The sequence below is a fragment of the Rhamphochromis longiceps genome, linkage group LG13, assembly GCF_057381845.1.
Source record: "Rhamphochromis longiceps isolate RC_006_pf linkage group LG13, R_longiceps_female_GT1.1, whole genome shotgun sequence".
Classification (NCBI taxonomy): domain Eukaryota; kingdom Metazoa; phylum Chordata; class Actinopteri; order Cichliformes; family Cichlidae; genus Rhamphochromis; species Rhamphochromis longiceps.
In genome coordinates this window covers 26,657,789-26,801,967 of record NC_140569.1, presented here as the reverse complement: position 1 = coordinate 26,801,967, position 144,179 = coordinate 26,657,789, and the positions used below count along the sequence as shown (strand labels likewise).

Here is a 144,179-nt window from a genome sequence, read left to right as displayed (position 1 = left end):
GCCGGTGCTACCTGGCCGCCTGTGCGGATTTCAGCAAAGGCTCACCAAACTTAGATTTTACTAGTGGTGGGTTTTAAGTTCATTAATTTTATTTCCAATTAATATTAATATGTGGCATGTCTTATTTTAAATTAAATGCCAAATTATACGTGAGAAATGTTCATGCTATCCTGGGTTTTTTAATCTGCTTGGACATTTAAACCTAGCTTATCTGCTAGAAACAAGCTGCAAAAAGAAACATGTAATGAAAACATGCACATATTTTAAAGCTGATAAAACTATTTGTGATCCAGCAGACACACAGAAACCCTGACAGTAATGATTCCTGAAAGCAGATACATGTTTAGCTTATGAATGGACAGGTTTTTGGCTAAAATCAGCTAAATGTTTGTAAATATGCAGCATTTTTGATAGTCTTACTGACAACTCACAGTGCTTTTAGAGTTTAGAGCACATCCACATACAGCCCTTCTTTTCTAGAACAGTCCATAAACTTATATCCAGCCATTACACAGTGATTTTGCAGTAATCCATTTGGTCCACAGTGGTTCAGCTATTTCAAACTGGGTGTTAATTCAGAATTATGCCTGTCATCAAAAACTGTTTAATTTTAGCTTTACATGTAATGTTATTATCTTTTAAAGACTTTTCCAAACGATTAAAATGACCCAAGACTGCTGTGGGACAGTGCTGTGGGAGATCTGCTGCACTTGCCGATATGCCGTATAGGTGTCAGCAAATGCGCTTGCTTTTATGACAGGGTGGCCTTGACTAATGGCAGATGGCCTTCACAGTGCGTATCTAATTGCACTGCAAATGCTCAATGTATTTTCCAACCGTCCTGTGCCTCAGGAGAATTGTGACTCTCTGCTGTGACCAAATCAGCCGCCCACAATGCAGGAGAGAGAGGGTATTTTAATGCTGACGCAGGTGAAATACTCATAGAGTTTGTCACACTGCAAAGTATCATTGAAAACAAACAGCTGCAATATGCAGTTTTGTGCCTGTGGAGTAAAATTAAGGCATTATTATTGATTATTAGGCTGAGTTGGAGACACTTGGTTAGAAATATTTCTTGTATCAAACTAAAAATGAACTGAATTTCACATGGTTAAACTGGGAAAAGAGCACATGTATAAATCTAATTCAATTTAATTCAGTTTTACAGAATAAGTATATGTGTTTTATACTGTAAATACCCAACAATCAGACAACCCTGATATGAGCAAGCACTTGGTGACAGTGGAAAGGAAAAACACTCTTTTAACAGGAAAAAACCTCAGGCTCAGGGAGAGGCAGCCATCTTTGTGACTGGTTGGGGGTGAGGGGAGGAAGACAAGACAAAAAGCACTTCATCCATTACAACAAGCTTTAATAAACAGAAATGTTAAATCTTAATCTTAGACCTAAAAGGTAGAGAGGGTGCAACCAGGTGTTATCAGTCCAGTCAATGGACTTTATCAGCAGTAATCAGCCCCATAGAGGTAGCCAGTAGGGGCCTCTATACAAGGTCAGAAGGTCTGTCATCATCACATAAAGAATCACTAACAAAAGTATGGGAAAGCTCCAGAATGAAGGTGCCTGTCTCCCAAATCCAAACTGTGAGCTGGTTTCACAGAAGAGAGGCCTTAAATCTGAAGGCTCTGCCTCCCACTTGATTTTTAAGTATCCTATGTCAGCCTGTGAGATATGCAGACTCAGTGATGCATGGAGTGACGACCTACATTCAGATGCTTAGAGGTAGAAGACTTAACAAAAGATGAGTCGTTTAATGAGGCTGATAACTGGATGCAAAAAATGGTGAACATTGAACACTAAAAACTGAAAACGAAACTGGAACACACAGACACTAGGAAACTCCAAGGACAGCACAGACAATCCAACAAAGGCAGACTGACACTTACACAAGAGAGTGATTAGGAAAGGAAACACATGGGAACACGGCAGGAACAAATTAGACATAATGAAACCGGGGAAGCAAAACTAAACATACATGTCTGTTTCGATTCTGAGTCATCCAGGTCATATTGATCTAAGGAGCTTGAAGACTTGATTTCTTTAGGTGTCTTGAAAATTCCAATCGATTTTCTTTTCAAGCTCCACACAATGCACATGAGACAGGAAGTAGTACGAAGACTGAGACTCAGACCAAGACACAAGACGGGGACAGGCACAAAAACTAGAGAGACAGGGAATAAAACACAGAGAAGAAGGTGGAAACAAGTAAAGGAGACAACACACAGAGGCATGACTGAGACGAGGAAGAGAGATGCAGAGACACAGAGGAGGTGAGAACAACACAGCGAGAGAGGGAGAGACGTGGTGAGGTAAATAAGCATGGAGAAACGACACTGAGGATGAGACAGAAAGGGAAACGAGAAAGGAAAGTAAAGCTGAATCACCAGAGATAAACAACATAATCAGAAACTCATCAGCACAAGAAAACTGAACTAGGAAACATAAATCACTTTTCAGGAATACACAATGATAACTAAACACAATTCAGAAAGTCCACAAACACAAAACACTCGGCTAAAGATCTGGATCCATGACACCTTAAACTGAGCTACCATGAATGGTCTTGGGAGTTCTGAAATCTGAAAGGCAATATAGTATAAATGTGATATTTAGATTTAACTGTTAAAGTTATTTCAGATTATATTGATCTTTTTCTAACATTTACAATGTTACAATGCTATTCAGAATGTCTTAGAGGTCTTAAAATGTCCTCTTAAGCTGCCAATTAGTCCCATAAAATGTGCAAACCTTTGACCTGTGCTGCTGAACCTTAAATTACGTGTCTTCATTTAACTCCTCTGCAGAGAGAAAATAGTCTCCCTCTAAATGATCGTATCTCCTCCTTGGCAGACCTTCTGTGACAGACCATTAAATGTAATATTTTATCCTTTGAAAGTTGACTGGAAAACTGTTTGAGCCACTTTTACCCTTTTTTCATCACCTATTTTTCTCCCCTTCATCACAATTAACAAGTCTCAGAGAAACCAAATAAGATGTGATGTGGTTCTAAGCTTACAGGGATTTAAAGCCGCATATGCCTGCAAAAGACACGTATCTTTGTGATGAAATCCTGCTAAGTTAAAAGAGAAAACACTGCGTTTTTATCTCTGAGCGCTTTAAAATTACAATCCTGTCTAACATTATTTTTTTTCCCTTTGATGTATGAAAAGCTTTGATTTGCAGAAAGACATTCTCGGCAAGAATAACAATGAATGTTAACATAGCTGGAAAGTAAGCTATTTAACGTAACCTTGATATTCAAACTCTTTGTTTTCAGTGAGACATTTTCCTGCTAAACGCTGAATAAAAATTGCTTTAAAGTAATCCATCAAATGTGTTATTCGTGCCTCTTAAAGGTTCTTTTGTTTTAACCAAACGCCCTTTCTAATGGAAGCCTCGATGGATATTGTTTTTCTCTTGAGCACTCACGTCTGTTCACTGTGTATAATCTTACATGGCATGCACCTTTCTGAGGACCCACTTTGATAGCACATGTTGGACGTTTTATGTATTTCTCCATAAAAAAGAATAAAAAATGTACATACAAAGCTACCAGGCCTATTGAGAAGCAAGTGTTTCAGGTGATCCTTCAAACCCCACTGACTTACCTGCTGTTCAGTTGAGGGTTGCTCATAGATCATTGTCAGCCACCTTAACAATTCCAAAATGAGCTGAGTTAAAAGGATAATTCAACATTTTGAAAATTACACTTACTTATTTACTTATCAGGAGTTAGATAAGATAATGAAGGCAACCTGTCTCCAACCAGCTAAAGTCTGACTTGGACTGACTGCAACCACTCTCAGACGGGCAAAGGTTTGGAGATAATTGTGTGATTTATAAACGAGGACAGAACTGCAAACATTTCAGCAACAATGAGCGCGACTCATCTGCAATGCGTCTCGTTACAATAGGAGAATTGATTCAGGTATTCCTATACAAAACCAAGGTTGCTGAATACCTATGTCGTTCTGCAGTTAAATTGTCATTTTACATACGTGGAGCACTTTGCTCTCAGACTGCAGTTTTAAATGTGGCTCCCAGGATATTTAATGTAGAATGAAAGGCAGAGCCTTCAGCTTTCAGGTCCCTATCCACAGTTTCTTTGTACATGTACAACAAAGGTCTATTCTATTCTATTCTATTCTATTCTATTCTATTCTGTGGACCAGCTCTCAGTTTGGATTCAGGACACAGAATCCCTCTCTACTTTTAATATTGCATGCAACTTTTTTTTTTTTATACAGCATATACCGTAAATGTCGGGATACTTTTTGCACAAGCTTTGAACCCTGCGGCTTTTAGTCAGGTGCGGCTTTTCTATGGATTGTCCGTGATTTTTGTCATATCGTAAGACGATTTGTTTTGTGTGTTGTACGGCACTACGTTGCCTGGCGGAAGGATCGGGGTTCAAGAGTGGTATGTTAGTCACATGTCCGTCCGCCAGGCAACGTAGTGCCGTACGAAGTAGCGCGAAAAACAAACTTCAAAGTAGCGCTACGCGTTCAGCGGGAGTCGTGGATGATGAGCGGCGATAAACTTGCAAGTTATGCCCAAAAAGCAAGTTATGCCCAACTCCACCGGTGGATTCTGACAGCGTGGAAAAGTGTGAAAACATCCACGATCACCAACGGATTTTGAAGGGCTGGACTGCTGCATGATGGAGAGGAGGACACCGCCACGGCCCTTCTGAGGGTGTTCGACTCCGACACTGACAACGAGGATTTCTTTGGTTTTGAAAGTGACAACGAAGGAGAGAAGAAGAGTGGATGACGAAGCCATCCTGAGCCTGTTTGTATCCGACACTGGAGAAGAGGACTTTGGTGGTTTTAGTGCGCAGGAAGAAGAGAAAGATGGTGAATGACTGACTTTTCTTCTTGTTAAAGCTGTGTCACTGCACCTGAGCCTAAAAGGTAGTCCGAATCTATTTTTCTGGTGTGCTGTAGGCTACTGTTATGTACTACATGTGCAAATATGTACCCATAACTTGTTTTTCAAAATATTAATAAAAGTGATGTCTCCAAACAGCCATCTCTTTCCTGACAATTCCCTTTGTGCATATTCTCTTACATATGATAAGTCAACATTGAAACACCTGCGGCTTTTGGTCAGGTGCGGCTAATGTATGTACAAAACAGGATTTTCCCCTGATTTTAGCTTGTGCGGCTAATATTTAGGTGCGCTTTGTAGTCCGGGAAATACGGTAGTTAGGGCTGGATCAGACCCTGATTAGTTGTGCTGCATTAGGCCTAGACTGCTGGTGGCCTCCCATGATGCACTGTGTTTCTTCTTCACTAAACAATTTCACTCTCTGTGTGCTTATACAGCTCTCTGCACTGAATCATTAGTTATTATTAATCTGTGGCTCACGGCCTGTTTTGTCTACTCACCCCCAACTGGTTGGGACAGACGGCTGCCCCTCCCTGAGCCTGGTTCTGCTGGAGGTTTCTTCCTGTTAAGAGTGAGTTTTTCTTCACCAAGTTTTTGCTCACAGGCGGCCGTCTGATTTTGAGTGTTCTCTGTATTACTGAGGGTCTTTGCATTACAATATAAAGTGCCTCGAGGCAACTGCTGTTATGATTTGGTGCTATATAAATAACATGGAACTGAACTGAACTGAATTGAATTGTGAGTGGTGACAGACCTGGTGCCTGTCTTCAAAGCCTGGCTTCATCTATTGTGCTATAGCTCATACAATCAACTAAAAGAAAAAGAAATGTGCAATATGCAAGGCTATTTTGCAAGACAATAACAAAAAAGTGAAAAAAGGAGAAATCTCAGTCTCAGGATGTCACATCAGGAAAAAAAATGGAAAAACAACCGATATTAACTGAAGAACAAAAAAGCAGACATCAGACTCACAGAAAGGACATGGGAGCCACCAACATAGGAGCAAAGCAAAAACTGAGGATAGAACTATTAACCAACACAAAGACTATGCGCCATTTGTATGCGTTACACAAAGACATCATAAGTAGTTCAGAATATTATATATAGAATAAACTTTACAATATTTATAACAATTTATTCACTTCTGTAGAAGAAGCTCAAGAATCCATCTGCAGTATAACAGTATAGTAGAGTGTAGTATCTCTGTATCCTCAGCAGTGTTGTTTTGGTTTGGAAGGCAGAAACTGTACAGACATAATCAAAGAGTTCCTGAACTTCTGTAAATAATTCCAACTGTAGGGAGGCCATGTTCCTTTATAATACAAAACCTGATTTTAGTCTTCTTTTATGAAAAATTGTATTACTGCAGTTTCCTTCATTCTTTCTTTTTTTGTAGCTAACTTAAAAACATTCCAAATTATTATGCAAATTGTGTTTAAGTGTCATAAAGATTAAATAAGTTGTTTTTCAATTAAACCCATGGATGGAATTGTGTCTCAGGACTCTTTGTATCACTGAAAACAATCTCGGACACCTATGATCATTAGTTTGCCAGGTGAGCCCAATTAAAGGAAAAACTACTAAAGAAGGATGTTCCACATTATTAAGCAGACCACCATTTTCAAGCAATATAGGAAGGAAAAATGATCTCTCTGCTGCTGAAAAGCGTGAAATAGCTGAATGCCTTGGGCACGTAATGAAAACCTTAAGTAATAAAAATTTAAGTGTGATCACTTAATGTTAAGAGATTTGTGGCTGAGTCAGAGCACACATGGGTTTGTGCAGATAAAGGCACAATGATGAAGGTTTCTGCCAGACAAATACATCAGATTAAAAGAGCAGCTGCTAAAAGGCCATTACAAAGCAGCAAACAGATATTTGAAGCTGCTGGTGCCTCTGGAGCCCTGCGAACATCAAGGTGTAGGATCCTCTAGAGACTTGCAGTTGTGCACAAACCTTATATTTGGCCACCCATAACCAATGCTCACAAGCAGAAACGGCTGCAGTGGGCCCAGAATTAAATGAAGACTAATTTTCAAACAGTCTTGTTCGCGGATGAGTGCAGTGCAACCCTGGATGGTCCAGATGGATGCAGTGGTGGACGGCCACCATGTCCCAACAAGGCTGCGTCGTCAGCAAGGAGCAACCATCTTCATGCAAGATAATGCAAAAAGAGAGGAATTCATGGTGTGGCCCCCGTTCTTCCCTGACTTCAATCCTATTAAGAACCTTTGGAACATCCTCAAGCAAAAAAAATATGAGGGTGGGAGGCAGTTCACATCCAAACAGCAGCTCTGGGAGGCTATTCTGACATCCTGCAAACCAATCAAGTAGAAACTTTCCAAAACTTACAAGTTCCATGGACGCAAATATGTAACTTGGCCTGTTAAGATGTTTTTGATTGAAATAGCTTTTGATTTCAGTGAAATTAATCTACTAATGCTGCAAATTCAACAAATGACCATTTTGAATTCTCTACAACCTACAAAATCTTTTGAAACTCTGTGTGTGTGTGTAATAATTTGGAACAGTGCATTTTAATTTTTTTATTTTTGAAAAACATACTTTTCCTTGGGAGTTTTGTTCTGTAACATTTGAATTATACTCTGTTAGTCGATGACTCGAAAGTTATGCCGACTGTCATTTGAATTGACTATTTAGGAAAAACAGAATTAGCTAATTTCCATGCGAGAGTTTGGGATTTAAAAAAAATATATAAAAAACAAACAAACAAAAAAAGGAACTGATTGCCTTCTCTCAGCTTTTTAACTAAGCGGCGGTGTGATCAAAGGCAGAGACAGATAAAGCCACCTGACCCTGGATTCATTTGAGTTATAACAGGGGTTTTTCTTTCTCTCTGGCTTGAAAATTGGACATGAAAACTGCATGTTCTGCTGTTGCTGGTGTTGCATCTAAATGATGCTTGTGACATTTGCAGCTCTGTCAGGACTGGGGGGAGGATTTGTAATGACAGTGTGAGCCAGTGCTCAACACTAACCTTTAATGAGGCCATGATAAAATGTCACTGTTGCTGGAGACATCGCTTCACAACTGCTACACAGAGGTGAAGAGCTGTGCAAAAGCTGGTTGTTTGTCACTTTTCACCTGTTATAAACTTTCTTGTTATGTCTTCATAATAAGTTTGCACTTTCTCCCTGTGTCTGCATGGGTACAACAGATTCCTCCCATAGTCCAAAGACAATAATGTTTGGTGTTTGGTTAACTATTGCTTCAATATTTGCTGTACATGTGGTGTATGAACTGGTTAAGAATGAATGGATGAATGAATGAATTTGACAAAGTGACTGGAAGACATATTGTGAAGTGGCCAAACGCAGTTGTTGATTTGACGCAGATGTGCAAATCCCACTTTAAGGATGAAGTATAGTGACAGTGGGAGCTGCAGCTCATCAACATCTGCTGATCAGCAGCACGACTTTGTGTTGCTGTTGGTGCCTTCTGGAGCATTTTAATACAATCACCCTACTGTGTAGGATTGGCTAACCAAGAACTTAAAGCTTCATGTTTGGAAAATTATTCTAGTACGTTTTTAGTCTGTTACCAAAGCCAAGAAGCTTCTGTTCTTTAAATGATCTGATGACTCTAAATCAGACCTTAAGTGCCTGAGCTGTTCTTTTTGGCCAAAATGGTCGACTCTTAAATGCATCACGTTGACTTTGTGCAAACTCTCCCAGAGGGTTGCGTCTGTCATCGCCCATTTTCTTTCCTGCTACTACAAGAGCTCAGCAGAAGTACTAGAAGTGAACCTCAGGTGTATAGATGAGGAGCTGCTGCGTGCTTTGAAAAGCAGTTCAGATAATTGATTGTCCGTGTTTCTGTCAGTGCGACCCTCAGGTGCAGACTCCTTCTCAAATCCCTGACAGCTCTCCCCAGATATGAGAACACTTTGAAAATGCTTGTTCTTATTACATGCTGCTCTGCTTCCAAAAGAGCACACCAGGAGCAATACCACAATACAAGACGAGAGGTCGGGGGCAAGAGAAACACACAAATTACTCTTTTGTGCTGTCCTCTTGTAATGGAAGGGGCTGAGTGTTAGTCACTAATAACAGCCTTGAGTCGAAACGTAGAAGGAAAGCAGGTAAAACATACATACTAGACGGGGGCTGGTATTCACAGGGTTTGCTTAGCTTTGCATGAAATTACAGTTAGTCATATCTGACTCCTTTTCCAAACAGCTATTTCACAGGCAACTAAACATCTATTAAGATTCAGTGGTATTTTCTCAAAAGGAGGTTGGCTTGGATTAGAATTCAGCAGAAGTGCTTAACAGACGTCATGATGGTCACATGTTAAAGCTGCTGCATGTCTGTTTACATGTCTGGGGATTAAGGGGGTTAGAGACTGAATTAATCAACTACTTGTCTTGTTTTTCTTTATTTTACCTTATTCTTGTTAGGAATGTCATGTGAGTGTTTAATACCATAACGTGTCAGAATAGTGTTTCTTAACTAATTGTAAAAGAATAATTGAATATGGTAAAAAAAAAAGTGTTTGAGACACTTGGGCAACTTTCCCCTCATTTGCCCCTCTCTGACTCATCTCTGCTGTAGAGAATCTCAGCTGCTGACCACAGAGGCAGAACCGCAGCACTGCGGGACTCCCTTTGGGGTAGGCAGCTGGTCGCCATGTGATTGCATGCATAGAGGTGCTGGTGCATATGAATATCAGCAATTCCACCCACATTCCCACTTCCACCTGTCAGTGATAGAAATCACAGCAAGTGGGGGAAGCTAGATGAGAAATATGTTTAGCCTGAAATGCTGTGTTTACTTTGCTGTGTGCAGAATGCATCATTTTGTTTTGTGCCATATTGGCAGGGAACCCAAATGCAAATATGCAAGCATCTGATTTTATAAGGAAAGTCTTTTCGGTTGAATCTAAAAACACTGAAACTAAACAGAAACACTGCAAATATTAAAAAGAAGAAAAATAATTTTGCCTTTTAGCAAGATTATGATTCAGTCACACTGGAGTGAAAAAAAGGACACAACCTCTTTGTGACTGGAAAAAATTTCCGGTCGTCTGGTGTTTGCATTTAATTTTTCACATTTGGTGGTCGATTGCAATTAGTTGTGACCATCTGGATTCCCAGCAATATGCTAAACCTCTGGGTGACCACTTTTGATCAAGAGCTGGCTGCATAGGTTGCGTAGTGGGAGGCAACCTGTCTCCAAACAATCACAGTTCAACTTAGACTGTCTGCAATCAGTCTCAAACAGATAAATGTAGCTGCAATAATTCTGGTCAGTAAAATGAGACTGTCTGGCAGTTGCACGGCGCCCAGAACTCTTGAACTCAGGGAAAGCCACTGAATAAAATATGATGGGGATGTTTAATTTTCTGTTATATTATGAACATGGTTACTGTACAGTGGCTAATTAGGTGTCCAATTACTTCTATGGCATCGTATTCTGTTGGAAAAACGAACATACTGAAGTGGATAATGTTAAATCAAGTTGTAAAATGGTCTGACACACTGTCAGTATAGACACCACTGTGAGAATCAGAGCCTTGAAATAGAATGTCTTTTTTAATCGGCATAATCCTCGGTTATAAATTCATTGGTCAAGGACCTCAAGAAAAGTAATGATGCCATGGATCATTTCTGATGACCGGTGATTTATGAAAGCTGAGTCACAGGGCAACAGAGAAGATGGTAGCTGGGGGTCATAGTCATACATCTTCTCAGACTCATTTGAGCTACAGATATGTTGATGGATGACCTTGCAGTGACGAGGTTTCGGCATGCTTTTTACCTTCTCCTATCAGCCTTGTAAAATAACATTTAATTAAATTTAGCCACATGATGGTGCATCCCATTATCTCCTTTTCCCATAAGAAAGTAGCTATAGGTCTACTGACCTTTTTAGAGTAATGCAGAATGAATTCACAATGACCTCCTTCAGATAAACCGTACATGTGTAAGGGTGTAGTCAGTGTAACAGTTCATTTTCACTGCATGCATCACAATTACTCATAACTCGCAGAACCCAGCTGGGGTTCCACAGCTGATTTCGGGTTTTTGATGTTCATTTCATAAATGTGCAATGCTCAAGTCAAGCAACAAAGCAACAGCCCATTGAGAATTTTTTATTTGTTTACTTATATGTTATTTCTTTTACTTTATTTTTACATTTATGTTTTTACGTTTCAGTTTGGCAAGTCTTTCAAATCAACTGTTCTTCTTTTGAACCAACACACGAGTCTTATCTGGCCTATTCTTCAAGGTCAACTGATTGATCTGAAGGTCAAAGTAATAATAATGCTATACAGAGCTATTTATTAAAGCTATGGGATATAGAGAATGATAAATGGGGATTCTAAATGTCACATTAGTTTGCATCCAAATATTGTGCCACATTTGACCTCTGCTCTCACTTTTACATTTTATATCTGCTTTTTCTTCGAGTTGACCCCAAAATGCGTTATATCTTTAAAGAATGCATTGTCCAGAAAAAGATAATGGGCTGCCAAGTTAGTTAGAAATACACCTTAGTAGAATAAAATATAATAAGCTCAAGTTATTATTATGTGCAGTTCAATATCCATGACCTACTCCTACTACGTACTCTTTGTGTAATCAGAGTATCACACTAAACGTATTTGAGTTTTGCTGCACTATAAAATTCTTAAAGTTATTTTTGTTGCTTAAAAACAACAAAGAAAAAAAAGAATATATACAAAATATAATACCATTCCTTTAAAAGTAAGTGAGCTGTTTTGTGGTGGTTTGTGCTGTCGGAGTGCCCCTTGTTTTATATGCAAAGCTGCACGTCTCTTACCTTTCCTGCCCATGCAACCTTTTCTGTGTCATTATTGATCAATGCCAATTAGAATGCAAGTCACCAGACGATAGTCTGACACAAAACACCTGATCCAATCTCAATCAGCAGAGTAAATCATGTCATAGGAAGAGACAAAGGACTGAGGCTTAGCGTACAGAGCAACCACCCCTTGATAAGTCCAGTACCTCTAGTTACACAAGTTTACTGAGCTCAGGTTTTACTGTGGAGTCAGATATGAATTATAGGTTGACTAAAACATTCTGACCCATTCTGTGGCAGTGGGACGTTTAATAAAGAATGTGCAGGGAGAATGGAAGCTGTTGTCCATAATAAAAATTACATTAAGTACATAACTCTGGGCCCTTAATTGAAATGTCAGTCACAGTTAGTTGCTTTTTCATCATTTTTCCTGCTGAATGAAAGGTTTGTGTTTCTCACCCTGAAATAACTGCCAGATGTCATATTTACTGCCTGTGAGCTGCTCTGTAACATAGACTAGTTGCACCACGTTGATCTGGACACTAGATGGCATATGAGGTTAGCTAATAAGACGATCTCAAAGTGTAAAATGATTTAAAAAAAATTCTTATTATCACTAACTCCTTTTGATTTTCAGGCTCTTTTTTAGCCTCAGAAAAATCTGTAGGCACCTACAACTTCAAACACCAAGGCTGTCTGACACTTTGGGCTGCTTTGAAGAGTTTTCCTTGATCTCATCATTGTGGAAGAGGCAGCTCAGCTTGTGGATTTACAAAGTGTCTGTTTTTTTTTTCTTTTGAAGAAAAGCTATCTGATGGAAAGCAAGTTATGGGTTCATCACATTTATGGGTGGACATTTAAATTCTGTGTTACATAAGCAACCTCCTCTATGATCCATCACCTCAAGACACCGTTCAGCTCAGTAAATATACACGTGTTAATATTTATTTAGAGTTAGCACCTGCATAAACCTGGCATAAACCCACCAAAAGAAATGTGGCACCCTGAGTATTTTGAGCATTAAGAACAAGTCTCAGATGTGTTCTTTATGTGTTCGTGCCCCCCCATCATCTTTTTTGCTACTTGTTGTGACAATAGTTTGCATCATAACCAGTGTTGGTCAAGTTACTTGAAAAAAGTAATCAGTAACTAATTACTGATTACTTCCTCCAAAAAGTAATCCCGTTACTTTACTGATTACTTATTTTCAAAAGTAATTAATTACTTAGTTACTTCGTTACGATTTACAACCTGAATAGGTGATAAAGCGATAGATCTTTCAGCCCAATTCTACTTTTTCTACATAATCCATCATACAAAATGTAATCAAATGGAAAAGTCTCTTTTTTTTTAACTTGTTTTATCCGTTTTAATCTTTTAACTTTATGCATCAAGCAAACATTAAATTATATGCACCATTCTCTGACTTGAAGAAATTAGTTTAACATTTAAACCTATTTTCTGCACATTCCAGCACATAAAATATTTTAGTTTTTGTGTTTACACTCACTCTTTCAAATAGATGCAAGTAAAACACAGCAGAAAATAAATGAAGTCAAAGACTAATGGTCCTTTTGCTCTATTTTCACCTGTAAAGCAGGAGTAGGGTAGGCGGAGATGTGCCCTGGTGCAGTTGTGCTGCGGCGGTCAGTGGAAGAATCCGCGAATTTCTCTGTGAATTTCCCATTACGTCGTAGTGCACTTGGTGCTTGTTTAGGGGTTTTTTTTCGCTGTAAAAAGAAGTTTTCTTCCCACGCACAACGGACACTAATGTTTTTGTCACTTTTTATGGAATCAAACTCAAAGTAAGGTCAGTACTTCCACGCTTTAAACGCTGCATGCTCATACTCTCTCCCGTACTCGATATATTATCCATTGTTGATCTGCACACAGCTGTTGTCTCAAACGTCGCACTCGCTTACGTCATTGTCATGAGACATTCTCGCAAAAAAATCACGGTTTTAGTAACGCAGTAACGCAGCGTTCCTACAGGAAAGTAACGGTAATCTAATTACCGTTTTTGCAATAGTAATCCCTTACTTCACTCGTTACTTTAAAAAAGTAATCGGATTACAGTAACGCGTTACTGCCCATCTCTGATCATAACACAGAGCGAAAAGCTCATTTGGTCCCACCTGATGTGATGTTAGGGTGATATTTAGTTTCGCCAGTAGGTGGCAGTGGCGGCTCAGCCAAATGGGTAACAGGCAAAATAATCCTTCACAAAAGTAACGCAGGCCAGTTATTACAATGGAAGCCGCCAGTAACACTGAATTGTTTTGCTGTGTTTCAGGTGAGAGCAATATACGAGCACTACATACATTTATGCAAAGTTGATGCTTATTTAACATGTTTGGAGTGTAATTCTTGTTTATATGGTGTTTAATGTGAGCGAATAAGGGAGTTGTTTCACGTTATCTGTGGGTAATGCTAGTAACATATTTGTGTGCTAGGGGTGGGCGATATAAATGATATATGATAGAAACGATATAAATTTGGCCAACGATTTTGACTATACCGCTCTATCGCGATAGTGCATGTTGATGATGTCATCAAGCTGCGCCTGTTTTGGTTGAAAGCATCGCAGTGGCTACAACCATTATCATCTGCAAATTATGCCGGGCGACAGTCATAGCAAAGAGACTGTTTTGCTGTGTTTCAGCTCAATAAACCTTCATGTGCACCTGAAAGAACCCTGTCGTCCTTCAGTGTGTAACATAATTTGGCGAACCAGCCAGGAGTATATTTCTTGCTCCAGGCAACAACCTAGAACACGTTAAATCAACATCTGGTGAAGATGGAACAACTACAGGATGAGATCAGCACAGCATTGTGGAAACCGGAACTCACCAAGGTGAGCCAGCATCTTAAATGCAGCGAACCAGCAGGGGTGGGTTTTAAAGGACAGTCCCAGAGTGCTCTGATTCAGCTGGCAGAAAGTACTCTGGACAAAATTGAAAAAGCAGAGGAATCTGAAGTGTTTCAGCAGTTCATCCATGATCTCCAGTCATTCGTACAGTCATTACAAGAACATCCTGCGACTGAAGTGGAGATACAACGTGCAGAGCTCAGTGAGATAGAGAGACTGAAACAAGAGTACAGTCAGCTCCAACAAGCTCAAGCAGAAGCACGACGTGTTCTGGAAGACAAAATTGAAGCGTTGGGGACAGAGTTTAGAGGTGCTGCTAGGATAAGTGAAAAACAAGTAAGTCAGCCTGCACCCTTTACTACACCAGAAGTGACTCTGAGAAAAGACTTTCAGATCTGGGGTCAGATTGGGGAAGCAGGACAAAAAGACAAATTATCTTTCACTAGCTCGACCAACCAAATTGATTCCGGGCTTAAGAAAGGCTACTCAGAGACTGAAATCATTGAAGCTGTGATCAAGGCAGTAAGCCCTGGCCTTCACCTTCGAGACTTGCTGGAAGTGAAGCGGGACTTCACACTTCCCACACTAAGAACTATACTAAGGGGACATTACAAAGTAGACTCGTCAGCTGACCTGCTTCATCAACTCATGAGCAAATCCCAAGACCCCAAAGAATCTGCTCAGTGCTTTCTCTTCAGGGCAATAGAACTCAGAGAGAAATTGCTCTGGAAGTCTGGTGATGATGATGAAGGGGAGCAGTTCAGCCCAGACTTAATTCAGCGCAAGTTCCTGCGCTCATTAGAGACTGGCCTCCTCAGTGAAGCCGTGAAATTTCAGTTAAAGCCTTATCTTAGCAACTACCAAGTAACAGATGAGGTTCTGATTGAGAAGATAAATGAAGCAGCCAGTCTTGAATTAGAGCGACAAAATAAACTGAGGAGAAATACTACTGTAAAAACACCAAGGATAAATGAGGTACACACAGAGTCACAGCACAACCACACTCAGCCACCTTTGAACAGTGAACCAGACAGAAAGGATGAAACTCAGACAAAGGGGGGTGAAAGAGGTGCCACAAAGAAAAAGCAAGGACAGAATACGGGCCTGGATTCAGAGACAGCTAAACTGATTGAAGGCCGGAAAGCTGATGTGCTTGAAGTAAAGAAAATGTTTAATGAGACTTTAGAAGCAACAAAGGTAAGGTCAAGTATGGACAGTCGGTTCTCTCCTACAACAAGACGTGCTAGAGGTTGTCAAATGTGCAGAGAGGCTCAGCTTGGTGACCTGTGTAGACACTGCTACCGCTGTGGTCAGGAAGGTCTCCTTTCTCGAGGGTGCAGGCAGGCTAGGATCACCCAGGGAAACGGGAGGGGGCTACCCACAGTAGCCCACTCATCACCCAGGTCCCAGGTAAATCCTGTCTATGTGCAAAACACCTCGCATCAACAAGCACCACAAAATGACTCCACACGCACTGAAACTGGCCCCAAAGAGCCAAACAGCAACAAATTGGCAAGTGACACATCTAATGGTTATAGATGGCAAACCAAGCTCATCAGTCTCATTGGGAAAAGATGCACAGTTCGGTGCCACCTAGATAGGGTACCAGTAGAGCCCCTGTGGGACACCGGAGCTCAGGCAAGTCTTATTAACAATGGATGGCGAGAACAACACCTACCGCACAGCACTGTCAGGCTACTTGCTGAGCTGTTGGGAACAGAATTTCTAGTAGCTTTAGCAGCTAATGGTAGTGAAATCCCATATGATGAGTGGGTAGAGACAGAATTCCTTTTGGACTGTAACCCTGAAAATTGTCTTCTAGTCCCAATGCTTGTATCCGTGACCCCAATGTTGCACAGCTGCCCATTATTGGATTTAATGTAATAGAGGAAGTTGTGAGTAAATGGAGCAAGCAACAACCAAGATCACGCAACGTTCGAAAAATCAGCACTGCTAAATCAGTACTAAAACTATTGCAGTCACCAGACCAAAACCAAAGTGTGGGCACAGTACTGGCAGGAAAGAGGGGACTATGTCTGGCTGCTGAACAGATTACCACGACATATGTCCGTGTACACATTGGAGCCCAGTTTTCAGGACAGAGTCTGTTGTTTGTCCCGAATGAACCATCACAGTTGCCTGAGGGTCTTGTCATTCAAGAGGGACTGGTCACAATAATGGAGGGCAGGTCAGTGTACATCCCAGTCGTGATAGCTAATACCAACAAGCGGGATGTCAACTTAATTCCTCACACTGTTCTGGGACATCTGGAAGAAATAAAAGCTGTGTACCCCATCACCCCTGAAAAGACACAAGACTCAGTGGAGCAGATTTCGTCACAGCCTCCTATACATGTGAATGAGGTTATTAACACACCCTCCTCCAGCCATAAGCCACCTCAGTGGGACCCTCCAGTTAAGTTGGACCATCTCAGTGAAAATGAACAACAAAGGGTGAGACAGCTGTTAAGAGAGGAATGTCATGCTTTTGCTTATGATGATAAAGATGTTGGGTGCATCCCCAGTTTAAACATGCACATTACATTGCATGACACAACACCTGTTCGAAAGACCTACATATCTGTGCCAAAGCCTCTGCACCAAGAGGTGAAAGACTATCTTCAAGACCTGCTGAGCCGTGGGTGGATTTCAGAGTCCAGGTCACCCTACTCGTCTCCAATCGTCTGCGTTCGGAAGAAGTCAGGTGAATTGAGATTGTGCTGTGATTACAGGGAACTCAACCGGAAGTCAGCACCAGACAGACACCCAATTCCCAGAATTCAGGACATGCTAGATTCCCTTCATGGCAGCTCCTGGTTCTCTGTTCTTGATCAGGGGAAAGCATACCATCAGGGGTTCCTGGACCCTGAAAGTCGTCCCCTGACAGCCTTCATCACACCTTGGGCTTGTACCAGTGGAACCGCGTACTCTTTGGCCTCAGCTCAGCCCCAGCAGAGTTTCAGCGGAGCATGGAGGACTGTTTAAGGGGTCTCGAACTCCAGGGTTCGAGGGACGCTGTCCTGCAGGTTTTAGATGTGTCCTTGATCCAACACAGCAGATTTAAATGGCTAAATTACCTTCTCAACATGTCTTGAAGTTCTCCAGAGGCCTGTTAATGACCTAATCATTTGATTCAGGTGTGTTGACCCAGGGTGAGATCTAAAACCTGCAGGACACCGGCCCTCGAGGCCTGGAGTTCGAGACCCCTGGTTTAAGGGGACTGCGGGATGTAATCTGTCAGCCATATTTGGACGACAACTTAGTCCACTCTCCTTCATTTGATACTCATCTTGAACACATCAGAGCCGTCCTTCAGAGATACCAAAAACATGGTGTCAAACTCAGCCCACAGAAATGTGACATCTTCAAGAGAAAGGTACGTTTCCTTGGTTGGCTGGTGTCCGAAGAGAGATATACCATGGACCCAGCGGAAATAGTCCCTGTACAAGCTCTCAGAGACAAACCACCATCCACAGTGGGGGAACTGTGTCAGATCCTAGGATTCCTGTCCTACTATAGATCCTATATCCCAAACTTTTCAAAAGTGGCAAATCCCCTGTACCAGTTGCTGACACTGCCTCCAGATAAAGCAGCTGGAATTCTTGGCCTTAAAATGGGCAGTCTGTGAACGCTTTCGGGACTACCTATATTACGCCCCACATTTTGTTGTCTACACAGACAATAACCCTTTGACATATGTTCTCACGACAGCAAAGCTGAATGCCACAGGCCACCGCTGGGTGAGTGAACTGGCTGACTTCAACTTTACTATCAAATACTGGCCAGGGAAGAAAAATGCTGATGCAGATGGCCTATCCTGCTTACCACTAAACATTGAGCAGTATATGGCACAGTGCACATCAGAAGTAAAACAGGGTGTCACTAGAGCTCCTGTTGAAAGTGCAGTATTGCAGAGGGAGAATCTGCTGCATGAAACTGTTGTTGTCAGCCTGAGTGCCGTCATTTTAATGCAAGACGCGGTCACACTGTCTGCTGGAAAGTCTCTGTCACCAGAGGAAATCCGAGTGAGTCAGGAGAAAGATCCCATCATCGGTCGCTTTTTACAACACAAAATCAACAACTACTTACCAAAAGGTCGTGCCCTAACAGCAGAACCCCCTGATGTCAGAATTTTGCTGTGGAGCAGAGTGCACATAAATGATGATGGAGTCCTCTATAGGAGAGTGAAAGGCCGAGATCAGCTCCTTCTCCCTAAAGAGCATCGTGATACTGTGTTCAGGGAACTGCACAAAGACATGGGACATTTGGGGGCAGAAAGAACTCTGTGTTTAATAAGGGACAGGTTCTACTGACCTCGAATGCAAAGCGATGTGGAGCATTTTGTAATCCATGCCTGCAAATGCCTCAAGAGGAAGCGGCCAAGTAAGATTACCAGGGCCCCACTGACCACCATTACAACGACATTCCCATTTGAGCTTGTGTCCATACTTTTGCACCTTGAGACTTTATTGTCCATGTTGAGGACACTAACTGAGAACACTAACTGACATGGAAAAAGCAGACTGGAAGGAATCACTGACAAAGGTGGTGCACGCCTACAACTGCACTCGGAATGAGGCTACTGGGTTTTCCCCGTACTATTTGTTGTTTGGTCGTACTCCAAGTGTCACGGTCTGGCTGGCAGACCGTGGGGATATGGGGGAATGAGGACCCAAAACGCATGGTTCTGCGATGCAAACAGTGCACTTTATTTACAGTGAAGGTAACAGATGCACAATAAATCCCCTTTGCTCCCTAGACTCCCATGTGTGTGTTCCCCTCCGACGTCTGTGCTCGTGCTCCCGGCAGTTGTGTTTCTCCACACCCTGTGTGTGCTGTCCTTGTGGTCCCTCGTTCCACCTGCAGGACAATAACAGAAGCAACCGTTAAACACTGAACCCGCGCGCACACACGATCCGCACTTCCTACTACTACACACACTGACTTGAAGTCTTAGCTTAATGATCCCGCGCCAGTGGGAGCTCCAACACTCTCCTAAGTAGCTCCCCCGACGAGCCCTGGGCCCTATTTCAGGAAGCCGGTTTAGTGCAAACTCTGAGTAAGTACACCCTGAGTTAACGAAAACTCTGGGTTTTCGGTTTCACAAAGCGAGTTTAGATTAATTCTGAGTGAGTTACTATGACGACACACTCCGTGAAGCTAACCTGCCCCCTAGCAGGTTTACTTCAACTAACCCTGATGTTCTCCGCCTCTTTGTCAGAAACCTGACTGCAGGAAGTGTCAGACATGGCATGCCCCTTCCTTGAAGAGCCAGTAGATGTTGAAGCCCAAATTCTCCGCAGAGCTCTCCGCCGGGAGAGAGTGATTAGAGCGCGTTCGGACATTTTATCATTTCCTGATGATTTTCTGTGTGAACGTTACCGTTTTTCAGCACAATCTATAATTTATTTGAATAACATCTTCAGGCCTAATATTGCTCATGTGACACATCGCGGACATTCTCTCAGTTCTGTACATATTATTTGTATTGCACTTCGGTTTTTTGCAAACGGGAGCTTTCTGTATAATATTGGTGACGCTGAGCACGTTTCCAAGGCTACCGTCTGTCGGGCAGTCAGGAATGTTACAGTTGCACTGAAACGTCTCCTGTACTCGTTTGTGGTGTTCCCCGGTCATAGACCCACAAGATTTATCAAAGAGGGATGCCACAAAATTGCAGGTATCAGGATGAACAAAACTTAATTCATGATGTGGTGATACTTGTACTACTTAAATTTTACATTTATTCTCATGGTTCCCAGGCGTGATTGGCTGTATAGATGGCACTCACATTCCAATCATTGCTCCTTCAGTAAATGAAGGAGACTATGTGAACAGGAAGTCTTTCCACAGCATTAATGTACAGGTACATAGCTCCCTGTAGCATTTCAAACTAACAAATTATTTCATTATAGTAATGGATGCTAATTTGTGTTCTCTGCACTGTGAAGATCATATGTGATGCTGCCAACATTATCACAAATGTGGAAGCCAACTGCTCAGCCTCTGTGAGTGGTGGTGGTGGAGGACCCCCACCTGTTTTTCGGGCCTCCGCTTTTTTTCCTGTTGGCTATAACGGGTCACATTTGAGCATATAGAGTAAGCAAATATGTACTTGTAATGTGCTCAGATAATTTCAATTAGTGCTTACGGAAAGAAAATTAATGTAGCCTCTAACTGCAATTGATTTACATCGGACAAACAGACCAAGCACTATGGCTCATAATACAATTACACCTTACCTGTTTGGACTATATTTTTATATTTCATTTTTACTTGCTGCCAGGAACGTTTGGGGCCTGTTGGGTTGCACCTGCGCTCAAATCACATCACAAAATAAAATGTATGAAATAAAAAATAAAATAAAATATAATAAAATAACGTGTTAAATGGGTGGAAATCCCTAGATCAATGTTTAAATTAACACTCACGCATTGACTCTGTCGGCTATGTTTTGCCATGCATGCTCCCTTTCTTTTGTAGCTGAGGCTGTGTTACTTTTTTTCCGCAAAATTTGCATGTTATCGGCATATGCTGCCATCAGAATTTCGGCCTCAAGCGCTGTAAAATACATTGACCGCGCCTTCTTTCCCTCCGTCTCCATGGTGACTCGCTTAATCTGTGCTCCACTAATCAGGGCTTTATGTATCCTCGTGCGCGCGTTTAACTTGGGGTTAAAGCAACTCCACGTTGACTGAACTAATTGTTATCAGCCTTTCTGAAACCGAATATTCCGAGTTGGACAGTTCGGGGTTACTCAACCCTGAGTATCGTTTTTCACTCTGAGTTTTCTAAACCGGCTTCCTGAAATAGGGCCCTGATCACCAACAGGTGTGTGGCAGGAACTTCAGGTGTGACCAGTCCTCCTGCAGGGCCACACCCATCAAGCCTGCATGTGGCTGTCCTCCAGCCACACATGTACACACCCTGCCTCTACATATGAGTGGAACACCGAACACAGCATAGCGCAGAAAAACACACATCCCCAAATAACAACAACAATAATAATAATAACATTAATAATGATAATAATAATAATAATAATAATAATAATAATGGTCCATCCTGCTCACGGACCCCTGAGTCCTCCAGAGCCAGGTCCGTGACACCAAGACTTCCTATAGACATCTTGTTCAACCTGCCTTCACAGGAACAGCAATTAAGCTACGAGGAGTATGTGACAAAATGGTGTCCTTCAGTGTGTAACAGAAATCAGGCTAGAAAACTGAACTCTGACCACTTAAGACCAAACAAAAACTTTCCACATGGCTTGCTAAGTCAGTGCAAATTCAACAAAGAGATTACAGCAGAGATTTCGAAAACAACATCATTTTTACTGCATTCACAAGTGAGATTTCAGTCATATGGCGAGCGTATTGTGACCGCTCCACTTTCTGAGTTGTTAAAGTCTTCTAATAAGGTTTATGTAATTTAGAAAAGCTGACTTGGATTGGATCATTTTAGGGTTTTAATGGATAAGTTAGCATGCAAGGATTAAGCTGCTGAAATATTCCCTCGTAATGTTCAGTGTCAGCTGGAGGCTTTTCATAATACAAACACAGGGCAGCTCATTATGAAAAGGCGTTAAAATGGCACTATGTTGTTCACAACTCTGCTCACGCTCGGCTTTAGGTTCTATCCCTGTTTTCAGTCTCAGAGGAAAGATGGAGGCAGACATGATGGAGATGTTTCCTTTGGAGCAAACTAAAGAAGTCACAGTTTAAAAAACAAACAAAAAACAATGTAACAAATTACCTTTTGTGTCCCTGTTTATTTATTTATCACAATGGTCATTCATACTGTAAGGTAAAAACCCTGCAATAAGAGAAAACCCCAACAATCTGATTATTCCCCTATAAACAAGCACTTGGTGACAGAAGAAAAAATTCCCTTTTTAACAGGAATCAGAATCAACATACTTTATTAATCCTTAAGGAAATTATGTGGGTTACAGTTGCTCCAGTACAATAACAGAAACAGAAAAAGACTACACTATTTAACAATACAATATGTTAAAGATTTACAGTTCTAAGAAATAGCACAATATATACAAATCACTCAATAATAAATATCAAGGATTGGCAGAGGTGATTATAAATAAATATCTAGAATATTGACAGCAACATTACTGAGTAGAAAAGAGCATGTGTGGATCAGTTTATTAAGTCTGTTGGTGTCTGCGACCCTCAACCTGCTCCCCCAGCATGCAACAGAATAAAGCACAGGTTTTAGATGTGTCCTTGATTAAACACAGCCGATTTAAATGGCTAAATTACCTCCTCATCATGTCTTGAAGTTCTCCAGAAGCCTATTAATGAACTAATCATTTGATTCAGGTGTGTTGACCCAGCGTGAGATCTAAAACCTCGAGTCCAGTTTATTGTCTATGTATGCTCAAAGGTATTTATAGGCCTCCACAATGTCCATGTTGAAGAAGAAACCTCTACTGCGACCAGTTGAGGGTGAAAGTAGGAAAACAGAAGAAAAGACACAGTGTGAAGAGGGAATAATATAACTATATATAACCAATTATGCATATAATATATGATAATCATATATAATAATATATGATTAAATGCAGAGTGGTGTATAACACAGAGTGTTAAGAGGCAAGTGAAGAAGAAATACTCATTGCATCGTGGGAATTCCCCAGCAACCTAGGAATAATTGCAGTGTAACTAAGGGAGGATTCAGGGTCACGCCATCCAACATTAAATATAAGCTTTATCAAAGAGGAAACTTTAAAGCCTAGTAGAGAGGGTGTCTATCTCCTGGTGTCTGGTTCCAGAGTAGAGGGGCCTGAAAGCTGAAGACTCTACCTCCTATTCTAAAGTGCTCTGTTGGGGTGCTACAGTTCATATCTACACTTGGGAGCTGAACTATGATGAAGGGCCATAAGTGCTTCATTTTTTTACAGCATCTTTCACAAGATGCTATCTTGTTATTTGTATTGTTCACGTTCCCAAACAGATGGGTGAGTATTGCACTCCTGAAAATTATACTCCTGCAGCATATTCACAGCATTCTTCTGATTGAGAGTCGGGGCCTGTTCCAGAAACCAGGGTTACAAACTCTGTCAACTTAACCTGTTCGCTGGTAGGTTTTTTTCAATAAACCCTGACGCCTCCTCTCCTGTTGCACCCAAAGCAGCTGACTGACCCTCTGACTGAGACATTACTCTGCAATAATTTACAAAACACTGAAATCCTAGTTAAACATAGTTTATATGCTAGATTACCAGAGCGTAGGAGGAAAGCCAAGCACTCTTGAAGAACACACAGGATTGCTTTGCATAAATGATGGGAAGATGGATGATGCTGAATAAAATTGCTCTTTTCCAGTATTTTCCAGTATTCCTGTGAAAACTTAGACAATAGTTGGGATTATGTACTATTTGGAAGTCATAGCTCCCATGAATGGCAGAGAAATGATGGTCTTTCATGTAAGTATTCAAAGATAGCAGGCTGCCACCCAGTGGTTCCACAGATAGCGTTAAAGCCCAGTCAGTGCAACATCCATTTACTCTCATACTTGTCTTTCATCTGTTTGGTTAGCTACTTCAGATTGACACTGTGCACCAGTTTTGGCTCATCAATAGGAAGAAAAACCATAACGAACCTTTAATTACAAAAATAAGACACATAAGTACAGTTTGCTCATACAACATGTGTGTTTCTCATCCGGTCCTTTTAACAGAACTCTCCTCTGATTGGGTGCCCCTCTCTCTGTGACATAATTCCAAACCAAGAACAGGAAAGAACTGTACTGACACTGACCTCATTAAAGTTTAATATAACTTTAATATAACCCATTGTAACAGTGACATCACATCAAGAAAAGGGCACTTTGTGTAAAAATGGCTGTTACCCAACAGCTGTTACTGAATAAAAGTATTATGTATTTATCATAATAATTAGTTCAGCAGCAACTAGATATAGTTGCTGCTGAACCATGACAAGCCTATTCTTTTTCTTTTTAATCTTCCTGTAAGCATTCTTACATTGTGGCTCTCTTGCTGAGATTTCCAGTAACAGAATATTTGACATCGGCTTTGCATTGCGTCAGAGACGCAGAGCAGATTTGCACACGCCGTAGCGATCATCAGATCATGACTGCCCGCCGCCTTCTCTTCTTGTTCTGTGTGCAGAAATGTGCAAAATGTGTTCCAGTTGTCTGTATGTGCCGAGATTACAGCCACATGTACAGACCACACAAAATAAATATACAGCACCAGTGTACACTCATATGACTGCGTGCAACTCAGAGCGTGCTTTGAATACCTTATTGATCTGTCAGCTCCACACCAGCTGATAGAGTCACAGCACAGATCACAGTATTCTGAGTTTAGATTGCTTGGGTTACCTTTCACTGCAGTGTAGGACTTCAGGCATTTACTGTGATCCCACTTTATGTTACCTGAAAGACACCATGTTGGTAATTTATGTTTCTTCACTTAGTTTTTTTCACTTTATAAACAGTGAGTAAAATAATTTTACACTTGTATCCACACTCTGATAAGGTCACACACAGTGGCACAATATTGGTATTTGGTATTATGAGGTTTAAAAAGCCTTCCTGTCATTTATGATCCTCACTTGATCGCTGATGGACAGGAAATATTCCTCACCCCATTTTTACAAGGGTCAGTGGTTGACATATCAATAAAAATGACTTTTAATCAGTTTAATGGGGAGTCCACCTGTTTCCTTGACTAGCATTACCACATATGAGTGGTCATTTTTTCCTAGAGCGCTAATTTGTTTAACATAGGAATAAATAAACTGAAGGAAACGGCCCAGAAACATTAGTTCTTGGTGTTTCTATTAGCCTCGTGTTTCGTCTTGTTATTTCAGATTAAAGATTCATTAAAAACATTTTCTTTGCCTGTGTGTGTGTGTGTGTGTGTGTGTGGGGGGGGGGGGGGGTCATGGCCACCACTCCTTCACACACAGCACCCCCCCAAGCAGTTGGCCTTGGGTGACTCGGTGGGTGGGGAGAAGGTGAAGCTGTTGTGCCCATGTGACATGTTTGGTGACCGATTTTGATGGGGCGCTAATGATCGTGTGGCACGCAAACGGGTCATTAGCCAGGCGGTCGAATTAGCAGGTTGCATGCAAAGGACTTGGGATCAGGCCAGACCACAAAGTAGTTGAGTCGTTTTCATTCTTCCTCTCCCTGCCCTCGGAGGGAAATGCAAATGCAGATAATCTCATTAGTAAAACATAACTTTTTCAAAAGGAGCTTTAGAGTAACCCTTGACTGGCAGCTCAGAGGTGTGCTACATATCACGCTTCGCATATATCAACTTATATCATCTTCCTGTTATGTTCTTTACGCTCTATTTGTTGCTTATCTTCCTGCTCTCAACGGCCAATTTAGCATCCAGCAGGCTCACAGCTCAATTATGGAGGTATTATCTGTATCATCATCTATGTTTTTATTATGGAAATTACTGAAATCTCAGTATTTACGAGTTTTTGTCAAGCCCATGAGAGTTTTTTTGTTTGTTTGTTTTTGTTTTTTGCAGAGTGAATAGATGGACTCTGATTCTAATTTACTGGACCAAGGGACAAGAATGTGATGATAAAAAGCAGATAATGCTTTTATACACAATCTGTCAGCAGCGAGAGGTCCCTGGACCCAGGCTGATGCTCAAGTATCATTATGTAGATGCCAACCAAACAGCCAAAGCTTAATTTTCAACAGGTAACAACATGAGAGGCGAATGGGCTTAAAGTATGTCTACATGAACTCATGCTTACAGTGGAATCAGAGGCACCATCATCTCGGTAAAGTTCTCTGTTTTTGCCTCACATTTGTGGTCATACCTATATTATGCTTTGAGCAGGTTCTTCTGTGTGTCCTCTTTATTGGGATAAAGAGTTCTGCAGATATTGGGAATAGGAAAAAAAATGTGTTATATTATTGACTGGTGATTAAACAAATGTTGCAAAATAAACCAAAAGAAATTAAATAAGTATTTTAAGTATATAGTTTTTTTTTTTTAAGTGTAAAGTGTAATACCTGATGTGAAGAGACAAAAAAACGAATGTTGATATTTTAGGATAAAACCTTAAAAACACAATTATCTAGAGCTAAAAAACAAACCAAAAGAAACAGCAACAACTCGTCCCAAGGCGGCACTGGACCGTCTAGACGAGTGAGATCAGTCAGGGTGATCATGGACATCCCATCGGCTTCACGTCAACACCCTAAGAGACCCTTCTGTTAAAGGTTGAGTTGTGTCTGTGAATGTGACTGTGCTTAGACACTGATTATTTGCTTGATATTGAGAGCATCCGACACAAACAGAACAGCAGAGGGCGCTGCTCGCCATTTTCTGATTCTGACGTTGCTGGGACCATTGAAGTTCTGACATGCTGCAATTTTAAATGTTGAATATCAGCTGAATTTTTAGCTTCATCTGTTTACATCAGAGCCTTCATCTGATTTCAATACAGACGCAGAATAAAAGTCTACTTGTAAAATGACAGCATCAGTGTTTGATTATAGGAAAAATAGGAACTTTAAATTTAGAGTTTGTATTTAACACAGCAAAATGCAAAACTTCAGGTTATTAGAAAGGTTGACAGGTTGATGGGATAGATTCATTTCAAAACATCACTTCCCCCCGACTGTTGTTATTTTGGAATGATTTTTCATACGCTCCGAATGAGAAACAACATCACCTTTAGACAGCTGGAGTAGCAGACTGCATACAGGTTTCACCACATGGTGAAGAAATTTGGGGCTGTACAGGTTAGAACAGATGTCGATACAGGGTGAAGAGAGAAATAACGACACGTCTACAACTATTTTCAACTATTTTGTACTCGCTTAACAAATAACTTATAAACTCACTTGGAGCTTTATTTTAGTGCAGTCATTTTATCTCATTTCACATTTCCTCTTAACACACCTTAGGCTGTCAGCACGGGAGCACCTCCCACCTGCTGTCCAACACTTTAGTCTGCAAATTAAAATCAAATCAGTAGCAAAAGTGAAGTCAAGCCAAAGCAATAGAAAGAGAGAGGAAGAGGATTAAAACATTAAGCAATACAGAAATCACTAAAAACAGTGCTATAAACAAAAAGATTAAAAAACCTGTGTAGTCTTAAATTATGTTCTAACATTACATTAACAATTAATATTTAATAAAGATCACTCTCTGCAAATAAATGCAACATTGTTAAAAGATTAGGTTTTGGGTAATAATCTATATTCATTTCTTTATTTTTCTCCCTATGATAAAAGCTGTTGCAAGTCCACAATTTAGCAAACAGCATATCAAGGTAATCACACCCCTATAATGTTAAAAATATATTTTTTTAATGTATAATTAATAAACAGAAAAAAAATGACAGTCCAGCATTTACCTGAACCGTGAGTACAAACTGGTGTAATCCACATGAAGACAGTAAAAGAAAGAAAGGCTGCAGGCAGTAGCGTCTACACCTGCAAGCACTCATCTGTTTATGCGTATGCATGGTTATTGGCCCCTGGCTCATCCTTAAAGACATGCTACAATCATTAAGGATTATTGATTAGTGATCTGCTCCACAGTTCAATTAAAAACATTTTTTTACAGTCTATGGACATTCCTTTAAACATACCACATTCTTTAAACCCAGTCAAATAACAACCTTGCCACTGGGTGAGGTCATCACTGAACCTGATCCCCTTCAAAAGGAGAAGACCCTTTGAGCTGTGATCCCTGAGAAAGGTCAGCTATGTTATAGGTGATGTGTGGGAAACCTGAGATAAGTGGGAACATAAATGTTCAAAATGATATTCCACATGCTGTGTAATTCACTGCCGTGGCACAAGCTGGCCCGGTAGATTTATTGTTTTTCTTTTGACAGCTCGATGACGGATTGACTTCAATTACAGACCTATGGGGAAGAGATTTTAAGGTTTATTTTTACGAGGAAATATTTGAAGAAACTATTCAGAGTTGAGTTATTGAGACATCTTCTGAGACATACACATCCAGACACTGGCTACTATTGTATTGTTCAGTTTTTGGACTCTTTCGAGTCATTTAATGTTGATCCTGATGCTAACTGGGACTCTGCCAAAGACATTTTTAACACTGACTGGGGTTATGAGGACAACCAGTGCTCAGATGATTGACAATCCCATGAAACAAGGCTGAAGTATAAGCTGTTATATTGCTTTGCTCCCCATGGAGTCAAATAGAAACGAGATGGATTTCACAGACACGGCGCAGTGTGTTTCAGGTAGAAGCACAATGCAGCTCTTGAGAGCAGGACAGAGGTCACAACACCATGAGAATGTGATCAACACTCATTCATAATTCTTCTTTTTTTTTTTAATCTCTCCCTGCATGTTGTTCCATTTACTGGCCCAGCAGTAATTCAACTGTGCAAAGACAAAGTGTAAAAGCTCCTGCAAACAAAGCATAAAACAAATGGCCACCAGCTGCTGTTTATTTTTAGGGCTGCAGGAAAGGAACCTGCATGGAAATTTTCTGCAGATGTGATCGCATGACTGGCTGGTGACAACTTATTAAAAAAAAGAGACTCTGGGGGCACCGAGTGAGCCTTTGGGGGACAGAGGGATCAAGCTTGCACAGGGACAAGGAAAAACATAGAGGGATCTTACCTTAAAAGGCAGAATCCTGAAGGCTGTAGACCATACCGGGAGGAATGTTTCTATGACCTGAAACTTAGGGCTTGGTGATTTCATGCACTCTTCTTTCTATAACCGTAACTCTGTCTCACATTTTATTTTTGCTACATAAACGTGATAAAATAAAACCAAACCACTGTCAGTTCCAAAAAGTAGATCAGCACTTTACTCATCCCTTATGTACAAGCAAGATTTTGGAAATTCAGATATTTTAAGAGACAATAAACAGCAAACTAACTTTATAAACCCAATGTAATTTTCTGACAATGTTTTAGATTTGCTTTTTTGTGAGCTGTGAGCTTTGCAGTGGTCTTCTGAGACTTAAAGGCACTAGGCTAATGCATGCCAGGCAGGTCGTAACGACCATGAAACATCGCAGTCAGCACCCTGTTCAGTGTCAGCAAAGCTGAAGCAACCAGTCAAAATTTTAAAAGATAAAACTCTGTTCATTTTTTAGATTTAGATGATACATATTATTCTTAAATATGATGCTACAGTCAGCAGCCAGTTAGCTTGACTTAGCATAGATTCTAGGAATGAAAAGAAATTTTTAGCTCCAGATTTTAAAAATTCCCAATTAACATGCAGCTGTTAGGAAGCTATTGTTACTGTTGATCTGGTCAGAAGCACGTAGCATCTCATTGACATAACCAGTTCACATTGGCAATTTGTTAGTGTTTTATGACATACAGTTGGGAATTTGTAGGTTGCCTTCCAGGTGAGGAGTTTTGGCCATGTCCGGAAGTAGATCCGCAGAAGAGGGAAGACATTATAAAAAGGTGGAAATTTTTATCCATTGGCTTCCAGAGCCAGTCTTTTTGTGACCACAGCCACGACCACTTGAAGCTAAATGCAGATTTACGTAATGCATTCTGCAGTGGCTTATACTGCCTATGGGAAAGACCAGGACATCAGCTATTATCTTGAAACCTGACAACATACGTAAGTATGCACTTACCTGTCTAAAAAAGTTCTAAACAGGTCAAATTTGTCTACAAACTAAGATTGAATCATTAGTTGGGCACCACATTAGCAACGTATTCAAAAGTAGCTAGCCAGTATTATGTAGGTCAATTGATAGTAGTTAGCCAGTTTAAATACAGTCAAAATTTAAAGCCTCCTTTTCTAGTCGGTAAACCAAAAACACTGTCTCATGCCAAAAATTTATTTGTAGGTTAGTGGCAGTGTGATCAAAATTTAGCCAGCGTGCAGTCCCTCAAACTAACCATTTATAGGCATGATATTGCACACTTATTACCAAACTGTAACGTGAATTGCTAACTTGTAAACACCTTCCAAACTATTCTTAGGAGTGCTATGTATTCCCCAGTAAACACCACTCCCAGGCCACGATTATCCTAGATGGTGACTTGGGGCAGTCGTCTTATTTGTCTGACAGATGTTGTTGACTTGCCATAGGAAAAGATGGTAAGTGATGTCATTGACATCTATAAGGGGAGATAACTCTAAGCCCATTCCCCTCCCACTACCTTCCATCTACATGACACTGAAGGACTTTTCAGAGGGCTGTTTGGATGATATGCATTAAAGAGCAAATATATAAATACCACCTATGTGTGAATATAGATCGCTGACCCAGAAAAACACACTTATGGGCCGTTGCTGCCCTGGGTTGAGGGACATGCCATAAAAAAAGAGAAAAAATAGAGGCACATGTGATCTTAGAAAGACTTGCTGTATTTGGTTTCGCTTCCTTGCAGCCTTAGAAGACAACGTGCATTGCTGTCTGGGCTCAGTTTCCTTCTCTGTCTCCCAAGACAGGAATAAATATGAATAAAAATGAATAACTCAGAGACTTTGTACTGTAGGGTTAGCACAGACTTTTTGTAGTAGAAGATATCTTTTATAAAGTAGAAGAAGACACTTTTGCAAAGTAGATGGGTGGCACGGTGGCTAGCACTGGTGCCTCACAGAAAGAAGGTCCTGACTTCAATTCCACCATCAGGCCAAGGTCTTTCTGTGTGGAGTTTGCATGTTGTCTGTGTTTGTTTATAATTTCCCTTGAACCTATCCCCACTAACTGCATGTCTTTGGATTGTGGGAGGAAGCCAGAGTACTCAGAGAGTACAGTTGGAAACTCTGAATTGCCCATAGGTATGAATGCAGGAGTAAATGTAAGTGTGAATGGTTGTCTTTGTCTATGTGTTAGCTCTGCGACAGACTGCCGACCTGTCCACGCTGTACCCTGTCTCTTGCCTTAGGACAGCTGGGATAGGCCCCAGCCTGCCTGGCGACCCTGAAAAAGGATAAACAGATGGATGGATGGAGAAGATATCTTGGAGTATCCATACACTAATTAAGCAAAGACAAAGGATGGTGACCCTTGTAGATTAATGCTTGTTGTGTTGTGTCTAAAGAGAAAAAGAATACATTGCAGGGTTTAAAATTTGAGACACAAAGTCACCACTAAGTCTCAGTTAGCAAACAACCCCCCTCATATAGAGCTTTTAAAAATACTCATTCAAAGTATTCAGAAATTGAAGTTTGAAGATGGTGAAATTACCACTGTACCCTTATCAAGACTACACAAATATAACACAACTAACACATTCATAGAGAGGCACGAGTAGGGAAGTGTCATTTGTGTGGAGCTTGTGTTACTTCTTTCAAAGTAAGAATTTAAATCAGGCCTTACCTTTTTCAGCACTAACTGTAAAAAGTCAATAAGATTACATTTCTATCTATATTGAAAGATGAAAACTCAGATTAAAGTTATTTGGACAGTTCTTGGTATGTTTTGGTCTCGGTCCTATTAAGACACCTGTGAAGGCTTCTACTGTAACTACACACTGAAGAAAAAAGATGCAGATAAATGAGTCGTACACTCCTGGCACCATAATCAAACCTGCCTGGGGTTTGTCAAAGAGGCATTCTGGTGCCTGTGAGGTGACACTGTTCTGTTTAACTGTCCTCCTCTTTCTGCCCTCCTTTCAGCTCGGCCCTCACGTGCTAAAGATACAAACTCAACTCTCTATGGTTACCGTCAGCCAAACAATAGTCAACAGTGCCGTGAACCTGAAGTATACGCTGCCTGCCAGACCAAACTGCATGTGAGCTCGCTCATATCTGCACTGCATCAACTCCTGCTCAAGCTCGTTTTATTCAGCCGCAAGAATAAACTTTCTTTGCTCTCTCCTGTTGTCTTTTGGAAGGGCGCCGCGGCACTACGCTGCTAAATCAGCAGATCTACAGAACACTTGAGTCCAAGCGCTATGCTCAGCATCCCAAAGAAAATGTTCCCAAGAAACTTCTATAACCACGGCCCCGATTATCATGGCAGTCAGCTTTGGAACGTGTACAGTGTGTATCAACATTGAATGATATCTCTGCAGCAAGCAAAATAAATATTTAACAATAATATCTCTGTGAGAAGCTGTGCTCATAACTCAGATATTTTATCCTGCCCAGACTCTGGGTGGCATGAAAAGTACTTTGTTTGAGTTTGGGCTCTGCTGTAGGACAGTTACAGCAGGTGAAGACATAAGAAGCTTTATCCTGATGCTTGCATCTCATATGTCCCCAGGGACTGTGAACAGGGAAACATCTTATTTAACTTTCCGCTCTCATCTGCCTGAACGCAGCTCAAGTCCGACTATGAGGGACACCTCTATGTTCAGAAGACAGTGCGTGCATTATACAGCTCTGTTATAGAGGTAGGGTGGAAAATTTTGCTTGGTCTTAGCTGTGCTTTCTTTGGCACTGGTGGCCTCTGGGCCAAAGCCTGTTCATCTAGGAAATGACAGCTTCACCTTAGCCCGGGAAACTAAGAAGTCGGATCCCCGGGATTGCTGTGGAGGAACGCAATGTAAGGCCAGGTGTTTGGAGGAAAAAAGCTTTGCTTGCTTTTTATATGACGATATTTGCCCCAGCAGACTCAGTCAAAGTATATTTCCTGAATATGCCCTGTTTTTCTTTCTTGTGTCGTGTACCGTTCTACTAGAGCACAGCATCAGAGTCAGTTTCTGTTTTTGTCGAGACACCAAGTGGTTGGGGAAATTACAAGGCAGCAGGTGGCTACACCCGTGCCCTCCCTATCTCGACAAACATCGCTAATTTGCTCCTCCGTTCCCTGTAACACTGTTTTGCCTGAACAAAAATGTTTGTATGGAGGTTTTACAAAATGAACATTGCTGTGAATCAAGCCCAAGAGAGAGTCTGACTAACTGAAACAAAAACACGTTATCAAGATATGCTAAGCAGTGGCTTGCTAGCGAAACAAGTGGAATATTGTACTACATCTGTGGGTGTCGCACAATGAGCTGCCTGATTGTGCTGCTGCGTAGCATCTGTGTGGTGTTATCACGGAATATCAGAGGCAGTTGGAGTTGAGGTTTCTTCAGGTCAACCTTCCACCTTGGCCTTGTGGTAATGAGAAACAGTCCACCAGGACTACTTCCACCTTCCCTCCCTGCTTTTTTCTCATCTGCCCTCAGGCTCCAGGAGACCTCTAAAGCCCAGAAACAAGACACAAGAGACTCCTGATCTAGTTGTATACTTGAAATGCAGTAACTATTATTCAGGCTCTGAAATGACATAAAATCAATCTCACACGACACAAAGCCTGTCTAACTTTAAACGCAGAGCCCCAGGTGGTGAGCTAAAGAAATGTTCATCTCGTGTAGGGTGCTGAACTCTCAGCAATAAACAGAGTGTAACATATGTTGAGTATTTGTGTTGGATTTCATCAAATGCTGGTATTTCCTGGCATTTTTTTTATGAGAGAACTTTGGAATGTGCGTGGAAATATGTCTAATATGTTACACAACACACTGAAGGGCTGTGGTTACAAGCTGTTTTGTAAAAACAGCCTGCTTGGGGTCCACACCTGTCAAAATGAAGGCTGTCATCAAGTTAGCGTTGGACCAGTGAAGACACGAGCATAGCAATTACCTTGACAGCTAAGGTTTTCATTACTCATCCTCAGAGGTTGTGCGCTCCAGCTAAGTATACGCAAATCCTCCAGCACTAGCGTTGGGATTTTCCAGTGGTTGGGATATCTGCCATGGCATGGGTTTTTCTTGCGTGGGGAAATGCTCATGTCTCCTACAACATCTGGTTTCGCAGCGGCTTCGGATGCCTCGGCTGAGCCGCTCGCGGTTGTTTGTGGACATTCTGAGGCCTTTGATGGATTCTGAACGGTTTGCCACATTGCCTCAGTAAATGACAGAAGCAGAATTGGAGCCAGATAATTATTTACATATGGAATTAGCGAGCTAACACAAACCAAATTGAGGTGGACTTGTTTTTCTCTAAAATATTATGGCACGGGGATATGTGGGTGTTGGGGGAAACCTGCCCTCCATAGGTCTTGTTATGACTTAGACCTGTTTGTCTACACTCAAGGACCTGTGCAGACAGCAAATTTAACTGTGGGGGCCAGTGCCGATGGGTAATTGCAAAGGACTGCATGGAGAGGTAATGACTGATGTCCTGTTCTTTCAGGCTGTTGCTTCAACACTGCTGGCTCAAGGTTTGCCTGAAGGTTGTAAGATTGTGTTTCACAGCCTTATATCTCTGTACACTCTGGCTGATAGACAGTGCCCCCCCCCCCTTTTTACTCGGAACAGCTGATTTATGTCTGGTCCTGGACACTTGTGCTCTTTGGCTGGAATGCAAAGAATTTCAAAGACCCCCCTCCTCTGCCTGTCCCATCCTCACGCAAACAAATGGAGCAGGCGCCTGCCTGGGCAGATGAAAGCCCACCAGTGCTCCCACAGCGGGGCAGGGAGGGAGAATGTAAGGAATGGAAGAGGCAAGAAGGGAGATCCATTCGGTTCAGTCAGTCTGCCTGTTTTTCTTGGATTTTCAGACTTGATTTATCAGTTGACCTTTATTTTAAGATAAAGAAGACGTAAGAAGCTGTACTACAACAGATCTACCCACATTACAACAGTTCTGTTCTGTTATAATGTGTCACATACTCTAAGAACGTCTAATGATATTAGACTACTTGGGTCGGACAGGTCGCCAGCCTGTTGCAACCATCCATACTCACGTTCACGTCTATGACCAATTCTGAATCACCAGTTAACCTAAACCCATCCATGTCTTTGGGTTGTGGAAGTGCATACTCCAAAAATAAAAGGCCTGGATTTGAACTTAGGACCTCTTTGCTGTGAGGCAGCCCTGCCTGTCTTTAATTTACCCAGTAACTTCAATTTACAGTAAGGCATTACTCAATGGGGATAAACTACCTTGTAATAAAATAAAACTATATATTTATAGAAGGCCCCAGTAAATGTATGCTCCTCTGAGCTCAGTGTTTTGTGTCATAATTATAAAGGCTCAAATAATTTTGCCTAATGATACTGAATCTAATTGCACTGCATGTGGTTTCTAATTAGTCCATATTTAATTGTTGTTTGTTTTATGGGCATAGCTGTCTTTGCTCATTAAGTCATGAGAAATATAATTTTTCTAGAATAGTTTTTTTTTTGGTTTTTGATACAAAGGCTTTGTCAGTACATCATGAAATGTACCTTATCTAATCATCTTGGGACTCTACTCTTATTCCTGCTGCTGCACACATTCCCTGTAAGAAAAGATAGCCAGATTACGGGGAAAATGAATTTATTTGTGTTAAAGATTTAAAAACACAAATATGCATAGTGTTTGGTTGTTTGAAATGTGGCAAATGAGTTATGTGACAAACGAAACCGTGCTTTGTTTAACAAACTTGAAGTCACAAAATGCAGTATGTTCTTAGAGAGTGTGAGAATCGAGAGTGAGTGTAAAAAAAGGACCTAAAAGCTGTCATATTTTCAACATAAGAGCGTCAGTCTATCATGTAGCGTTGTTACAGTCATTTAAAATCAAAGACAGAATGGCTGTTTTAGCTGTAACTCAAAAAGCACATGCATCTTAAGCATGCTAATGGCATGGCAAACAAAACAAAGAAGAAGACTCAACACTCCATAGAAGCTAGAATTTAAGAATGCTTAAATGTTTTGACAATAAAAACATAAGCAGCTTTGTCTATTGTAGCTGGTTTTCATCTCAATGATATATCCAGACACCATTTTGATTGCTTTATGAGTCTTTCTCTCCGCGTGGCTATATTTTAATAATTCCCATTCTCCTCTTGGGGACTCAGTGCAGCTCAAGGCCTGCTCTTTGCTGCGGGTTTATCCATTATGTTGAGCACATCGTCCAGGATGGATGGGCCCAGATCGAGTTCGAGGGAGAGGAATGACCCTGTGATCTGGGCTAGGGAATCCTGTGATGTGCTCTTCTCTTTGGTAAACTCAAACTCGAAATCACAAATGCGGCCATCTTCCACCCCACTGTCCCTGTCCACCCACTCTCCATTGTACTTGGAAAGCTCCTGCTTAAAACCAATTGTAATGTCATCGTTAAAGTGTCCGTAACTGTTGCAGTTACCGTTGCCGATGAGACTCCCGCTCCCATCGTAGCTCTTGCCCTGGAAGTCTCCTTTCCCGCTCAAGCTGTCAAAGCTGCTTGTGTTGCTGTTCAAGCTTCCATTAGCTTTACAGATGCTGTTGCTGTGACCATTGATATAATAGGATGATGGATTGTCAAATCTGCTTTCACTCTTGTTTATTTTGTTAGCTTTGGCAACCTCCTTAGAAGGGGACTTATCTGTGTTCTCAAGCAGATCCAAGAGCACGTCAGGCTTTGACTGGAAATCTGTGGAGGGTGATGAGGGCTCATTGTTGAAGATGTTCATGGAGCGCAACAGAGCATCCATCTGCAAGATCTCCACATCTTCAGCTGTGTCAGGTTTCGTGGAAGGTGCCGGTCCCATGATGTCCTCCAATGGCCCTGGTTGCATGGAGAACACGGCAGAAGAGATCACTGGAAGGGTGAGGGCCTGGCAGCCACCGATAGCTGGGAGGGAGATTGCGTTCTTGAGTACTGGTGAGGGAGTCTCGACGAAGGAAGCGTCGCCTGTGCTGTTCGCTCGCAGAAACTCACTCTGGACGCTGTATTGTGGGTGGACGTCTCTTTTTCCCGGTAGGAGCTCATACTGTCCCTGGAGGAAGGACATGTCTCCGAAGGCATCTCTTTCCCCGCCCTTGCCAATGTGGATGGTGTGGCGAAAATCCCCGAGAGGTGGACTGATCATATCAGGTGACAAAATATCTCTCAGGCGACATTTTTTTCCCTTCTTATTATTGGTGGGTTTAAGATATATAGGTGCTTTCGCTGGCATGGCTGTCTCTAAAGAGGAAATCTCAGATATGCAGGTTAGAACAGTTGGAAGTCCTCTATAAGTTCTTGATGTTGCAGTTCCCCCAGGGGAGAAGCTCAAGTTACATTCTCAGTTGCACGCCTCCACACAGGACTCCAAAAATGATCGCAGCATTGATCAGCAACTGGCTTTGCGAGCAGGGCTGGTGATGTTCAGCAATATAGAAAGGTCGAATGGGCGCTTTCCTGAAATCAGAGACAAAAGCAGAATGCGTCAGCATTTTTCTAAAACTTGACCTCAGCAATGAAAGGAAGTTGTTTGATGAGAACTGCAGCTGATACAAAACCTCTACTCAAGAAAAAGAAGTCAACACCGGTTCCAGAAATAAACTCTAATACCAAATACTACAAGAAAATAAGACCCTCATCCACACTTTGCATCTAGCAAGCTAGCACAAAGAAGAGGAGGGCTGGGTCTCTAGGCTTTTTTACTCCTCTATTTGCATTTCCACACGTGAGCCAGCTTTGGCCTCCGCAGATCTGGACGTGCTAATGTGGAACAGCTGGACCGCAGATTGAGAGAGAAGAGGCAAAGGAAGGCTTTAGAAGGATAACAGTCTTTTTTTAGGAGCGAGCTACTGCTCAGACACGCACAGAGTGATGGGAGAAGGTGGAGACCCAGAAGAGGGAGTGGGGGGCGATGAAGGGGTTTAGGGGGGATTGTGTGAATGAGGGAGAGAGCGAGGGATTACACTGTAAGTGGATGTTAAGAAAGAAGATGGTGCACACTGTGAATTGATTTGGCTTTGATGAGGTTGGCTCTGATTAATAAGTGGGAGATAGCAGTTAGGTTGCAGCACATCAGACTGAGTAGAAACTATTAAAGAGATTTTGGATTGGTTACAAAGTGCCTGATTGCATGCCGCCGTTTCGAGAATATCACCACGTTGCCTATCGTGTAGTTTGGTGTAGGTAAAAAGAACATTTGAAATGACGCAGGAACCAAGGAGAAAGGGAAAGGAGTATAAAGGAAGGGTGCGTGGGTGATGAGGGGGGTGGGAGGGAGCACCAGTGAGAAGAGAGCTTGCCCATTTATAGACATATTTACTTATGAGAGGTCTGTCAGCAGTGACTGTCTGACAGAGAGCACCGCTGCACAAAAGTGCCTGGGCGGTCAAGTCCACCCCCACTAAAAAAAGAGAGAAAGAGAAAAAAAGAAACGTCTCACTGACAAAACATCCACATTCCTGCTGCTACCGACGCATACAGACACCCTGCAACCGACGCATACAGACACCCTGCAACAGCCTTATCACAGCCACTTTAAGTAGGCTGTGATTATTCAGGAGGCAAATCAGCATGCAGCCAGAGAGACAGACACTTGCTGTGAATTTGAATCCAAACCGCAGCCTGGAAATCACCCGTTTTGACCATGACTTCCTGTGTCTCCAACCTGTTTTGCTGGGTGCAGCATCAAAATCTTTCCACTACATCTTTAATAAAATGTATTTGGAGTACAAGCTTAAATCTTCTTACTGTAGAAGCTGTAATTGGAAGACAAATATATCTATCATCATCTGCAAAACGCTGGTGAGCTATACACAGCTATGACATGTGTGAGTGTGTTAAATGGCAGCTCTGCTCTCTGAGGGTTCTTGTCTTATTTGAGTGCCGGTGTGAGAGTGAGTGTTTGCGCGAGGTGCCTGAGATAGCATTTTTGAATGCATGCCATGTGTTTGAAGAGCGTGTTTGTTTGCTAATAGTGAAGGGGGAGAAAGGGAAGGACAAGAGAGGAGGGAGTAGAGGATGTGCTGCAGTATTTAATGGGGGTGTCGGTGTAGGGGGAGCATGGCAAAATCCTGTACTTGTTTAGCTCAAGCATTTCTCATACTGTATCTTGTTTTCTTCCTTTTCTCTTTTTTCCAGTTTTTTTTAAGCATCTCTCCTCTGTTCGTTCTGACCTTGACAGCTGATGCTCACTGCAGTGGGAAGCTGGGCTCGGGTAGGAAGCGGAACAAATACAGCACCAAGCCAAAAGGCTTCCTGTGCACTCCAAGTGCACAGCACATCCACATGTGTTATACATTTTTTTTACTGCTCTTCCCAAGAGCAGGAGGTCACAGCTGCCCTCCTGGATGAAAACCTTCCTCTCGTACATCCTTATTGATTATTGCACTGTTCTGATTAAATTATTCCAAATGCCTGGCTGTGCTATTCTCTGGACAGCCCGTGCATTGCAGCAGATGATGATGTCGGCCTAAATCAATAGTATGGACAGAAACGGTCTAGCCACAGAGCGGCTCAACACTTGCAACTCTCACAAGGAGACATATGCTTTACATTCTAGTCAAGGTCAACACTTGTGGCCTGTAAGAAGTCAGCTGGTACGGTGAAAGCCTGAAGGTCTGACCTTCACATCAGTCATCCTGCTGGTGGCTCAGTTGGCTTATATGGCAAATATGACTGGAATTTCAAAGGCCACCAGCAAAGTACGAGGAAAAAAATGTCCTCATGTTGGTCTTTCAAGTATTGGTTGCCTGTGCATGCCTACAGTGGAAACTCTATATGGACGTTAACTTAATGAGAAATTGACTAATTTACTATTGATTTGTGTGTATGTGGGGAATCACAGCAATGGTAGGCTAAGCTTGTGTTGGCCCAAGTGGTAATCAATCAATTGCAGCTCCTCAGGGTGTTCCAGGACGGACCCTCATGGGCTCCCAACCTAATGAATCCATTTGTGACTCTGCAGGCTGTTAATAGTTGAGCAGGTATATTCTAGTGTATCTCACAGCCAAGTCTAGATTTGCACCCTCATTTTGGAGCTACTCCAAAAACAGGCTGCAAGGCAAGCATGTGCTGAGAGGTCTGACAACCTTCTGGCGCCACTGCTGCAGAATGCCGACCAGAGCATTTGCACTGCCCAGGAAGTGAGGCTACGATGGCACCTTCCTTTCAGAATAGCTTGCCCCAGCAGCCGGTCATTCAGCTGCTGGATAAAACGACTGTGTCATTGGGTCAGCAACAGCTATCTGTCTGGGCATGAAGTGATCTGGAGCCACTCCAGCCTCTTTAAAAGTAGAGCTTTGCCTCATCAGTTCAAGCGCAGAGGCTTAGATACAAACAAGGGGGCAGCAGAAGGAGCGAGGTGATGAAAATGGGGTTGGCATCTGGTAATTAAACTAACAGCTCGTGATTTGTCTGGTTATTTCTGGACATCTAAAAGTCACGTGCAGTATAACTGGGCCAGTATATTTAGAGAGGCTGTGTAACTTTACTGTGGCCTATATAAATGCTACAGTTTGATGACACTTTAGGGTTCACCGGTGCTCTAAAAAAAGCGGGTGCAGCTGCTTAAAATATGACCGGTATATGACTTCACCTGTTTTTAAAATAGAAACTTGGCATCCCCAAAAATATCCCTCCAGTGATGGGATTACTGTGCTGGCATATCATCAGTGCTGCTTAAAAATAAATAGCATGCTATTAGCAGTTGTAGCTGGTCTCAGTTCCTCCCACTGTCTCTACAAAGCAACTTCATGAAAATTTGAAGTCTCCACATACTCCTCTGACATCTAACCATGGCCTTGACTTCTATTACGCCTTTGAATAGCAGAAAGACCCTCATTTTGGGGCTGTTATAAAAAGCAAATGCACATACCACACAGGGTAATGGTAGCCTTACAAAATAGCCCGAACTCTTTGTTACATAAAAAAAACACCAAAAAAACCACCCTCAATTATAGGCAAAGGCCTTACTTTCGAGGGGCCTGGTGGTGGTGCTGGGAGTCGGCTGAATAGCAGGGTGGAGTATTTGCTCTGCCCCTCTTTTTCACTCCCCTTGTGCCACCCGCAAGCATGGCCAACACTTGCTAGAGTTATCCTTGGCAGAGATGAGCAGGAAAAGTATGAAACATGAAGAGAAAATAAACACATACTGGCAAAGAAGAGGTGTTTTTTTTCCCTTCCTCTTCAATATAACCATAAAAACCTCCTCAAGAATCTGCGTCCCTAGACAGATGAGGGCTAAGCCAGCTCTGCGTTTCACAGGAACATGCCTTAAGCGTGTAGTCGGACTAAAAATGTCTCTCTTGGAAAGCGGCAAGGGTATCATGTTGCTCTGAACAGTTCAGCTCTTGTGTTACATGTATGCCAGACAAATGCTTAACTTACCATGCACGCTTTTACTGTTACCAAGCAATATTTCATTCTGCTACAATTACTCACTCAGACCCCAAAAAACTCACTTACATCCCATTATTGTTCTCCAATTCAGATTACAGTACAGCAAGAGAGTGAGAAATGAAAGTTGAAGTTCCTTCTGTCACTCACCTCAGATGCTTTGTCGGGGGAGATCTGGAGTCTCCTTGATGTCGCTGCGATTCTCCTGAAAGCTGCAGCTCCTGGTTGATATGCGTGCTTGTATGTGTGTGTGTGAGAGAGCTCAGCGGCTGCTGTGCTGCTCCTGTGGCTTGTTGACACTGCCCTAACGTCTCTGCCTCGAGGCTGCACTTCTGTCGACTGGGACGTCTGCCGGACAGCTGTTTTGGAATTGCTCTCCGATTTCTCACTGAAACAAGTCAAGTCTCCTCCCCTGACTCCCACTGCTTCTTCCTCTCTCTCTCTCTCCTCTCGCTGTCTCTCTCCCTCTAGCAGCACCTGTGCATGTCTGTCCTCTCTCCTCCCCCGAGCTGGGATTTTTTAGGCTGCTCTGCGGTGTTTGAGGATCATCCTTGCTTCCTGTTTCTTGGTGGAGCTGCGGTGCTGAGCGAGCGCAAGCTCTGGTCTCGCAGTCCCAAAAAAATTAGCACTGCGTGGAGAAGAGCAAATTCCTTAGGGGATGTCTGGCTGTCTCCTTTCTAAATTAGTCCTCCGTGATATACGCTGGGAGTTTGCGTTCCCCTCACTGCTTTTCTGTCTCTCCATATCTGATAAGAACTCCTCTGTTAACATAGCCGGCAGACACGCTGGCTGTCTCCAGAGCCTCTCTAACCTTATCTGTCTATCACATGTGCACACCCATACTCTCCAATTTTTTCTCTCAAGCTGAAAGCCTGCACTCCAGTGCCTTTTTTAAAAAAATTTGTTTATGTTGTGCATAGACATTTTGAAAAAAAAAAATTGCAGCAGGCTGAGGCAACACCGTGTGACTGAACTAATTACTGCAGAGTGCTGCAACACTGCAGCACGTGCAGGGGACATTTACAGTCAGACTTACAGGAAGCACAAGGACAGCTCTTTTTCCCTACAAAGGTTTTAAATGTGCATAGACAGAGACATGAGGCAGTGTATGATCATTTTCTAACATTATGCCCTAAAGTCAAGGTATTGTTGCCTGTGCTTCCATTTCTTTTAGGTTTTACTCATGTATGGGATAAAACCCCTATCACCTTGGTAACTGGCACAGCTTAGAGGTGGAGAGGTGTGCATCTCTGCTTGTATTACAAAAGAAAAACGAGTGAAGGTAGAGGAGGGAAGGGGTGCTGAAGGCTCAGACAGTGCTTGTGTGTGTCTGATGTTGTCTTCAAATCTCGTCATAGCACTTAAAAAACAATTCCAGTCTTGTCTGGAATATAAAGCAGCACATCCTTCTGCAAACAGTCCACTTGTGGTTCCTGGTTAATTTGACTTGGGTAGCTCATTACTCCTTAATCTGCTTTCTCCCTGCTGCTATATTATAAATGATTGATGGAGCATTTTAATAACTAGCCTTGTATACTTCTTTGCAAAGTCTCACACTGAACTAAATGCAGATGGGTTGCGTCTGCTTGCGACCAGCTCACAGTTTGAAAGACACCCTCTATTTAACTTACACAGGCGTTATTTAGCACCAGTTAAACCGCAGTTGTGAATGGAGCCCTGTTAGCGTCATGCTGTCATGTCGCCCCAGGGTGATGTCATCGCGGCATCCGTGTGGCCTGCACATGATCTGTAAGTAGAACACACAACCCTGTCTTTTCATTAAACCATGCTGAAAAAGGAAACAGTAAGTAATTTCCCATAAAAGATAAGTTTCTTATTGGCAAAGAGATGGGAAATTCAGCCTCTGGCAAGACATCCCAAAGACTTTTTTTTCAACAGCAGACATTAAAACTTCAACAAAGGCTTCGGTGTACTAAAATGCCTCTTCCTGCAAGTCATGACAGTGGGACACAGGCAACCATGGTTAATACCAGGACCAATAAACCTAACCAGATAAATAAATGTAGCCAAATATATAGTTTTCATATATAGTCCAAGGATACTGTAACAATTGGTCAAAGAGACTTGAAAAGACTGCACAACACAACGCTGTATTCTACCCCTCTACCTTTCTCAAATAGTCTTCTTCCAAACCAGTGGCAGCATCACAAGCACACAGTGTGCTCTACAGCGTGCTCTGTTGAGTATACAGCATTTGCCAGGAAGATGCATGTCATTTTATTTTTGCTTTTCCATCACAAGTTATGTTTTGGGTTACCCTGTGGGTGGAATTAGGCTTTTAAGAAATTCCAGTTCAAGACTAATTTTCCTCGGTCTGCTTTGGCTCGTGTCTCGGCCTCTTCAACAAGAAGGCTCTGTGAGGTGAAACCTGTTTGGTTTCTCCGTCTGTGTTTAGCTGTCCTCTCTGAACGGTTACACTGATGTCACTTTCCTCCAACGGACACACCACGTACTGATCGTAAGTCAGGTAAACAAGCCTGTTCTTGTCTGCCGAATGAAGGTTTAAAGACGAATACAGAATATTAACATATCTGCCGCTCTGCTGCTTGTAGTACCTCACAAGGAGTAAGACGTTCAACACTGGGTGTGTTTGATGAATTTCTTCCATCTTACAGCTTAAGATTGTTAACACATCACTCTGTTGACACATCCACTGGCTTCACCCTTCCTCCTCTAGCTGCTATGTGACTCGTTTTCACACCCATTATGGTAAATGCAACAGCGTTATCTCTTGCTTAATAAGGGAGGGTAAGCTTCTAAGGCATGCAATTCGAAACACTGACACTAAAGTGATGCTACAGCTGCCAAACAAGCGTGTGAACCCTTTGAGATGTTCTATATTTAAATATGATCGAAAACATAAAGTCTTAACACAACCCCTAAGGTTAAGAGTTCAACAAATTAAATAAAATTAATACAATAAAACATTTATTAAGGAAAAAATATTATAATATCACGATCAGAATTATATCTGAAGGTGACATTCAGGTGCTCTTCAGCATCAGGTGTAAGTGGGCAACCTGGTTTTTAAGAGCACGTGTTTAAGGACGGGAGAAAAAAAATGGAGTTTCTGAGGACTTAAAATGAGAATTGTTTATGTCCACTGGCCTACAAAAAGTACAAAACTATGAGTTTGGATTCCATTAATACGCAGTTAGGCAGATTGTATTTAAATAAGGGACACAGAAGATTACAGTAAACCTCCTTAATAGTGGACGACAATACAAATATCACTTAATGAGAGTGTAATAACTTTTGAGATGCCATCAAGAGGATAGTAAATTACAATGGTGGGCATGGATTGCAAGGAGAAAGCCACTGTTCTCTAATTTGATTTTAGCTGTATAACGTAGTATCACATATGCCTTCACACTGAAGTCCATCTCATCCCAAACCATCTCGACTGGGTTTAGGTCAGGTGACTGTGGAGGCCAGGCAGCCTGGCACTGCACTCCATCACTCTCCTTCTTGGTCAAATAGCTCTTACACATCCTGGAGGCATGTTTGGGGTCATTGTCCTGTTGAAAAATTAATGATGGTCTAATTAAACACAAACTGGATGGGATGACATGTTGCTGAGGGATGCTATGGGAGCCATGCTGGTTCAGTGTGCCTTCAGTTTTGACTACATCCCCAACAGTGTCAACACTCCACACCATCACACCATCACACCTCCTCCTACATGCTTCACAGTGGGAACCATGCATGCAGAGACGATGCAGTCACCTTTTCTTTGTCGCACAAAGACATGGCGGGTGGAACCAAGGATTTCAAATTTGAACTCATCAGAACAAAGCACAGATTTCCACTGGCCTAGTGTCCATTTCTTGTGTTTCTTGGCCCAAGTGAATCTCTTCTGTTTGTTGCTTTTCTTAGCAGCTATTTGACCATAAAGGCCTGAGTCACGCAGTCTCCTCTGAACAGTATATGTGTCTGCTACTGGAGCTCTGAGGCTGGTGACTCAGATGAATTTATCCTCAGCAGCAGAGGTGACTCTTGGTCTTCCTTTCCTGGGGCAGTCTTCATGTGAGCCAGTTTTGTCGTAGCGCTTGATGGGTTTGGCTGCACTTGGGGACATTTGGGACAACTTTTAGCAATTTTCCGGACTGACTGATCTTTAGCTCTCAAACCAATGATGGACTGTAGTGTCTCTTTACTTAGTTGATTGGTTCTTGCCATAATATGAATTCTAACAGTTGTCAAATAGTGCTTTCGGCTGTGTACCAACCTGACTTCCCCATTAAGAAGGCAAGAAACTATTTAAACAAGCAACCCATTACAGATATATACATAATACATAAGTAAAAATAAATCATACAGAAACACAAACAGAGAAAGATGAAAAAAAAATGACAATCTTGGATGTAACAGAAGCAAAGGGGCAATATTAATGAAGAAGATTTGCATATGGTGAGAGTGGCATTACAGGGGAATGAGTTTCTTTATTGATCATCAGAGTTTTGGGTGAAGAATTTTCATCAAGGATATGTGATTGAAACAATTCAAGGACAACTCAGTGCTCCAGATGGTGAATGAGTCTTTCACGATCTGTCATATCAAAGGCTGCACTTCAGTAAAATAGGACAGAAACCTTATTAGCATCATAATCGTCCAATTTAGCTGTGAGTTTGAAGGTTTGCACTGCCTTACAATGCCACAAAGGTCAGGAGATAGAGAAACAATGCTGCTGCCCATCTGCAGTTTGCTAAAGATCACATGGACAAGCCAAAAGGCCTAAATAGTCCAAAGTAGAACGTCTCGGTTTAAATGCAAAGTGTTGTCTTTAGAGAAGGGAAAAATAATGCATTTGAGCATCAGCACTTTATCTCGTCTGTGAAGCGTGGTGGTAGTGTAACTGTTTGTTTGGCTAAATCTAGGCCAAAAGGGTTCACCAAGTCACCTGCAGGTGTACTGAATTTAAAGAACATGTTTTTCAGCCCACCAATCAAAGAATAGTTTAAAAAAAAAGCATAAAGTTAACACTGAGAATGGCAAAGTGAAAATCTTCATGAAGGCCAATAGTTCATGTCAAGAAAGCACCAGCATTTAAGGGGTGAAGCTGCTCTGATCTGCAGGGCTGATGAAGTAGTTCACATTAGGTCATGTTTATTCACATATGTTTCTGCTCCTTTTGTGCAGATAACTTGACATATTATTTGAAATGGAAACATATATTGTGGGTAAGATAATAATCCAAACCATGAGAGACATATGATATACGGTTTCCAGGGCCAACTTGAAAGTCTGCTTTTTCCTGATTAAATATAAGGAGCACTCAGATAGTTTCCAAAAGGAACAACTCTGAAATAGCAGAAATATTTCTCTAGAACAATATCATTCATCCTTCTGTCCTCGAGGGGGGTCTCAGAGGCATTTGTCAACACATTTCACAACTGTTAATACCAGAACTATGAGCAAAATCTTTTGCAAACAAATCCAAACATGTACTTATCATTGTTTTCCTCAGAAGTGCAGAGGTGCTCATGTCCTCATTATTTTCATCTTGACAGAGAACATTTCGCAATGTCTCACAGGCAGGACACAGGGAGGGACCCAGTCCTGAGGGCACTGGCCAGCGTTCCAACTGCAGAAGATGTGCAGTCGAGCGGAGGAGAGGAGGGGATTGTGGGTAGTCTAAACACTGTCTTGCTCTGTGGCCAGCTCCCAAAATGTTTTTCTGAGTGTGCGTGGGTGACGTGCAATCCTGAATTACAGCAGACCACACACACCAGAGGTAGCTTTTGTGTCTATTTTAGCAACTGTACAAACTTTGCTTAAGGTGAAAGGTGGAATGCAACAGGTCAGAGCTGGAGGTGTCTGACTCATTTTCAGGCTATTTTCAAAAAATAACCTTCTGTAGATGTAAAACACACCTACAGAAACCATCGTTCATGTTCATCACAGTGATAAGAAGCGGCATTGTATTTCTATCGATCATCTTGTGTTTTATAATAATATACTAATCAATGTTTTTGGTTCAACAATAAGTGAAATGACTATGTCCAATAAGTCAAGGCTCAAACAACTAGCCTACAATGAGTCTCAGTCAATCTTCCCCACAGCTCTAATTAGGTGCTCCTTGCTTCGGTTTTACACCCTGCACCTTTAATAAGGTTAATAAGGCTTCATAGTGTGGTGGTTTACACCAAGGTCCCTTTTTAAAAACCTGCCAAATCCTTGGTTCGGTTAGCAAGGTGAGGCACATATTAAGAGGTAATTACACGCTACTTAAAATAGTGCAATCTGTGTCTTCTTTGCTGTAAAATATCTGAAGCTATGCACTACCTAAACGTACTTACAGTAACTATTTCTTTGTATCTGGTAAAAAACCTTTGAACAGACCATAATTTTTGTCTTTGTCCAACGAAGACAACAGCGTAGTTCAGAGGTCCAGATCAGTGACTGGAATTAGCAATGCAATAACAATTAAAAAGGTAATCTATGGAAAAAAACAAACCATACAAATAGAAGAGCAGTCACATTTTTGATGACTTATAGAGACAAAAATGTTTTTAATATGTAACATGTTTTTTTAAGTTGTGAAGGTAAGCATTTTTAAAATGGATAACAATTTAAGTCTCATCACCCCAGGTTTACAGAATTTTTTTTTCTGGCCTACTGGTGCTAAAATAGTAGTGCATAAACAGACCACTGCACAATGCAACTTCAGTCATGCTGCATTTGGAGTAAAGGGCATGACTGTTTTATTTTCTAGCTGGGTTGCCAACACTCTGAAATTAATGTTATTTTCTCCGGTCATTACTTTTATGCATCTCTCCACCAGCACAATGTCCTACAAACCGCAGCAGAGTGAAGGATAGCTTTCAGGAGATGGAAACAAGAAAACACTCTGGGGGAAAATGTACGAGTAATTTTACTTTCATGTAACAGTTCATCACAAAGTAACTCCAGGAATGCACTGAACATGTCAGATTAATGATAGCGTAGGAGTAGTTGAAGAGCTTTTTTTCCCTCTTTTTCCTCTTAACTTTGCAGAGACATATTCTCTCTTCTACAATTAGGCTATCTGACCGCGTCCACGCTAGCGTGTTGATGTCTGGATCGAATCCGTGGAAAGAGAGCAAGCGATACATCACAGGGCAAGGAGTGAGTCTTCCCACTGGAATTCCAGTAGCTGTGCCACAGGCAACCCTCTTGCAATCAGATTGTGGTTGTCCGTTTCCACCACCATACATCCTGGTCCATCCACAGCCAAAGGATTATTAAGTCTATGAGAACTGGCAGGCTGCCCTCGCCCATATGATATAGGGTTGAGCTGAATAGAATACCAGCTAAAGTCAAGCTGAGGCCAGCAAAGGTCCGACCTGTTTTGGTGAGGGGTTGGGAGGAGTATGCCAGCACTAACAAAACTCACTGTATGTCTCATGTTGTGTTGTTAGAGATCTTTAGATAGGTTAGGAGACACGATGTCCTCAGCAGATCTTTATTCTTTTGCTCCTGGCAGATTCTGGGAAAGTCTTGGAATTTGGAGCATGCTCTCAGCAGTGGTTATATAATTCTAATGTGATTAAATAATATCAGTAAACTGATGTTTGGATGCAATTATGTGGCATCAACCCAGACAGTGAAGCTTTAGTGTTATGGGTCACAAGGGAAACAGGAAAAAACTTCAGCATTTCTGTAAGATAACAAGTGAATAGCTGCTTAGTTCTGTTTCTGAACCTGGAGTGTATTACATGATCGACTTTGAGAGTGTCCTCAGCTGAAACCCAACATTGCTGGGCTACCTCCGATCTGATGGAATGATTGCTTCCTGTTTTTCTTCACGCTTCTTCGGATGCCTGCTGGGAATCCATTTGTCGCTTGAGTTTGATTTATAAAACTCTTATCTGCTCACTCAGTAAATAACATTCCCTGATTGAAGAGGAAAATGCTTCTGTTTAAAGCTGACACATTAAATTTATTTGTTGCTACTGGAAGCATCAACTGATGAGATGAATCACTGATCCATAATTATGTTTTTCATTACATTTAGCAAAAGTTATAACACAGATGATTATAATGAGTTTTTATGATGTCTAAAAGCTTTCTTCTGAACTTTACATTATCAGAATAACTGCATGTGTGTGTGTGTGTGTGTGTGTGTGTGTGTGTGTTGGCCACTTTTCATCAGCTTTACATAGAAGCATGTGTGGTTTCATTTCCAGCAACAGAAATGTGCTTCGTAACATCTGGTGAGATTATCTCCAAAAGCTCGGTTCATTACGGGCGTTGGAGGTTCCCAGCTGCTGACTTAGAATCACTTTGATTGCGCTGATTGCATCCATACTTCTTTTAGAATTGCTTTATTGTTATTTAAAAATAAGAAACACATTCCTGTGAGATTTTTTAGGGGGGGGGGGCGATGCATTTGGTGATCATTTTAGCGGCAGCTCCGCATACGGCGCACATCCCGCAGCAAAGCACACGACTGGCTCCAAACTAGCGCTGAGCACGGAAAGCCAGAAAGGCATGGGAAGATGTGAGCCAGGACTCCATCTGCTGTACTTATTATCTAAATAGGTTTAATTTGACAATTTCATTCTTTTAAACAGCGAATGTAAGTCAGCGTGGAACTCCTGTCTCTCCTAATAGGCCTAATTTATCACTGTAGTTTATTTTTGTTTTTTCCAGAACCCATCAGATAAAGTCATTCACTGCATGTCATGGCCACATGCTACAGTAATTCTTAACATGTTAGCAGACAACTTTACATTTATACAGAGCAGAATATTCTTATCAAGATGTGGAGTCACGGCGTGTTTGGTCATCTGATAATGGATCCAGTATTCCACTGTCCTCTTAGCTTTTCCTTGGTTTCCATTTAACTCTGGAAGAAAATGTCTGAATTCCAAGAAACCACAAAATCACATTGTATAAATAGCATAGCATGAAAATACCATGAGCAAGTTACTCGGCACATCATCATTATAAATTGTGTTTAAGAAGTCAAAGCAACAAAATCTGGTGCTAAACAAAGAAAAGAGAGATGACAGGAAGAAGGATGACTAAACCCCCAGGACTTTGGATTCAAGCAGTGTTGCTTGTTATGGTGACCCTGTGCAGTCAGGCTTCTCTCATTTTTCTCGTTCCAACTTTAGAGATGTTACAGTTGTCCTTATGTTACTTTGCCAAGGATAAATCTCTTTTGGGCTCTTGGTAGCCTAGTTGAAGGAGATGGTGTGAGCTTAACATAATCTTGTTCCCCTTGTCTGCTCCCCTGACCTCTGACGGTGGTTATTGTAGTTGGTGCTGATCTTATTGATTGTTTGTTGAATTGAGAAAACATGCAGTGATGAGTATTTTGTCTATGTTCAAACTGTGTTTCTGAAATGCTACCTGCTGTAACTCTTAGGTAACGTCGACTCTGTAGTTTAAGCGCTGAGTCTGGTGATAGATGCGGCTGCCTGCCCAAACCTGTTGCCAGAAGGCAGGAACACCGCAGGTATTTCAACTTGACACCTAAACACCAAATGAATCCCTCTGACTGACATTCCACTCCACCTCTATTTAGGTGTCCCTTTACTTTATGTAACAATACATGCCGCACAGAGTATCATACTCTGCGTTTCTCAGCTTAAAGACAGAAATTAGCTCAGAAAGGATTGTCTGGAGGCCTGTAATAACGGCTCGCGCCTCAGAAACTCTAGTATGTGTCAAAAGGAGGCAGAGAGGGAGCTGATGTGGGGGCTGCACAAATGCCAGGGATACCTCAGCCTTTATTGTATTCAGAGCCAGTGAGCGTGTGCAGAAGGTTTGAGACACCGAGCGTGTGCAGTCAAACTGAGTGTGTGCCAACAGCCGTGACACAGAGGCCAGAAAAGAGCTGGAAGGGCATTTGATCATTTGGATACAGGAACGTGTGTGGTATCAACTGAGACCATCGAAGAGGACTCTGATTGGAAGGTGCGCTGATAATTAACTCACAATTGCATCTTTCCAGTTAACAAATTAGTAGTTTCTGACCCATTTGACTGATCTAATTATGATCTAATGTTGCCTGTAAGCATCCAATATTCTCGATTAAAGGTTTAGTTAATGAATGTCCTGGAATGATCTGAGTGCTCAGAGCCAGAAGAATACCTAAACATAAAGTCGGTTCTTGTAGTAATGAAATAAAGGACCTTATGTTGCTGTAATTTAGCAATGATCATAGCAGGACAGCATATTTCAGTGAAAAGCTGCTAATAATAACTGAATTGTTTGATTCTTTTGAAGGGTTGATATAACTGAACTAATCAAGATTAAACTTTGGTATCCAAAAAAAAAAGAAGATTTTCTGCTGTGTACTTTGGCTAATGTGCTAAAGATCTGCCTGTTAGCACTGAAACATTAGCATTTAGCTGCTACATCTGACTATAACAGCAGTTTTGTGCTGGTAGCATCTGTTTTCAAAACAAATCAGATGAGGTTAGAGGTTGACAGTCCTCAGTAAACTTGCCATCAGAGCAGATTTCTTTTCCCTCTTTAAACCACGTGACTCTCAGCTGAAAATAGTTTACCTTTTGGAATAATGTCAGAGGAGAAAAGTTGGAAAAGATAAGGGTTGTTGCAACATAGTAACAAGCACCAGATAAAAACACTCATTGGGCCTTAAAATGCAACAAACCTGATGGAACCAACTAGCAGAGACGTGGCAGTGACATTCAGTGACTTCAAGTGAAAGTGGGCGAATTAGTGGTGATATAAAGTTGGTGAGTCCCCAGTTTTTCTCAACTTTGAAGCAAGTGATTGAAACAACTGCCAATGAGAGTGAAGGATAGCAGATGGTTAGCCCCCAGCCATACAGGCCTAGAGACTGCTTGGTAACCACCTGACAACGACCGGTATTTAGGTAAAAACAAGTGTTACTTGACTGCTTGCAAGTTGTTGCTTGAGGTTACTGGTGGTGTGAAATGTATTGCTAAAGCTCTAGTTTTACAGGCCTAGAGACCAGTCAGCGTCCTGCTAGTGATCACTGGTCACTAGAGAAAAATATATATTCCCCAACTGGTTGGCGAGTGGTTGCTGGCTATTGGTAAGTGAAACTAGTTGCGATTGCTTTGGTCACTGGTAGATTTCTGCAGTTGCCTATAGTTTGTTGCCAGCTACTACAGCTGTAGTGAAACTAAAAAGAGTATAACATAAACTGAAAATAGAGACCATTTGCCTTCAAAATAAAAGTTGCAAATCTTTGGATTCATGGTAAGGGATAATTTTACTTTGATATCAAATTCCTTGGATTTTTTTAGCTTTCAGTACTGCTTAGCAGTCAGTTAGCAAGTGTTTGCAGACAAGTCAGTGTTCTGACCAGTTACACCCAGCAACAGCTTGTAACCTCCTGCAGTCGGTTAACCGGTCAGAGAATACACCTTTGTCCCTGGCAATCCGAGGTTCCCAGTGTTGCTGTAGGATCAAAGCCTTATAAAGGAAACTGCTGTCTGGACTGTCCACCAATGAACAGCCATCAGCTACAAATCAATGGGTGATGAGCAGATTGTTTCACAACAGTTATGCATATATCCTCATTCAACGGGAACTATGACGTGCCTTTGATGTATAATCCTGGCCTTAGTCATGTAAAGCACTTACTGACTTATTTACTTACTACTAAGTTTGTCTTTGGTGATAAATTGCACTTCTTTTTCCTCTTTGGTACTTTTCCCACCTTTGAGCGACTCACACATTAAAACGACTCATAATCACTTCAAACTGTAATAGTAGTTTACAGGATTTTTGGCATGAACACCTTAAAGACTAATTAGGCTGAAAGCTACTGGAGAAGTAAAGACTTTTGTTCTGTTAAAGAGCTTTTGAGGTAGACATGATAGATGAGTGAGGCTTATCGGTAAGGCTTATGCAATATACTGTACTACAGCATTTGCCCTATACAATGTTGCTTTGATTTAGAAGGCAATAAATTATAGTGATATTAGAGATAGCTGCATACAGTACAGTCTGGGATTTCTTTTATCAAATCAGACTCCAGTCTTCTGTCTCCGGACAGACAGTGACTTTGTATCTATTACAGTTTATTGCAAAACAATGGATGATGATGAAGTAACCTTTTATTCAGCCAGGGCAGAGAGAAACATTTATTTTCACATGCATCTGTTACCATTGCTCAGCCACTCTTTATGTTCTTCTGCTATGATTAGCAGGGATTTTTCATCCTGCTTTGTTCCACTGCAGCACCTTCCTAACCTTACAAGTCAGATCAGTCATGGAAAACCAAACTCTAAAAGGATGAGAGTCAGGCTCAAGTCCAAGCCAACAGCTTTCTTCTGCCCATGGTAGCTGGGTTATACAAAGGCTGAAGACAGAGAAACACCCCATCCCCATCTGGGAATCAAATCCCCCCACAGGGCTGATCAAACGGATATCTACACTTCTCCCATGTGGTATGTATTTGACATGGGGGGGGTGCAAGGTCAGTGTTGGTCCCCGCCATCCCAATATCAGGGCTGAATCATGTGGGAAGACATATCTGACCTGCCCCATCTGTGCTTGGTTATCACCAAGTTTCTGGAGCCAGGGCTTGTCATCAAATCCAAATCTACGGCCACTGATATACAGAAGTGTCTGAACTGACCATGTGTTTCTCTCAGTGAAAATCAATTTTGGCGGCTCTGTACGTCGCTATAAATGGAAATCTTTTTGTGACTATGAGTCATTCAAAATGTTTGGCCCATTTAAACAAAAATTGTCCAAAAACAATCCAAAAAAAGACCTCAATGCTATTTAGAAAATAAAATATTGATTTAAACATATTTTTGGAGAGCATGTTGGAAAGATTCTGAAGCTCAAACAAATAAATGTTGCCTTGTATGTTGCTCACATCCAACATCTTTCTGAAAATATCATTTTTTTTAGAATCAATTCATTTTTATCTATATAGCGCCAAATCACAAAAAGAGCGGCCTTAAGGTGTTTTATATTGTCAGTTAAAGACCTTACAATAATACAAAGAAAGCAGAGAGCCCCAACATTCATGTAACCCCCTATAAGAAAGTGCTTTGGTGACAGTGGGAACGAAAAGCTAAACTTTAACAGGAAGAAACCTCCTGCAGAACCAGACTCAATGAGGGGCAATCATCTGTCGCGACCGGTTGGGTGTGAGGAGCGGAAGACACAACAAAGACATGCTGTGGAAGAGAGCCAGAGGTTAAAATCATAAATAAATAAATGCAAAGTGGTGATTAAATACATAATAAATGCTCACTCTCAGTTAAATCTGAATCTATCAAACAGCTCGATGACTTTATTTTGTGTCATCCTCAGTTTTTAAGGCAAGTGAAGGCTTTTCCAATGTTTGTTGAAGATTCTCTTTTACATTGGTTGTAAGGCCCTATCTACCATAAAAGATCTCCCAGCTGGTCTCTGAATATTCAGCTTCCCTCTAAACAAGAAGAATCTCACAGTCCTTTGGTCTTTTTTTCTTTGGCAGCCTCTTCTCCCCACATTAAAGAAGTGTGGATTAAGGATACTGGTGAGGCGATTATGGATGAGTTCTTGGCAAAAGGACTATAAGGGATAAAACTATGTTCTACGATTGGGTTCAACTCAGTGTCGTATGTTTCTCTTTTTGTTCTGCTACCTGTGAAAAGTCTCTGCTGTTGCTGCAAGCTTATGACTTTCTGGGAAGACAGTTTTCATTTGTACAGCAGCACACAGAGCTGACAGCTAATCCCAGAAGTCTCTGTGATATTGGTTTCCCAAAAACTCCTCCTTTGACTCTTCCCAGAGCACTGCAATAAGACTACATTTTTTGCATGGCTGTCACTTTAGACTCTGTTCAGTGCCCACCCCAGTTTTCTAGAGAACAGAGAATATTTTATTGCACATGCTTTTGTTATTACTATTTCGCTGTATTATATGATCAGCCTGTATTTCAGTCTTGACCTCAAAGGATCCTACTCCAAGGACATTCTTATGTGCACAAGTATGTGAGTTAACAGTTGGTTGTTTTTTGTCTTTGTGTGTTTCTTGCAGAAAAGAATGAAAAAAAAAAAAAAGCATTCTCAAAGTTACACATTTATATATGAAAATATAAAAGCAGCGTTTGTGTGAGATGTGAGGGCATGGCATTGGTGCCTGACATTCAGTTATTCTCTGACAGGATTTCTTTTCATTTCTTGGTTGAAATGTGTTGGGTTTGACAACAGGGGCAATTCAGGTTACTAACCCACAATGAGTGGGCCTCTACGGTCTGTCTGTCATGCCTGTAATGCACTCTTTTAGAAATACGGTGGGCCCGGCTGGCGTGCATCCAGACCAGTAAAATACAGTAAGCCTGTGCATACATTTGTGAATAAAGAGGATGACAGAGGGAGTGAGAGTGTTTGAGTGGGAGATATAGCAGCAATTTAAGTTCTGTACAGGTTTTCAGTCGACACGTTCTTGTGTGTCGAGTATGTGTGTGCGTTTCTGCTTCACCAGGTGTCTGGAATGCATCTAAGCAAACAGGCAATATTTCACTCGTATGGTCTTTTGTGTCGCTGAACGGTGCACATTTAGGCCTGCAAAGAAAGCCTGAGAGTAACAAATGTTAACTTAAGGCCTCCCTGAAACAATGCCTCTCTCTGTACGCATGAAAAATTCCCCAGCAGCCTGCCATTACATTGTTTAGAATTTATATTTCCCAGAGGCGCACTTTGCCGACACATTCGGATACCAAACAAAAAGGAATGGTTTGCATTTCTCTCTTGCTGCCCTGAGGTAGCTAAACATTCATTAGTCACTGAATTAGACTTAATCAGCTCCACATCACTGTGTGATCAGCTGCAGTAACGCCCCAGGAATGTCGGTGTTATCGTTAACGCTGATGACCGACGCTGTGATTAACGGCACTACGGGGTGTGTTTATCCTTTTTCCTCGCAGCACTTACTGTTTCTTTAACATCTAGAAATAGCATTGCGCATTTAACTCGGTGACTATATTTTTCTTCCATTTAAATTTAAATGTTTCCCTCTCCTGAGCATTTTACAGCAGGAGGAGGAAAAAATAGATAAATATTCCTGTGTCACTGGTGTTATATTACAGCACAGCTGCCAAAAATAAGATGGGACTGGTTGAAAACGGAGAGTATGTGGAATAAATGAGCCAACTAACTTTGGCAGAAAGTTATTTAGCTCATAATAAATTATAAAATAGGAACAGGAAAATTTATATTTATTTCTGTTCAGGCTGACACAAAATCAAGTGGAAATTAGGGTAGAGGGCAAAGTCAATCTAGTTATTTTCCCCCTCGGACTCTATTTTCCTCCTACCTTTCATCCTCGTGCATGCTTCCAGTGCATTTTCACATATTTTAAAAGCCTTAAAGGCAGAAAAGGAAGAAAAGAAAGAGGAGGTAAGTCTGTGAAAAAAGAGTAAGAGAAGAGGACAGAAATAGTTGAGGGTGTGTAGGCCCGGCTCTGACCACTGGCATGCATGAGGAAGCAGCCTCCATTCCACAGGCCAGCGGATGGTTTAGAGACACTACAGAGCACACAGCTCAGCAGCCCACATGCAAGTCCACTGGCCTTCCCCACCCTCGGCTATTCTGGGCCTCTTTGCCACTGTGGTGGCTTTCACTCAGCAACCACACAAATAAAGCCTGAGCAAGAAAAACATGAGAAACTGGAGGTAGAGGAGAGGAGGGGGAGGAGATGCATTGTTTACTGTTTATCTTGTTTTTTTTTTTAATTTCCACTTGCCAACATATGGTTAGGGAGCTGATTTACGGGACTGCGGCGTCGCTAAAACAAAGTCATCTAGCCGGAGTTTACAATAAGCTGGCACGAGCATCTCCCAAAGGTTTAAAGGATAAATCTGCTTTATGTAACTGAAGTCTTATTTTTTCTGTCATGATGTTGTTCTCAGTAAGTGAGAAGGTAAGTACGGGAGGTCAAAGTTAAACTCAAAGTTAGATGATAATCAGTGATTGGCAATCATCAGCTTGGGCCCTTGCTTTCTTTTTAGATACGGTTGTCTAACCGGATGGTTAGTTTTTGAACCTATGCGATCATGTTTCATGTCACTCGTGTTTTTGCTAACAGTATCACCACATTCCCAGTGTCAGCTATCAACTTGGCGAGTACGGTGTCATTAAAGCTTTTACGAAGGATGGAAAGTAAGACTCGGAATGATCCTTTAAAAAGGAAGCACCGCCCAAATTACAGTTAAATTATGTGAGTCTTATTTTCATTACTCTGCTGTTAAAATACTGATAACATAGCTAAAATTCTAGGATGTGGCGCAGTCACTTGTCTGCCCACAGGAAATGAGCAAATCAGATGCTATCACAAGTCAATAGTAGCGGGTGAGCAGTAAAAACTGACTACTTTACCATAAGTAATTCAAATTCAAATTCAAATTCAAATTTTATTTGTCACACACACACAACCATACACAGTATGACATGGGGGTGAAATGCTTGTAGCTGTACAATGCCCGACCATTAAATGACAGAAGAAAAGTTTTACAATATTTACAATTTACTACAAAAATTTACAAAAATTTACAAATTTACAAGTAGATTCACTGAGCATAGAGTTTATTTTTTTAAGATTCTTTTAAAAACGTTATTACTAATTCCTGTTAAACTTAAAGGACTAAATTTGATAAAAGAGTATAAAAAGTCACGTCAGAATATTTGTCATGCAATAAAAATACACTCATCATTTCACAATAGTCTCTTAAGTCATCGTATTGTGATATAAAAACCTGTGGCCAATGAATCAGCGTCACCAAGAGCCACTGAGAGGCGGTGCCAGAGATTCTTCTCATTCATGTTTAATGATTTATCCGTGGGGATGTGGAATTAGTAGTAAATACATGATAAATGGCCTGTATTTATATAGCGCTTTACTAGTCCCTAAGGACCCCAAAGCGCTTTACACATGAGTAAATCTGGATGCAGATGTGTGGGATTTGAAAGTGACGCACAACACAAGCATTTGTTTTAACGTTTACCTAAGGAGGAAGTGAAATCCTTGGGATTAAAACTGTCTCGGGCCAAGATATGGTCATGTCTAATGTTTTAAAGTACAATAAACAAACATAAAAAGTAGTATTTCACAGAAGCGAGATGCGAGTGGCAGAATATACAGCTAAGCCCGCAGTTATTCATACCCTGCTTGTTTGTTTTTTGTGAAGCAGTGTCTGTCATTTACCTAATTAATTTGCCAAAGGGCTCAAATACATAATAGTAGAATAGTACGATTTAATGCTTTTTAACTTTTAACATGGACAGTTAAGAATAATGCAAAATGTCAGTGTTTATAATTACACATACCCGTCATAGCAATCAATAGAATATTCTTTTTGCTCAATCGCATCTTCTACTTTGTTATTGTAGTTCGTAACCATGATCCTGCATTTAACTTCCTGTATCCTAAACCACTCCTTCTTGCCGTAGACGTCCAGCTGAGTTAGGTTGAAGGCCTTGAGTTTCAGCTCCTTCAGCAAATTTTCATTGGCGCTGAGGTCGGGACTTTGAAATGCCCACTTCTAAACCTTCACACGATTATTGGTGAATTTACTGCTGTGAAGTTACGGCATAAACCCAGATTAGAGGTTGAATATCTTGCACTTTCTTCAAGGGTCATGATCATGATCCATTCGACCTTGACCACAGTTCCCACCATCATGCGTCCTTGCTTTTGTCCTCCATACAAAGGCTGTGCCCATGTGTCCAGAAAGCTCAAGTTTTGTTTCCTAAGACCACAAAATAAATAACCAGAAAGCTTCTCCCTTCTCCAAGCGCTGTTTTCTAAATGCCAAATGTGCTTTCAGAAGCATGGGCTTGAGCACAAACATAATGAAGAGTTCACTGAAGTGTAGCCCTTGAAATTTGTATCCACTAGTTTGACAGATTCTTCAGGATGGCCTTGGAAGTGGTTATTGGATTGCTAATGACTTCCATGCCAAGACTGGGGACACTTTGAACTTCCAACCTGGAACTTTCAAAGTGTCTGAGTGTTCTTGAGCTTCCCATGATGGATTGTACAGTAGCCTTGTGAACTTGGAATCGTTTTGCAGCCGTGTTTTAGCTTTGAACCTCTTTATGGGCAGTCACAAGGTTCAGGTTACTTACTTTAGTTCACAGGAATATTTGGTCTGCAGTAAATAAGTCATTCATCCACATTTTCAAAACAAACACAGACAACCAAAAACAGACCAACATAACACAACACATAAATAAATAATTATAAAAGAGAATCCACGTAGCGTCATGGGGGCTAGCAAAATCTTGACCTCAAGTCAACACTGAGCTCCTCAGTCTTTATCACAGTAACATTTGATATATTGGCAACATGTGATTTTAGAATCATGGTGCAGGAAATTTAGATATTTAATCAAAACTAAAATGTTTTGAAGTTGTGACGTTTATAAGAATTTTTGTATTTTGCCTTAAAATTTGAGGATAATTATCGATGTCAATAAAACTAAAAAAGTGTTTATACCTATTGTACCACCATTACTTATATATTTTTGCAGATAAACATAAAGGATAGACATTGTTTCACAATACATAAAAACAGGGAAGGCGTATGAATAATTGCCAGCTTAACTGTAGGTTAGGATGACCCTCAGCTTAGTATATGTGACAAAGAACAGGCAGAAGCACAGCTAGCATTCCAATAAACAAGAAACACTGTGACTGAGCATTCCAGCTAGGGTCCAGCTTGTCCTGACTCCGACTGAAGTGTCTTTGCTTGTTGTGGAATTTTAGTGGGTGGGTGGGGGGCTTCCTCTGGCTGCTGGCTAACACTGTCAACACTGACTACAAGTACAGATAAACCCTGCTTCTCTTTCTGTCTATAGCCACTTTCTTATTTTCTCTAAGTTCTCTTGATGAGGTTGATTGAATTATTTGTATTTTTAAATCTTTGTTCAGATCTCTAGTAAAATCTTCATAGAGCTACTTTAACTCTTGGTTGGACTACTGGTTGGACTACTGCTCCCAGATGGCCACATATGTGCACATCTGGGAGCCACTTTTCATGTATTTTCTATCCTCTGGTTAAAAGTATCTCACTATGGCCGGACATGAGCTCACAAGACAGAAGAATCAAAGTTTTTACTGTCCTAGCTGCTAGTGTGTAATGATATTGTCGTGACGATCAATGTTGGAGAAAGTCTGACATGGGTTTGGCCAGTGCGAACTAGAATGTAACCTTTATGTCCTCTGATAGCAGCACTTTAGGAAAAAGAAGAAAACACAATGATTTAAAGATTTCAGACAAAGTGTTGGATGGTGCAGCAGTTCAATGTGAGATGAATAAAACATTTGCAACTACATGAAACAAGCTCTTTGTAGTTCCTTTCTTTAATCTTACCTTTTATACTGTGTCTACATTCCCATCAGCATAGAAAGCACGATTTACACCGACTGAGGACAGACAACATTAATAGCTGTGAACTCTGTGATGTTGTGTACGACTCACCTCTTTCTTGCCGTGATAGTGAATTCAGTAGATTGACCATTCCATTTTTTATGAAATCATTAAAGATTGATTAAAAGAAAACAAGGAAGCACTACAACTTCTGTTGCTCTTTGAAGCAACAGAGTCTCCTGAGACTACTGCACATGCTGAATTATTAGCTTCGCACTGTATTTGGCTTCATTTCATTGTTCACACTCTATAGTACAGTCTGCAACTGAGGGCATGATTCCAGTGTAATTAAATGCTATTTAAGTCAGGCTATATTATTACATCTTACAGTTTCTTTTTTATTTTATTTTACTAGTTTACCTGGGTTTTTTCCTTTATTAAATTATGGGGGTATTTTTAGGGGCAAGCTTTAAGATGTTCAGCCCTGATATTGTAATAGAGACAAAACACTTTATGAGGCCAGCTGACTCATGGTAACATAGACATCACAGTTTCAATATGCTTTTGAAAATGTTTCCTGGTCTGAAGAGTCGTGATTTCTGCTGTGAAATTCAGATCTTAGTTTAAGGATTTGATGTAAACAACCTAAAAGCTTGGATGCTTCGATCCATCCTGCCTCGCATTAGTGGTTCAAAAAAATTGGGATTCATTCATGTTATGTTCTCGTTGGCGTATACTGTAGTTAAAGTGTTTCAAAAAAAATTGTTCTCCAAAATTTCGATGATGGAATTATGTTTAAGTCACCACTAAATATGGAATTTGGAACTTCTTTAAAACAAAATGTGAAAACCTGGGTGGGCTTTTGCTAGTAATACAAACGAGGTTAACATCAGCTAGCAGATTAGCATTCACATTAGCTTAGATGTTAGTGTAATGTTTACTAGCAGCTAACATGGTTATTTAGCAACTTTCTACTCAATTGAATAAATGTGATTCTTATTCACCTAAAGACTCACATATTTATACAGTGTTTTTACTTCCACCTAAACACTTTTAACTAAGATTCCCGCTCTCTCACACAGAAGCACAGAGGCTAAAGTCTGGGCAAGTTTGGGCAAGGTGCTAAACTCTAGGGTTTAGCATCTTGCTCAAGGAGTGTTTGATACATGGGATCTCGGATCAAACTACTGGCCTTCTAAATGGCTCCACCTGATCCACAGCCGACCCAAATGTTCAAGTTCTACATATCTTTTTATTTTTTTATGATGTGGTTGATTTTATTAGACACTGAATTATTTTGGATTATTTGGTCATCTGGGAGAGTGCTATACTGACATCTGTTCCTATATTCTTTACTATATTGGTAATGATAGGCGTAAAAGCTCAAAAAAGATATTTTAAAACACATTACAGACTTGCATGGCATTATGGCTTTGGTGTTTTGTACAGACAGTAAGTGGAGCTTGATTTGCACTTGATAATATCTAATTATCTTATTTTGGTCTACCTGAGTAGAGCAGACATAATGTAACCAGATAGACATGACTCATACTGTCCTCACCTTGACATGCACAAATGCTGACTGGATAATGTGTCTGGAGCTGTCGACATCAAGTGCAGGCTGTGTTTAAGAGCAGATTATCTTGATCTTGGATTTATTCTCTTCTCAGCCACACAGGGCTGTTGTGTCTCAGTCAGCAGAGACTAGTGATGAAACTTAGTTTGTTCTATTAAAATAAAGACTTGCTGAGGATACTGAGGTTGAGCAATGTGTCCCGTTGCATCAAATATCCAGTCCTGACAGTGATCCTCATCCACAGCTCGTCCATCTGGTGCATCTCAACACTAATTCTTTAGGCGCCACCTTCTGGCCACATCTTGCCTACATATAAAAAAAGAAAGAAAAAAAAAAGCACTTTCACTTTCATTTTACCACTGACTTTTAGCTTACTACATGCAGAGTAATTTCAATGAGATAAATAATTAACATATTTTTCCCCTTTACAGCACAGGATGACCTTCATACATAAATTTAAAATACTGACAGCTGAAATGTTGTTGATAGACTGCATTAATCTCTCAGAAGATAAGTGTCATGACCTTGTGTGTTTACATAGTAAATGGAGAGGACAGGGAGGTTTGATCAAAGTTCAAGGACAGCTATGTGCTGCTGTTGTATTTGGCTGTGCTGTTAGGCAATCATGTAGTCCTACCAAGTACTCCATGTTTTGAGTAGATAAACATTTTTATTGTTGTGGACAAAAATCTCAAGAGAAATCTGGCCCACAAATTTGCTAGTGATGTGTATCTCCTTCTGGAGGAATGCTCAGTGTCCGATTGCATGACTGATTGTCACTGCAGGGGAGGATACAAGGAAGGAAGAAATCATTAAACTACACAATCAAAAGTCACAGAGAGGTCTCTCGATGCAATCGGCCTGTCTTAGGTTTTCCTAGAATTCATAACTTGTTAACCCCAAAAACCCCCCTTAAAGCTGCTGTTGGTTGAATTTTGAAACGATCAGATTAGAAGCCATTGGACCAAATAAATGGCCAGGATGGAAATCTGTGCAACGCAAGCTAATTCACTTTATAACCAATATGAAACGCTGCAAAACTGTGCATGAATTAGAAAACTGGTGTAGTTAATAAAACAACTGTAACACGTTTACCTTTAAAACGCAGTTTTGATGTCATATTGATGATTTGTATAGTCTTTAAGCAACAATCTGACACATTATGGTGTGGTGAGTGCTATCGAAAGTGACTTCGCTTAATATAAGACATGCACAGCACCGACAAGTCAGGTAAGTGAAGACAGTGCCCTAACCCCTTAATGCCTAGTGTGTCATATTTGATAAATACAGGGTTTTTTCAGTTGTTGAGACTTCTACATCAGCAGTGTGATTTCCCCCCCTGAAAACCTGAATAAATTGCATTTTAAGCAATTAAAAAACAAGCCGCCAGATATCACAAATAAATTACAAATTAAAAGTCATGTATGTAAATTTAAATTTTAAATAATTTTGTCAGATGGCTCAATAAATTTTCTGGCAATTATTTCAGATTTTAAGCTTTAACAGGCTAATCCTCCAACAGGGTCGCCATTACCAAACTTGACCTGGGTGGATCTCACTTCTGAACCTGGAAGAGGATGCAAATATATATTCTGGCTTCGGTAGAATATGTTTACAGTTTTGGGTATGGCAGTTATAATAATTTTTGTTTCAGAACATAGAGTTCATTTATTTCTGTTTGCCACACCATGGTGCAGTGACCGTCAGAGAAGGGAACGGGAGTTTGATTAGACAAGGGAGAAAATGATGTTTCCTGTTTCTACCAAGAAATATTTTTAGGAAAGAAAACAACAGGAAACAGCTGAAATACTCATTTTGTCTGAAGATAATTGAATATACAATGAATTAACATTTTTAAAACATTGTGTTTCTGTTGACTCTTGAGAGTAAACTCTGCTGCAGTCCTTTAATCTCCTCCAAGGCTTTAAGTTAAAAAGAGCAGGTCACTTATCACTAACACAAAAAAATTACTTCTAGTTACTTATTTTTGGTATCTTTTTGTTATTATTATCATTTTTATTTTCTTTTTACATTTGCTTTATTACAAGGTTTTGTGCTTGTCATGTCTTGTGTGGCAGTTTTACATATTTTACCAGCTTATGAAGGATCCAATCAAACAACAAAAGAAAAAACAGACTTGGGATTTTATGTAAATGTCCATACAACATCAACATAAAAATGCTGGGGTTATGGTTAACCTGCCATACAGAAAAAAGAGAGCATAAAAAAATTAATGCAAGAAGAGATGATTAATTTGAAAATGATGAGGAGACAGAAGTTCAAGGCCACTTAATGTTCACTTAATCTCTGTTATCGTCTATACTTTGACTGCATTCAGTTAGAACAATAGTTATTATTTGTGCATACTTTTACAGCTCAAGCCAAAATTATGTAGGAAACAGACACTGATTCATTTGGCAATGGGAAAAGGGAAGACAGCTCGCCATGCAAACATGCAGGAATGCTATTCATGCTGCTGAGTAATACCGCAGTTGGAAGCCGCTATTGCAGACTGACGGGAATACTTTTAAACTGGGATCATGTCTTGGAAAAATATTCATGTTTCATCCACAGATGAAGCCTGAAAAACTAATTTTGGTTAACCCAGTTAACCTGCCAGACACCATAGCATAATCCCCCGCACAAGCAGGACCATGACTTTCAGCAGGAAGAATTTCAGTTTAACTGGGATGCAACTCACAGGTTTGTGTTGATTTTTGTTGGTTTTCTAACCTTGGGGGACGTACACATTAATTCACTACAGCTGAGACTCTTGGCAGACCTGAGGATAAGAACACTGAGTGCTTGCAGCTGAGATAGTCATCAGGTAGTGCTGTGAGTTAGACTTCCCCAGCTCCTCACGAACGTGATGTTGTGCATTCTGTTACACAACAGTAGCCACATCTTCATGGCTGAATGAGTCTTTAAACTATCTGTTAACACGGCACGCAACTGATACAGAAGTTTTTCCTCCCACTGAGGTAGGCATGTCATGCACATGAACACTCCTACTACAAGACCGACAGGGAACAATGAGGCTTCACACTGTGGTTTGTGTGTGCAGTTCTGATAGCGATGCCTTATTTCTCCCACATATTGTTTGACAGCTGTGATGAGCTTCTGTGTGTGCACAAAGGCAATTCTGCGATATGAAAGTTTTGGCAGATGCGTGCTGAGTGGATAAAACAAAATCGTTGACAATATCTGCTCATCTCCAAGCTTTGACCCGACGGGAGCAAGGCCATGGCTGGGTGCGCCTCTCTTATCGCCATATCTTCATCTGTGGGGCCAACCCAGAGCTGCTGGCCAAGCTTTGTTGTTTTTTTTTCTTCTCCTTTTTGCACCACCATGCCTCTGGGTTTCAGGTGGGCTTTTTGTTCCCTGTGGTAACTGGATGCAGGCTGTGGGCTAAGGAACAATACAGCTTTCAGAGAGCAAGGAAGAAACTGCACATAGCGATTCCCACGGCATATTATGCAAGGGAACTTCTCCTTACCCCTGTTTTCAAGAAAGTGTGCTTACCTCCCTCTCTATAGGCTAAAGGAAACATCCATTTAGAGATCTCATGTTCATCTTCCAAATCAAATAAACACAGTCAACTTAGAAAGAAGTCATTTATGTAATTCACCCACTCGTAAGGTCATCAAGGACATTTGTTGGTTGTTTTCTTTTCCCTCCCCTGAATGAAATGTTTCTCAAACCATTAATCATGAACTTGTCTTTATGTGCAGATTAAAAAAAGCATGAAGGAAGAAGAAGATCAGCTAATACTAATGTAAATAAACAGAAAAGGATGATTAAAAAAAATACAAAACTCAATGATTTTTGGCCTTTGCCATAATTCAAGGTCACCTTTTTGGAGATTTGTATTGGACATGATATATGTTGATAACTAGATAACTAGGGAAACTCTATCAGATAAAGCTTGATATCCTTGAAGATCTTTTTTTTAGGCTTTAGTGTTTCTCTGTTTAATCAGACCATGTAAGGACAGTTCCATGACTGCAGAGTGCAGGTCCAAGGTTTATGCAGTGATAATACGTGTGCTTAGCAGTTTTTTTTAAATCCTGGAGGACATTCTGCTCAGGCTCACTGCAGAGAGACACTTGTGTGAGTGAAGCATACACAGCGGTGAGTCATTGTTTGTGCTTATTATTTCAGAATAATTGCTACTAGTTTTACATAAAAGGAATTTTAAAAACTAATTAGATGACAAAGCCTTTGCACTTTCGTTAGAGATTGTAATTGTAAAGAACATAACATTTTGAAGCAGTTATTATCTGTGTTTTCTAAATGCAGTTCTGGCACATTTGCTATTGTAGTGGACCTTGATCACTCTTTGCCTGATTATTAACTCGCATGTTGAAGCCAAGTTGAGAAAAAATTGAAGCGAGGAATGTTTAGAAACTGAAAAATAAATTGACAGATGCAACAAGTAAAGTTTAAAAAAGGTGACTGCAGTGCAAACATTGGAGTGCAACAAGAAGGAAAAGGATCTGAATGGCATATAAGGATGTTGTTTGTGCATTATCCATTTCATATCAAAGCTCACTTTATCAACATGAAGGACATGTTTCACAGAGATAGTTGGAAGATAGGAAAAGGCATGTTCTGTGATTTGTTTTTGTTCTGTTAGAGTGTAGGCCTGTACTGCCACGTAGAGCATATGCGAGCACACGTTCAGCTGAATATACAGTAATGTGCAAAAATCTTTAGTCAACCCTATTTCATTTCTTATTCTTCAGAAATAGTTTTCCAGGATTCTTGAAAGATGTCAAAGCTCTTCTTTACATGTTTGCTGCCTTTTGTTCTGTACTCAGCCAATCCATGGTTGATAGTATTCCATTATGTGAAAACTTTGAAAGCCCTTTAGACAATCTGGAGAGCCTTCAAAACAATATAGTCTGTCTCTTGGGAAGAAAAATAAAAATAGGACAGGGCTAGATCAATGCTGTTGCACACTACACAGTAAGCAGTATTAGAATTGTTAAAATTAGAGCTGGAGCCTGAGAAGTCTCTTCCATCAAAGCCACATCGTGCTCTATGCATGTAAGCACAGTGTAGCACAGATATGCATATTTGACAGCCAACAGGGTTTTAGCTGCATCAGTGGGAGTAACTGAAATGGTCCACCCACATTCTGCCTGGTGAAATAGAAGCAGTGGCTCTTACACCGTTGCTTCTCCCAAATGAACATACTCAAAAGAAATCAGTAACTAACAAAATAAAGTTTCTTGTGCACTGAGGGTAGAGGGTAGAAAGGATTGCTTTTATGAATGGCTTAAATACAGACAGGGAAGCAGACCTAATGTAAATTTGGAGTTTTCTTTCTACTAAACATGTCATTAGTGGCCCTGTGATGCATTAGTGACCTGTGCAGGGAGTATCTTGCTTATCACTCTATGACAGCTATGCCATGAGAACCTTCTGTCCCCTCAGAATAAGAGGTTAAGAAAAGGGATAGATGAATAAATTAATTAATAATTTTAGAAATGTCTCATTGAAATTTAAAATGTGATTTTCAAGAGAAATCTTGTGACAGCAGAAACTGCAGCGGTGGCAGAAATTACAACAGATATATTCTAATAGCTATGCATTAAATATCTGAAGTGGCCAAAAAAGGGCTCAATAAAATATAATGTAGAACACAGATAAGGCACAATAGCGCAGTGACAAAAGTCATTGCAATACAGGCTTTCTTTATTATTATTATTTTCTTTTTTTCATATATATATAGCCCATTCATAAACTCGTCGACAGCATTCTATTTACCAGTTTAACCAAATATATTAAACATAAGCACACAGAACCATCAGCAATCAATTTTTGTTTTTGGCACATAACCGGAACTCTTCCTTTCGGCGCCTGAGCCAGCACGGAATGTTTTTGCTGTCGCACCAGATAGCTGTCAAGCCGACAAGTGCCTCCTTCCCTACCTTACAGTAAGGTGTATATTAATGTCACTTTTCATTACTTTTACGTACATTTTGTTCATGTAAGACCTCGAGATGATTCTCTGTTACTGAAAGCGATCAATTTATGTTTTTGTATCTGTGTGACGTTAGCGTGTCGCTCTGTTTTTAACGTTGGCACGTCGTTTGGTAACTGGCGACTAAGAGCTAGCAGCATAACTTCATGATATTGTAAGCTAATTAACACAGATATCTTCTGTGCTTCTAGTGAAGCTGTGGTATCTCATAGGGTACTGCTAAGGAAAACCGTGAAAGCTTTTAAATTTCTTAATGTGCTCGGGCTGCAATAGCTGCTGTTTGACTGCTGGCTGACACGCTCCCTTGAAGATTATGTGTTGATCCAATTATCTGAGGCTAGCCACTACTAGCATGTGTCTTTGTTTAAACACTTTGTTGCTGACTAATGTTAGAAATTTCAGTGCTGGCAGAGTCTCGTTTTATGTGTTTCATATCTGGTGCTTCGTTAATCAGAAAGGGGTTTAAATGCTAAAGTTGGTCGGAAGTGTAATGTGAATTTAAATGCCATGATCATTTGTCTTAAAGAAAGCAAAGTATAGCCTATTATCCAAACAGGGGAATGTTGTTTTCCGTATAGTTAAACTCTCGCTGTTGTGTCCTTGCTTCACTTTTAGTAGACCCTGTGCAGGCAAATCTTTCTGCAAGAACTAAGTACATATTGAAATCAGTGTTGACAATGCTCCTTTCAGACACTGATCATTCATGCAAGTCATGAGACACATGTGAGTGAAAGGGCTTTTGTTTTTCTCTGTTAGCATGGTGGAAAAAAATTATATCATGGAAAATTTTCAATATTTTCCATCATTTTTTTTAAGGATGTGAAAATCAAATATATTTTAAACCCATTATATTGAAGCTATAGTGTTTCAAGCACTTTAAAAGCTCAAAAAATGTAGCAAACTTATCATAACATATTAAACTCATTTTGAGGAAATGGCTGTTCAAACAGTATAAATACAATATATCTCTGAGTTTAGTTCAGTTCACAAAACCACAGTCATGTAGAAGAATGCTGGCATGAGAGCTGCGCTTATGATAATTATAGACACCCTTCATGGGGAGGGTGAGCCACAGAAGGTCAATGCTGAAATGGCTGCTTGTTGGCAATAGTGTTGTATCAAAATGTACTCATGCAAAGCTGACTGGAAGGGAGAAGTGTGGTAAGAAAAGGTGTGAAAGCAAAAGGGATGGCCGCAGCCTCAAAAGAATTAGCAATTCATTAACTACAATCTTCCTTTCACAGCAAAGTTTCTGCAGTCAGTGACCCTCAGGTTGTTTTTTTTTCTTCGCGTATCTTCAGGTTTGCAGGATGGCCCAGACAGACAGCAAGGTACTGGTTTTGGGAGCGTTGGCTGGAGTGGCTGGTGTCAGCTTGGCTGTGGTGTGTTACCAAAATTTTAGGTCTCGGCGAAGAGGCTCGTGCCTGGGATTCCAATTTCACCATACTAATGAGCAAGGGTATGGTCTCACGCTGGTGGATGGTCCTGGTCTGCCCAGCGGTCAGGCCGAAGTGCTGGATCGCCTTGAAGCCCTGATTCAGTGTGTGTCAGAGCTGAAGGATGAAATGAAGGCGTTGAAGAACGCTCTGCCATCGCTGCAAGACCAGGTCAGAGAGGAGTTCAGGGGACGTGAAGAGGCACGGCGAACTGGCTCTCTGCACAGGACTACGCCAACACGAAGGAAAAGAACTGCGGCCACTGTCGCTGAGGCCAGAGCTACAGGCCGGAGCTCAGAGGAAGCAGAGAGTGAAGGAGGGTGAGTACTTTAAAAGCTGAAAACAGTTTTCCCTTTTTATTATCTGGTTAGAGATTTCTTAATAATGTCTGAGCAAATGTACAACAACATCAGAATCTTTTCCATTAACAGATTCTATGACAGTAATATGCTTTCCTGAATTGTCTCTCAGCAAGCCATAGAAGTCATTTGACTTCCTCCAAAGCGCTCTTTTGCTCACATACACGTAGACACATATAGACTTAAACTGAAAATATCAGATTAACAGGATTCACACACAAAATTATGCCCAACCTAAACAAATGCTACTTTTTACTTACAATTCCATCCCATTACACCAGCCTCACTAGCTGCAGCAGTTTTGAATTTTGAGTGATGAAGAAGCCGCTAGATCGAATAAATAGATACATCTACAGCACATGAGGTGCACATATTTTATGTGCACCTCATGTGCTGTTAAGGAACACACACTGCATGTGGCCAATCTGCCAATATCACAGTACTAATGCTGATACGCTGATGCAGGAAGTGCAGTGGCTCAATAATAATGACATATTTGTAAAGTAAGACTATTGTGTCCTTCACTGTTCTTTCTTTGTGAATTATAGAATAGGGATTAAGTGAGTAACACTTAGTTTGTCTCCATAAGTCAGTTACAGACTTCTCTATTGCAGTTTCTGGCTTGGTTTCATAATTGTTACACCCTTAACAAATCTTAACATTATCACAGAAGCGAATCTGTGGTGTAAGAAAAGCATGTGCTGCAAGTAAAGTTAAACAAAAGATAATGCACACTTGTGGTCTGTTTTAAGATGTGGGAATGAAAAGGCACTTAAGAAGAATTCTAATCTCACTTTTATTTCATGTTCTGTGAAGGGAAAAGTATATGGTTTTCTGTGGTTTCCTGGGAGCCAAACAGCTAGTTAGATTAAAGTGACGTGAAGTGAGTCACTGAGCAAAAAGGGAACCTGTGATCTGGCTAAAGCAAAAGCCCAAAATGAAACAGAAAGCACACGCAAAAAAAATCAAGAGTTCCAATTTAATACAACAAAACAAAACAGACACTTTGATAAAGATGAAGGGGAAGATGGGACTGATTAGGATTTAGAACCAGATGTGGAAACTGTGACTTACCTGTAGTGATTTGCACTGTTTGCCTGTAACACAACCATTGTTGTGGTTGTGTTACTAAGGCAAACTATAGAACCAGTGTGTGAAATCATATAGGTATCCAGAGGAGTTATCTGCTGCTAATCACATGTACTTGATTATCTGAGCATCAGCAACTGTAAATATGCTGAACGCTGATGTTTTATCAGTTTGCAGGTCTGGAGGCTTCAGGTGTGTTAGTTGCTGAGGAGGACAGATATCAGCTGTTTGTTCAGTCTGGGAAGGGTTATATAGTTGTTTCCTAACAATTTGGAGTTCATCATTTATACAATGAGAAGGATTGAATAACAAGTGAATAACCTTCAAGACGAATATCAATATTCCCAGGAGTGGAAATCCCAGAAAATTCACCACAAGGTCAGGCTCTGCAGCGCTCAAAGAATCTCAGACATAACTCCTCAGTTAGAATGTTAAATATTAGCCATGCCACCGGACAATGATCCCAAGCAAAGTAGCAAATCTGCAAAAGAGTGACTGAAAAAACAGTCCAGTCAAAGTCCAGATTTCAATCTGACTAAAATGCTGTGCATAAGTGAATGCCCACAAATCTCCCTGACCTGAAGCAAGAGTGGGTTTTTATATCTTCATAAAGTATAGAGTATGAATAAGTTTTTATATGGACACAAAGAATCTGTGACATTGTTCCACCGTTTGTCCAGCACACTTCACTCAGTTACACCCCATGAGCCTGTAGAATATAACAGTTGAGTAAAAGGTTTGAAAATATCTGCCTCACTTTATGGTTGAAGAGCAATAAATGTAATTATATTATAATCAGTTTTATGCTAATTATCTATATCCATACAATCATCAGGCTGTAGTCATTTCTTACTGAAAGTAGTTCTAATCACAAAGAAGCAAACAGAAAAATAAACTGCAGATAAATATCTTAACAGGTGGTGAGTGGTAAATTAGTTTCGGGTTAGTTTACACGTTAACAGCCGTATTTGTTGATCATTATCTGCTTTTAGGAGACTTTTGGCCCACCTACTTTACCAGTTAAACCCGCTTGCTGTTTTTTTGCATTAAATTATATATGTGACAGTATGTAGAAATGCCTCAGGTGCTGCAGATAACAGCAGACCAATCAAACACCGCATGCCCAGTCATCCACCCCCTGCCAAGATGTCTTGAACTCATGCCAGCCATAGATAACATAAACAACAGGTGTGTCTATTGTGAATGGACAACCAGCTAAAATCTCATCTTATCAAAACATTATCAGCAGTTAAATAAGGACGATTAATCCGGGGCCTTAATATTTTCACCGGTTAGGAGCACTTAAGTTTTTGTTGGACCCAACAGAGACAATCTGAACACGCAAACTCTCAAACTTGTATAAACTGTGAGCACCAAATCAGAAAGAGGATATTTTAGCATGCTTTATCCAGCCACTTAACCTGGATTGACCCCCTGCTTTATTTATGGAGGAAGTGGAGTATGTCAAGTGCCATAGAGACATCACAACACTGGGTGCAGCTCTATTCACATCCTAGCCGCGCTCTTTTTAGGTGTGCAGTGAGCCTTGGATCAGAGGTGCATGACTCCTCCCCATCTCTGTTACTATCCTCCCAGTGATTATCGTACTGCCTTGGAGCAGATTTTTTAAAAAACAACTTAAAGTAGGCCAACTGAACATCCAGCGTGCTCTGAGTGTTTAATTAGTGGTGTGCTTGTTGCTTGTGCCAGTAGCGCATGAATTACTTTAGTTGGATCTTATTTAGAAGACACCAGGAGCCCTCTTTCATGATGTATAAACTTTTCAGGTCGCTACCACTGCCCTCCTGATTGGCTAAAGAAACAGTTGGGAGGTGTCAGACTGCCCTCTAGCAAATGTGTTCACAGGTTTTGAGTGACAGCCATCGGCCGCATCAAATGCTCCTAATTACAGTTGGGGTTATTATGCTTTAAAAGACATCACATCACGCACACACCTCCTATAATTAAAGAGCCTTTCCTGCCGCTCTGTTATTTGTAAGAGCAGAGGGTGTGGGGGTTAGCTGGGAACAGTGGAGTGAAGAAATTCCAGCCCCTTAGGGAGTGAGCGGCGTCCCCCTCCTAGTTAAGATTTCTAATCCTCACATCCATTTTCAAAAGCCTCTTCGTGTCTTTTCAGCCGTCTCGAAGCACAATATCTCCACAAATTATCCCCGTAAAACCCACACTCTAAGCATTAAGTAGAAGATATTATGAGTTTGCTGAAATCCAAATCCTTAAGATTAGCAAGATTAGTGCATTTTTTTTCACATAAACATTTCAGGTTAACATTTTACCTCTCTGTAGGGGCAGGGATAGCTCAGTAGGTAGAGTGGTGGCCCCATGATCGGAAGGTCGGGGATTCGATTCCCCTGAACAGCTACCCTGAGGTACCCCTGAGCAAGGTACCGTCCCTACACACTGCTCCCCGGGCGCCCAGTGGCTGCCCACTGCTTCACTGAGTGAATGGGTTAAATGCAGAGAGGGATTTTCCCCACGGGGACCAATAAAGTACACTTTCTTTCTTTTCTTTCTTTCTTCCAGAAAAAGCGGGTGAAAAAGAAAAACTATCTTAATCTTTATGATTTGCTAACAGCACAGAGGAGAAAGAAGCAGGTTTCCAACAGAGGGCATCGTGCAAGTGTAAACAGGACCTTCAACCAATCCGAAAGCAAGCTCTGCTGCAAAACATGATATGTGCACATCGTGACCAGGCAAAGGCACTTTTTTCTACCTTTCTGGAGGTCATTCCTTCAAGTGTAATACTTTTCTGTTTGCATAATTGCAAAGATTATTTTTATGAATCAACTTTGTCCTCTGTTTACAAAGAGACTTCAAGTGTGACCAGTGTTGGCAGTACAGCCTGCCTCCAACCTGAGTGCAATAATGTGTTTTACTCAAACAAGAGAACAATTAGTGTGACATAATGGCAGAGTTACAGAGCGGCGTAGTGTTGATCAAAAGCGGGTACAGGGTCAAAAGTTCCAGCTGTTTACTCCATTCACTGCTCATGTGTCACGGCGACTTCCTCAAAGCTACCTTTCTGCAGGTAAGCAGACCCATCAATCACACTGTCTTTGTGCCAAGCTGTCAGAGGCCTCATTTAAAGGTGTCTTGTAGGAACTTGTAAATCCTCAAACAGTTCCCACTGAGTTTATTCACATCACGTCGCTGTAGCTCAAGGACATTACCACTTCTTTTTTTCCTTTTCCAAAAAAACAAGCATTTATGACATCGGATAGTTGTTGATTTAAGCAGATTTAAGAAGGAGTTTTGTTTAGCGGCGGGCAAGCCTGATCAACACACAGAAATGTTTAGAAAAAAAAAAGAAGTTCATTGTCTGCTTTGTGATTAAAAGATTTAGTCTAACTTCCCTGTGACGTCATGCAGGTGTTGCTTCGCAGCTGTCCATATCCACTACATTCACGTCTATGTCCTCAGATTATTCTTCAATGAAAGGCTATTAGCCAAACAAACACATCTGTTAACTCGAGGAAAATAGTTTATACTATGCACCCATTTCAGCTGTCTGATGCGTTTCTCGTCAAATTGGCTGGTCTCTGACCTATATCTGTTAAGTTTGACCACCCACGTCTCCCTTTTAGGTTGCTTCTTTATAGACCCGATCTTATAAACGTGATGCAAAAAAGGCATTTTTTTCCATTAGCATTTTAATCTGTTAAACAGTTTCAGTCAAACATTGTTTAATCAAGTTTTCGCTGTACAGTATTTAATCCGTATTTATATTAGAGATGGCACAATACCACTTTTTTATGTCCGATACCGATATCATGAATTTGGATATCTGCCGATAGCAATATAAATCCGATATAGGATATATATATATATTCATAGTCCACCAACACTGATCAATCTAATAAACTTAAACCTACACCATCCTCCCTATTGTGGTATTTTAAAGAGTACTTAGTGGAAATATTAAACAACCTAACTAATAGGGTTGCCAGCAAAAAAAAGAAAGAAAGAAATAGGGACACCCCCCCCCCCCCCCCCCCCCCCCATAATGCTTAATTGACGTAATCAACTTGAATTTAAAGCACGTGTTAAAAAAATGCACAGAAGTCTATAATTTTTCTACAGTAATTAAATAGATTCAACATCTTTCTTCAACAGAATTGCAAAGGAAAAAGTACAGTAGCTTTCTAGGTTATAAATTTGACTTAATAGTTACTACACTCAACAAAAATATAAACGCAACACCTTTGTTACTGCTCCCATTCCCCATGGGATGGACGTAGAGACCTAAAATTCATTCCAGATACACAATATAACCATCCCTCCCAAACAGTGGTCACAAATCAGTCCAAATGTGTGGTAGTGGGCACATCTGCTATATTGAGATAATCCATCCCACCTCACAGGTGTGCCACATCAGGATGCTGATCTGACATCATGAGTAGTGCACAGGTGTACCTCAGACTGCCCACAACAAAAGGCCACCCTGGAATGTGCAGTTTTGGACTGATTTGTGACCACTGTTTGGGAGGGATGGTTATATTGTGTATCTGGAATGAATTTTAGGTCTCTACGTCCATCCCATGGGGAATGGGAGCAGTAACAAAGGTGTTGCGTTTATATTTTTGTAGAGTGTATATACAATAATGGATTTCTATACATTTTACATCAGATGAAAACTTTGGTTGTAAGATTCAGATAATTATTTATTAAAAGCTAGACATGAGAATTAGAAAGAAAAGTATGTTTTTGTGCCCCTCTTTCCCTGTTAATGCCCTACCTGCCCCCCTGGCAAAACTTTGCTAGATCCTGGTGTAGAAAGTAATCTTAAATAAATTCTAACAACAGCTTATCAAGCTTAAACGTGCTGCTGTTGTTCAGCCCGGTTTCCTCTTTCTGCCGCAAAGTGGGTGAAAAACAAACAAGAGAGACGGGGGTCGCGACAGAAAAGCCGATCAGCTGATTGTTGATCAGTTTCAATTTGAAGTAGCAGCAGGAGAGGGAGGGAGAGAGAGGCAGTCGCTCCATATATCGGTTGTTAAGCTTAACGTGGGAATGCTTTACGAACATTCAGAGATGAACTTACACACTTGCTTTACTTCTCTGGGATAGCTTTCTCCAAAATGAAATTCTGGTTTGGAAGCACGTAGTGAGGCTCCAAATACTCAACCAGACCGCCAACAGGTCTCGCACGCCACTCTATCACGAGACGCACACCGCTCCGACGTGCTAAGGTCATGACCCGGGTTACGCTGTGTCGCTAGTTTTGTGAGGTGCTTTTGTGATATTTAATGGATCGGATTACATTTTTTATTTCTCTCCGATATCCGATCCAGTAATTTAGGTCAGTATCGGACCGATATGTAATATTGGATTGGTCCATCTCTAATTTATATTCAGATGATGTGGTATAGAGAGTAAAGGTTGATGCTCACTCATCTTAATGAGATCGGTTATTTTGCAGGTGGCCATTAGCACCAACACTTTTGACCAACAATTGCTCCTCCAGATGTATAGAACTCTTGCTAGTTGGCCAATTCACCTTTCAGGACTTTCTAGAATATAATGAAGTTTACTGTCGTCATGAAAAAATAAATTTATAAAGTTAAAAAAAAATCGAAATAATTAATAAATTCCATTTAGGTTCTGTTACTAATATAATGAGGTCTTCATAATCAGTCCTAAACAGATGGCCTGTTCTGCTTTTAGTGTAATGTCACTTTTTGCGTTGCTTTTACTGTTTCCACAGCAGAGCTAAGACAAACTTCCTTTCAGCTTTCTCTTCCAAACTTTGCAGGACAGCTGTTAGTAGCTGGTAGCTAGCATTAACGCTCTTGCTATTCGGTGGCATCATTTGGGGGGGGGGGGGGGATTACAATTAGTCAATTTATCAGCAAGTTGATTATATTGGCTGTTATTAGCTACTTGATAACCTATTGGTGTCAGAATTTACAACGGATAAAAAATGACAGAAACACCCTTCAACTATGTAAGGAGTGTTACATTGTATAGTTTGCCCAATAGAGGGCAGTAATGTTATCGGCATTAAAAATCCTGTATTAATCATGCTCTAGTGTCAAATGATTTATGTTGCTTTGTTGTTTTCTCCTTTAGAGTGAAGCGTTTGCTAATAATTGTTGTGTCATATAATTAGAACCTCTGAGTTTGCTCCATGACGCTCCTGGTAGTCGGTAATTTTGTATGTTGAAACCCTTGAAAAGCCACAGTGGGTGTTTTGTCTATTTTCCTGTTCATCGGTATAGTAGTATTGGAAAAATTCACGTCAAGCTTGAAAAACTGGAATACCGATACTGTTCCAGTTTGCTTCCCAGTACTAATTTTAGTCTGCTTCAGCATTAATAATGCAGAGAGAGGTTGATCAGGACAGTGATTTAGCTATTACAACTAATCAGGTGAACAGAGTCTGTGGGTCAGTCATCATTTCAATTCAACAATTTATGTATATAATCATAGTGTGAATATATCTAAAACTACCAAATCTAGTCATTCACTGACTTCCAGTTTGCTCTGTGGGCTTTATGGGCCTACATGTCTTTCACTGGAAAGCTCTTTGAGCTGTGTTCTTTACTCTTTGCTGTTCTTATTTGTTTTGCTACAAGAACAAAGCAACATTTGGTATTCTCAAGAAACGTGCTGCTGCCACCCTGCTGTCAAATCCTCTGTCACTAGAGTTATGATCCTTCCTAGCTGATTAAAAACCTTTTCCAGCTAATGGAAGCAATCCATCACAACACATCAAACTCAGGAAGTTGTGTAATAAAACACACAAAAAGAGTAACCTGTCGGATAAATTGCTTATTCTATACTCTGTTTCTTATTTACTGTGTATTGCCAAACACTCTGCTGTAATTTATTTTATCTTAAATATCTTTGTGACCTTCTAACAGGTTTATTGGTAACATTGATGACTCTCATACACGTGTTTCTTTCCTGTTTACTTTTGGCGACATTGCAGCTAAATGTCAAATGTGCAGCTGTGTACATCCCCACTTTCAAAACTTGTTTATTCATCTGCTATTTCAGGAACAACATTTTATCATATCCTAATAGAAGTGCTATTTATGGATACACAGTAGAGATAAAAATAACGTGGCTGGAATGAATGGCTCTATTCTTTATTAATGTGCAGTGTCATCTTGTGACTGTGAGAAATGAATGATGCGTTGTTTATCACCCACATCTTTTTCCAGCACAACGCAGGGGGTCATGTTGAGAAAGTCAGTGACGCTGTCAGTTGGCTTGTAGGTCGGTAGGGAAAGTGAAAGGTGACATCAGCGTTTTTAGGGGGAGGGATGGAGAATAAATAACTGGATTCGCTCCAGTCAGTCAGGCATTGTTTCACAGCAGGCTTTCATTGGACCTGTCACCAGACTCTGAATAAGCTGAGCTGCATGCTCTTAGGCCCGGTGATGTTGGGATGGTAACTGGGGTTTTGTTTTGAAGGCGGTAACCGTGGAAACTGCCATTAGTAAGCTCTATTAAGAGGTTCCTTCTTTGCCCCCTTAGGCTCTACACACTGAATGATCTCCCCTAGGGAGCACACAGCCTGTTTGAAAATGAAAGTAAAGCTTCAGGAACCATTAACGTTGCAATGGGGAGTTACAGTGTTGTTCACAGCTTTGTGCATGGTGCTGATTACAAACCAAGAAGTTCTCTTTTTACAGGATCCAGTACTGACTGGATAAAATTAATTATGAACCCATTTTTAGGGGGTTTCTTTCAATTAGCAGCATTTGAAACCCCATGCTGTGTTACCAAAGCTCTACTTTTTTAAAAAAAAAAACAACAAGGGGAGGAGGAGGAGGAGGGGTTGCTGAGCCACTCTGTTTAGGGTAAAATCATGTCGCAAGTTTATTCTTGGAGCAATTCAGCAGGCAAAACAAACCAAGAATAAACTTGTTACATGATTTTTGGCAATTATATTTAGCAATTCCTTTTTAATTAAATTTTTTTATATTGAGCTTGTGTTCACACTACTAATAAACACCTGTTGGATAAACCTCTAGAGCCATGCAGCACTTGCTTTTTCCCTGTATATTGTTATTATTTTCTTTAGGTGTTTCCATATAACAGTAATCTCCATGAATTTAAGCTTGTAAAGCTATTTGTTATAAATTCCTCTTTGTAACACTTCACTTGGACTTGGGCTGGACTTTTAATCTGAATGAGCTGAATGATGTAATCGTAAAGTGAAGACATTATTCACTTTTCTCATTGTCACGCTATATGGGGGTGGCTGTAGCTCAGGTGTAGAGCATCTACTACTTAGAACGTCGGTGGTTTGATCCCTGGCTGCTCCAGTCTGCATGCTAAATAGCCAAGATACTTACCCCAAGTTAGTTTCGGATGTATCCGTATGAATGTGTGTGAATTTTAATTAGAAAGGACTCAAGCATAGAAAAAAATGCATGTATGAATGGTTGTGAATGGGTGCTCAGGTGTATTAGAAAAGCACTATAGAAGAACCAGTGCATTTACCATTTATCATTCTGTGTGATGCTGTGCAAAATCTAATACATAATTATCCATGTTTGCTACATTATCTGGTAGTTATCTGTTAAATGCTTTGACCAAATGGTCAATTTTCAGGGTCATACCGAGGTGTCAAAGATTATGATCGAAGTCAGTCATTGTTTTTCACTAATCTGCACCATGATTATAGTCACAGAAGGTCTCTCTCCCTTTCTCTCTCTCTCTCTTGTAATACTGTTGTCTTTGTTTGTGAGGTCCTTTCCCTTACCCAAACTTAATTAGATTTGTTCTTTCAGAGCTATGCGCTGCTAGTAACACCGCCAACATAATAATGGTTCCTGTACAAACATATGTACATTACATAAACACACAGTAAGACAAATAGATTCTTAGCTTCTTTTTCTTTCAACTCAAGTGATTCATGAACCGTGGAATGGCGTGACAGGAATGCGTTGATCACTCAGTACGCCACTGCCTGTCTCTCCACCCGAGAGGGAGTGAGGGAGGGAAAAAGGGCTGTTGAATGAATTAAAAAGACAAAAGGATGAATGAATGAGAGAATGAATGACTAGTGCAGTGAGGCTAAAGATAAATGCAAGGCTTTTTTTTTTTTTGGTGAAAGTTAGTGCAGCGTGCTGTGTTGCAGCTAGACCAAAAAAAAAAGTAAGAACACAAAAGCACCCACATTCAAATTTTTTTAAGCTGAAATGTATTGGCCAATAAATGATTTGAGCTTCGCCTGCAGGTATTAGGGTTTACTTTGGGGTTTAGTGTGCAGAGGGAGATTGTAGCAAGTCTGCCAAAGCCTTGCTACAATCTCAAAATGATGGTATAAAAACAAACGGAGATTAAAATATGTATGAGGCAAAGTCTGGTTTCTTTTGCAGTTACAGAGATTCTCTGTTTCCTGCTAAGCTGCTGAATGTGACAAGCCAATGAATCAGTTATTTAAACTCCTGACTAATGCTAAAAAAATAAAAATCAATCCTGTAGTTAAAAATTTGGACTTTGGAGCAATAAGATTTACCCTTGCTGAAAACACTCTTGCAACCTTGTTTTAAACTGTGCTAACTAATGTTTCTAATGACCCAAGTTTTAATACATATATCTGATTTTATTTTTATTATTATGTATTTATTTAGATATTTGGATATTTGTTATGTGCAACACATGAAAAGCCAGATCCACTAAATGGGGAAAAATATGCTCCGTTCTAAAAACAATCAGTTTATTTCAATATCATGTCTTATTTCAAAAAATAAGACATGCTTTTTTTTCTCGGGAATAAATATCAGCACAGTTGGCAATAAACTAAATAGAGAGCAATTCACATTTAACAGAAATTCACATTCAGTTATTAATTTTGTGCTAAGGAACCTTCCTCTTTTATAGGACTATAACCAGATGCATCCAGCTGGCAGCCAGCTGAGTTGACGCCCTTCAGGTTGTGTTCATTTAGACTGACAACATGTTGGCAATCTGTCTGCATTTATAAATTATACAGCAATTATTTGTAAACCTTCAACAATCTCTCTGAGATTTATTTCAGTCAGTTCAAGTCAGGCTGTGACTATTTGACTGAATGGCTGTTATTTAAATGTATTTAATAAAATATCAACATTTAGTGTCCCTGTACAGATATTGCTGTATGGTTGTGTTTTTTCATTTTCTCCTCCACCCGTAGACTGTTCTGATGTAGAGGTCTTTCACTGTTGCAAAAACTCACGTTACAAGTGCATGCATTTCGCTCACAAATGATAAAAAGTAAGGCAGAGGGGGCATCTGAAGTTAAATGGTAAATGGCCTGTATAGCACTTTACTTAGTCCCTATGGACCCCAAAGCGCTTTACACTACATTCAGTCATCCACCCATTCACACACACATTCACACACTGGTGATGGCAAGCTGCATTGTAGCCACAGCTGCCCTGGGGCGCACTGGCAGAGGCCGGATACTGGCGCCATCGGGCCCTCTGACCACCACCAGTAGGCAATGGGTGAAGTGTCTTGCCCAAGGACACAACGACCAAGGCTGTCGGAGCCGGGGCTCGAACCGGCAACCTTCTGATTACAAGACGAACTGCCAACTCTTGAGCCATGATCGCTCCTAAAGACATCTCGCGGGAAAGAAACCCTGCTCATAGATTCCAGACATTATGGCAAATGATTAATCTTTATGCAGTCCAATTCTCAAATTTATAACAGTGGTAAAAGCGATAGTCCATCCATCCACTTTCTTTCTCTTATCTGGGCCCAGACCTCCCTCTCTACGGCCACTTCCTCCAGCTTGTCCAGGATAACACCTAGGTGTTCCCAGAGGCCTGCTGGGAGATATAATTTCTCCAACATGTACTGGGTCTGCCCTGTGGCTTCCTCTTGGTGGGACCCCAAGATACTTAAACTCTACTGTATGTATTATTGTAGGGTAAACCTTACAATATAAAGCGCCTTGAGGTGACTGTTGTTGTGATTTGGCGCTATATAAAGAAAATTGAATTGGAAAAACTCCTTCACTTGGGGCAGTAACTTGTCCCTGACCTGGAGTAGGCACTCCACCCTTTTCCAGCTGAGGACCATGGCCTCCGACTTGGAGATGCTGATTCTCATTCCTGCCAACCAAGATAGCCCTACAACATCCAGAGCTTTCAAGAACTCTGGGTAAACTTCATCCCCTGGAGTGGATGCCTCCAAGGAGTTGTTTAACTGGCTCAGTGCCCACCATCTGGTTCAAAGGTTACCACCAAGACAGACACCAACCACCTTGTGGCTGCAGCTCAGTGGAGAAACTTCAGCAATTAAGGTATTAAACATGGTCTATTCGGACTCAATGTCCCCATTCTCCCTCGGAATGCTGTCAATGGTGGTAAGAGTTGAAGGTAACCCTCACTATACATTTAGGCACCTGTCTTCACCCAAGTGTCCAGAACATACGGCCTTAGATCTGATGATACGATTACAAAATCTGTCATCGACCTGTGGCCTTGGGTGTCCTTATTTCAAAATCGTGTTCGTTGTGGACAAACTTTGGTTTGCACAGAAGTCCAGAAACAGAACCCTGCTCGGGTTCGAGCTGGGGATCAGTCCACCAGGGTTTGCACCCCTGGCCCCCGCCCAGCACACACTGCACCAGACTCCTACAGCACCTCCTGCGGGTGGCGGGCCTACTGCAGGGTGGGCCCATGTCCCTCATTTGGGATGTGCCTGCCTGGTGTGTCTTAGACTAAGGCCCATCCCCAGGCACTCGCCCTTGGGCACCTTCCCCACCTGTCCCGAGGGCAGGGCCCCAGTAACCCTATCCCGGGCTAGGGTGAGATATTCTCTAGATCTTTCACTCATTGGGGTTTTTGAATCACTCTTTGTCTGGTCCCTCACCCAGGAGCAATTTGCCATGGGAGAGCCTACCACGGGGAAAAAGCCCCCCGACAACATAGCCTCTGGGATCCCTGGGAATATAATATTTCTCGGTAGCTGGTCACCTTTCCTACAGTGTAAACTATCATGCACTTAACTGTTTGTATAAAAATATTGATAGGGGTTAAAAAGCATTTTCATTGAAGTAAAATTGATTGAAAAGTGGGAAAAACTCCCATAATTTCAGTGTATAAGTCGATTTGTGCACTTGACTTTTACTGTAGTGGCACTTCATCATCAACAGTTGCTTTCTTGGCTAAGGAAAATCTCTGCAGTTCAAATGCCCTCATATTACTCCTGTAATCACTGCACCCAGGGGTGGGTGGGTGGGTGTGTGTGTGTGTGTGTGTGTGTGTGTGTGTGTGTGTGTGTGTGTGTGTGTGTGTGTGCGTGTGTGTTATGGGGTGGAACTGGCAAGCAGCCCTGCAGCACAAGGCACCTGTTGGGTCCACAGGGTTTATGTCTGAGGCCCGCTCCGACACATCCCTTCAGAACCATGGCTCACAGCCCAAAACATTCTCTTAACCACCAATGACGCATATGCAGCCACTGCCAACACTTAATAGAAGCCTTTCATATTTTTTACCTTTGTCTGTCTTTCATTTTCACCTGCCTTTTTAATATGGGTATTTTTCTGCCATTGCTATTTAAGTGTTAGCTTAGGGAGTCAGTGTGCGTGTGCAGCCATTGAAAGGGCACCATAAAACTTCTAACACAGGCATTGCGTGCCTCACAGTGCTAAACAAGTCTCCTTGTGTTTGTGAAAAAGCCTTCAGGTAACTAAAGTTAGACTTTAGGAATTCCTTAAGAGCTAGTATTTTTAAACAATTAACAGACCAACTTATATAAACAAACCTGGTGCCTTTTTTTTTTTTTTGTGCATAAACAGGCAGTGAATAGGGCTTCTTTATAATCAGTATGTGGCACAGAGTGGCTTGTAAAAATTCTCATGATGACAGGATTTTGATTGATCTGAAAAGCTCCTCAGCTGGGGTGAGTTCACCTCACATGTAGGGCGGTTTATTAATTCTTCTTGAGTTTAGCGTATGCACTTTGCTGATAGCAGGATGGAGACGGTGTGGTCTGCATGTACGCGTTCAGCACAGCTTTCTAATCCACATCAGTAACGTTTAATTGCACATGCTGACAGCAAAATGAAGCTGCACCTCATTCTTTTGCCATTTGTTTGTACTTACAGGTACATGACTGCGCTGACAGACTCAGAGGAGGATGAGCTAAGTGATGCAGAAGAGAGGGATCAAGAGCATCCTGTGGACAAGTTGTCTCTCCTCATTGAGCAGATTGACCGTTTGCATCAGGGCTGTGAGTCTGACAAACGGGAAAGTCTTAATATCCTTTTGGAACAAAGAGAAGAGGTGCATATACATTTCATTAATTCGTGTTTGTCTCCATAATAAATACAAAACAGTGTGATGGAGTTGTGTACTTTCATGTACTTCTCTAGTTTGGACAAAATTCGACATTTCTTTGGCGGCTAACCCGAGCTTACTGTGACGTCCATGACATCAGCTTGACTCTGGAGGAGAAAAAGACCTACGCAGAGACTGGTAAATTACCAAAACTTGTTTCATGTCTCGTTTGACTAGCATTCTACGCTGGATATGAGATGTTATCTTATAATAAATCCGACTGTTACACTGGCCAACCCTCAAAAGTCAGTGTCTCATCTGGAATACCCAAATCCAAATGTGGTTTTAAGCAATGTCAGGGAATTGGCAGGAGTGCTTGGCAAGCTTGGACAAAACATAGCCCTGGATTGGTATTTATCTGTCATACTAGCTTGGATGCAACACGTTCATGTATCTTCAGTATCTTCAGTTAAGCATATTGCTTAAGTTAATTACACAACACTTCTAGAAAAATTCAGTTCTTTAAACAGCACTGAGTCACAACTTCTGCAATGACCAGTGCAAAGATCCTTGTATAGTGTTATATTCTAGTCATTTACTCTAATTTCTGTTCAACGTAAACCCCCAAACATTGGTGTCTAGTACCTCATCTTTTTAATTTCAACAAGTCTAGGTTCTAATTCTAATAAACTCAATGGCTGCTTTTAGGTACATCTGTACAGATGCCCATTAACCTGGATATCTAATCATGTAATCAGTAACTTAGTGCATTTAGTAATGTAGACATGATCAAGACAACCTGCTGAAGTTTAAACTCAGCATCAGAATGAGTACTGAAGGTGATTTTGAATGTGGTGTAGTCGTTGTAGCACAGGCTGGTCGGAGTATTTCAGAAACTGCTGATCTACTGGGATTGTTCCACACAGCCATCTTTAGGTCTGAAAACAGAGAATGGTCAGGCTACAGTTCACAGAGGCTCACCAGAACTACACAGTAGAAGATTGACAAAATGATTGGCTGTGTCAGAATTTGGTGTCAGCAGCATTAAAATCTTGGATCCATCCTGCCTTGTATCAAAGGTTCAGGCAGTTGGCGGTGGTGTGATGCAACAACCTATCTGAGTGTTGTTATTGGCCGTGTCCATCCCGTCATGACCAAAGTGCATCTTCTGATGGCTGCTTTCAGCAGGATAACGTGTCATCTCAGTGATGTTAGTGGTTTCTCTAACGTGGCAGAGTTCACTGACTTCAAAATACCCTCCACTGTAACCAGAGCTCAGTCCATTAGAGTGGCTGTGGGATTTCCTGGATTCCTGTGAGGAATGTTTCTAGCATCTTGTTGAATCTGTGCCACAAAGCAGCAATACTAGCAAGGTGTAATCCATGAGGTGGCAGGTGAGTGTAGGCTCAGTGGAGCTAATGGTACTGTACACTTAAATGAAACAAAGACAGTTTTTCAATTGACGATTGGACTGTTCCAGATGAAAACTGACATTTGTGTATTTTTATCTATAAATTAAAAAAATGTAACAACAAAATGTCTCCTATGAGCTACTTTAAGTGTTAAAAGGATTAGGTGACCCTAGGAGCATTTACAATACTTGTGTCTGAAGTTAACTTCAGAAAATTGTCCTTTTATGTTGCCATCTTTGTCCTGTGTACATAGGTAATACGCTCAAAAAAGAGGATACTTTCATATTAACTTAATGATAACAAACACTTTGTTCTTTGACCTAATTTGCTTTATTCTTAATCGTTTACATTTGACCACAGTGGGTTTTATTTTTCCAAACAGAGGCTGTTTTGTTTTTTTGTTTTTTTTGTTTGTTTGTTTTCGTTTTCATACTGGACTGACCTGTTTCTCTGTAATCCTTTCTCATCATTGTACCTCTAAGCAGAGCCAGCCAGGTGCTTCCTGCTAAGGCACCTGTCTCAAAGCATTTGAACGTGTCAAAGCCTTGAAATTTTTAAGTAGCAAAGAATCATGTTTAACATTCTTTTAGATATTAATAGAGCGGACAAAATGAAACGCATTCCACTAAGTGATGAAGGATTAAAAACTGAGCTGTCTTCCTGGATTGCATTTGATGTAACTTCTGTTTTATTGCTTTAATCCAGTGCCCATTGATGCTTCTTGATTTATGTGTGTCCTGTTGTGCTTTCTTAGTCAACACACCCCTTGATTGTACTAATCCAGTCTCTGTTCTTTCGTCCCGTAGAACAAGAATGTCCAGGTTGCAGAGTGTGTGTCAGATTTATGTTTCAGCAGAGGATCGTTATCCGTTTATCTGTCTTTTTCTCTTTCCTCTCAGGGAAGAAAGTTGGCGAGGAAGCAGTGAACTTAAATCCTACATGTGCTGAAAGTCATCAGTGGTAGGTCTGAGCCGTTTCCTTATGCTTGTTATCATTTAAATGCAACTTTCTTCTGTTCAATAAACTCTTTCTGATTTTCGCAATGAAAGATGTCTGAGATGAGGCTTAGCCTGAATATGAGAGAAGTCCCATTATGTGAGAATCAATGTTATGCAGATTTCTAATCCAGCTAATTTTAAGTTAAATGCTATGAGACCAAATGAAAGCACAAATGCAGGTACTTTCCCCAGATCAGAGGTGTCAGTAGGGTTGAGTGACTTGTTACCCTGGAGCGCCTGTTCCTCTGTGTTTGAATAGATGAACGTCTGACTCAGGCATTTCCTTTGGGTAGCCTACTAAATGCAGCTTGAACAAGAAAAGAGAAAACTCACACGGGTAAATGAAAAAAGCAATTTAAATATGAATTTGTTGGTTTATGCTTTACACCCAACCAGAAAGCCCTGCAATATGTAAAATACGAGTGAAATGGTGTCCTTCAGCAGAGCACTGCCGCATCCTTTGAAAGCATGTATGCTTGTCAGATAGTAGTAGCTTACATCTCAAACATCTCCTTCCTTCGGATCAGCCCCTCATCCACCTGATAGCATCTCATCCAATTTAGGAATGTAAGCACAACCTTGGCTCAGTTCGACTGACGGTTATAGTGGAGTAACTCGTGTCTGCAGAAGTTGCAACAGTTAACTTTTTCTGCAGGTTGTTAGTTGCTTCACAGCAGTGCAAGTTGTACATGCATTGTTTGTAGCCGTACGTATTCAGCGCTTAGGGATGTGCTGCTGAACAGGTCGCTCCAAGGCATTTATTTTCATTTTACATGTTCTTGTCACAAAACATCAGCATAATTTAATGATACCTTTGTTGAATCTGACGCTAACAGACAAAATGACTATTATTTGTCCTCTGTGGTCCTTAGTGTAAGTGGCAGTCACAGATTATCCCCGGACAAATTAAAGGAAAGGATATCAGGAATACCTCCTCTCCACTTGTACACCACCCCAGTCAGTCTGTGACTCAAGCAAAAATCCCCTTGCTTTTAATTAGCTCTGCATAGTGGGCCTGATGGCGTGCATCCCGTTTGTATTTGTGCAGGCCCCAATGCATTCCTCCATCTGAAACACTGCTCATGTCAAAACTTGACTGATGGAATCTGTGGCTGAAACGGAGAGATGAAAATTGCACTAGATACAGTTATGATTTCTTCAGAACACACGCGCGCACAGCTCCAATAAAATGCGAGCACATTTATCTAGCTTTTTTATTTTTTTTTTTAAACTTGTCCTTAATGGAGGCCATTCTAAAAAACGTTTCCAATTTAAAGTGTTTACTGGTACTTGCATTTCATAAATGAGTGTCCAGTGTAATTGAGATTATGTGGTTACTTTATGTATAGGCACACAAAGTTCTCTCACAGAAAACGGCCCGCTTGCACCAGAAGTCCTATTTGTTCTGTTCGTTAGGGAATAATTAGCATTAGCTCATGCACATACCGCAGCACTCGAGACAGCAGGTGAAAAATAAGGCTGTGTTTGTTTAGCTAATTAAGAGGAACGGCTTTGAAAAAAGAAAAAACCTTAATTCTTAATCCTATATCCACTGATGGAATTTGTAAGATTCTTAAACCGAGCATAAACAGCATCTAAGTTGAACGGACAGAGCAAAGTAGGTAAAGCTGCACTTTGGGAAGGGAGGAGGCAGGGAGTGGGGACGGTGCCAGGCAGTGTTGCAAGGAAGTTTATGTCTGAGGTAACTGTTTACTTAGTGTACTGATGCCGTGAGAAAACTTGTCACCTGTTTTCCTGAATGCTGTTCAGCTTGTCACAGTTTCACAGATGTTGATTAAACAGGCTGCCAGTCAGTTTCTGCTCAGCCACTGAAACTACTTATAGACTTTACATACCAGTGAAAGAATGTCTTTTTGGACCTTTTTTCTGCCGTGTGACCTCATTTAAGGTGTTTAAATTGATTGATTGCGATTTACCTGGAAGTCAAAGATGTAAAAGTGATAAACGGTGTAGGCACAACTGAAAATTGAAAGCCCAAATCGTTATTGAAATTGCAGTGGATTTATAAATGGCTGCCAGTAAACTCCTGTCACCCTTGCATCTATGAGTGACAGTCGAGCAGGTTGGGTGAGGGGGACTGTCTAAACAAACCTGCTTTGTTGTATCTGCAGTTTGCATGGCATATCACATAAAGTATGTCTCTACACCTACCCTGGCTTTTCTAGGCCAAATATGCTTCACGGTGGGGTGTGTCTATTGCAGCCAATAGTATTCCAGGTAGTGTAATAGGGCATCATGATTAGAAAGGGACAAATTGCTTGGTCTACTCTAAGTGGTAAAATGATTCAAAAGTCTAACCGAAACATCGAGCCAGTGGCTCACTGAAATGAATAACTAGTCAACTGTCTAGTTTACTTCGAAGGACTTTGCCTTTCCCCTTGACAGCAGTTCTAAATGACATGATTTCTCCATCAGGAAATTAAGTTTGGATCATGGAAGAAAATGTTTTGAATCCCTAGTATTCTTTACTACATAACATTTATTGTAGGGAACTTGAAGATAATTCAAAAACGGACAACATAAACAATTTTGTTACCTTTACTGTATCTTTTACTGCTCATGATATAATTCAATTCCAATTCAACTTTATTTATACAGCGCCAAATCACAACAACAGTCACCTCAAGGTGCTTTATATTGTACAGTAGATCCTACAATAATACATACAGTGAAAAACCCAACAATGGTATGACCCCCTATTGTCAAGCACTTTGGCAACAGTGGGAAGGAAAAACTCCCTTTTAACAGGAAGAAACCTCCGGCAGAACCAGGCTCAGGGAGGGGCGGGGCCACCTGCTGCGACCGGTTGGGGTGAGAGAAGGAAGACAGGATAAAGACATGCTGTGGAAGAGAGACAGAGATTAATAACAAGTATGATTCAGTGCAGAGAGGTCTATTAACACATAGTGAATGAGAAAGGTGACTGGAAAGGAAAAACTCAATGCATCATGGGAATCCCCCAGCAGCCTACGCTTATTGCAGCATAACTAAGGGAAGATTCAGGGTCACCTGGTCCAGCCCTAACTATATGCTTTAGCAGAAAGGAAAGTTTGAAGCTTAATCTTAAAAGTAGAGATAGTGTCTGTCTCCCGAATCCAAACTGGAAGCTGTTTCCACAGAAGAGGTGCCTGAAAACTGAAAGCTCTCCCTCCCATTCTACTTTTAAATACTCTTAAATACTCTGGGAACAACAAGTAGGCCAGTGCGAGAGCGAAGTGCTCTAATGGGGTGATATGGTACTACAAGGTCATTAAAGGACATTATTTTGAGAAACGTGATCAAGGTTTAATGGACACTAAAGTAGCCTTTCTCACTTGCATCAAAGCCTTAGAAAATATCCACTGTCACTTGGAGAAAAACAATTTCTTATGACAAGATTTGACATTCTTACCTTTCAGATAAAGTACGCACGGCAACGTGAGGAGAATTCTCCAACATAAATGCAAAGTAAATGTTGCTGCAAATTTCTATTGGATTCTTGTGTGAATTTAGTGAAAATGTCAAGATGCTCAAGTTAAATATTTGTATATTCAAATTCAAACTATTTAAAAACATAACTGAATATTTTTTGCCAAAAAAAATCTTCCAAGCCTTTTACTTTTCAGCACTTGTCTCCATCATGACCAAGACTTGGACACATACTGAATCCATTACACAGCTAACACGTGGACAATAAGCAGTATCTTCTGGTTGTCTCATCTTCAATAGATGGGTGTTGTCTTTTTTGGTCAAGCTTTTGAAATGTTTGTACTGCCATAGTCAGAACTACTCCTTATAGAACCCCACCCGTTATGTTACTTCATTCATTACGCCCAGCCAATACTGTATACTCTGAATGATACCAGATCAAAATAGATCTAACGCAAAAAAATTACAATTTGCTGTGTTATGTTTAAAGTTTCAATTAATGAGGTAAGCAAATCCTTACTGTTGTCAGTGTCACCCACCTTAAATAATGTCACACCTGCTGGCATGCTTCAGTATTTCTTCTTCTTCTAGGGAAACTCCCGATTTTTGTTACCTGGTACAAACGGCATGACAAGTAAATCCAACCTGGAAGCTTGGTCTGCCTTTTAATGATGCGTTGACTGATTGTGCCAAGAGTTAAGAGTAGGGATGGGTATCGTTTAGGTTTTATCCGATACCGGTGCCAAATCGGTACTTTTGAAACGGTGCCGGTGCTCAAACTGTGCTTAAAGACTGGAGAACACAAAATTGGTCCAAAAACCTCTCATGTTCAGCTGGTTTTTTGTAAAAAGATAACAATGTTAGCTTTTTCTGCAGCTATGGGGCATATATGGTATCACTCTTGGCTGGAAGCAGTGCTTAATCAATGGGAAAAAACACAAACTTTGTCCAAAACCTCTCATGTTTAACTGTTTCCCACTTTTTCTTTGGTCATTTTAGCCTTTTTGGCCAGGGTGAAGGGAGTATCTGCCATCAAACAAGAAGACAGCCGCATGTAGCTATGATGGTGTTTGCTAGTTCACCTTACGTGCATTAATGTAATAACGTGGTTAGCCTACTCAACGTAAATTACACTCGAACAACATTAAGCTACTCACGCAGAGAAGAACGGCTGCTGCTGCATCATCATCCGTCATCATTTCTGCTACACTGACAGGGCTAGGGGCCAGGACTCTCCTCTTCGTGTTTTTGGGGGATATTGCTAACTCCGGGTCCGATAACAGGCAACCCACCCGCAGTAGATGTGCTCGGTGTGAGGTCTCGCAGCAAGCTATCATACGGCGCATTTCTGGGCTTTTAAAAAAAAACGCTATGCGGCGCCAGGTGTTTCATCGGATTTGAGGTGTTACCTCCTTTGACAGTATCACAGTATCAGCTTAAAGCACTTGTTGCAGGCTGCTGAGTTTGCATCTTTTGCTGTGAAGTACAGCCAGACTTTTGACCGCTTCGCCTTGGGCATTTTTAATCTGTAGCTCTGCTCTAACAGAACGTACGTACCTGGACCCGCCTACTATCCTCGGAAACGTAAAATTATTGGCTAGAAGTGTATCACAGCTCAGGGAAAAAAAGCACCGAAATAAAGCACCGAAATGTGCGCTGCTTTTCGGTCTGGTTACTACCGTTTATGTCAGAACCGGACAGCGGTACCCATCCCCAGTTAAGAGAGATGACACATTCTGCAGAAATAGTAGAAAAACTTTACTGAACTCTTAGTTTTCTGTTTCAGCTTGGTTCACAGTTTCAGTGAAGCACTGTTTTGTGTTTCTGTTTTGTTTTCATTTTTTTTAAAGCAGTGAGACTGACAGTAATGAAATGACGAATGACCAGTGTATCAACCATATCTGTTGCTCGCAAATTGCTAGCAAATATTGGTATATAAGCAAATGTAGTTAGGAATATGTCGGTAACAAGTTATAGATCAAAGGGTCTTCATTGTGTGTATGTTTACATGTGGTTATGTAGAATAAAGTTAATGCTAAAGTTATGACCTTACTATAGTAGCTATACTCTAAAAGCACCTTGAGGCAACTGTTGTTGTGATTTGGCACAATATAAATAAAATTGGAATGAATTGAATAATATTGTTAAAAAATTAAGAAACAACATTCCGTTTTTAAAAAAGAAATCAAGAAACCTCTTTTTATGTGTCTACGTTTGATAACGTTGATGTTGACGTCATCATTACACCTCCATCAAAAACAAGGATTATACTAAAAACAAAAAAAATGACTTCCTTATTTAAAACTATTGTTAAAAAATAATAACTAACCAAAGTTTGGAGACAGTAGGACCTCATACAAGAACAAAACACATCCTCTCTGGGGTTTTATGGTTGTTTAAGGCTTTAAGTGATGAGGTAACAGTGGTCACCTTAGGAGAGATTACACATACTTTCCCATTATGTCATGCAGTCTTTTTGAGTAGAAGGTGAATAAGGACTCTTTTGAAGTTGGATGTGTGTAGAGGCACTTAACTTATTCAAAGAGCACCTCTACCCCTGCATACTACCAGTGTACTCCGCACTAAAATAAATTTTATGTCCATGTCAACTCTTAATACTTCAATTTCTCCTCTCCCAGGTTTCAGTTTTCAAAAGCACTCAGTCTATAGCTATTGTGTCTATTTACAGGGCTAATGTATTGACCACGTGTATGACATTAGATGAATGCATACGCATACGTGTGGGGCTTTGGGGACATTGAGCGTGGAGGCCGGTTTGTGTAATCTGACTGACGGGAGGCGTGATGGCATTCTTGTATCTCTGGCTTTGTATATAGGTGCATTTTCATTGATCCAAAGTAAATCCCCGACTTTAGAGCCTCACTGATGATACAAAGACCCACGGATTAAGCAGGGAGACAGAGGAGGACAGGAGGATGGAGTAACTTTGAACTTTGCAATGACAACCCTAATTTTAAACACGTGCCTCATAATTGGTGGCAGCACTGTGCTGTGTTCCCAGCAGCCTTGGAAAGCCTGTGTCTGCTTAAACTTCACACCTCTTTGTACACCGTTGGAACACTTATCGTGCCATGAATTTCGTCTCCCACGCATAGAAAAACAAAATCAACTAATTTTGTCTTGAGCAAACTCGCATACTCTCACACAGGTTAGCCGAAATTCCTCAAGTTTCTCCTCCTGTTTCTGTACGGCTTTTAGTCTGAACAGGTGCCTGATGGTGTAAAGTTCAATGAGCTCTGTGTGTTTGGATGTGAAAGTCAATCTGCTGCTTCTTCCATGCAGCTGAGACTTGGGGCTTTTTGCCAAGTATAGTCGGTGATATTGAGTCTGTTAACAACGTAGGCTGACCTTGCACAATTAAGAGCTCTGTCCTCCTGTTATTGTACTCTTTCCTGATTCCTTTTTCTTTTCTTGCCTTAGAGACTCAAATATGAGATAGAATTTCAACTATCAGTAAAAATGAAAGGATAAACAACAGCAGGTAGACCCTAAGGGCAAACGCACCTTTGTACACCTTCGCATCTAATTTCCTCATACACTCCCTCCACTTACCCTCTGCCCACACTCCACTGAGGATCTGGTGCATTTCAATCCTGTTTTCACAGAGTGACAATAAACCCCAAAATGCCACACTTGATCTCCTGTATGGTGTTTGCAGATTCTAACCCAGACAGACATCTGCTTACTTCCCACAGTCCAGCTGCTGGTCCAATAATGGTCCAATAATTAGCTACTCTACCAAATCTTTTCTTGGGGAACATGTGTTAGTAAACACTGTTTGAATTGCTTCATGCTGAATGTTGGTGTTAATCATTGAGTGGGAGGCTAAAATATGTCTTTGCAGTAAGCTGAATGTTGGGCAATCTTTCCCACAGCTGTCACCTGGGAAATAATTGATCTTAGTTGCTCTTCTTTGGTTGTATTTGGTCTCCTCGTGTTGTTACTGTCTAGATTTATTGCATTTAATCACATCAGCATATTGCAACACGTACATAATGCATGTATGTCATTAGAGCCCATTGGACTTTTTGATGTACGTATTTGTAGATAGATTTTCATGGTTAATTATTATTGTCTAAAAGTATTTCAAAAATTGCTGCCACAATGTCAAAACATTGCTTTATAGTTTAATCACAGCAGAATTTAATTTACAGAGATTGGGTAACAAACACCAAAACGGCTAATCCTCATGTTGACACGCTGAAGCAATGACATTCTATTTATAAAGTTACAAAACATATCAAATTGTTGAATTTATTTAATCCATTCAAGAGATTTGAGACATTTTATACAGGAACAATCTACACACATAGCACACACACCTTTATTTTTCAGTACTTCAAGTAGTTTTCAGGAATAGTACTCCATATTTCTTACAGGACATTCAAAGCTCTGTCTTGTTGGTTGCCTTTTTGTTCTGTTTGGGATCATTGTCATGTGGAAAATTAAGCAAGCATTGTGGATGAAAATTTGTCAATAATGTAGTCCATGCCAGAGCCTCCACTATGTTTTCGAGCTGACCATCTCAATCTATTCTGGTTACAATTTGAACCAAAAACTTCATATTTGGATTCATCACTCCATAAAACATGTTGCAACTGATTTTAAGACAAGTTATTGTTTGATTAACCGTCGTTCAACCTTTGCTCCGTGTTTCCTTTCCTTAAGAATCACTCTTTGAACGCTGCTTCTCCTGTGAGACCTTTATTGATACGGCTTCAGTCAACAGTAGATGGATAAAATGAAGGGCCAGATGGCTCTCTCAGGCCCTGTGTCAGTGTCTCCCAGTTCTTAAGGACATGGCTTTGAGTTACTGTTTAGTTTTCAGGTAATACCCCTTTGAGAATCATCTTAATGGTCTAAAATAAATATCCTAAGCCTGTCAAACTCTGTGGCATTTTTATAGATGATCAGCTAAAGAAAATGGAACAAATTAAGTGTTTTTGCAACAGGATGGTAGAAACAAAGTGCATAAAGATGCAATTTAAAATTGTTCTTTGCTAAGTTGTCTGTTATCTGTAGACTCAACACTGGGTTATTCCTTTTTTTTTGTGCCTGAACGATTCATAGGTCACCGTTGAGCATCTTAAGAAGCAAGGGAGAAAAAAATGGTCAGTTATAAAGAGCGGACTGGAAGTGACTATAAAAGCAGCAATGTCCAACGAAAAACTTTTGCTTTAACTCTTTGCTAACAGTGAACCATTAAATACTGTGAGCAGCTTTTAACTACTAATTTACTTTTTTTTTTTAAGTGAAACGGTCACGTGCAAACCAACTGTGTCGTGGCTTGGTTTCCTATCTGCAGATATTTAGTTGCCAGTCAAAGATTTGCTCAAAGCATTTACATCCAGCTGTGTGTTTTCATTGGAAGCCAGGCAGCACAACTGCAGACAGATAGCATCTCTGCTCCTCTGATGTTGTAGAGCGCTCCACTCATCAAGCGCCAACCAGTGGGCGCATGGGCACACCCTGCTCCACTTAAGAAAAATAAACACGTCTTTTTTGTTTAAAGTTACATCTGCCCGTGTTTGGCCAATTTAAAGCATTTAAAAGTGATGTGATTAACGCGTGTCTCATCTCTGACAATTTTCCAGTAAGTGTGAGTAGTTCGTGTGAAGATTCATGTTTTATGATGTTTCATCCAACCATAACCAAAATGATTGTGAATTTATTTTCATCAGATACCGATCAGATAATAGTTGGAACATTCTCAGCTGAATGAAATCTCCTCCTTTGCTCATAAGATTAATCTTTCTGCCGTCATGATCTTAATTTAGTAATTACCTGCTAATCGTGTAGTATACTCTGCAGTTTACTTCATAGCCCCCATCATTTCATTATACTGCGCTAAAAAAAATCTACTCACACATACCAGACACTGTAGTACACACGTACAGTTGTAGATTCCATCTCCCATCACCGCCACCGTGTCAGGCGACGCTGTCAGATGACCTTTGCACACACTGATCCTTCATATAACAAGGTGTTTATGTTGCTCGGTGGTGTTTGACAGAGTACCAGCAGGATTAAAGCAGCCGTGCAGTGAAAAGGCTTTGATCAGCTCACTCCTCTCTTCTCCGAACCCTCGGTGTCATGCTGACTTACAGATCCCAGAGCTGAAATCGCCCTTTGTTTCGCTTCCACCTGCCCACTGGTCCAAGGCCAGCGTATTAATTAGAGAGCGGGGGAATAAGGTGGAGCAGCTTATCTTTGCTGGTGCTGTCTAATGAGGAGTCTTTCCACAGACCACTGAGTATGGTGGGTTTTTTGGAGGCCCTTTGGTTGTTAGTGACCCAAAGAAAAGGTGGTGTGACTGTGAGGTGCTGCTGACCATCTCTGTGCTTCTCACCGCCCCCTGCAAAATATCATTGTTTAACTTCTGTTTTGTCAGAACTGGGGAACCGAGAATGCCTGATGCTGCCGTTGTTTTGCTTAAAATCCAAATTGTGTGAAAAGCTAAAGATGTTAGAGGTTAGGTTTTCCTTTTAAGGCTAGTTTCCTTTCAATCTGGTAAAAAATATAGATAGAAACTGAGTTTTGCTGCAAATAAACCACACAACCTTTACAACAATAACTACATTTTACACCTGAATTTAGTCATGGCCCCTCTGTTGTTTAGAAACTTGTACTATGCCTGAAGAAGCACCAAGCACAGAGAGCCAAGGCTCAAGTTGCAGTGTTATAGCACAGTGGTGTGACAAATGTCCCAGTTGCATGGATGGTTTACGCAATAAAAACAAATACAGAATATAATTAATAAAAATATGCAGTTTGGATCCTAGGATCTGGCTGTTTTCATTCCATTTATATATTTATAAGGGTAGAATGTAATTGTAAAACTTATTTCAGCACCACCTCAAGTTTTTGGGTCTGAGTGTTGGATGACCTGGAAGCACTTCATGAACTTTCATGTTTCCAGAACTCAAAGGTTTTTATTGCACACAACAAATTTGGTGCCAAATAATAAATAAGCAGAAGGGTTAGAAGAATTGCCAATACGGTTCCTGCAACTTCAGTTCCTTGAACCCTTTATGATATCATACAGGCTTGAAAACATTAAATATTAATTTGCTGTTTGGTACGATTTGTTTGTTTAGGGTTATTTGGGGTGTTTCTTCACATAGCTTGTTTAAGAGTAGGATGGCCTGAACCTCTAATAGCAGTGTCTCCCCACAGGTATGCCATCATGTGTGGAATTATGGCCGAATATGACACCATCCAAAACAAGATAAAGAACGGATACGTCTTTAAGGTAAGGCATGTGAACGGAGAGCTAGTTTTGACCTTGCAAATTCTTGGAATGGTCAAATAATAATATAATGCAAACAATGCATTTTACATCTATTTATGCATATTGGGCATTGCATTCTCCATGTGCTTAGGCTAAAGAGGAATGGTCATTTTCACAGTTTAAGCCAATAAGACCCTCCTACAGTCATTAAGTTGCATCAGAGTGTGGAACAGCAGCACGTAGCATTTTATCTTCTGTCAGCAGCCTCTAGCAAACACTGTTTTCCCTCAAAACTCTTTGACAGGTGAAAGCGAGAGATAGAGCCCTGGAGAGGGAAGATATTTAAAAAAAAAAAAAAAAAAAAACAGAAGAAGAATGGAAAGAACGAGGGAGGGTGTGTGACAGCCAGGAGTGTGCGGTAGCTCGACTAGATCGCGTGTGTGAGAGGTGTTTGTGAAATACTTGTGGGTTGGTGAAGCAGGACAGATCAGGTCAGAACAGAAGGCGGTGCAGCTGTGCTATGAATCAACAGTGAAAATCTTCTCTCTGTCTGTCTGCTTCTCTTCTCAGGATCATCTGGATAAAGCCATTGAGCTGAAGCCGCAGGACCCGCTGTCCTACTACCTTCTGGGCCGCTGGTGCTACGCTGTATGTGACCAGTACAGCACATCTCTATCTCTGCTCAATATGATGTACATTTATGAAGGCTAGCGTGTCTGCGTGACCTCCCACCTCCCTATGCTAACCCACCCACGGTTTCCCCTCATTCATTTCCACTGTTTAGGTTTCCTCAAGGTTTGTTTTTCCCTCTGCGATATTCACAGAGAGCGCTATGGGAGGTTAACACCATCCATTGTTAGCTTTAAATCAGATTGTACCAGGGAGATAATTTCATCCTGTTTCTGTTTGGCTCGTGTTCGCTCGGTAGCTGCAGTCATTTGGGATGCAGCACGTGATTGTTTCTGTAACTGTCTAGTCTTTTCAGAAACGCACGTAACATGATGAATTGCTGTTGTTTAGATCGAAATTTCCAGACGTTCTGCTTTTGACGGTTCCTGTTGTTTTATGAGCTGCTCATAACACCTGATATTTTCAGGGGTTGTATTTTACGGGCTGTCTACGGGGCATTCATGTTAAACAATGACCTACTGTTCACATTCAGCCAGCATCTCTGTTTGAAATTTCCTGATGTTGCCAGAGCAATTCTACACCTGGAGTTAGATACAGCTCTGATGACTGTGTGAGGCTGAAGCTGCTGCTGGCTGGTGACATTCTTCTGCAAAAGGTGTCAGTAGCAGAGCAGAAGTGGACGGGGGTGCCCGTTGTCATGGAAACACTAGTAAAATAACAGGAAGTTGGCTGTAAGAGTTCTGAAAAATGATATGTAACCAGTCCTGCTGGTAAATGGGTGCAGATTATTTTAATCTATGTTTTAACTGTTACATTTCTTCATATTTGTTCAGAGATGTCATTTCTATTACATGTTGTGTATATCAGAGTCAAATGAGACCATTTGTTTTGGTCTGAGATGCTGCTGTTTTATACATTATCCAGGGTGTTTTGGATGTCACATACTGAACATCAACATTACCTAAACAGCTCAAGAGATGGCAGCAATACAGCTGTGGTCATACGTTTACATACAATCATCACTGGCATGAATGTCAGGGTCATTTTGGGCTTTTAATGATTTCTTAGAACTGTTCTTTCTCTAGATTTTACAACATTCGTCTTTAATAACTCTAAAAATTAAGAATTGTGTGCGCAAGTTTGACTTTATTCTAGATTTCTATGATCCACATAGGGTCAAAGTTATAAATATTGGCTCACATGTATACATATATACGTACATTACTAAGTGTTCTTTAGAAGTTTGTACCTACACCTAATTCTTTGGGGGGTTTATTTTTGTTTGTTTTTTATGTCAAAAGTCAGAGGATGTGTGAAAGTTTGTGAAAGTTTAATTGTCTTTGTTATTCACAACAGTTCTTTAACTCATTCACTGCCATTGACGTCTATAGCCGTCAATTGCAGTGAATGAGTTAATGGGTTTAACTCATTCACTGCCAATGGCTGGCAGTGAATGAGTTAATTTTCATTCACTGTCAGAAAATAGGCTTTTAAATATTAGCTACAAGGGGCGGTGATGCACTGCTTTTTATGGCTCAGTCACACGAGTCAAAACTGGATGGAAGTTTTTTGCATTTCTTGCGAAGGTTTTCACGTAAAATTTTTAGAATCAGACAAAGATAGACGAGCTGAAACATTTAAGTGTGAAAATGTGGAAGAAAATAAGAAATCACAAAGGCGAAAATACTTTTTCCATCACTGTACATTCAGAGTATAGTCGGAACCTGATAGGTATAAAACAGAACTTCAGAAATTCATCCACAAATAGTGACACAATCGCTGCAAAATAAGAGCGGCCCACAGAAACCCTGCTTTTACATAGAAATATAACTAGAATACAACATGCTGGCAACAAGAGTTCAGTCCCCTGTTGCAAAGAGACATTATGCAGATGAGTTGTTAGAATAGTGGCAAAGATTTGCCATTCTATCACATTTAATCGTCATGTCATAAACAGATTACATGTAAAGATTAATTCAACCAATTCAGCTGCAAACTGAAATTAGACTGCCTCCAACTTGTTACTATTTCATCACTGACTTGATGCCTTTGACTGTAGCATTACCCCTCTCATCCATTAATGTTAAGCCAAGGTGGCCAATTTTCTTCTGATTGGTGATGTTTGTTTTCAGGTGTCTCAGTTATCGTGGATTGAGAGGAAAGTTGCTTCAACTCTGTTTGGAGAACCACCAAGCGCCACAGTTGAAGACGCACTGAAGAATTTCCTTAAGGTACTGGTGTTTTGTTTCTTAAGCTATTCTGCGATGTTTTATACACACACACCCAGCACGCCCCTGCGGGCGGTTTATCCTTCAAGCTCGGGACCTCTACCAGAGGCCTGGGAGCTTGAGGGTCCTGCGCAGTATCTTAGCTGTTCCCAGGACTGCGCTCTTCTGGACAGAGATCTCCGATGTTATTCCCGGGATCTGCTGGAGCCACTCGCCTAGCTTGGGAGTCACCGCACCTAGTGCTCAGATTACCACGGGGACCACTGTTACCTTCACCCTCCACATCCTCTCTCTCTCTCTCTCTCGAGATATTTATTTATTTATTTATTCATACAGATGTGGACAGCATATTGCTGTCCACATCTGAATAAAGTGTTTGAGGCAAAGTCAGAGAGTGGGGTGAAGCACGATGAACTGTACAAATAAGAGCAATCATTTCTGAGCACAAACAATGGGCGTAGCCGTCTGAGGTTTAAAGTTTACCAAGAAAGTTAAGCATGATGGTTATATGTAATATTCAGTCCATGTCCTCAAACCAAGAAGTGAGACTTATTTCTTATTCAGTGGTTTATGTTTTTGTACTATTTAACTGAATACTTGTTCTGACCTCAGTTATGAAACACTTAAATCACACCCCTGTTTGTCTTGTGCTACGTTGCAATTTGCCTGCAGGTTGCATCTGTTCCCTGTTTTTAAAGCCCAAACCCTCTGTATTTAGAAAGGCTTAATCTCTGTTCCTACATTGGAAATGTTTATGTAGTGGGGGAAATTACTTTTGCTTTTGGCCAATATTCCTATGCATGCCTCATCTTCATGTCTTCTAGACCATAAGCTTGATTCAGGTGGTCACAGTTACAACATGTCACCAGTGACCTGGAGAAGCTTTAACTAAAACATTATACACCTCCCCAGCCTTGCTAGAGCTTAGTGTAGAGATGCGGCTCCGTTCTTGACATATTTAATGCTGCAGACTAAACTTGTTACTCCTTCTGTGTGAAGATCGAATTCTCAGAATGAAAGCAAGCTCTGTGAAATCAAAATATTCATGTGTAGTCCAAAAGCACACGCTTCAGTTAGTAACAGAAGCTGTTATTACAGACGTGAATGAAAGTCATGACAGCATGGCTTTTATCGTTTTTAGACAGTGATTCTGTCTGTGTGATTAGCTTGACACTCAGTTCAGAGGAATTTGCTGATATGTCTGCTTTTGTCTAAGTACTGAGTTGGAGCGCCTCAACTCAACTGAACAAACTTGCATTGTGTTGCATTGCATACATTTTAATGCAATGCAACATATTTTGAAGTAGCTCAACAGTATATCACTATATCTGTGTCAGTGTCTGTATGTAGTCAACAGCTGGCTGTCTTGTGGGATTTTCTGTATTCATGTGCTGAATAAAGGATTTGATTGGCTGAATATCACACGTGTACATACGTTACCTACCATAAGAAAAAAAAACAAAGAAAAAGCGGCACAGATTAAAATAGAAAGATAAAGTCTGGTCTGTCAAAATCTAGTAATAGTTCTGGTGTAGGTCCAGACTGTGATGTGAATGTTTTTGACCTAATCTATAAACTGTATATAAAAGATGGACGTTTATTTTGTGGACTTTTATTGTGGTGCCTTATTTATGACTCCAGCATGTGTTTAGTTGTTTGTTTCTTTCACAGTAGACATGTTGGTATTCGAAGTCAACGTTTGTTCTTGGGACTTCTCATTGGTTACTAGCTCTGGTTAGCTAATGGGGAAAAGACTTAAGAGGTCAAAACTGTTGTAACCGGTTTTAAAAGTATTTTATTTCTTCTCTGAAATTGGACATGGGCTCATGTGGTGTCTTTGGGGATTGGATTCCTTTTGGTGCTGCTTCTAACCGCTTTTGTTTTGTTTTTTTGCACTTGCACCTTAGCTTTTTATTTCTATGCTACAAATGTTAGCGTCTTTTGCGGTCGTTGGAAAACTATGTCTAACTAAGTCTTATGAAACTTTTCTTGTCTGTGTTTTTAACCAGGTCGAGGAGCTCCATCCAGCTTATTCTAAACTCAACTATGTGTTTCTGGCTAAGGTTAGTACTAAACATATCAGTACTTGGATTGTGAAATATAAACCGTTTTACAGATGCTAATAGGACAAAACAGTCGTTTGACAGTTCTGGGTCTTTTCTTTGGTAGTGCTACAAAGACTTGGGTCAGTGCGAAAAGGCTAAGAAGATGTGTCAAGCTGCTTGTTCAATGAGTGCTGAATCCAAAGAGGTACACTTCAGGACCGTCTGTATTCAGATCCGTTTGTTTTTGCCTCATCTAATCCAGCTAGCAAAAACGCATCATAGCTAGGGATGGGTATTGATAAGATTTTCACGATTCCGATTCCATTTTCGATTCTGTTTAACGATTCGATTCTTTATCGATTCTCTTATCGATTCTTTTTTAAAACAAAGGAGAACACTAAGGTCGATTTGCTTAGAACTTTGTTTTATATCTTCTCTTTGAACAAGGTAGAAATTTAGGATTAGCACGGCTTTACAAACCCAACAGTGAGATCTTAAGAGATCCTTAAGAGATCCAGCCTGTGGCTCTTCAGTGGGGTGTCACAGGGTCCCCGGGGAAAAAATTGTAATTGTAAAATAAATATTCTTCTGTAGCAATAACAAAGTATAACATAAATTATTCTGTAGCAATTACACAAGAATATCCAGTAATGTCCCTGCCTACAATTAAACACATTCACTTACCAAAAATCGGGGGCATCTGCTGTGGCAAATGGGTGCGAGCCTTTTACCACAAACTTAGTCACTGCTCGGTGACATTCGTCTATCCTGGCCTGAAAGGAGACGCTACCGGTAGACTGCAGCGACAACTGCCAGCATCTGAGCCAACCAGACTCTGTCTGTCTCATCATGGTCACCTAAATGCACAGTAATGGCAAGTTTGGTAATAAGGCAGATCGCGCTAACATAATATGCACTGTTAGTTGATTATTTACCTGCCGCATTAACGGGAGAGGACATGCAAACGTTACCGCTGCTGCTGGGTTGAGATTCACGAGTCCGGAGTGGAATTAAAAACATGACATTCATTTAAGGTTATCACGTGTGTTTTGTGAGCAAATGCTTTTGCATATTCGTAGTATTTCCCCCCTTAAATGAAATATCTACTTACAAGTATTGCAAGTTGCCCTGTTGTCATCCGTTCTCGTAAAGTATAACCAAACTTTTTAGCGTTTGAGCCGCTTAGGCGCCGTGTTTCCTGCCAGGTAAATGACGCTCCGCAACGTGGTGACGTCATTCAGCAGTGTACCAGGGGCATGGAGAAAAGTTGTCGACTGGAATCGATAAGAGAATCGTTTGCGAAAATGTCAAATAATTCCAAGGAATTGAAACAGTGGGAACCGGTTCTCAACAAGAACCGGTTTTCGATACCCATCCCTAATCATAGCCTGCTGTAATAGGCAAATTAAACCAAGATATTTAACTGTTTGAAGGTGTTACTCATTCATTATCATGTGTTTTACCTTCAGAATGAAGAGGCACAAAAGGAGCTGAGTTTACTGTGCCCAGCACTTGGAGTGTGACAGCAGAGGAAAGGTTTTTGGGAATCAGTTTGCGAGTACTGCAGCTGCATGTGATAGACCATCGTGTTATTTCACTCTGTGAGTGTAGATAGCGCCCGTGGGTGTAAAAGGCTACTGCATCCAGATCATCTGTTGTACCTTTCCAGTCATATTTGTATTATGAAATTTTTAAAAGTAGAAACCAATCATCATAAAGGATTCCAGCTAAATGAGTGAGCTAAACCAGTGTTCTTCAGCTTATAGCAGTGTGTAGCAGACATTCTCTGAGGTCCGATTGCTCTGATAGGAAACTTAATTCCAGTGTGTCTCAGGTTGATGACACAGACCTGTCGCCTTTTGGGAAAGTGACAAACAGGGTTTGTTGTTCCGTCCTATCACATCAGACAATGACGCACCCAAACATTTTGCATTGCTGTGACCACTGAACAGCCACCACCACCCTCCCGATACAAACCAGCAATAATAGTCTCTTTTAACATTCACGTGCAGACTTTATGAGATTATTTTCTCACAGATAAATTCTCTGATCATGACTCAAACTCGTTTACCTCCTGCTCCTCAGTTTCTGTGACAGCAGTACCACCAAATGAAGTGTAGTATTGGACAGCAGCAAGTTCTGTGTGTACACCACACACCTGAAGTCCTGTATTTAATGTGCCCTTTTGCATGTTTGCCAGATCATGGAAAAAATGAAACCATAAATGATGTCAGTGACTTCCTCTTAATAGATTCAAAGAGCACCTGTACAGGAACACAACAGGTTTTTTTTGAACAGAAGTGCCTTTTACTCCAGAGTTCCTATTCCTGGAAGGTTTCCTCCTCTCATAGGTCACCAAGAACATTTGATTTTCCACGCTTTCATTTTTTTAAACCTTTTAAATTGAGCTCTGACACACTCACATGTGATTAGTTTGAAACATGTTAGGAATTTTTCTGAGTCAGCATTTTTTTTTGGAGAGCTATGTAACATGTACCACATGAATCAGGAAACCGAAAAGGTGTTTGATGTATATAGAGAGGTGTCATTATGCTGCATATATAGTACACGTTATTGTACTGGTTACTGTGAAATGGATATGTTTCAGTTAATATGGAAAACCAAATCTGACTTGGGATTCAAGGAACTTAAAAAAAAACAAATGAATCTGGTGTTCATGTAAAAAGAGTCACTGACAGGAAATCTGAGGGTGTGTTTTGTTTTTTTGCCATCAAAAACACAAGAACAACAACAACAAAAACCACAGGGCTGATGGCTGTCCATTAAAACCGATCAATAATGCCAGGTTCAGACTCGTTGTTTATCATGACACAGCACTGAATTCCTGGTTGCATAATGCCACTAAAATGTGACCCAATCAGATTGAAATGAAGTTTGAATGTTTCCTTTTATTACTCTTTTACATATTCTCAGCTGTTATTTTTTATTATTATCTCTACTCAATGAAGAAAAACGTGCATATTGATTGAAAACGTCGGTGCTGTTGATACTGGAAATTAGTTTAGGGCTTTTATTTTTATTTCATTGTATTTTTTAAGTCTACTTACAAAATGAATTATTTTGCTTTGTCGCTTTATGTATTTTTCTACCAACACTACAAATGTTTTTCTTTTTTTCTAATGCCATAACGAGTTCCTCAAGGTTGTATCGCATCGGATGGAGATTATGCATTATACTTGTGCTGTATTTTAGACAGTGTGTGTTTAATGATTGATGGTACTGGAATCTACAATTAAATCTGTGCAATCCTGATCAAATTTGCCAGCTTGTCTGTCTTGTTTATGTTTTTTGAGGTTTTATTGCTGAGGAGTAAAGTTATGTAAGCTGTAACTTATAATTAAGCTATACAGTGATTTATTTGTTTTTGTTTTTTTCCTTATACTCTAAATTGATCTTAATCCAGAATCAACAGAGTGTAACAAGCTCCTGCTGGAGCCTACATGATTACGGAGACTGTACATTTTGTGCCAGGGCAATTCGGAGTTTGTTACTGGATCACATTCAGGCTAACTTCCCACCCGCCTAGTCATGTTTCAACTTTTCTTTTCTTTTTTCCCGCAGTAGAGCCATGTTAAAAGGGTGCCTCCCAAGTGAGTACAGGTGTTTGTTTATACAGGAATGAAAACTTCACCTTTCCTGGCTGATTTTATGAGCCTCCTGTGCTCTTTAATCAAAAGTCTGAGTTGAGACAGCTGCAGAAATCACTTACACGTTGGTCTGGATGTGTGTGCACACACTAGCTGTCCATTGTTGCATAACAGATTTATAACCTGTTTGTTATCCCGGAAACTGACGGGCTGTCATTTATGTTTTTGATCATAAAACAGACGTGCAGTTTATCAAACTTTTTGTTTAATGGTTTTGCAGACAGGGTGTTGCATTTAGAAGGTTGGAGGAGTTAAAGAGTCAAACGGGGTTACATTTTTTCTTTAGAGTTTATTGCTGGTTTGTTTTCTTTTAGAGAAACTAATGTTTTTTTTTTCTATGACTAAAATGTAAATAAGTGCGAAAGAGGCACAAACAAGAACAAATTCTAGACTTTTACAGGGTACATGGTATTTTTGGGGGGCAATGTGACCAAGCTTAGCTAGGCTAGTTGTTCTCTGCTGATCCCCTGTCGTCCCACAAGATTCAAGTTTGTCCAAACAAGTTTTTATGGACAGCAATTATTTATCTGGTGCTCAACTTATTTACATGTTGTTCAAAGGATAATTTACTATCTATTTGTGCAGTCATGAAAAATAAAACCTTGACAGAACTGTTTGCAGTCCTACGGTAAAACAAGGTACATGCTGTTGTTGCTTCCATGGGAATTAAAAGGGTAATTGGCAGCCAGTCGCTGATACTTAAATAATAATTGCACTTAAATAACTGATCATCAGCAAGAGTGAGCACCTCTATAAAAACAACAGTTGTGTTAATATTTTTGCTGATCTGGGACATTTGGTGTGTGTTGGTGAGTGCACATCTCAGCAAGCTCACTGCAGGTTCAAACCTTAGATGTACAACTCGAACTCCAGGCCTCAAGGGCCGGTGTCCTGCAGGTTTTAGATCTCACCCAGGGTCAACACACCTGAGTCAAATGATTAGTTCATTACCAGGCTTCTGGAGAACTTCGAGACATGTTGAGGAAGTCATTTAGCCATTGAAATCAGCTGTGTTGGATCAAGGACACATCTAAAATCCCTCAAGGCCTGGAGTTTGACACCTGTGGTCTACAGGCTTGTTTAGGAAGCCTGCCAACAGCAGCATGGTTTACGTTTATAAATTGTATCCTAAAAAACTACCAGATTTCTGGAGGATTGCCCTTTGGGCAGATGAAAACAAAGTAGAGCTATTTGGCCATAATACACAGCACCACATTTGGCAAAAACTAAACATAGCACATTCAGAGAAACACCTCATACCAACTGTCAAGCACGGTGGTGGTTGGGTGGAGATTCGGGCTTGTTTTGCCGCCACAGGAGTCAATCGTGAACTCCTGTGTATTCCAATGTATGCTAGAATGAAATGTGAGGCCATCTGTTTGACAACTAAAGCTTGGACAAAAGAGTTTACGAGAGCTGCGTATAAACGAATATGACTGCGAGCCTCGATAAACTGAAACAACACTGTGAAGAAGAGTGGGCTAAAATTCCACCACAACTATGTGAGAAACTGATAGAGACTGAAAACAATTGCTTAAGTCATTGCTGCTAAAGGTGGTTCTGCAAGCTATTGAATCCTGGATGTATTCATAGAGCTAAAAAGATTTTAGCTACATGAAATGTACCAATTCATGTGGTACATTTATGTTTCCTCTGTAGGTTATGAGCTACATAGTCCGTTTAATCATTCAGTAACAGAGTGATTGTATGACATTCCCAGCTCTTCATTATCTTCATTAAATGGTACCTATGCCATTTTGAAGTTGATTAGAGAGTCAAACAAACTTACAGTAAGTTCTTTTAACCCTGTTGTAGGCCCAGGTACTTTAGAGCTATAGGTCCATATTTGACCTACATAAATTAGTCTTCAAATCAGCTGTCCCTCCACAAGAGAGGACCGCATTTATATAACACTGCAGGTATCACCTTCAAAATTTTCAAAATTGTTTTCATACTTCCTACTGATCTCTGTTCGTGTCTTTATATCTTGACCAATCTGATCTTGTCTTGATCTCAACTTAACCCCTTTATGAAGGTTTTGACCCCTGCTGCTCACAGCCTGCTGATAACTTGCTCGGTTAAGATCATTTTAACTTTTAACGGTTAAGATCATTTTAACTTAACCGTGCAGTGTCATTACAGTTCTATCACACCATTCCTAGCAGCGGGCTTCAACAGTTTGGCTGCCTTCTGTCTGAATACCACATCTGTTTTAATCTCACTCACATTCATTCAGATCTCCGTATATCCCTCCATTCACAATCTAAGCTCAGCTATGTCTAAGTTACACAACTTGCAGTCAACAGCAGATGGATCTTGTGTGAATGGGCCGCATGTGTACGTGCTTTATCTTCAGCCAATGAAGGATACAAGCTTTCATGCTAATCTTGTTAATGCAGTCTTGACAGGTCTAAGCTGTAATGACATAGGATGCGTCTTAGCGCCACTTCTTGCAATATTTTGAATTTCTTAGCAGGATAAAACCACCACAGCCCTTCTTATGCACACCAAGCTTGTATAGAGCACGCGCCCATCTGTGCAAGGCATGATATTTCTCGTCACCTTCATTCAGTCACCATGCACTTTGTCTGTATGTTTCACTCTCTGTTACTGTACAGAAGAATATTTGCTTCCTTCTGCAGCTTCCTGAAATGCAAGGCGACAGACGATATCAACCTACAGTGGGTTACTGCTTTTGTCCCATCCCTGCAGTTATACCTGAAGTTGCTGTGCAGCTGCACTGGGTGCATTAACCACAATATTGTCCGCTTCTTTGCTCTTTTTTAACTCATTTATCATCTGTCTTCTCATTTCAGCTGAAGAAAGCCCACGGTTTTCCTTCCCATTCATAAAGATTATGCTTGGAGCATTGCCACACATGACTTCACTGGCACTATTTAGTCTTCAGATTTCACTTTGTATTATTAGAAATGGACAAAGGGTTGCGTGGAGAACGGCATATCAGTAATCAACTACTGTCTGAACTGGCCGTGCACTGGCTAGCTTTCTATAATCATCCAGCTGATCAAGAACAGGATGTTCTGACAGAGTGAGATAAAATGCTGAGAAGGGAAAGGCACCTCGCCAACACTTCTCCTTTGTTCCCACCTGACATGATACCCGGCGAAGGGTCCTTCACTTTCAGAGTGATTTATTAATCAGGTCGGATTTATGAGCTTTAAATACAGATTTTTAAATGTAATCATTTCTCCCTTTAAGTTGATTACAACAGAGCCAACTACAAATGTGAAAAACAAAAAGAAATCTTTTTATTATACAACTGTACAATCTCATTACAGACTAAAGAAACACTCAAGATAACATCACAGCTGCAGCATTGTGTACTCAGAAGCATAAAGCACTGTATTGTTACATTAAGCAGAGTTAAATGTCTTGTTTGTGCCAAAAATCTACACAAATGTATATATTTCTATTAAAAAACGCATTTGAGGTAAAGGTAATGTAAATTGTTGGATTTGAGGTATTTCTTGACTTTCGTCATGCTTTCGGCTTTAATCTTCAATACAACTTTTTCTGATCTCATCAAGCGAATTACAGCATCAGTGGAACAAGTCCACAGACATCGTGCTTTTCCGCCTGCTGTAAATGCATTAACACCTAAAATCGGTTGGTTTTTTAGCCAGAATTTCATTCAAATGCATCAGCAGCAAGCCAACAAATGCTCAAATCCAAGACTTTACAGTCAGTCTATTAGTCTCCAGTGCTCACACAGCAATTAGATGAGTCTATAAACAAAATTAACAAAGTACTTGTATTGTCTCAAAGCCAATTTCATCAGCATTTCTGTAACAGAAAAATAGGATTAAAAAAAAAGTAAAAGGTAAAAGAAATTTTACTGGCAACATGAGTGTGGAAATCAAAAGAGGACATAACTGGTTCGGTTCATTACTGAAATTTAAACAAAAGGAGAAGCAAATCCCTAATTCAACACTGATCGAATATTAGCTTTATTAACTTTCTCATACATGAACTGGGCAGCAAGAAGAGACAAGTGTTCCCTTCAGCATGTCTGCTCGGGGTACTCCTTGTTTTCCTCTGCCTCGTTCTTTAAAACAGCATCTACAACAGGTTTCAGAATATAGATGTATCACATTAGCACTTAAAAGGTACTATTTGGCTTTTATCAGCCTTATTCCTGAGTATCTACACATATATACCTTATATTAAAACAACAACAACTGCGTGTTAGTCAGGTATTTAATGTTAGCAGATATGAAGCTTTAGGCTCCGCTATTAGCTTATTTATTGGCAAGATGTCTGACCTTGGCACTTTCTGTTTCGTCACACAAAAATGGATTAACTCCAATCTTTAGTGCTTACCTTCAAATGTCACGTATTTTTGCTTTTACAAGTTCGATATTGCACTGGAAAGGGTTTGGAGCCCTAATTAGGAAAATAAACACAAAGACAAAGAATACAGAGAGAAAGAGAATTTAAGAGCTTCCTGAAAATCATATTTTGTTTTTTGTTGTTTTTTTGTTGTTTTTTGTTTTTTTTTTGTTTTTCTTTTAACTGACGTCACAAAAGAACAGCAAAAAAACAACAACAATAAAACAAATTAACTGACAGCTTTAACTTTCTGCTTTTCAGTAAATTGGAACTCAGGTAACCACAGTGTGACTTGCTTTGAAAGTCCCGTTCACAGCTGGCGATGTGCTGCAGTCCTCTAATCTGATGAATCAAAGGAGTGTGCCTAATTGCTGGCTGGCATGTGAGACTGTTTTTGAAGTTAGATGTGAGATTGATCCAGGTGAGATGGCGTCTACAAGATGTACATCTTCTTTGATTTGGATACCAAGGCTATTTCTTTCTGGCCCTGATTAGAATAAGTCAGTAATCAAAGGCTGTTAAATCAGTCTCGACTCTGGTACATGAAACATTTTAAACAGTGTATATGAGATCAAAAAGCAAAAGCAGTGGCCTGAGATTTCCAGACATTAAATATGGTGCTCAGCCTCAAACAAAAGTTTCTACGTTTTCCTCTGCCTTCATGTCTTTTAGCACCTTATAGTTTGAATCTAATTTATTCTTTTGTTTGTGAGTCTGATGAGGGCTGACTGGTAGCTGCTTCCAGCAACTTCATATCATCGCGCACAGACACGGCTACAGAGAAAGGGTGAGGCTTCAGAGTCAGGCCATAGCTGTAGCCCAGTTTCACCGGCACTGCAGGGTCGGCTGTGATGTTGCACTGGTGCGCTATGAGAGCTGTGAGCAGGAACAGCTCCATCTTGGACAGCTCCTCGCCGATGCACCGCCGCTTGCCCAGGGAGAAGAGGAGCACGTTGCTGGTCAAGTCTTTATTCAGCATTCCGCTCTGGTCCAGGAAGCGCTCTGGGTCAAAGATATCTGGTTGGGACCAATTGCTTGGGTCATGGTTGACGGACCACTGGTTGATGAAGATGACTGTGTTCTTTGGTATGGTGTAGCCCATGATGGATGTGTCTGTGGTGGTGGAGTGGGGGATGGTGAGAGGGACGAAACTTGTGAAGCGCATCACCTCATAGATGAAGGACATGACATAAGGCAGCTGCTGCTGGTCCTCGATAGCAGGGACACGGCTCCGGTCCACCACTTTGTCCACCTCCTGCTGGAGACGCACCTGTATCTCTGGATACCTGCAATCACAGGTGAACACACATTTAAGGTGACTACTGCCAGGATAGAAGTTAAACACTCTTGCTGGTGAACAAAGTGGAATGAAGAATCTTTTTCGTTAGAAAATGGTTTCTGCCGTTAACACCCCCCCCCCCCCCCCCCCCCCACCTGCCCCCACCTCCAAATAAAATGAGGTTTAATTTAACTGCCTACACCTAGATGCATGACTGGTGACCTGTAGGATGTTAACAGCTTAAATGGATCATGTTAGATAGTCCATAGACACGAGTAGTCCTTGCCACAACTCAAGCAGAAAAAAAATAGTGGCTCTGTAATCCATCCACTGATAAAGGTATCAGGCACAGGACAGATTAAATGGCACTAAAGATTTTAAAACGCTGACTGGGCATTTTGTTCTCTTTCATTGTGGTGTGAAGTTTCAGCTTATTACTGCCAGTACACGTACACACACATACACACACACACCTCCAGTGGGCTGTTACATAACTCAAATGCAGCTAAACTTCATCAATTCTGCAGAGCCTTAGCAACAAGTTGAAGATAAACTGTCATTTATCATGCAGTTATTTATCCATATAAATAACTCCTTCTATAAAGTCATTTTTTAAAATGATTAAAAAAAATCTTACTTGACGAGAATGAGGATGATCCACTGTAGGGCAGTCGACAGTGTGTCTTGACTTGCTCCAAACACATCCCCGACTGTGGAGGACACATAGTCTTTCTCAGAAAGTCCCATCTTATCTCGTATTTGGTCCAGCGTCACTATAAAGGCATCAGTCATGTCTCTGATGGTGCTTGAATCGATTGTTTTTCTGTGCTCCACAACTTTATCTCGAATGAATTCACTAAACTCCAGGTTGAGCTTCTTAAAATTTTCAAAGATGGTTTTGATGGGGTTGGGGAAGTACTGCAGCCAGGGCATAACGTCCACTATGCTCCCTGCGCCTACAGTCTTGGTGAACTGGTCGTTCCTGCCCACCACCTGCTGAAACTCCTCATCTTCATGGGAGTACCTCTTCCCAAAGCAAACCGCGCTCATTATATTGGCAGTGGACACCACGACGTAGGTCAGAGGCTGGAAGTATTTGTCCTCCTTCGTTTTCCTCAGAAACAGCCGTAGCAGCTCTTTGCCCTCGCTGAGCACGTGATTTTCAAATGTCTTCTTAGTTTGGGGGTTTCCTGTGGAAAACATCCGGACTGTGGACTGGGCCACTTTGCGGTGCATCTTCCACCAGCCCGTGGAGTTGCCAAACGCCATGCTGTTCCCATTGGAGATGTACTGGAAGGAGGTGAAGTCCGGTCTGCCGGAGAAGTGGGAGCCCTGCTTGACCAGCGCCTGTTTGATTGACCCCCCGTTCAGCACCACCACCGTCCGACTGCCGAGCTTGATCTGGAAGACGTCGCCGTATTTTTTCACCATGCGCGTAAAATACAAGTGCGGTGCGTTACCAAGCTGCGGTGCGTTCCCGATGACCGGCCAGGCGAGGGGGCCGGGCGGCCAGGAATGGGACCACTGCCGACACAGCCACCGAAACAGGTGCAGGGACACCAGCAGAGTCATGCATGTCACTAACAGAGCCCTCGGAGTTGCTGGGCTCACTCCCTCCACTGTCACATCCATGATAGACATGCTGCAGGCAAGACATAAAATCATTGTTAAATGCATATGTTTGCAGATTAAAGGCTTGAAATATGATACCCCAATTAAATGGGGTAGAAAAAAATGCATAATTAAATACCTAGTATTTTCCCTCATGGCAAAATATTATATTTTAGAATTTTTCCAAAATATTGAATGCGCCTGATCCAAAAAATAAAAAAATATATTCTTTAAAATAAAAAAATAATAATAATCAAACACGTTTCTCTGTGAGCCGAAGGACAGCACTAGAACCTCGACAAATAAAATAATCATTCCAAAAAAAAGAGAGTCCGGTTAGCGCGTATCTCTCACACACAGCCTGATTTAAAGTAACAGACTGTGAGCAGCCTACTGTGCATCCACAGGCAGTGCAGCAGCTTGTGTGGGAGATCCGTCCTCTCTGTCCGCAGCCTGCTCATGCTTTGAAGCCCCACAACACCAGGCGAAGTAATTTATCCCCACACAGCGCAACATCACGGCTTTGTTACAGTGGGCAGGTTTGTTGCAAAAGGGTGTCACCCCCACCACCAACACATCTCTCTCTCTCACTGACTCTTTTTCTTTTACTCTCTTTCTTATGATAGCTCACGCCCAGGCAACGGGACCTAAACAATACGTTAATTATATGACTGGATATTCTTCTAAGAAAATATAAAAGCAGGACTGCCAGTTGCAAGTCCTAAATATAGTTTGCCATCTTATTATTATTATTATTATTATTATTATTATTATTATTATTATTATTAGTAGTAGTAGTAGTAATAATAATAATAATAATAATAATAATAATAATAATAATAATAATAATAATAATAATAATAATAATAATACAAGGAATAAGTAGAATAAGTAGTCTTTCTATGCGGTATTAAATAATATGGCTTCAAGTCCAAGTGCTTGTAACGACGTGCGAGTCTGCCTGAGGGAATTATGTAACACCCGACACAGTCTCAATCTTTTCAAATAATTTATATAGTCCGGACCCGCTAACTGTTAACTGCTTTACTTTTTTATGAAAACATAGTTTTAAAAAAATATTTTATATTGTATTTAAAATATATATACATTAATATATATTATATAAATATATTGATCAAATCAAATGATATAATATATTTAGTTTTGGAAACTGGTCGCGTGTGATCAAACAGCCTGTATGTTGCAAATGTAGAAACGCAGTCGGGGTGATGGGGACGCTTTAAAATGCTAAAGGGATCTAGAATCCATGTTTGCTGCTCCTTTACTCGTTTTGGTGTTTCGGCTTTGAGAATACAAATTCTTGTTTCTACAAACTCCCGGCTCACATGTCCGTGGCGCAGGGCTCGGTGTGTTGGCGGAGTACTTCTCTTGATGCTCGAGGGTGACGGTGTGAGGGTGCGCTTTTCGTTCGAGCCACCAGGAGGAGGCGAACCCCGTGTTGTGACTCATTAATTCCCCCCAATTAACAGCCATGCCGGGCATCGGAGCTGCTCTAGCGGCAGGTTATACACCCTCGTTTCTCTCTCAGATCTTCAAATGACAAACACGTGTGGACGAACGGGAACTTTAGATCTACTGTCCAGATATTTAGCTGATTCTGGTCAAGTCTTAAATGACAGAAATATTTGTTCCCCTCTAAGATTTAATCTAAAAAATAGAATCCGGAGTTCGGGTTGATTTTATAGCTCTTCTATTAAATTCTGTGTAGATTTAGTTTCAATCTGTTTCAGTTTTCTTGAATCTGCAAGTATTGTTCAAGTGTCAGAGCCCCGCTCGAGCCTTCCTGCTAACATCTGGTCTGGTTTTGAAATGATGTGATTCGGGAAACCCGCTTCAGCACCGCGGACAGCGGCTCAGACGATGGCTCGTGTCCCGTGACCCAAAACTTTCACAGAGAAGCTGCAGGCGCAAATTTGAACTGTTTGTTGTATCTTCAAATTAAATTCAGAAATATCCAACTCCATCAAATACGGCCAGTTTAACTCCATCTCTTTCCCCCTTTTTTCCTTTGACGAAATGTAATCCAAATTATTAAGGACCAGAAAAAGGATTTTACAATACTTTTCGTATATATTTACATGTCTAAACTATGTTATAGAAGTACACGCAAAACCACATTTATACAAATTTCATTAGGATAGAAAATTACGGGTCAATAACACCTCAAATTTCCTTGAAAATTCTGCGTTAATTAAGCGTATACTTTGTCTGTGGCCTAACATGATATCTAGAAAAGGGTCTGACGACCTTTAAAAAAAGTATTTCAATCACTTTAGTCCATATGGTGTGTTTTAATTAAAACACACATTTTCTCATTATAAATAAAGTGTGTAAAAGCAGGTTGTTAATGTAATGTTAATGTATTCAGATGAAATGAATGTAAAGGGCGTAGAGACTTACTGAGACGAGACCCTCCACTGCTGCTGTTGCTGCTGCTTGAAAAACTTCTCATAAGGTGACAGTGTGTGATCTTCTTTTATTCTAATAAGGAACCGATACACGAGGGTGGGGACAAGTCAGTGAAGTGCCTGGCCCCTCTCCTTGGCTGGCAGGACCCGGCTGTTAGACCAAGCACGTCCATCCGCCTTTTATTCCAGAGTGTAAATAATCCCAAACGTGACCTCATCATAATCATTCTAAACACAATATACCCTTTAAAACGCACAGTTAATACAAAAAACTGGAACTGCTGACTTCTTTTACTCAGCAGGTTATAGGTTTAACTCTGTACCACTGAATGGTGAGAGGAAATGTGGACTCATTTATCTGCTCTTGTAGGTATTTCCTGTTGCTGTTAGTATACAAAATGATAAAAAATGTTACCGCTTCTTTCTGCCACGAAAGATTGAGGCAAATGGGATTAAATGGGGTATCATAGTTACCACTTCCTTCTTCTGAAGCCTATATTAGAGTCGAATCCCTTTTTGAAGAGTGACGGTTTCAGCTTCAAGTGAAGGGAATTTACCAACATTACTAAATCAAAGCCTATTGGAGATTTTTTTTTTAAAAAAAGACAGAAGGACCTATTACAGAGACAGTAGGAACTTTAGGAGGCCAAATCAACAGTTTAAGCGTAAAGTTGCCGTCATGAATCTAAATACAGACAGTTTATTTGTTTACTTTAAGATTCAAACCAAACTAAAAAGCCAGGCTAAACATCTTAAAAAAAAAAAAAGCAAGGTGAAAATGTACAGAATAATCCTGTAGTGTTTAGCGCTACATTTTTAGTCAAATCCTAAAATAAAAACTCTTGAGACTGCTTCACAATGCAATGACAATGAGTTCAAACATATTGAAAAACAAGCCAAGTTCTTCTTAAGCAAAAGAAATCAAATATTCCTAAGTGTCCAAGTCAGTCACTCAACATGCCTTTCAATTACAGTATATATCAAGAAACATCCTTTATAATCTTTATTTGTCTAAAAAAAAGTTATTCATCAATGATCTATCTCATTAACACATCATGTTGCCAGTATTTGAAGTCTATATTTTTAGTAAGCAACCTTTAATCTTTATTAGTATCACTGCATTTTCAAATATATTGTATAAACTCTGAGTTACAAAGTCCTTAAACCTGAAATTTACCAGTGCATGGCATTTAAGTTAATCCTTTCAAAGCTGCAAAAGGAAATACAGGCCTACACAACTCTGCAAGCGTTTCATTGAAGCTTCTCCTTGCTAGCAGCTCTGATACCAGTTTCCCTTCCTGTTTGACTGACAGCTCAATTGCTCATCGCGTGTGAGTGAGCATGGAGCTCGGGGAGGAGCTCACAAAGGTGTGTGCAGGTGATGATTTGCTTAGACGGTAAAGGTACAGTTGCACTGTAAAGTTCCAGCCTAGCACAGCACAGCACAGTTCTACTTCCAGCAACATTTTTCACATTCAGAGCATAGTTTTGTGCAAGGAAAATCAAGGTAAGACATACCAGGAAATTGCATAACCTGCAAACACAAATAATTAATAAACTAGGCCATTACACTGATTTATGTCTGTTATTTGTGGAGCAATGCACGACCTTGGACGAAAAGAATGCCTTTTAGAGCACTTGTGGGCCTTATCATGTTCTGTGAATCAGTGCTGTGAATAGAGGGGACTGCCCAAGGCTATTCTAAAGGTGCCGTGCAGTCACGCACATGTGCTTCATCACAGGGGTGACAACTGAAGGGAAAGCTGCTGACAGCTTCACTAAACACAGGTCTCCCTCCATCTGCCTGTCATGGATAGGCACAGAAAAGAGCTGCTAAGCTGGTAAATATATAACTGAGGCTTGGTAAATATATAAAGATATTTTATTCCAATCTTGGCATGCCCATGAGAGTTTACAAGTCATGCTTGAATTAAAACATCATCAGATTTATGGTATGAAGATAAATGTTATCTTTGAGATATTCTCATAAAAATGAACAGATGGATTAGTTATGCTGATTATTAAACCCTGAAAGTAATTCAAAAGGCAGTAATTCATTGTGTCACTGGCCAGTTTTCTGTGATTTATAACACAATAGGGGCTTTGGCATCTACAAGGACTAGAACACAATGCAGTTCTTGGAAGTGGACTTGAAAATAACCCCACAGAAACTCTACCTGAGTCAGCACTTTGTTCTGAGTTTTCAGTGCAGCAAGAAAACAGCTTCAAAAGAACAAAACTGTTTGCTCAGAGCTGTATGCAAAGTTATTTAAAAGCTGCACAAGTCAATATTTTTGTGTAGACAGTGGATCAGGTGAATACTTTGTAAAGTATTCATGTAAAATGACTTAAGCTGCATAAAGCATTTTAACATCATTGTTCTTGCAGTATAACTTCCTGTTACCATTTTGATTCAGTCTTAGCACTTTTACAAACCTTTGAATAGCAAGCCGCTAATATAAGTGAAAACGCTCTTAGGAACTGTATATATGCTGAGGCATAGTAAGCAGCTATATCATGAACATAATGAAACATCTTACTGCTAGATATTTCCTCCAAGGAGTTGGTAAAGACCAGCCCAGAGGAAAAAGAAAAAGGAAAATGAATATATATGAGGGATTGAAAAAATGCTCAAAATTAAGGTCAGTATTGCGCTAACTGCTTTTGTTTAGCACTGTTGTTAATGGCATTATTCAATTACATCATTAAAGTTGCTTTTACACATTACTCTACAGCCCCAAAGAGACCAAAAGTATAATCTAAAACATAAAAACTATATTTACAGATTCCTCTAAGGAGCAGATGTTAGCATGTTTTACTAAATAAGCTATATGATCATGCTAACAGCTAAAGGCACAATCACTTTATTTTAATTCTTCCAAATAGCCAAAAGTAAATATAAAGATTTTGATTTAAGTTATTACCAGGTTAATATGTCTAACAACAGTAACAATAAATTCCCAAAATAGTTATAATCTTCTACTATGCTAAGCATTTAGCATTTAGCTGACATTAGCCTCCATAGGACAAAACTGTGAACACTCCATTTCCACAAGTGAATTTCCACATTTATTTTCATATTTATTATTTACTTTTTATATTTTAGAAATCCTTACATAAAGAGCCAACCAGCTACAAGTTGTCATGACAATGGTACAATGCTTTGTTTTTTCCTGAAGTTTCACACACTTTACAGCAGCCTCTGCAAATCAACGACATCATTGTTTCAAATCAGGATGGATAGGATTTTTTCCACGACTTCGCAAATACAATGCCCTTTTTTTTAAAAAGTCTGATGTCATAAAGACTTGTGGTTTCTAATGGAGTACGAAACTCACAGTGTCACACATAGTAAATCTACTTTAGATTTTACAGTTTCCATGGAGAATATAAATGGCATTTTTCAGCATCACTGTTGAGCTCTATTGAGCTCTATTCTTTACTCTCTCTATTGCTAAGTTGGTGCAAGATTTTAGTAGAGGAAATAAAAGTAAGTTCAAGAAGTGCAGATACACACACTAACAGAAACACAGAAAAAACACACATTAGGATTGTCTGTATGGCCCTGTCTTGTTAATTACTTTCCATTAGAGATGAATCGGCCCGCCGCCGTGTGATTGGTCTAACTACTCCTACACCAAACGAAACTGTCATCTGGCTTGGTGATGAGACAGGGAGAGTTGAGCGCCAGGGCAAACCCTTTACTTTGGTCCGCCCGCGAGCGCCTCATTACAACAGAGTGACCTCAGTGACTCCAAATGTCAAACTGTCCCACAATAACCTTCCCCCCCAACTCTCACCCCAATAATTCCCAGAATTATCTTCTCTTAACTGACGGTGAAAAAAAAAGCACCAGCTTTCCATGTAAAAGCATGAGAATGATGCTAATGAGTGCTTCAAGTATCCTAATGACCTTGCGGATTAACTGAGCGCTCATTGAGGTACTTCTATCTGTACGGTCTTTTCTTGTCTGGCCAAGTTCTAAGGAGGCCCTTGCCAAAGTGTAATCAGCAGCCCGTGAAGGCGTCTCTTCTCCATTCTCACACTGAAAGGGCATTTTCCCCCTGAATTCTGAATCGGCGTCCATGTCGGATTTTTTGTGTTACTGGTGGTGGAAACCTTTTCAAGGGTTTGCGGAGTCCGACTGAACTGTTGGTGTTTCTTTGGGAAGAATGGGAAGCTTATTACGTGTTCAGCCGCATGACTGCGCTTTTCAAATCCACGCCAACTAAAAACAGCCTTGCCTGCCTCCATCCTCGCAACTGTTGTCAGTCGTTGTTTTTATTGGCTTAATTGAAGAGACTGACAAGAAGCCCATGGAAAATAACCAGTGAATAGTTTTTAATGAATGTGGAGGTGTTTTGTTTTTGCAGATTACTGTGTGAATGGAATGGGGTGAGGATTATGTGAAAATTCATTTTGACGACAAGTTTGATCAAGACCTCTGATATGAAAATTGGTGAAGACATGCTTTTGCTCATTTACCGAGTGCTGCTCCAAGTAGAGCTGTTGTTACAAACGACTGCATCCTTCAGGAAGTGATGAACCACATGACCTCTGATGTTTGTGCACAGTGTGTATATCTAAATCCACCTCATGCACAAAACACAAATCTGTGCAAATACATACAGACAAATGCAGAGGAAAACAGAACACGAGAAGCTGCCATTTCTTCCTACTTGCTTGATGAGGCCTAATCTTATCTAGTCTCTGCAGGATTACAGAGTTGCTATTCTAACCCAAACCGGCTCTGTCATTAAAAGTCACTGAAGCTTACTTGTCTCCCCCCTTGTGTTTATCTTTTCCTCCCTGTGCAAGGTGAAAGGTGAAGCAGCACTCAAAGGGAAGCTAACCCGCTTCTCTACGACCCCCTCCCGGGTCCTGTCTTTGGTGTTTTTACAAGAAATTAATGATGACGGACAGATGACGATAGGCTGTTACCCGCAGAGGAGGAAGTCACACGAAGTGTGGCCTCTTGTCCCACACAGAGCTCCTATTTACCATAAGAACCAGACCAGGGATATTTGATGGAGGAGAAAATAGGCAGCTGTGGTTGGCTGTAAGTAGCCAAGCAGAAAGCTCCTAGAGGACAAATGGCCACACACATATCTGGCTCCAAAACCAAAAGCTGACCCTACATTTCAAAAACATAAACTTTAGCTTCCCTTCTCACTAATACCAGTTTCTTTCAAACCCAATTTCCCAGTAAATGCTGTAATTTAGCATAGCTTTGAGATCATAATAATGTCATCATGAGGGGTTACTTTCAGAAATGCAAAGCAAAAACTGGAGTTGCATTTAGACTAGCATTGGTTTATGAAAGTAGCGGGCGCTTTGTAATTATAGACGGTATCTAAAAGCTTGATGTGGCCACCTTGACGTCACTTATTGTTATGTGAAGTCAGTCACTTACCACTGACATGATAGAAATTATTATTATCGATGTCATAAATAAAGTGAGGAAAAGGGAAATTTTCTGTAAACGTCATGCTTTTTGCCTGTTTTGCATTAGCTACACTTTTTAGACCCCAAAGATTTGTCCATCTTTTATATACAGTCTGTGTGCATAATAGCTGAAAATGGAAAGCAAATTGATTTCTAGATCATTTAAAATCCCATATTTATCTAGATAACATAAGGTTAAAGTGTAAAATGCATTTATTAATTTACTTATCTGAAAAAAAAATTGTGCCATCATTTTAGAAATGCTAGGACAGGAAATGCATTGGGAAAAAAACCTGCAAGAGATGAACAATTTAAAAAAAAAAGCTTCTTAAATTAAAAATCATTATATACAGAACATAATGTGATAAAAGATTCAGGTAATCTCTGTAGAGAAGGGACAAGCAGTGAATAGCCTTGATCGTCAAACTAAGCAATAATGAAAATAGATCTCCAAAGGTTGATTCTGTTCATCTGGACGTAGCGTTTTCAGTGGGAGAAACATTTCGTCACTCATCCAAGTGACTTGGGTGAAAATGGAAATAGATATGATTCTGTCATGGAAATGAAGGATGTGCCAGTCTAATATTTGGATTGTTTACTGTGACAATAATGAGCTGATTCATACTTTCATTTCATCTGTTCCTCTACATTTACTTTATCACATCCAGCAGCCACAGAGCTTCTGCAAACAAGCTGAAATCCCGTATGAAGCAACAATGGCTTTTCAAAACTACTGAATTTGCCCTACAACGAGTCTTCAACCTCAGTCTGCGACTGGGGAGAGTGCCCGCCCTATGGAAGACATCCTGCATCGTCCCGGTCCCCAAAAAGAACCGGCCCAATGAGCTGAATGACTTCCGACCGGTGGCACTGACGTCACATCTTATGAAGACTCTAGAGCGGCTCTTCCTCAACCTCCTCCGACCACAGGTACAACATGCCCAGGACCCACTACAGTTTGCATACAAGGCGGGTGTCGGAGTGGAGGATGCCATCCTGTACCTCCTACACAGAGCCCACTCACACCTGGATGGGGGAAAAGGCACGGTCAGGATCCTGTTTCTTGACTTTTCCAGTGCCTTTAATACCATCCGGCCCTGTATGCTTCAAGAAAAACTGAACAGGATGGAGGTGGACCCCTGCCTGGTGGCTTGGATCTCCGACTACCTCACCGACAGACCACAGTACGTCAGGCTGAAGGACATCACGTCTGACACAGTGGTCAGCAGCACAGGAGCACCACAGGGAACTGTGCTGTCCCCTCTTCTCTTCACCCTGTACACCTCTGACTTCTGCTACAACTCTGAATTATGCCACATTCAGAAGTTTGCAGACGACACGGCCATCATGGGGTGTATCTGGGATGATCAGGAAGAGGAGTACAGAAGTCTGGTGAGGAACTTTGTCGCATGGAGTCACACAAACCACCTGCAACTCAACACCTCAAAGACTAAGGAACTGGTTGTGGACTTCGGGAGGTCTAGAGCAGGTCCACTGCCGGTTCAGATAGAGGGGGAGGAGGTGGAGGTGGTCAACAAGTACAAGTACCTCGGGCTGTGGGTGGACAATAAACTGGACTGGTCATGCAACACAGAGCACCTGTATAAAAAAGCCCAAAGCCGACTGTACTTCCTCAGGAGGCTGAGGTCTTTTAACATCTGCAGGAAGCTCCTGAGGATGTTTTACCAGTCGGTGGTTGCTGGAGTACTTTTCTATGCTGTGGTGTGCTGGGGGAGCAGCACAGCAAAGAAGGACTCATCCAGGCTGGAGAAACTGATCAGGAGGGCTAGCTCTGTGGTCGGCATGAAGCTGGACACTCTGGTGACAGTGGCAGAGAAAAGGACATTAAAGAAACTGATGGACATTATGGACAATGCTGGGCATCCTCTGCACATGGCCATTAACAACCAGAAGAGTCTGTTCAGTGACAGGTTGCTTCTCCCAAAGACAAGAACTAACAGACTTAAAAACTCCTTTGTCCCACACGCCATCAGACTGTTTAACTCCTCTCTGGAGGGGAGAGGGAGGGGAAACAGGAGGACAAAGGAGGGGGGAACAACTAAGCTGTAGTGCCTCTTCACCTCACTGTGCAATACCTTTTGTGCAATACTTTTGTAAATAGTCAACGGTGCAATAGACTCAATACTTGAAATGTGCAATTCACTTGTATTTTTATTTTTATTCCTATTTATTCTATTTATCCCCTTCGTATATTTTATTTATATTGTCTCTGTATTTATATATATGTGTGTGTGTATAACTCTGTAACTTCTGTCGGTGCTGTGCTTTTTTGGAAATCGAATTTCCCAGAGGAACCCACCCGAGGGATTAATAAAGTTCTATCTTATCTTATCTACTCGTCTCTGATGCCTGCAGCCATGAAGAAGTTGTGTAACACAGTATGAACTTGTCCCTATCCCAACATTTTTCAAAAGTGTTGCTGACATCAAATTCAAGCTTTAAAAAAAAGAAAATGGCATGCTTTCTGGTTTTTATTTCCATCCTATCAATTTAACAACATGGTTTTTGAAAGGACAAATGCAGCATACCAAAGCTATGCAAACGCTCTCATTCTTTGTATCACATTACATTGTTGTCTTATGTTTGTGTCTTCATGGCTGGTAAACCCCGAACAAATCCAGCATCAGTCCTCTGAAGCATTAAACTGTGACATATTTTGCCAGTCATGTGAAAACAAAGGGTGTATAAAATGCCCAGCCACAACACTGAAATGATCTGTTGCCCAAGAAGGTGGATGGTGCGGACAGAACATTGGTTTCCGTGGAAATGATTGTCTTTTTCTTCCTTCTTTTAAACTTTTTGGTGTTTAAAGCTGCTTTTAAGTTTCACAGAAACTGTGCTTTTAGATGAACATCCTGGGTTCATTTTGAGAAATGTAATCAGAAGGTCGTCTCACAGGTCGCCTGCTCGGCTGTATTATGACATCCACGGACACCCTTCTGCTACTTTTATCTGGGATTCTCGATGTCTTTCTAATGGCTGGATACCAATAGCTGAAAAATAGTGACTCTACCCTTCTGTAGTTTGGTTCTACACAATCATGGCGAAGATGCTGGAAATTATTACACCCCGGAACAAGTATTAGCTCGTAATTGCGATGACGCTTGGAACAAATAAAGCACTGATTGTACTGGAACAATACTTACAGAAGTAGGGCTGGATTTTTGTTTTGGGGCATTAGCAACATCATTACATCACTTGTATTAATCACACAACGGTTAAAGCGGGAACATGTATGATTACACCATGTAAAGTAGACCTGAAACTTGCTTGGGCTGTTTGGCAGAATTATGAATGGAACCAGTGAACGGCTGAAATATGTACATTCAAAACTCTGAAATGCTTCGAGCAAGTAAATATAAAAGTGACATGAATTGATTTGTAGTGAGGAGCATGTTGAATATTTGGTGTGATCATAATTTAGGTTATTTTACAGATCGTGTTGCATTTTCTGTAAATCAGTTGATGCGAAAGACAGTTGTGTGCAGTTCATCAAGGACAGTGCCGGGCCATGAGGCTAGCAGGAAGAAGCCACATGAGATCCTCTATTATACTGAACTCAAGCTCTGAACTGTATATTCTTAGCTTATTGTTTCATTAGGGGATTGGTATTTCCTTTGGGCCCGCAGTTCCTGCTGATGCAGCACTCACAGTCTATCAGACGGAGTCATATGGAAGTAGTTCAGGTTTTTTTTTTTTTGCTGGCATCAGGCAGTTGAGAAAAACAAAGAATATCATCACTTACAAACTGTACTTCAGCACAGGCATGGGCATAATGCATAATGAAGTAAATACAAATTTTAGAAGTCAGAAAGGATTTGCTTTTTGTGTGCTCAAACAAAATTAAGTAACAGCCATTCTGTCTCTGAATTTTGTTTCATGAGTTAATAATTATCGACTGATTCTTAGTTTCTGTTAAGGTGTCTGTTCTCTGTCCACGCAGCGCAGCACGTTTTTGCAGATTTAGAAGAACAACCGAGCAAACAGAAAAGAAAGAAAAGAATTTGGGCAAAGTAAAAAGGGGATCATGCACAGACGCCTCCCTCATCAGCTTGTGCAGTGTTTGAACTGTCTATAACTGCTTTCCTCATCAGATTCTTTGTGTCTGAAACTTCACTTTATTCACTTCATTTAAAATGTGTGAGCTTTTCATCCAGGCGTCATGATAACACAGGAGATGCTGTCAATCTAGAAAAGTCCAGCACGGTAAATAAAAAAGGCAACACAGCTCTTTTATGTAGATTTTTTAATATCACAGAATAGTGTCCAAGTAATTACTGGCATATATGTGAAGTTGTGCAGTTACAAATGTTTCAGTGAGCATTAACATATAATCCTGTGTACTGTATATGGAAACATGTATGTACATTCATTGCCCATTTGTTCTGTTAAATGGTTTTTGGTTTTGTTTCACTGTCCGCTTTAGTCTACTATAATTATTTTACTTTATTTAACTTTTGTTTAATGTTTTTTATTGCTGGGAAATATATCCTATATCCTAAATCCTTTTACTGATATTAACTGTTTACACTTTCATTCAATTGATCGCAGCATTTTTATATTCTTCCCTATGAAATGTCATGAATTATTGATGTATAACAAATACATAAAGAATCTAGACAAACATTTATAGATGAGGGTGGTACATCAAGTTTTAAAAAAGTCCTACAAAGAGCAATAAATACCACCGTGCAATAAGTAGTTTGTTTCCTAAGCTGGAAACTACTTCCTCTCCACCCACACCCTACCCCTTAGACTGAAAAACCCCCTGACAGAAATATAATAGAGTCCCAGTGGATCTGATTCTATTGAGAGAAGGAAGGGTGGAGGAATACAGAAAGAGCAACACAGCAAAACACATCATCTGAGTTCACGTATGCACATTCTCTTTTTGTATGTGTAATGTGGTCAATTTAACAAAAGGAGCTCTTAATCAAGCCATCATTATTTAATTATTTTAATACATGTAAATTCACTGTTTGGATAACTTCAATTCATCATTCAAAAGCCTCACAGCTACTGTGAGCTACTAATTTGAGTTAATCTGTTAAGCTACTACCGTGCTTAACAGATTTATTTGACCACCACTCAATATATTGTAATATATACAAAGTGTGCAGCCCATCTGTCTTAAATTAACAGTATTGTTAATTTACCAAAATCATTTTTAATGTTTCTGAAATGGTTAATCTACCAGTATTTTTTCTTTAATTAACATGCAAAATTACATTTAATTACTTGCATTCTTGACCAGAAAAATTAGGTTTAGTGGTTGAAAGCTGTTTGTGTGTCGGCTTAACTTTGGGTATAAAAAAGGGAAATCAGTTCAGTGAATTTAGTAAAAAATAAATTTAAGAAAGAAGTTTTGACAGATTTCTCAAATATTTGTATTTTCTTGTTTTTATTACAGGTGGTCTAATAAATTTCTGTATAACATAAAACTCTTTACTTAAGTGGCAGGAAGTAAGAGTCTCTAAGGAAGTTAATTGGCTAGAGAAGTTAAGCCCAGACGCCACTGAATGACTATAAAGTTATCTTTTTGTTTAGTTATCCAAAAAGGTCTGTGTTCATTTTAGCTGTTGTATATTTTCACTAACGGCAGATGAGGTAAATGGAGTTAAATAGAAGGAAATCCATATGGAAAAGAAATAGTAAAAACATATACGATTTACTCATGAAAGTGGCCACTTTCTCATTACTTTCATATATTTTTTTAGTAAGTATACAAAACATAAAAGTTTCATTATATAATTTTTCAAGGGATCTTATATGTGTTTTCACTCTTGTATGCTTTTCATACAAGTTTCATACAAGACAGATAAAAACTTTATAAGATTTATATATATATATCTTTTCTATATGGGAAGCAAAGTTGTAGAAATAAAGCCAAAGTTGAAACTAAGAGTCACGACCCCGGATCTTTGAGAGTCAAAGCAATAAGAGAATAGTGGGGATTTGGCCCCTGTACCACAAAGGAACCTGTTGTGTTAGGAGGAAACATTTTTACATGTACACACAACCACACACACGGTGAAAAGATCCAAACTGACTGTGAGACAGCAGTGACAGTGCTCTCAAGCATAATGTCCTCATCGTGTTGTCACAACATTGTCAAAACTACCAGAGCTCCTCAGCATGTGGAGGGTGGAGGGGGCCAGAATCAGCATTGTGCATGTGTGTGTGTGTGTGTGTGTGTGTGTGTGTGTGTGTGTGTGTGTGTGTGTGTGTGCGTGCATGCGTGCTTTACTTTATTTGAGTGAATATATTATTGTCTGTTAACAAATAATCAGATGATTATGTGTAATAATTATGAAATGACTGCAGCTGTACCTTTAGCTCTACAAGACATTTTGGCATCTTTCAGCATGTTGTGTTGGTTCTATAACCCACATGCTCTGTGCTTCATAGAGTTTGGTTCAGTCTCACAGTGCTCATCAGTGTTATTTTCAAAAACACGCTCGTTTTTGAGGGAAATCCCAAATAAACTGCTGGATTCTGTTGGTTTAACAGCAGTTAGCCAAAATACAGGATGTTCCTCAGAGGTGGAGGAGGCCAGAATATGGCTCGAGTGAGAGTCTGTAGCACATTTGTCAGGTGTCTGGGTTACTACACGTCTTCTGGATGTGCCGACAGACAAGAGTTTGTGAACAAAAACAACCTTATCATCGCAAGATGACTATCAGTGTTTGCTTTGTTGCCCCCAGTGTTGCTTTTTTACCTAAAAAGTTAAATTCACTGTAACACAGTCTTATGCTTGTAATATCCTTTGATGTTTAGTTCCTGTCTGAGAGCAGGCTGGAGTAAAACCACAAGCTTAGTTTTGTTTTTCTAAGACACCACTTCTCAACATTTAACATCCTTTATTCTCAAAAAACCAAGTTTACACGTTCACGTAATTTTGTGTAAAACCTTCGTGACTGCGGGGGTGAACTTACAATACTGCTGTTGATTGATTGGTCTAATTGATGTATATATATGTCAAACATTGTTTGAGTGTTTCTCGACATGCTCTACTAATTCAGACTGAACTCTAATTAGTGGCGTTGTTGGGTACTCATTTAGTTGAACTGAATCTTCTCCTCTTGTCTGGATTGGCAGAAGGACCTCTAACTGCCATTTTATTCAATAAGTGCCTGGTTGTAGTGCGCTGCAGCACATCCACTGAGAACACTGAGAATTTCTTTCTGTTGTGTTCCCACTGAGACCTTAAAGCAGGTCTGGCAATCCTCCATTTACAAAATCATGTGAATTGTAATAGGTTGAGCAGAAGCATCTTTTTCAGAGCCTTTGTGACATAACTTCCTGTGCTGCTGCATCAACTCCCATCGAAACCTCTGCCGGTTGGTTGTCAAGGAGCATAAAGCGCCACTAGGATTGTATGGGACTGTTTGTTTGTTTGACTTTTGTCTCGGTGGAACAAAAAAAAAAGAGAAAATGTTGTCATGGCTTTGGTACTCTGGCAGAGAGGTGAAAATCTGGCCTGTCACTCTGGATTAACTCCGTCTCAGTGAGACTTCGATGTGCTGTGACAGCCTCAGATAACTTTTACAAGCAGGAAGAACATTCAAATGAGTGCATTTACAGCACACAAGCAACTTGATCAGCAGATGAAAAATATCTGTCGCAACTTCGGGTTATTTTTACTTGTTTTAGATTGTAAGATGTAATTTCCCCCAAAACTGACACTGAGTAATTTTAATATCACAACAATACAGCTTATTGTATTAGCCTCTCTCTGCAGGCTTGGATTGTCTTGCGAGTGCATCGAAGCAAATTTATGAATGGTATGTGAGAACAGCTTTTTTTCCCATTCATAAAAGTCCCTGTGTTCTGTCCTGTAGGGTTTTTTTTTTGTCGACATTCCTTGTAGTTTACATTCCTGTTTATAACCAGGTAATTGAGTGTGTGTGTCAGGCTGAATGAAACATACCAAACTGGATGGACAAGGTTGCAGCAGCACGCAATGCTCTGTAATCTTCAACTCCTGCTTTCATGTATGCACGCAAACACGCCTGCTGAGACATTTGCTCTGCAGCCACAAATACTTTCGAAGGGCTTTTGAAATTTGCATCAGGATTTTTTAAAATATATTTAAATGCATTCATTCCCTTTTAACAGCACAAACTCCCTGTTTTGCAAATGCTTGTAGCCTGTGTCTGATTTATGCTCACTAGACAGGAGCAGGTAAGATGGTAAGATGAGCTGTCGGAGAGTTATTGTTACACTGCAACCATCACGTGTGGAGCTCTGCCCGGACAGCTCTCTGTTGCGCCTTCTTCTCACGAAAAGATCGAGCGAGGGAGGGGAGGATTTGCAGGGCGGTGCGATATCTAATGAGGAATCTTTCAGAAGCAGCTATTAAGACTCCACGACATCAGATGAATGCTGCTTGCATGCATATCAAGATTTTAGTTAAAAGCCTTAGAAGAGCTTACCTCAGTGGGGCAGAGTCAGAGGAATGTCTGTGTGAGCCTCAGGAGGGTAACAGGACAACAGGAGGCTGAGATCAGCACAATCAATGAGTGGCCAAGTAATATTTTCTTGGTTGGCCTAAATATGAACTTATCGAGGTTTTGCGTGCTCCCTAAAGGTATGCAAACACCGAGTTTCATGGGTGTAGGCTCGGTTCGAATATTTGTCATCTGTTATCTGAAGGCAACAACACAAAGCAGATTCAACAGTCTTTTGTTCTTGTACTCGGGTGGTTTCTGTGTTTTAAAATGACGTGCGATACTGAGTTTATATTGAGTTATAAAACGTTTAGAATAAAAACTGAGCAAAAAAACATTATTAAGGAGACTCGCAGATGACAAACCATTATATGTGTGTGTTTCTGCAGAATGGTGAAGCATAGTTTGAACTTATTACTGCTCTAATTATCTGCTTAACCAAAAGGGATTACCTCCCTGCATGGTAGCTTGCGAATCCACAAAAAAGTAAATATTAAGAAGCATTATATATAAAATCTATTTTTAAAATTCAGCTAGTGTACTTGGCAGGGACAGTGCACAGAGCAGAGACCCGCTGTAGTGCACAGAATATAATGAGTCAGTCCTAACACATAAAAACAGGTACAAAATAAAAAGAGTTTTGAAAGAACAATAAAATCTCCACTAGATTTAAATGCCAATTGTGTTGCAATCAAGATCAAGGCTAGTTGCAACCTGCTGTTATAGGGTAGCAGATATATATATATATATATCCTTCAAGCTCGGGTCCTCTACCAGAGGCCTGGGAGCTTGAGGGTCCTGCGCAGTATCTTAGCTGTTCCCAGGACTGCGCTCTTCTGGACAGAGATCTCCGATGTTGTTCCCGGGATCTGCTGGAGCCACTCGCCTAGCTTGGGAGTCACCGCACCTAGTGCTCCGATTACCACGGGGACCACCGTTACCTTCACCCTCCACATCCTCTCGAGCTCTTCTCTGAGCCCTTGGTATTTCTCCAGCTTCTCGTGTTCCTTCTTCCTGATATTGCTGTCATTCGGAACCGCTACATCGATCACTACGGCCGTCTGCTTCTGTTTGTCTACCACCACAATGTCCGGTTGGTTAGCCACCACCATTTTGTCCGTCTGTATCTGGAAGTCCCACAGGATCTTAGCTCGGTCATTCTCCACCACCCTTGGGGGCATCTCCCATTTTGACCTCGGGACTTCCAGGTTATACTCGGCACAGATGTTCCTGTACACTATGCCGGCCACTTGGTTATGGCGTTCCATGTATGCCTTGCCTGCTAGCATCTTGCACCCTGCTGTTATGTGCTGGATTGTCTCTGGGGCATCTTTACACAGCCTGCACCTGGGGTCTTGCCTGGTGTGATAGACCCCAGCCTCTATGGATCTTGTGCTCAGAGCTTGTTCTTGTGCTGCCATGATTAGTGCCTCTGTGCTGTCTTTCAGTCCAGCTTTGTCCAGCCACTGGTAGGATTTCTGGATATCAGCCACCTCCTCTATCTGCCGGTGGTACATACCGTGCAGGGGCCTGTCCTTCCATGATGGTTCCTCGTCTCCCTCCTCTTTCTTGGGTTTCTGCTGCCTGAGGTATTCACTGAGCACTCGGTCAGTTGGGGCCATCTTCCCAATGTATTCTTGGATGTTCGTTGTCTCATCCTGGACTGTGGTGCTGACACTCACCAGTCCCCGGCCCCCTTCCTTCCGCTTAGCGTACAGCCTCAGGGTGCTGGACTTGGGGTGAAACCCTCCATGCATGGTAAGGAGCTTTCTTGTCTTTATGTCAGTGGCTTCTATCTCCTCCTTTGGCCAGCCTATTACCCCAGCAGGGTACCTGATCACGGGCAGGGCGTACGTGTTGATGGCCCGGATCTTGTTCTTACCATTCAGCTGACTCCTCAGGACTTGCCTGACCCTCTGCAGGTACTTGGTGGTTGCAGCTTTTCTAGCGGCCTCTTCATGGTTCCCATTTGCCTGCGGGATCCCCAGGTACTTGTAACTGTCCTCTATGTCTGCAATGTTGCCTTCTGGTAGTTCAATCCCCTCAGTTCTGACTACCTTCCCTCTCTTTGTTACCATCCGACTACACTTCTCCAGTCCGAACGACATTCCAATGTCATTGCTGTATAGCCTGGTAGTGTGGATCAGTGAATCGATGTCTCGTTCACTCTTGGCATACAGCTTGATGTCATCCATGTACAGGAGGTGGCTGACAACTGCTCCGTTCCGTAGTCGGTATCCGTAGCCAGTCTTGTTAATGATCTCACTGAGGGGGTTCAGGCCTGGGTTTCGATTTCATATGTCATATATATATATATATATATATATATTATATATTATATATATATTATATATATTATGTATATACAAGTGTATATATAATATATTATATATATTATATATACACTTGTATAAAACAAGTGCATTAAAGGAACATACAATGCAATGTTATTTAAAATAGTGAGTAAAGTCAATATGCATTGAGATATGTAATGTCACATCTAGTTGTTCATGTTCCTGTTCTTGTTTATGTAAATATGTGATTTTCTTTAGCATTTTTTTTTCTTGTTGTTAAGCTGCTCTTTCATAAAACTTTTTTAATACTTATCATCAGTAGTGATATTCAGGTCCATTAAACATGTCAGCTTAAACAAGAGAGAGCACAGTAACACATGATTATGGTTCTGATTATTATTTACTCTATTTTATTCTTCTTAAAGGCAGCAGGACCTACTTGCTGTCGTCCTGAGTTCAAGTTAGTCACCTCATTGCCCCAACACAGAAAAAATTGATTGCAAAATGATTACCGGACACAGCTGGGACACAGGTGCTGCTTAAATAATAAACTTTTATAAGGTTAATGTCTGTCAGTAGTGTTTAAAAATCAGCCAGCATGTAAGTTTTCTCAGTGTTTGACTTAATATTCATTAGACTTTTATTTTAAAGCACTGCAGGTGCCCTGTAAATGCAGAGGAACAAGTCCTTTTGAAATGTATTGGAGTCTGAAAATTGAAGAAGTACCTCAAAACTAGACTCAAGTGCAACACTTGAATCCAATTGTATAGCTTGAGGCATTCAAGCCATCAGTCCAGTTGAAACAGGAACTCGGAAAGCTGCTGCTCCATGGAAGAAAAAAGATTGAAGCACAATTCGAGTGGCTCTCAGTCCTACAGCTGGAGAGAGAACAGCATGCATGCACACACAAAGGCACAGAATGTCTTTTTAGTCACATCCATCATTTATAGTTAACCCCCATTTCAGGGGCCGTTGGGGCTTAAGAGGTTAATTTCCTGTTTGAATAATTGTAAATGTGTATTTCAGTCAGAGGATTTGTTTTCATCTCTTAGTAGTTGTTTGGCATCTTCCTCTCGTTTTTTGTCAGTTTTGCATGTCCAAGGAGTTAATCAATGTTTCTTGTTGGCACCACTCTTTTTTGTTTTTTTTAAAGTTCCCTGAGCCCCCTGAACCAGTAGGTCAGGCAGGCCTCCTATGCAATTATTTAAAAAAATGTGCATTTATGCTTTAATTTGCAGGTACCTGCCAGAGAATAGTAATATCTGTTATTGCTACTGTTACTCTACTTGGTTAAAGTAACTCTTACAAATAAACCAGCTGCATATCTTTACCAAATGTTCAAACGTACCCTGCCTCACTTGGGCATCGAGGCCTTTTTAGTGACAGTGGAGCCAGGTGTCTCCTGCCAGTGCAACTAAAATAGTGTTTGGTAATTATCAGGCTGCTGAGAGTGGCACTGACAGCTTCCCACCGTGGTGTGTAAAGTCTCAGTGTACAGTACATGCGCCTGCTGAATTTAACACTTTCCTCAGAACTTTGTGACACACCTTTGTTTTCGCATGTTTGTTCGTTGCTAATTGATGTCAACATCTGCTGCAATCCCTCAGCTGTAGTGTAAGTGTAATTCATGGGAACGCAGGAACACGCAACATATGAAATCGAAACCCAGTAATGATCCAAGAATCGTGTGATTAGGGTGTTGATGGGAACGCTACGTGCTCAGTATGTTTGTTTCTTTGTGGATCCATTGTGTTGTAAACCAGAGGGTTTGAGTGGACCTCATTTAAATACTGTATGACGTGATTTCACCTTCACACAACAAGGCAGTCACTATGGTCTGTATGTTTTTACAAGCACTTAACTGTGTTAAGGCAACTGCTGTCCCACCCTGAGAAAGAAAGCAATGCACCTCAACTGGAACTCTCTGTGAAAGAGAGAGAAGAACCCTGGTGGCAGAGGATAATGGAATAAAATTCAGTGTGTGTCACAGCCTGCATATCCCGCCTACCCCCATGCATCACTTGACATATTTCCTAAAAATGGATTGTCTACCTGTGCAGTACGTGATATATCCACATTTCTATTTTTATCGCTGCCTTGTATTCACTGTTGGCTGCCATTGTGTTTGCACAGTTGGCTCAGTTTTGTTGCTCTGGTGTTTAGTCGGAAAATAACCGTCAGGCAGGTACAGTAAACAACAATGTGGTGCCATTTTGTCTGAGTCTTTTTATCAAACAATTTACAGCTTCCTGGTTTTGGATTTGGGGAGGGATGGGAAAATATCTTCTACACCACATTTCTTACCCACTCTTGCATATTTTTTTTTTCTGATGAAGGCAAATGCATTAAGGTGTTTTTTGTATATCTGTGACTGACCGTGAAGATGGAAGGAACCTTCAGCCTTGGGCATTTTTAATTAATTATTTAAAAATTAGCACAAAAAATGTTAAAAGTAATTAAGTAAAAAAATATACAATTTTGTAAGGGGTTAAGATTCATCCACAAATACTTGTGCATCTCAACAATGTAGAATATCAAAAAAAAGTTTTCAATAATTTGCATGCTCATTTCTTTTTGTTGCATGTTGAAGCTCTACTTGGAACCTTGTTAAGATCCAGCCATGCAAATTATGTTTTTTTGCCATTTTTCAAGTGGTCGCAAACTTTTGGTCTGGACTGTATATTCCATAAACCTTTCTCAAGTAAAATATTTCATGCCTTTATTTGTTGTAGTTATAAATCCAGTATCTCACATTATTGAAAAACATTTTGAGTATCAGCTTCTAACTATTCAAAAGGCATAAACATGGTGCATCCCTCAGTCTAATTCCATACATAAAACCCTGATCATGGAGAACACTTGAAAGTTTTCCAGGCGGTCATAAACACTCTCCATGAGTAGGGAAAGGCACAGTAAGTCTTTTCTATGGTGAGAGGTCAAACGCACTGCAAAGAAAAAGGTGTTTTTTGGGAAACATTAGCCTTTCAGAGCTGTTCTGAAAGGCTAATGGCTCTGCAACAAAAACCATATCTGTTTTAAGAGTCAACCAACTCCTAAACCAGTTAGAGCGTCGGAGGCTTCTTCTCTGGACTAGTCTTTCAGAGAAAGATTGGAGAGACACTGAATCCAAAGTGTTTGCAATCCCGTGTGAAGTTTTTGCAGTCTGTGCCATCTCATCTTCTTGCATTGTTGGTCCAGTGTTTGATCACGTCCAAAGTCAATGCACAAGTTGGACTTTTCTGTATTGTAAATGAGAAATGTCCAAAATCTACATTGGATCTTTAGTAATTTGAGACCCTGGACTGGATTTGGGATTTCCATAAACTATAAGCCATTATCATCTCTCAAAAAAAAAAGCCTTGAAATATTTAGCTTTGTGTGTAATTAATATAAAATGTTTAAAAATATCCTTGTGAATTAAATTTTGAAAGATTTTTTTTTTACAATATTTATTTTTACAAATTCAAATCAACATTTCATGATTTAAATTATTAAATAGCCAGCCTAGATAGCCAGGGATTGGCCATCCAGAGGCTCTGCCCCTGACAGTGCACCCGTCCCCTACGGCGCCTCTGGCAGGTGGTGGGCCTACAGGAGGGTGGTCCCATGTGGTCTCTTTGGGCTGTTTCTTAAGGGTTCATTGCTTCTAAAGGGAGTTCATAGCAGCACTATAGACTCTCTATAGGCTTCTCTTTTTATTCTATTTATTTATTTTATCTATTATTCATTATGATTATCTCTGCGCTTATTATACCGGAGCTGACAGGGGGTGAAGGCCAGGTTAGCAAAAGAGAAGTGAAGTGATAATAACATAAAGAGAGGGAAAGGAAAAGACCAAACGTCCACTGGGACACTTTCTGTTATTTTATAGATGCACTAGTCAGTTATAAACGTGTAATGTATGAGTGCTTTTGGCAATGCAGGTACAATGAAATCTGATAAAATGTACACATTTACAGTATAACTCTCATGTCATGAGAAACATAATCCAGTAACAGGATTACGTTTTTAACGACCCACCAATTATCTCTGCTCCAAACACTGTGTTCCTGTTCAGAGGCGTTTGAGTCACTAACATCCCTCCTGGAATGTAACCATAGTCTGGGTCATCAGTAGCTTACTAGCAAAGATAGCTGCCCTTACAAACCCAAGCCCCAACACATCACTATCAGCTCACTCACCGTTTCTTAGTCACGGAAAATGATCTAAGTGCTTTTGCAGCTTGTACTTTATGTACCTTCAGGATATGCATCAATCATTGAGAACAAATACAAAAATTCTCCAAAGCATAGTCACCGCTAAAGCAGGTACAGGCTGAATGTGCCATGTACACAGCAGACACTCCTCGTGTTCTTTAAGCTGAAAAACAAGAACTTGGTTACACTTCATTTTCTAAACTCTGAAGTGAAGTGCTGTGATCTCAGCTGTCTGATGGTGGCACGCATTGGTTCACACATTGGAGACAAATAAAGTTCGAAAAATAGCTTTATGGTCAGGCCATCTTTTCTGGTTAGTGGGATTGAGGTAGATAAAGTGTAAACCATAAAGGAAGATGCACAAACATTTACTTACTGAAACAAAAATGAATATTAGACTTCATTGAGGGACTGTTTGTACAATTAACAGAAGAAGCTGTAATAACAGTGAATGGAAAACTGATTCGAATGATTGCTAAGGAACAGCAAAGCTGTTTGTGGAAAAACTCCTGGCTACTTCACCAACAGATGACGCATGATTGCAGGCTTTACATTACACTGCAATTGAAACTGTTTGAATGTGACTTGGATTTACCCGTGAACAAGCCTCCTGACCTGCTGTGCCCAGTCAGTCGCTTCAGACCAAGCACGTCAGTGAAGCCAATCACATCCCCAAACATTTAAAACCTTCCTAATTATGGGATTATTTTCAAAATGAATACCAGCATGTAACACGCAACGACACTAAAGCGGTCGCGCCAGAATGTCACGCTAAAAAGAAAGATTCTTTAAAATACAAGGGGGAGCAAGCGAGTCAGATACCACGGGCACAGAGAGGAAGCAGGTCTGATCAGAAACAGTTTATTACTAGGCCAGGGAGCACAAATAAAAACACCCTTAAAATGTACGTAATAAAATGTTGTCAATCTACTAAAACTAAATAAAACAATTCTAAAACCCGTAAAACTACCATTTTCTACATTCACTAAAACCCACCCTGCTATAATTATGCCACATGTTCATTATGGGTCCATCAGCAGGCCAGGAATTCCTTCTTTAGAGCAGAGTCCACGCCAGCCTCGTCTTCGACAGACAAGAAAGAGCCTCCCATCTTCTTGTCCTTCCGCTGGCCCATCACTTCCCAGCCCGGCTTGTGTTCTGCACCCGAATCCATCATGCGACCAGCGCCACAGCTCCCCTTGCATCGGTGTCCTGTAAAATGACAAATAGGGGCCAGAACAATGGTTCCAGAAGCGGCCCTGGCGACCCTCTCCCAATCCAGCTGCACCCAGTAAACAACAGTAGAGACCCTACTCACAAATGCAGGCAGAGGTAAACCTCTGCCCTGCTGCCGATCACACGCGTTGTCTCTTACTGTTGCCGTTCCATGAGGCCAGGACTGGGTCGCCGCGTCACGCTGGCCATCTCACGTTAACCTTCCAGTCTGGGGCCTCTCCCCTTCAGTGCTCAGCTAGCCCGTTTTTAAAAGGTCTTTACACAGCTGATAGGCCACCTCTGGACACACCCCTGCCTCAGCAGGTGGTCCCTATCAGCTAATTTGTCCCATGTGCAGCCAGTCCACAGTGGATAAAAACCATGTCACATAAAACACTAAAAACCATGCAACAGAAACAGAATAAAACCATGCAAATAAAACGACACTCATAAACACTAAAAATCAGAATAAAAACAATATACAAGATAAATACAAATTTCCACTGTGTGACAAGCACATTGATCTGAAGAGTACATTTACATAATAATGTCACATTGACTTGTGGGGGGGAAAAAATTACTAACATAGAGCCAAAGATTTTGTGGGGGCAGCCCATGTGTAAAGCATTTCAAAGTACTTCTGCACTGGCTTTCATTTCAAATAGTGACTGATGTCTTTTGGCCTCTCTGTCCTACTGTCATTCCTACCAAGCCTGAATTGGTTGTGGCCACTTGACCAATAGACACTCCTTATGCTTTTCAGCTGGTTCACAGTTCCTATCTGGAATATGAACATGAAGCACTTAAAGGCAGATAAAAACCGAATGATTACCAAAAAAAGGTGGGATATTACTAGTTTCTATTACTTTTGCTTTTACTTTTTCTCACGTTAGCACAGAATCACCTGTGCTGACAGATCCAGCACACATGGTGCAACATTAGGATTTATTTAGACTTATCTTTGTGCCTCATCAAGAAAGAAAGAAAAAAACGCCCCACTAAAGTTCACACATGAACTCCAGACCGTGTTGGGAAATTCATGTTGCAATATTGTTTACATGTAACATAAAGTAGGAGATCCATTTCTCTCTTGGCTGGCAGGACACATTACACCCACTTGCTTATCATGAATGCACCATGGTCTTGGTAAAGACCTCACAAAGACCTCATAACACCACATCACCCCAACAGAGCACATTGCTTTCACACTATGGGCTTATAATTGGATATCAAAAGTAGAATGGGAGGCAGAGCCTTCAGCTTTCAGGGCCCTCTTCTGTGGAACCAGCTCCCAGTTTCGACTCTGGAGACAGACGCCCTTCCTGCTTTTAAAATTAGGTTTCAATTTTCCTTTTTTGATAAAGCATGTAGTTAGTGCTGGATAAGGTCCTCGGTTTGTTACACTGCAATAGGCCTAGGCTGCTTTTTGTTTGTTGTCACAGCTTCATGTTTCCTATCTCTTATTTTTATATTTCCTTTTTTTTCTTTTAAGACTCCGCATCCCTCTGCTCCACATGCTGGAATCGTTTTAGCCAACAGCAGATAAACAGTGCTGCTGTATAACCTCATTGACAGCCTGCACAAAGGCACAGGTGTAACTCTCACCAGTGTAGAAGTTACAGATGAAAAGAGGAGTTTGCTGCCCGGCAGAGAGGGCCTCTTTGTTATCCAACGTTATTCCCATGCCACACTGACAACAAAGGCTCCCTTCAGCTTCTGCATCCAAGGTCAGAGGCCTCGTTCTTCCCAGCCAGGTGAGATAAAAGGAGGGTCCAGCTAACAGTCTTCCTGGGGGCCATCCGTCACCACCCTTATCCAGATCTGGTGTCCTACTTCACGAGAGAGCTCTGTCAAAAGACCCACAGGATGTTGAGCGTGGAATGTAACCCACCAGCATTTCCGAACCTTTGGTTAATGCCAACGAGTCAAAAAAAGCATCTTTAAAACGCAAACGGTTTCTCTTCCGATATGTACTTTAGATTTAAGTTTGAAATAAATCACATATTCTCTGCCAGCAGCATTTTCAGGGGTGTGTTAATGGGAACTGGTTAGTATAGTTTGGAGCATGCTTGATTTCATTGCCCAGGTAACAAAACCCACTTGATCCAATTATGTAATGACATAAGCCATATAGTCCCTGCTAAAAGAAGACTTTTCCAAATCCCCGAGGCACAGGATGCACAAGAAACACAACTCCATGCACAATCCAAATTACAGCAACCTGTTTTTGGATCATGTGTGCCATTTGGGGACACATTATACAAAATATTATCCCACAATTCATTTGTTTATTTTTCATTTTACCTACAAAGGTTTCTGCAACTCACTGTGACATGGCATAGACATGCAAAATGAGTTATTTCAATCTGATGCACTGATTATTACATTCATTTCAGTTTACACATTGAAGCAAGTTTACACACAGAGTCATAATGACCAGAAAAAGACTGTGACTTTTCCTTTAAATGATCACGCTTTTATTCCATACTGAAAGAGGACACGCTTATTTGTCATGGCTCTAAAGTCATACGTTTGGAGGCGACTGGTGGGTGATCTCATAGTGAGCCCATAGACAGGGACAGGCAGGAATGACACACAAAATCCATACAGAGTCATGTCTCCTCCACGTCAGTGCCAGAGCCTCCATCTGGAAGCCTCTTTTAAAACCTCTGCAACGACACTGGGGCAACACTCCTCCCCGATGAAGGAAAAAAAAAACATCAGATGGAAAGTGTCAAGCAGCTAAACGCCATCTGTTCTCTCCACCTCCGGGTTTTTTTTTCGAGCTGATGATCCAGTTTGAGAGCGCACGGAAAGGGAGATTTGATCGGGGGCGGGTTTTTTGTCATATCAGAGAAGAGCCCTGCACATTATACACACACCGCACTGTGGTGTGTGTATACATGAAGTAATGTTTCGCCCGCAATTCTGTTGAAACATTTTTATTTTTTTTAAAAATTCATGTACAATAATAATTATTTAGGTTGTTTTGAGGGCATTTGGCCACTTTACTTGTCTTCTCAGCATCCATAAAATCAAAACACAAAGTTTTTATAAAGTTACAGTGTGTCATAATTAACACTTATAACACCACATGTTGTAATTCTTACTCAGTGGTTTTTACAGATAAAACAAACGTGACATAACTTGCTAATCTGTAAGCTTTCCAGCTGTCGATAAGAGAAGTTATTAATTTGGCAGCGTTAAAGTGCTTTGATTGGGCAATAAGACTAGAAAAAAGTCATTTATCATTTACTAGATGCTGAGCTGAGCTTTCAGTTTGCCCACAGTGGCCTTTTAAAAGAGAAGGATAATGTAGGATCCTAAAATGTGTTGCCATATGCTTGCTGGTTTCAGAAAACCTGGATAAGGCCGGATCCTGGTTTGGAACAGCCTGGCGTGCTACAGTTATGACAATGAGGGCAGTCACACAATCAGAAAACTGCTTTACCAGGTTCAGTGTAAATGCCAGATCCCAAATATGACTCCCAGTCAGGAGAGGACTCATAATGGGGTTTTTAATGTCCATGTAAAAGTAACCGACTGTCTGAAATGGAGCAATTTCTGTGTGCTGCTTTGTAAATCTGTTTTAAAAGTCAACAAAAAACAAACAAACAAATTCCACAAACGTGTCAATTTCTTTTTAGAATTAGTGAAAATAATATTGCAAAGCTATGTCTAGTAAACATTTTACAGAAAAAAAGAACAAAACAAGAAGAAAATGAGGAAATACCCTGGTGCAAAATAAACTAGAACTTGAACTTTTACTTTAAAAAAATATTATATTCCCAGAAATGAAAACTAATTGGGGAAAACCTCAAAAAGAAACAGAATCTTGAAACGCACAACATATCTTATCCTAACCCCTCAGTCATGATAGGGGCCATTAGATTTTTTTAAGATTTTATCATCATCTTTAATGGGTCGGAAACCTGTGATAAGTCATGGGACTTCACCAATCACCTGCTGTCAGTTGATTGGAACTTTCTAAATGTCCCACTGGGGGTTTTTCCAAGGCAAATGGCGTGCGACAACCCATGATGTCAGAGTTTCAAGATTACATGGGAAAGTAGGAGTTGCAAATCACCTGCTAAAGTTGACAGATTTTTGGCTACAAAGTCGACTCTGTTTCCAGTGTTGTATTACATTTTCAGCCTTTCCTTTCATTCTTACTGGAAGCAGTGCTATAAAAATCTGTTTCTGCCTTCTTTTAATTTGTATTGACCAAGATTTTAAAACTCTAAATAAGACTGAAAGAGTCCTAGATAGAAAAAAAATAATTTGATAAGAGATTAAATGCAGGAGCTGCAGTACAAGCGACTGGCTATGGTTTCATGTGTGTTGTGTTTTTCCTTGCACGTGTGAGAAGGAACCATCAGAGCGTCGGATCCACTTCATCCAGTCATCTGTCCCAGCCTCCCCCATCTCGTCTTCATCCAGTCAGCCTGAAAAACTGCACCACTGGCATACAGTGACACGACGTAGAATCATTCAGCATCGCTGCTGTGTCATCACACACACGATATCCACGATATTCATTATATTCACAACATGAATGTATAACAGGGATTTCCTATTGTGTATTTTGAGGTTGGTTTAGTGTATTGTGAGTCTGAATCTCACTCAGTCACCTCAAAATATATCAGAATTTTCCAATAATTAAAAATGGGACAAAAAGCCATATTTTGACCACACCTAAAGAGACATAAATGTACATTTTGAAAAGCAAAAGTAATTGGATGCATGGAAACATATGTCAGCTGGTTCACTCTGCTGGCAGTTTATTTTGCTCTCTTGTAAAAATGTGACATTATAATTAATGTCAGCGACATGCCAGCAGAGCAGTGCGGGGGAACTTTTCAGCTTGTTGCAACTTCTTGGCCGTTCTCGTGAAACCAGCAGTCACAGATTATCTCAAGTCACGGTTACGCAGCATTTCTGTGTATTTTTAACATCCTGAGTCATTCGTGCGACTTTGTTCCTGCCTAAATAGAAACGAGGAAGGGAGTCACCGTCCAGGGCTTACTGTTAAGATGAACGCACCTCTTCTGAAATCTGTGAATTATTCGTTAGGTGGAATTTCTTTTTCTTTTTTTTCTTTTTTTTGTAGGCCTGCCGGAACAAATACAAAAAAAACAAGCGTCTCTGATTTAATAGGCCCGTAATAATAAAATACAACATCCTTATAGGTGTTAGGGAAATGACATCACTTTCAGCTCATGGAAATGAAAACTCGATGAGCTGGAAAATTAACAAAATGAAATAATTTTATTGGGAAATTTTCTTTGGGACTTTAATACGTTGAGCCTGTTGGTTTGGTCTGTGTCTTTCCTTTGTATTTGTATTAATTTGCAGTAAAAAAGTGCTTTACAAACTGGAGATGTGGGATTTAAAAGTAAACACTTAGGAGGGTGAATTTAAATACAGATTGTTTTATGAAAATTGCATAATAAACTAAATATATTTGACACCAATTTTGACTAGATAGTTGTTTAAGCATTTGTTTAGGTTGAAAGATATATATTCAAGACAACAGCAGCAATTATTAACCTCAAATTTGTCTTTTTTTTATCATAGAAGTTTCATTTATCTGATGCAGTGTGCAACTTTATGATTTCAAATACAAAAAAAAGCACTGACAATGTGCACAGTATAAATTCACACATGGCCCTCTGGATACTGGCTTTCGATTGCTGTGTTGATGGCTCTGATGCTCTCGGTGCTATACTCCACTGCCCACACATAGTTTGCCTGCCTCCCTGCTGGTGCGCTGGTTCAGTGGCTGGTCAGGAGAGCTCAGGTGCATCAGCACAGAAACCGAGGCTAGTGGAAGAACTGGCAACCAGCCAGACTACTATGGGAGGTCCTATATTCTCCTACACAGGAACATTCATAGTAGCCACATTTCAGATGATAATCAGCCACAAAAAAAAAAACACTAAGAAAGTGGACAGTTTATGTGCATTTGGATTTTTTAGTACCCAAGAGACGCATGAAGCTTAAGATTTGACTATTGAGATTTGCTGCTTGTAGAGGAGACACTTCTATAGGTCACACAATTTATATAAGCTGTGCAGAAAGGCGTATCGCTCCTTGATCACAGAGAGCATTTCATAACCGCCCGAGGAGGCACCATCCTGCCCCGGATTGTGTTGATTTTGTTTGTGTGTACGTGCAGCTTAAAACTCATCCCATTGCTTCCATAACAAGTGCCATTTGACACACCAGTGTTTCTCTATTTAGACTGTAGTTCATGCATTCCCCTACACTCGATTAAATCTCACTTGTACGTGTATATGTGTGTGTGGCAGTTTGTCTCTATATCAGAGGGAGGTTTGTTGGAGGCAACTTTACAAAGTAGGGACAACTAGGTTTCAGTTATCCTTCCTAACGCAGCGTGCATGACAGATCCAAATCTTTCAGAACTGAAGAGCATTTAGATATTTCAATGATTTAATGAAACGTTGTGTCACCTGGTTATGAGAAGTGCAGATGAAGTACTATCTACATGAGGGGATCCTCATATCTTTTGACCTGCACAATTCCTATGATTCATGCCTGGTGTCACGTAGCACTCAGAACATGCCTGTAAAGTTCAGGTAACCATATTCACCTGCTGTTAATAATCAGGCGGAGCA

The 144,179-nt window shown here is 40.6% G+C and overlaps 3 protein-coding genes across 6 annotated transcripts; 1 reads left to right on the top strand and 2 right to left on the bottom strand.

Annotated features, from left to right (window-relative positions):
* Positions 1 to 36,007: 36,007 nt before the first annotated feature.
* Positions 36,008 to 42,276, bottom strand: cdc42ep3 (CDC42 effector protein (Rho GTPase binding) 3). The gene is made up of 2 exons (XM_085428783.1): positions 41,721 to 42,276; positions 36,008 to 37,634 (listed from the first exon to the last, which is right to left on the bottom strand). Exon 2 carries the CDS (start codon positions 37,408 to 37,410, stop codon positions 36,337 to 36,339), a length of 1,074 nt encoding a protein of 357 aa, XP_085284909.1. The 5' UTR covers positions 37,411 to 37,634; positions 41,721 to 42,276; the 3' UTR covers positions 36,008 to 36,336.
* Positions 42,277 to 51,345: 9,069 nt separating this feature from the next.
* Positions 51,346 to 105,874, top strand: rmdn2 (regulator of microtubule dynamics 2). Of its 4 annotated transcripts, none has more exons than XM_085428781.1 (11): positions 51,346 to 51,497; positions 69,760 to 70,214; positions 84,418 to 84,595; positions 84,685 to 84,787; positions 86,901 to 86,961; positions 97,626 to 97,701; positions 98,251 to 98,328; positions 100,443 to 100,541; positions 102,548 to 102,601; positions 102,708 to 102,788; positions 104,053 to 105,874. In XM_085428781.1, exons 2-11 carry the CDS (start codon positions 69,769 to 69,771, stop codon positions 104,104 to 104,106), a joined length of 1,230 nt encoding a protein of 409 aa, XP_085284907.1. In that variant the 5' UTR covers positions 51,346 to 51,497; positions 69,760 to 69,768; the 3' UTR covers positions 104,107 to 105,874. The 4 variants fall into 4 exon arrangements, with proteins under 4 accessions (XP_085284907.1, XP_085284908.1, XP_085284906.1 ...); XM_085428782.1 differs by lacking the exon at positions 51,346 to 51,497 and adding an exon at positions 66,548 to 66,600; XM_085428780.1 differs by lacking the exon at positions 51,346 to 51,497 and adding an exon at positions 68,280 to 68,416.
* Positions 105,875 to 109,431: 3,557 nt separating this feature from the next.
* cyp1b1 (cytochrome P450, family 1, subfamily B, polypeptide 1) lies at positions 109,432 to 113,975 on the bottom strand. Its single transcript, XM_085428777.1, has 3 exons — positions 113,631 to 113,975; positions 112,518 to 113,522; positions 109,432 to 111,887 (listed from the first exon to the last, which is right to left on the bottom strand). The coding sequence occupies exons 1-3, from the start codon at positions 113,645 to 113,647 to the stop codon at positions 111,296 to 111,298; spliced, it is 1,614 nt and encodes a 537-aa protein (XP_085284903.1). The 5' UTR covers positions 113,648 to 113,975; the 3' UTR covers positions 109,432 to 111,295.
* Between the last annotated feature and the right edge of the window lie 30,204 nt (positions 113,976 to 144,179).

What these genes read in the sequence shown, in the direction of transcription:
- rmdn2 (XM_085428781.1), top strand. Translation starts at nt 69,769, where the DNA reads ATGGCCCAGACAGACAGCAAGGTACTGGTTTTGGGAGCGTTGGCTGGA. An exon ending in AAAGACCTACGCAGAGACTG is followed by an intron (nt 84,788 to 86,900) that starts GTAAATTACCAA and finishes CTTTCCTCTCAG; the next exon opens with GGAAGAAAGTTGGCGAGGAA. An exon ending in TGTGCTGAAAGTCATCAGTG is followed by an intron (nt 86,962 to 97,625) that starts GTAGGTCTGAGC and finishes GTCTCCCCACAG; the next exon opens with GTATGCCATCATGTGTGGAA.
- cdc42ep3 (XM_085428783.1), bottom strand. Translation starts at nt 37,410, where the DNA reads ATGCCAGCGAAAGCACCTATATATCTTAAACCCACCAATAATAAGAAG.
- cyp1b1 (XM_085428777.1), bottom strand. An exon ending in ATCATCCTCATTCTCGTCAA is followed by an intron (nt 111,888 to 112,517) that starts GTAAGATTTTTT and finishes CTGTGATTGCAG; the next exon opens with GTATCCAGAGATACAGGTGC.